This window comes from Rhinolophus ferrumequinum, chromosome 21 (genome assembly GCF_004115265.2).
Source record: "Rhinolophus ferrumequinum isolate MPI-CBG mRhiFer1 chromosome 21, mRhiFer1_v1.p, whole genome shotgun sequence".
Classification (NCBI taxonomy): domain Eukaryota; kingdom Metazoa; phylum Chordata; class Mammalia; order Chiroptera; family Rhinolophidae; genus Rhinolophus; species Rhinolophus ferrumequinum.
This window is the reverse complement of record NC_046304.1, coordinates 12,224,434-12,365,971: the sequence shown is the minus strand read 5'-3', so window position 1 is coordinate 12,365,971 and position 141,538 is coordinate 12,224,434. Positions and strand designations below refer to the sequence as shown.

General features: G+C 43.9%; 8 protein-coding genes and 1 long non-coding RNA gene across 21 annotated transcripts in view; 7 read left to right on the top strand and 2 right to left on the bottom strand.

The window, feature by feature from the left end:
• LOC117012728 (heterogeneous nuclear ribonucleoprotein A1-like) overlaps nucleotides 1-82 on the bottom strand; it is a 1,738-nt gene extending 1,656 nt beyond the window's left edge. The window contains exon 1 of the mRNA XM_033089128.1: nucleotides 1-82. This exon is cut by the window's left edge and continues 1,656 nt beyond it. Within this exon, the coding sequence (XP_032945019.1) occupies nucleotides 1-28 (28 nt within the window). The 5' untranslated portion in view covers nucleotides 29-82.
• A 50,834-nt stretch (nucleotides 83-50,916) lies between these two features.
• ALOX12 (arachidonate 12-lipoxygenase, 12S type) lies at nucleotides 50,917-63,447 on the top strand. Of its 2 annotated transcripts, XM_033091272.1 has the most exons (14): nucleotides 50,917-51,145; nucleotides 51,692-51,893; nucleotides 53,006-53,087; nucleotides 53,195-53,317; nucleotides 53,429-53,532; nucleotides 53,788-53,948; nucleotides 55,034-55,177; nucleotides 55,998-56,207; nucleotides 58,797-58,883; nucleotides 59,107-59,276; nucleotides 59,763-59,884; nucleotides 62,365-62,465; nucleotides 62,578-62,748; nucleotides 62,870-63,447. In XM_033091272.1, exons 1-14 carry the CDS (start codon nucleotides 51,011-51,013, stop codon nucleotides 63,047-63,049), a joined length of 1,992 nt encoding a protein of 663 aa, XP_032947163.1. In that variant the 5' UTR covers nucleotides 50,917-51,010; the 3' UTR covers nucleotides 63,050-63,447. The 2 variants fall into 2 exon arrangements, with proteins under 2 accessions (XP_032947163.1, XP_032947164.1); XM_033091273.1 differs by lacking the exon at nucleotides 51,692-51,893 and having other exon boundaries at nucleotides 51,077-51,145.
• A 1,592-nt stretch (nucleotides 63,448-65,039) lies between these two features.
• RNASEK (ribonuclease K) lies at nucleotides 65,040-66,992 on the top strand. Its single transcript, XM_033091278.1, is given in 6 exon segments — nucleotides 65,040-65,204; nucleotides 65,206-65,274; nucleotides 65,277-65,292; nucleotides 65,295-65,413; nucleotides 66,113-66,189; nucleotides 66,616-66,992. Coding segments are annotated over 6 exon segments (573 nt in total). The 5' UTR covers nucleotides 65,040-65,054; the 3' UTR covers nucleotides 66,758-66,992.
• Nucleotides 66,993-67,194: 202 nt separating this feature from the next.
• Nucleotides 67,195-70,003, top strand: C21H17orf49 (chromosome 21 C17orf49 homolog). 4 transcript variants are annotated; one of them, XM_033091275.1, is made up of 6 exons: nucleotides 67,195-67,346; nucleotides 67,538-67,632; nucleotides 68,232-68,333; nucleotides 68,981-69,171; nucleotides 69,387-69,491; nucleotides 69,737-70,003. In XM_033091275.1, the coding sequence occupies exons 1-6, from the start codon at nucleotides 67,326-67,328 to the stop codon at nucleotides 69,739-69,741; spliced, it is 519 nt and encodes a 172-aa protein (XP_032947166.1). In that variant the 5' UTR covers nucleotides 67,195-67,325; the 3' UTR covers nucleotides 69,742-70,003. The 4 variants fall into 4 exon arrangements, with proteins under 4 accessions (XP_032947166.1, XP_032947165.1, XP_032947168.1 ...); XM_033091274.1 differs by having other exon boundaries at nucleotides 69,733-70,003; XM_033091277.1 differs by lacking the exon at nucleotides 68,232-68,333.
• Nucleotides 70,004-75,609: 5,606 nt separating this feature from the next.
• BCL6B (BCL6B transcription repressor) lies at nucleotides 75,610-81,474 on the top strand. Of its 2 annotated transcripts, none has more exons than XM_033089066.1 (9): nucleotides 75,610-75,697; nucleotides 76,224-76,414; nucleotides 76,645-76,866; nucleotides 76,976-77,335; nucleotides 77,656-77,777; nucleotides 78,343-78,507; nucleotides 78,594-78,724; nucleotides 78,842-78,979; nucleotides 79,417-79,955. In XM_033089066.1, exons 2-9 carry the CDS (start codon nucleotides 76,236-76,238, stop codon nucleotides 79,531-79,533), a joined length of 1,434 nt encoding a protein of 477 aa, XP_032944957.1. In that variant the 5' UTR covers nucleotides 75,610-75,697; nucleotides 76,224-76,235; the 3' UTR covers nucleotides 79,534-79,955. The 2 variants fall into 2 exon arrangements, with proteins under 2 accessions (XP_032944957.1, XP_032944958.1); XM_033089067.1 differs by lacking the exon at nucleotides 75,610-75,697 and adding an exon at nucleotides 75,779-75,865 and having other exon boundaries at nucleotides 79,417-81,474.
• Nucleotides 81,475-82,698: 1,224 nt separating this feature from the next.
• Nucleotides 82,699-87,182, top strand: SLC16A13 (solute carrier family 16 member 13). The gene is made up of 4 exons (XM_033091288.1): nucleotides 82,699-84,221; nucleotides 84,364-84,507; nucleotides 85,387-86,124; nucleotides 86,824-87,182. Exons 1-4 carry the CDS (start codon nucleotides 84,023-84,025, stop codon nucleotides 87,015-87,017), a joined length of 1,275 nt encoding a protein of 424 aa, XP_032947179.1. The 5' UTR covers nucleotides 82,699-84,022; the 3' UTR covers nucleotides 87,018-87,182.
• A 142-nt stretch (nucleotides 87,183-87,324) lies between these two features.
• SLC16A11 (solute carrier family 16 member 11) lies at nucleotides 87,325-92,508 on the bottom strand. Of its 8 annotated transcripts, none has more exons than XM_033091280.1 (5): nucleotides 92,332-92,505; nucleotides 89,762-89,991; nucleotides 89,355-89,498; nucleotides 88,429-89,196; nucleotides 87,325-88,341 (listed from the first exon to the last, which is right to left on the bottom strand). In XM_033091280.1, the coding sequence occupies exons 2-5, from the start codon at nucleotides 89,964-89,966 to the stop codon at nucleotides 88,112-88,114; spliced, it is 1,347 nt and encodes a 448-aa protein (XP_032947171.1). In that variant the 5' UTR covers nucleotides 89,967-89,991; nucleotides 92,332-92,505; the 3' UTR covers nucleotides 87,325-88,111. The 8 variants fall into 8 exon arrangements, with proteins under 8 accessions (XP_032947171.1, XP_032947174.1, XP_032947172.1 ...); XM_033091283.1 differs by having other exon boundaries at nucleotides 89,762-89,972; XM_033091281.1 differs by lacking the exon at nucleotides 92,332-92,505 and adding an exon at nucleotides 90,218-90,478.
• On the top strand, nucleotides 89,125-112,988 carry LOC117013810 (uncharacterized). Its single transcript, XR_004421377.1, has 4 exons — nucleotides 89,125-89,206; nucleotides 89,358-89,428; nucleotides 90,599-90,703; nucleotides 112,883-112,988. It is a non-coding gene; the product is annotated as an uncharacterized LOC117013810 (long non-coding RNA).
• Nucleotides 112,989-115,524: 2,536 nt separating this feature from the next.
• On the top strand, nucleotides 115,525-120,757 carry LOC117013808 (C-type lectin domain family 10 member A-like). The gene is made up of 10 exons (XM_033091289.1): nucleotides 115,525-115,786; nucleotides 116,480-116,661; nucleotides 117,290-117,406; nucleotides 117,716-117,811; nucleotides 117,906-117,977; nucleotides 118,082-118,153; nucleotides 118,259-118,354; nucleotides 118,437-118,588; nucleotides 119,456-119,562; nucleotides 119,702-120,757. Exons 2-10 carry the CDS (start codon nucleotides 116,595-116,597, stop codon nucleotides 119,856-119,858), a joined length of 936 nt encoding a protein of 311 aa, XP_032947180.1. The 5' UTR covers nucleotides 115,525-115,786; nucleotides 116,480-116,594; the 3' UTR covers nucleotides 119,859-120,757.
• The last annotated feature ends 20,781 nt before the right edge of the window (nucleotides 120,758-141,538 follow it).

The window sequence follows — 141,538 nt, the reverse complement described above, 5'->3', positions numbered from 1 at the left end:
GCTCTTTGGGAGACTCTGACTTAGACATGACGACCGCGGGAGGGGTGACTTTAACGATGCTTACTCGGCGGCGTCCACCGACAGAAAGCTCTTTGATCAATTTTGAATTAATTTTGGCATATAGTGACAGATAGCAGACTAGTTTCATTCTTTTGCATGTGGCTTTCCAATTTTCCCAGCACCATCTATTGAAGAGGCTTTCTTTTCTCCATTGTATGTTTTTGGATCCTTTGTAAAATATTATCTGCCCATATATATGTGGATGTATTTCTGGGTTTTTAATTCGATTGGTCTGTGTGTCTGTCTGCCAATACCATGCTGTTTTCATTATTGTTATTTTGTAGTATAAATTGAAGTCAGGCAATGTGATACTTCTGGCTTTATTCTTTTTTCTTAGGAATGCCTTGGCTGTTCAGGGTCTTTTGTGTTTCCATACAAATCTGATGATTTTGTTGTTCTATTTCTTTTAAAAATGCCATTGGGACTTTGATGGGGATTGCATTAAATCTGTATATTGCTTTGGGTAATGTGGCCATTTTAACTATGTTGATTCATCCAATCCATAAACATGGAATATCTTTCAGTTTTTTTGTGTCTTCTTCAATTTCTTTCAGTAATGTTTTGTAGTTTTCAGTGTATAGGTCCTTCACACCCTTTGTTAAGTTTATTCCTAGGTATTTTATTCTTTTGTTGCAATTGCAAAAGGAATTGTTTTTATTGTTTTCATTTCTTTTTCTGAAATTTCACTGTTAGCATATAAGGATGCAATGGATTTTTGTACATTGATTTTATATCCTGCAACTTTACTGTATTTGTTTATTGTTTCTAATAGTTTTTTGGTGGAGTCTTTAGGGTTTTTCTACATAAAGAATCATGTCATCTGCAAAAAGTGACAATTTTATTATACTTTTTAATTCCCAATTTGGATGCCTTTTATTTCTTTCTCTTGCCTGATTGCTCTGGCTAGGACTTCCAATACTGTGTTGAATAACAGTGATAATGGGGCGTGCCTGTCTTGTTCCTGATCTTATTGGAAAAGCTTTCAGTTTTTCACCATTAAGTACGATATTAGTGGAGGATTTGTTGTATATGGCTTTTATTATGTTGAGGTACTTCTATGCCCATTTTAGTAAGTGTTTTAATCATAAATGGTTGTTGTATCTTGTCAAATGCTTTTTCTGCATCTATTGATATGATCATATAATTTTTATCCTTTATTTTGTTTATGTGATGTTCGACTTGCTCATACATGTTGAACCATCCTTGTGCCCCTGGAATAAACCCCATTTGATTGTGATGTATAATCTTTTTAATGTATTGTTGTATTTGGTTTGCTAGTATTTTGTTTAGGACTTTTGCATCTGTATTCATCAGAGATATTGGTCTGTAGTTTTCTTTTTTTGTGTTATCCTTACTAGGTTTTGGTATCAGGGTAATGTTGGCCTCGTAAAATGAGTTAGGAAATATTGCCTCTTCAATTTTTTGAGGAGGACAGGTATTAAATTATCGTTGAATGTTTCGTAGAATTCACTAGTGAAGCCATCTGATCTTGGACAGTTGCTTTTGGGGAGGTTTTGAATGATCATTTCAATTTTCTTACTGTTGATTGGCCTATTTAGATTTTCCAGTTCTTCATGATCCATTCTAGGGAGGTTATATATTTCTAAGAATTTGTTATTGAATTTGGTGGCACATAGTCCTTCATAGTATTCTTGTATGTTGTTTTGTATTTCTGTGGTATTGTCATAACTTCTTTCATTTCTGATTTTGTTTGTGTCTTTTCTTTCCTTAGTGAGTCTAGCCAGGTGTTTGTCAATTTTATTAATCTTTTCAAAGAACCAGCTCTTTGTGGCATTAATTTTTTCTATTGTTTTGTTCTCTATTTCATTTAATTCTGCTCTAATTTTTATTATTTCCTTCCTTCTGCTGACTTTGGTTTTCATTTTTTCTTGTTTCTTGAGCTAGGCCTGTAATGATATAAATTTCCCTCTTATTACAATTTTGTAGTATCCCAATAATTTTGGTATATTTTCATTCTCATTTGTTTCTATGTACCTTTTTTTAAATAATATTTTCCCCCTTTCTTCCGCCTCGTCCTCCCCCCCCAACTCTGGCTCAAGCCGTTGTTTCTCAATCTAGTTGTGTAGGACACAGCTCCCTGGCACATGCTGGTATTATGAGCCTTGGTGTTATGAGCCTTGCACTCCCCCCGGCTGAGGCAGTCAGTTGCCAGTCATTGGTTGGCCGCTCACAGCAGCTCACAGCAGCTGTCGCTGGCTGCCAGCCACTCACGCTGGCTGCTGCCCACTCATGCTGGCCACCAGCAGCCCACGGCAGCACTCAGCAGCTCTCAGCAGTTCATGGCAACCTCCCTCTGCTCACGGCAGCCCAGCTCCAGGGAGAGCTATTCACAATCTTAGCTGTAGAGGGCGCAGCTCACTGGCTCATGTGGGAATCGAACCAGTGACCTTGGCAATAGGAGCCAGCGCTCCAACCACCAGAGCTACCCGGGCTGGCTTCCATGTATCTTTTGATCTCTCCTTTTATTTCTTCTTTGACCCAGTGATTGTTTAGTAGCATGTTGTTTATCTCCATGTATTTGTGTTTTTTTTCGGCCTTCATTTTGCAGTTGATCTCCAATTTCAAAGCATTATGGTCAGAGAATATGGTAGGTACGAGTTCAGTCTTCTTAAATTTGCTGAGGCTAGTTTTGTGTCCCAACATATAATCTATCTTTGAGAATGCCCCACGTACACTAGAAAGGAATGTATAGTCTGATGTTCTAGGATAAAATGCTTGGTAAATGTCAATTAGGTCCATTTGGTCTAATGTGTCATTTAAAGCTGATATTTTCTTATGGAATTTCTGTTTGGATGATTTATCTACAGCTGTCGTCAGTGGTGTATTTAGATCCCCTAATATAATTGTGGTTTTGTCAGTTTCTTCCTTTAGTTCTGTCAATAGTTGCTTTATATATTTTGATGCTCCCTGATTGAGAGCATATATATTGATAAGTGTTATGTCTTCTTGTTGTATTGTCCCCTTTATCATTATGAAATGTCCATCTTTGTCTCTTGTTACCTTTTTTCATCCTGACATGTGTTTCATCAGATATAAGTATGGTTAGACTTGCTTTTCTCTGGATGCCATTTGCTTGGAGTATCATTTTCTACCCTCTCATTTTGAGTCTTTATTTGTCCTTGTAGCTGAAATATTTCTCTTTGAGGCAACATATAGATGGGTTTTTTTTTTTTTTATTCTACTCTGCGTTTTTATTGGTGAGTTCGGTCCATTTATATTTAGTGTGCTTATTGATATATGAGGATTTCCTATAGCCATTTTATCTTTTGTTTTCTGGTAGCTCGTGTCTTCATTGTTTCTTTTCTTTTTACTTTTTTTTTTTAAGTTTTTCTTTTTTAATTTTTATTGGGTAGTATTGGGGAACAGTGTGTTTCTCCAGGGCCCGTCAGCATTAAGTAATTGTCCTTCAATTTAGTTGTAGAGGGCGCAGCTCAGCTCCAAGTCCAGTCACCATTTTCACTCTTTAGTTGCAGGGGGCACAGCCCACCATCACATGCAGGAATTGAACCAGCAACCTTGTTGTTGAGAACTTGCACTCTAACCAACTGAGCCATCCAACCGCCCTGCATTGTTTCTTTGTCTTTGTGTTTCTGTCTGTTATTTTAGTTTGGTAGTATTCTATGATTTTTGCCCCTCTGTTTCCTCTTTTTTTATGTTAGGTGTCTTAGTTCTGTTAGAACTGATAAATGAATTTAATAAAGTAGCCAGATACAAAATTAATATTCAGAAATCAGTTGCATTTTTATACACCAATAATGAACTATCAAAAAGAGAAATTAAGAAGACAATTGTATTTACAATTGCATCAAAAAAATAAAACACTTAGGAATAGAAGTAACCAAGGAAGTAAAAGACCTGTACTCAGAAAATTATAAGACATTGAAGAGAGAAATTAAAGATACAAATAAATGGAAACATATACAAGGCTCATGGATAGGAAGAAATTAATATAGTTAAAATGTTCACACTACCCAAACCAATATATAGGTTCAGTGCAATGCCTATCAAAATACCAATGGCATTTTCCACAGAACTAGAATAAATAATCCTAAAATTTATATGGAACCATGAAAGACCTCGAATAGCCACGGCAATTCTAAGAAAGAGGAAAAAAGCTGGAGGTATCATGCTACTTGATATCAAATTATACTACAAGACTATAGGAATCAAAACAGCATGGTATTGGCATAAAAACAGACACATAAATCAATGGAAAAAAATAGAGAGCCCAGAAATAAATCCATGCCTGTATGATCATTTAATTTATGATGAAAGAAGAATTTACATTGGGGATATAAATAGTATATTTAATAAATAGTGCTGGGATTAGGAATAGAGACAGTGGAAATGTAATGGCTGTATGCAATATAAGAGGCTTAGTAGATTGGGGGAGGGGCGTTATCACTTTGTGAGGGATATAAATGATAAATGTCAACTATTACATTGTTTTGTACACCCGAAACTAATTAAAAAATAGTGCTGGGAAAACTGGACAGATACATGCAAAAAAAATGAAACTAGGCTAACTTCTTATGCCATATACAAGAATAAACTCAAAATGGATTAAAGATTTAAATGTAAAACCCAAAACCATAAAACTTCTAGAAGAAAATATAGGAAGTAAATTCTTAGACATTTCCCTTTGTAATATTTTTACTGATATATCTCTTCAGACAAGGGCAACAAAAGAAAAAATAAACAAATGGGATTACATCAAATTAAAACATTTTTTCACAGCAAAGGAAACCATCAACAAAACAAAAAGACAGCCTACTGAATGGGAGAAGATATTTGCCAATGATACGTGTATCTGATTGGGGTTAATATCTGAAATTTATTTTAAAAACTCATACAACTCAACACCAAAAAAATAAACAATCCAATTTAAAAATGGGCAGAGGATCTGAATAGATATTTCTCCACAGAAGACATAGAGATAGGCAACAGACATATGAAAATATGCTCAACATCACTAATCACTAGGGAAGTGCAAATCAAAACCGTAATGAGATACCACCTCACCCCAGTCAGAATAGTTATTGTCAAAAGTTGGCAAACAACATGTGTTGGCAAAGATGTGAAGAAAAGGGAAAACCCTTGTGCACTGTTCGTAGTACTGCAAATTGGAGCAGACTTATGGAAAACAGTATGGAGATTCTTTCAAAAACTGAAAAAGGTTATACCATACAACCCAGCAATCCCACTTCTGGGTATTTATCCAAAGAAAAAAAACACTAATTCAAAAAGCTATATGCACCTCTATGTTCATTACAACATTGTGTACAACAGCCAAGATATGGAAGCAATCTGGGTGGCCATTTTAGTTTCTGTTTCTGTGAACTAGCTGTTTATACCTTTTGCTCATTGTTTTTTTTAATGGAGTTATTGGTGTTTTCCTTCTCAAATTTTTGAAGCTCATTACATATTAAAAATAATAGCACTTCATGGTGAAAGTTGCTAATTTTTTCCCAGTTTACTATTTGTCTTTTTACTTCATTTGTGAGGTATTGCCATGAAAAGATTTGTTTGTTTTGTATTTATAGAATCAAATTCATCTTTCTTTATGGCTGCTAGAATTGGTCATAGTTAGAAAAGCCTTCCCACTGTCATATTCTAGAGGAATTCACCCACGTTCTCTATTACCACTTATGGGGGGGTGTTTGTTATTGTTGTTTTACATTTGGATACTTGACTCATTTGGAAATTTCCCTACTTTATGGTTTAAATTTTACCTTTTTCCATATGAGTATCCATTTGTTTCAACATCACTTATTTAAAAGTTCTTCTTTTCCACAATGAGGGTAAATGATATCTTTAATATATACTATTTGTCACATGCTCTTATATCTATTTCCAGATTTGTAGGTTTCAGTGATGTATTTACTCATGCACCAGCCCCACAATTTTCATGATGGAGGCTTTAAATTGTATCTAATACTTGACTGGGTTATGGCTATGGCCCCAAAGCTTTTTTCTCTCAAAGATTTCCTGGGTATTTTTGCCAGTTTATTCTTTCAAATAAACTCTATAATCAATTTTTTAGGTCTAGAAAAAAAAAACCCTGCATTTATTAAGATTGCATTACCTTTTAAAATTAATTTAGGGAGAATCAGCATGGTGTTGAATCTTTCTATTCATAAACATGACATGTCTTTTCACTTGGTCAAGTCTGACTTTTGTCTTTGCAATATGTTTTATTAATTTTCTCATGTTGGTTTTGTACATTTATTTTACATTAAATTTATAATCTAGAAAATTTTCTTGTTTATTACTATTATGGTCTTTCATTAAATATGGTTTTCATTATTTTTTCCAACTAGTTGTTGTTTTCTATATAAAGGTTTCTGATTTCTCTGTTTAATTTTGTATTCTGCTACTTTACTAAATTTTCATATTGTTTTTAGTATAGTTTTTCACTTACTTCTTTGGATTTTCCAGATATATAATGATATAATCTGCAAATAAAGATAAATTTACTTCTACCTTTCTATATTTTTATTTCTCTATTGTTCCTTCCCACCCCACCTCTTATGGTGGCTAACACCTCCAATAATCTATTAAATTATAATGGGGAGAGTGAACAATCTTGCCTTTTCTCTGACTAGTAGAAATTCCTCTATTTTTTCCCCAGTAAGATGTAGGATTTATATTTATATTTTTTTCCATGTTAAAGAGGTATCAGCTCCCCTGTCATTAATTTTTAAGTTTGCTTAACCTACTAGATTCTCAAAGAGGTATGCCTAAATTCTTTTACAGAGATTGAGGATTTATTCATTGATCCTTTCAATTTTTGTTTTTTGTTTATTGTTGACTTATATATTTTAAGTGTTGAGTCTATACACGTTTATAACAGTTACATTATTTTGGTGATTGTTCCTTTTGGTACTACATAGTGTCTTTCTGTATCTTTATTAGTACTTTTTTACCTTCTCTTTTGCAAACATTAAATGATATGCAAATATTAAATGATATTTTTTGGTTTGTATTTACATGGTGTATTTTTTGCCATCCATTTTTTTTTGTTTTAGTGCTTCAGTGTGGATTTGTCCCAGATGTCTCTTTTAAATAGTTTGCAAATAGATTTTATTTTTGTAATCTAATATAGTCATCTTTAATATTTTGTAAGTAAATTTATGTGTATTGGAAATCTTGATATATTTGGACCTATTTCTCTGTCTTATTATGAGTATAATGTTTTACCACCTTTCCTTTGCTTTTTACTCTCTCCTTTTTTCTGTTTAATTGGCAGTGTTTTTATATTACCCTTTTTCTCCCCTCTTCTGACTTAGAAGCATCAATTGTATTTCTTTTTTCTTTTAATTTATAAGAGTTTATTGGAGCCAACACTGATGACAACTGCCAGAAAGCAAGATCTCAAATGCTTTCAATTGTATTTCTTTTGTGTGTGTGTGTGTGTTTAACTTTACATTTTTAAAATCACAAATCTAACTATAAAATTTTCTATGAAATCTAAAATTCAATATATACAGTCTCTTCCCAAACAAGGAAACAACTTTTTATTGTCTGCCGTTTTAGGTCACATCTTTATTTTACTACAAAAAATAGTTATTATAATTATTTCCCTATAGTCAATAGTTAATCAAATACCTTAAGTGAATGAGTTAATTAGATTGAACAAATATATTTATATATTTTTGTGCTCTTGACATCCTGTGCTTTCTTTCTGAGATCATATTTCTTCTTAGTGAAGTACACATCTTTCAGTATTTCTTTAATTGAGGAGCTCAAGTGGAATATATATGTATATATAATTTCAATATTTCTTTAATTGAGGAGCTCAAGTGGAATATATCTATATGTATATATATATGTAAAATTTCTCATTTCTTCTCTCGGAAACTATAAAGAACAACAAAGGAAATTAAGAACTTAATTTTGAATAATCTAGGAGACAGACAAATGCTTTAAACTCAAAACTATGTGCAAAGGTGTCCAAAAACAATCGGTACAACTGCACAGAAAGCCCTGCAGGAGGAACTGACAGGAGCTCTGTGGAAGAAGAATAGTGTATTAGGGTCCTATGAGTGGCAGAACTCGGAAATAACCCATTTGGAAGGCGAGGAGGTGGCACTGAAAGACATTGGCTGGGTTCCTTGGTGGCAGTCCTCAGTGAAAGGACCAAGCTCTTTTGAACTTGCTTAGCTTTAGGGAACTAAGGAGGTATGGATATATGAAAGCACCACATTTGAAAGAAACAATCCATCTTTCTAGAAACAGGAAAGGGAAACCTTGAGCCGCATACCATAAAAGGCTATACTTGACCCTCCATAACACGATACCAACAGGAAATTTCTGCAAATAGCTGACAGAGAAAAATCTAACTCATTCAAATATGACTGTCAAAAAGGAATTAATACAACCTTCAAATATAGAGATAATATATATTTTTAAATATGAAAAACAGCACAAAACATTTCTACAGAAAACATCTATCAGAAATATGTTTTCATGGATTGAATAAAAATACATATCCAAAGATTTCATCATGATTTTTGAAATACTTTATGAAGCAATTGCCACTATGAAAAAAAACTTCAAAGTAGAAAATACAATAATTCATAATGCTATGACCAGAAAATAGCAGGAATGAAAAAGAAAATTGGTAGAACTCAGAAAGAAAAAAGAAGAAAAAGCAAAATCATCACAGAAATGAAGACAAAATTTAAAGTACAGTGGGGAACAGATATTACGAAAGCACAGTAATGTAGAAGGTAAATGAGATAAGTAAATATAATGAAACAAATCAAGAAAGAGATTAGGAGATTAAGAATATTAAGAGGTACAGAATACAGATAGAAGCTTGCCAACATACACATAACTGAAGTCCCTGAAGAGAAAACCATAGGACAATCCATAGGAAGATAATAAATGTTTTAAAATGTAATTCAAGTAAATGCACCTTTTGAAAAAAACACTCAAATCTACATTTTGAAAAAGCACACCATCTCCCAGAGAAAACTGATCCAACATGTAAGCACCAAAATACAGCCTGGGAAAGTTATTGGACTTTAAGATAAAATTAGAATCTTGGCCAGCTAGACCAAAAGATCAAATCGTTATAATTCTCCATACCAGCATCCATGCCAGAACACACTGAGCAACAATAAAAGATATGCAACAGGAGAAAGAGCGAGTCAAGGACTTTATATTCAGTTATATTGCACCTCTAGCATCAGAGCTACAGACAGTTTTGAATACATAAGAAATCAAGGAATGTGTTCTCATTAGCTCTTCTTGTGGAAACCATCAGAGGACATATTCCAGCCAATCAAGAGAAACTTGGCAAAAAGATTGGTGGTAAGCATTGGATACATATATATGTACTGAAGAACTAAGATGAAAACAATGGTGAGGATAAAGGTCTCATAATACAATGTAAATATTTTGTTTTGATAATGTGTAAATTATGTAACCAAATAAAATGAGAGAACAGGGAGAGAAAACCAGAATAAGCCTCAAGTAGTGAAAGAATGAGCATATTTAACAGTAAAAAAGATAAACACTAAAAAATTAATATTAGCTAAAATTGTGTGGTGGAGAAAACATGAGAGAAATAGTATATAAGCTAATTTTAGGATTGTTCATAGTAGGAGGAAACTAATAACTAGTGTCTGAATTAATCAAGATAATAATTATACTAGTAACTACTAGGACACAAATACAAACCCTCCTGAATATACAGTGAAAATGTACAGTGAAAAGCAAAGCAAGCAGGCTACATAGTGAAATAATTTAAATACCTCTATACCTGCATGTGTGTATTTATGTGTGTGTGAGTGTAAATACGAAGATATATAGACATATAAAATTAAGATATATGGTACATAAACAAATACATATTAACAAAAGCATACAACAGAACCAGAGACAAATATATATGAAAGTAAATATAAATCAATTTATTGTACAAATTACTAGAAAACATGTTTATATTGGCTCTAAAAATAATACTCTTCTGCTGTATCCAACAAATATACCTAAAACAAAATTAACCAGAAAAGCTAAAAATAAAAGGATTGGAGGTCGTGGATTAGAGTTTGAGATATCAGTGTGAGCTCATGTTTAGCTTTATATAGATACAGATCTTTACATATAGAAATATTACATGTATGCATGTCTCGATCTATATGCTATCAGCTGAGAGCGCCTACAAGCAATGCCACTCCAGTAGCACTGGGCACACCTAGTGCCCAGACCATGGTTTTAAGTATCATTCTCCAATAAAAAGAATTAGAGGTCCTTAGGGAGGTGGCTGATTGTAGGACTGGAGCAGAAATTACATAAGATGTGCTTGGAGTATCTTGTAATGGCAGAAAAAAAGAAATGCTCACACACACACCCACACACACACCCACGCACACACACCCACACACATACCCACGCACACACACCCACACGCGCGCACACACACACACACACACACACAAAACCCCACAAGGATGAGGGGAATGTTTAAGAGATACAGGAACCTACTGAAAGTGATCCCAATGGCGAAGGCTGGAACGATTTGAACAATAAATTAAGTAAAGCGGTATTGGGATTATAACCCAAAGTGTAAAATAAATATCCATGAGTCTATACTCATGATACAATTAAATGATCAAATAAATAAATGAGGGAGAAGATACAATTTTTCCATGCAGAATAATTTCAAATAATTTATGTTGATACTCTCCCCTCAAGAAGGTGGAGCATAACTCCCCACTCTTTAAGTGTGGGTTGCTTATAGTGACTTCCTTTCAAATAGTACAATATGGGAAAGGGGGGAAAAGAATAACGTGACAATGGAGAAAAGTGAAAAACACTACTTCAGCCAGGTGGTCAATAGTGATAAGTCATGTTGATAGTATCTACTCTTGATGTGATGTGATGAGAATGGCATTTCACCTCTGTGATCTTCATCCCCAAACCCCATAACCTCCATCTAATTATGAGAAAAACCATCAGATAAATCCTAACAGAGAGATATTCTACACAATACCTGCCCAATACTTCTCAAAAGAGTCAAGGTCATCAAAAAGCAAGGAAAGTCTGAGAAACTATTTACCCAAGAGGAGCCTAAAGATATATAATGGCAACAATGGAAGCCAGAAAACAATGGAATCAGGTATTTGGCATACTGAAAGTACAGGTGAACTAAGAAATGTGAATCCACCAAAACTCAAAATAAAAGTGTTTTCAAATAAAAAAAAAAAATGAGAAAATTTACTTCTAATAATCTGCTTAAAAGAAACTTCTGAGAATGTGTTAAACAAACAAACAAACAAACAAAAAGGAAAATAAATTCATAAGAATTAAGAATTATTTGAGATGCAAGAACATAGTAACATGTAAGGAAATCAAAACAAACATTGCTAGGTTAAAATAATCATGCTTTATAATTTGTAGACTGTTTTTTAAAGATGGGGCTTCTGGTTCCTCTCTCCCACTGAATGCAGCTGTAAAGATCTGAATAGAATGTATGCAGCAGGCTTTTAAGGACTCTGAATAGTAGTAGTTGCAGGTGGATGGGGTGGAAAGACCAGAATGCAAAGTGGGCGAGTTTACTATTTTTTTTCCCTACAGTAACTCCTAAGCTGGGGGTTCAAGGCAGCCTAACAACCAGAAGTATATATCAGCATGGACATAGAAGGCTTCAGGAGAAGCTCTCAGATCGGACTTAGAGAGTGGGAAAGGAATCTCCTGGAAATGACAACAGCAGCAGGGAACCTACAGTCACTTGCAACTCTGAAGAACTGGTGTGCTCCCAAGAGGATGGAAAAAAAACACATTGCTTTTTTTCCTTTCTCTGTCCTCTTACCACTTGAATTTCTATGAGGGCACAGTTGCAATAAGTGTACAACCCAGCAGGGTAAATTAAGCCTCAACTTTCTGCCTGGAGGATCAAAAAGGAAAAGGCCAGGAAACTAGGAAGCACTGGGGAGATCAGAGAGAGAGAGGAGCTCAGGAAAAGAACCGTCAAATGTTGTTTATGAACTCCTGGGCTCACTCCTGACTGCACATGCAAAGATCATGTCACAGAGACTACCAAAGACTTTGAGAAAGGAATTAAAAGACAAGCCATCACCCATGTTCCAGACTTGCCACTGGGTGTCACACACATGGGACTGATCCAAATAACATTGCAAAGGCCTAGAAAACAGAACTAGTTTTAAAACCACAACCACAGAAGACTGATAGGAATTTGCTACCTGAACCCAACCAGCTCAACTGCCTGATAAAACAAAAATATTAGCATTCTCTAACAAGATTGAGTCTCATACCATATTATTCAAAATATTCAGAATGCAATCCAAAATTATTCATGATATAATATAAAGGGCCAGGAAAATCTCAACTCACATAAGAAGGGGCAATAGATGCAAATGTGAAAATAACACAGATGAGATTATTTGACAAAGACATTAAAAGAATTATTGTAAAATACTCCAACAAGTAAGGGCAAACACTGTTGAAATGAATGAAAAGATAGAAAGTCTCAGGAAATAAATAAAAAATATAAAGACAAACTAAAGGAATATTTAGAACTAAAAAAATGCAATAAGTAAAAATTTTAAAAATCCACTGAATGAGCTCCACCACAGAATGGAGATGACAAAGGAAGGGTACAGTGAACTTGAATATAGATAACAGAAACCAAGCAATTTGAACAAAAATAGAGTAGTAAAAAGTGAACAGAGCCTCAAGTACTTGTAGGACAATACCAAAAGGTCTAACATTCGTGTCATCAGAGTCCATGAAGAACAGAAAAAGAGTATAGTGCAGAAAATTTTTTTAAAGAAATAATGGCTTACAACTTCTCAAATTTCATAAACTACTTAGGACACAGATTGAAAGAGCTCAGCAAATCGCCAACAGGATGAAACAAAGAAACAAACAACAACAACAAAAAAAATACAGAAAAAAAAGAAACAAACAAAAAGTCTTCATTCAGGCATATCGCAATCAAACTACTGAACACTAAAGACAAAGAAAAAAGTCTTGAAAGTGGCCAGAGAAAAGTGACACATTGTCTACAGAGAAAACAATGATACAAATGACTGGAGTTCTCGTCAGAGACACTGGAGGCCAGAAGGAAGTAGAATATTTTTTAACTGCTGATAGAATAGAACTGACAACTGAGATTCTAAATCCAGCAAAATGTCTTGGAGGAATTATGATGAAATAAAGACATTCTCAGATGAAGTAAAACTAAGAGAATCCATCGCCAGCAGACTGGCTCCAAAACAAAATTGCTAAAGGAAGTTGTTCAAACAGAAGGGAAATGATAGGAGCAGGAAGCTTGGAACATCAGAAGGAAGAGCAACAGAACTTTTAAATATCTAGGTAAATATAATAAACTATTCTCCTCTTGATGAATTATTAAGTATATTTCATGTTTGACAACAAATATTATAACATGACTAATATTATAACACTTTAATATATGTGGATGTGATATAATCGGCCAAGTCCATCTGCTTCCCACTCTGAAAAAAACTGCTTCTTCTTCCTCTGCTCAGCACGTCTTTTCTCTGCCATGTGGCTTCTACTTCTTTATGACTGCTGTTTCCTATGGTCATCTTGGCCCCTCTGGCTTCTCTCTATCTTTGCTCCTATGGCTAACTGCCCGATTCTCTGTATTTTCCAAATCACCACACGCACACACTCATATCAGTGGGAACCTGGCCCTGCTCCTTCTGGTTTGAGCAGTGGTTCCACTCAAGTACACCTCTGGCTGCTGGACAGATAATGATTTGTCTGCCCTTGGCTAAGTGGCCACCTGTGGCTGAAGAGCAATGTCATTTTGTGTAAAGCAAGTATACCCAGAGCTTCCCCTCAATAGGGCTGTAGATAGGGCAGATTTCTTTATAAGGGGAGGAAAGGCGTGGTCATTGCCGTGTGGACACACAACTACACTCAACTGTTAGTCTGAGAAACATGCCATGCACTTTCACCCCTATAAGCCTTTATAGGGTCTATTCCTTCTTCTTTTCCTCTTCTCTGCCTAGAAAACTTGTATGTGTCCTTTAAAACCCAGCGCGAGGACTGAATAAGTCACCCCCTCCCTCTGGAGTCCTCACTACCCTTACAGACACCTCTATTCAAGTATTTAACATGCGGTTTGACACTGCTTGTCTATGCATTTGTCTCCTCAAACAGATAGCAAGCTCCCAAGGGAGGGATTCAGGAGATACTCATTGCTGAATTCCCGCTATCAAATACATTCATTCATGCATTCAGTTAGTCATTCAACAAATATGAATTAAATGTCCACTCTGTATCAATCACCGGGGTGCAAATGTGAACAAGTCAGATAAACTCTCTGCCCCCTTGGAGATTGGGGTGTGTCGTACTGTGTCTGGCAAGTAGTAAATGTTCAATAACTTATTTTGAATTAGATTGCGTTTGCTGACAGTTCCTCTACTAAGGGTTCATTTGACCTTTTTCAGACATCAAAGTTTTCACATGTACAAAGCGGTGGACAGTTAAGTGGGCCATGAAATACTCTTCTGTAACTCCCAGAGGCACTTCAAACTTGTTTGTCAAAAACCAAGTTTGTCATATTTCCCAGTCCTTCCACTGGGATGTGCCCCACATCTCAGTAAATGACACCGTCATATACCTGGTTGCCCAGCCAAGAACCAGGGAGTCACACTGCGTCTCTCTCTCTCTCGCCCTCTCCCTCTCCCTCTCTCTTTCCTGTCCTCTCTCATACATTCTTCTTTCCTTATCACCACCAGCTGAAAAGCAGTCTTGGCAGTCCGTTTCCTTAGCATCTCTTTTACTCTCCCCTATCTCTATTCCTCCTAACCCTGCCTTAATGCAGGTTCTTATCATCTCTCACCAGCGCACCCAAAAAGACTCCTCAGGGGTCTCCTGTTTCTTTGCAACCACGTCATTTATCTCTTCTTGGCCCCAACCTCATGAATTTCCCTGAAATTTCACCAGCTCCCTGAAACTCTTGCCACCTATTTGCCCAGAATGCCTGCCCTCTCCCCAGTCCCCCTCTACTCCCACCAACCTGGCAGATGGTACCCAGATTTCAAGACTCAGTTCAAGTTGCTTCCTCTGAGAAGCCTTTCCTGTGTCCCCAAGGTAAGCCGACCCTTCCCTGCTTTGGGCCACAACACCCTACACAGAATTCTTTCTTCACAATAACATATTATTGCATTTATTTTGTATGTTTTTCTCTCCCCCACTAGACCAGGAACTCCTTGTGGGAAAAAGCTCTGTATTCTCAGTGCCTAGTGTCTAATAGGTACTCAATAAACACTTTTTGAGCAAGTGCAGACTTTACCCTTCTTTTTCTGTGAAACAAGCAACCAGGTCTTCCAGCAGAGGCTTCTCGGAGCCTCTGTAAGAGTTAAATAATTCATTGGTTGCCTGCCAAAGTAGAGCTGAGGAAGCCAATCCACCTAACTTTACCTCGCCTGAGGCCGCTCTGGGCCTTCACCCACCCACCTCATGACCACATCTAGTTGGGGCCTCTAACCGCAGGCTCTGCCAATAACAGGTGGGAGAGTAATCGTCACTTAATCTCATGCTTTTACCCTTCATTTCCAAACATCCATTTCCTCTCTCTTTCAACCTGCTCCCTTTATCCCCTGCCACATTTTTATTCCTCATCTCTTCCCATAATACTTTATCCCTCAAACTTTATCTTCTTTGCCTCCAAAGCATCACCCTAACCATCCCATCTCTAAGCATAATCACTGTGCATAAAAGCTATTGAACATCTATGATATGTAGGCCCCATGCCAGGCACTGGAGGTAAACAGAAGAATGAGGCATAGTTCCCACACATGGGAAACTCAGGGAGGCCAAACACGTATCTAAAGTGATAATATGTAAAGACCAGTCCAGTCTTCCAATAATCAGTGTCCTCAGGCTTTGGAAGGGACAGTCCCACGGATGGTGGAGGGAGTCAGAAAATGCTTCTTAGGGGAGATAGGGTTTGACTGAGTTGAGCTGGAAAGAAAAGTTCTTGGACAAGTTCAAAGAAAATAAATCAGAATTTCAGATTAAGTTAGGGACTTAAGCAAAGATCCAGGAGACAGCAGATACAAGGTGTTTTAAGAGAACAATAATTAAATCACTTGGGCTTGAATGGAAAGGGGATATAGAAAAGTCGTGGAGATGAGACTCGAAAGATAATTTGGTGCTAGACTGTGAGAGATATAATGGCCAGGTTTAGAAACTGGAACTGTGGTAGGTAAGCAAGAAGGTGAGGAAGTCTGTGTTGAGGAGAAACAATAAATATTATTTCATAAAGGTTAGTGTGGCGACTGTGAGGAGATGGATTAGAGCAGAGAGAGATTTGTGGCAGGATGATTGCCCATGGTCTGGGTGGTAAAAACCGAGAATGACAGGTGGGATAAAGGAGAAAGATACTATGGGAGAACAAACATTTGGACCTGGATGTTAGTGAGAGAAAAAGGTCAAAGATAAAGCCAGGGTTCTTAACACATAACTTTAGGGTATGTAAATGATTAAAATAGGAAAGCTTGAAGAAGGAGCCCTTTTGAAGTAAATGATTGAACTTAGCTGTAGACAAGGTCTTAGTGAGAGGTGGTAGGTGACAGATCAAGGAAGAGATGCCCAGCAGGTAGTAGGAAATACAGACTTGGGACACTTGAGAGAAGTCAGGTATCTAAGAGGAGACTGGGGAGTCATCTGCTCGGAGAAGATCTTCAAAAGGAAGGAATATAGAAGGAAGAGCAGGAATCCAAGTGCTGAGCCTTGAGATATACCTCCTAGGGGTAAGGAAGAGAAAGGAAGAAAGTCACCCTGGGGTGTTAGGAGGAGAACCAGCACAGGGACTAAGAAGCAAACAGCAGAGAGAGGTTCAAAGCGTAGACTTATTGGGGGGGATCACTTCATAGACTGTGTAGATGCCTGACCACTGTGCTGTACACCTAAGCGGAAGTACAATAATATTGAATGTCAACTATGAGTAATATATATATATATATATATATATATATGTATGTATATATGGTCATGGGATGTAACGTACAGCATAGGGAATATAGTCAATGGTATTGTAACAGTTATATATGAAATTAGAGGGGTAGTAGACTTGGGGGGTATCATTATTTGGGGAGTGTAAATGTCTAATCATTATGTTGTTTTGTACATCTGAAACTAATATAGAAAATAAAATTAAAAAAAAAAAGCTTAGAGGTGATTGTCGCCTGGTGTGAACATAAGTTTGTATTATTAGGTTGGTGCAAAAGTAATTGAGGTTTTTGCAATTATTGTTAACCTTTTAAACCGCAATTACTTTTACACTAACCTAATACATATGTTTTATATGCATTGGAAAAAGCCTGAAAGAACACACACCAAATTATTAGGATTGGTCACCTCTCCTAAGTGAAAAAGAGTTGAGGACTTTCCCTTCTGTTATATATGAATTTTTGCAATTAATTGGCATTACTTTTATAATCACCACTCACCCCCACTCCAGCCAAAGAACAGTGGTGACAAACTACTTTTCTCTCCCACATATTTCTGTCTCCCTCTCCAGCCATCCCTCTAAGCTCCTTCTTAGCCAGTGTCCTCACCTCTCCCTAGCACACCTCTAATATCCCCTTTCCAGCCTTTAAACTCTCTGCTCTAATTTCCCCAAAGTGTTGGTTAGCTGCTCTTCACTGAGGCGGGTAAATTGTCCCAGGAGCCCACATAAAAAGAGAGCTTGTGTCTGTCTGTAAGGTTTTGTTTATGGTGGTTCCCATACAGGTTCCTTCCCACCTAGTTATTATTTCTCCCACCTATCTTTAATGACACTTTCTACAGGAAGACCTCCAAGATTTCAACTGTCTGGCTTTGAAGCTTTACTCTGACCTTCCATATCTTGACATTTACTAGGAAAATTAATAACAACCATGCAGTGAGATCTTATCTCTGGATGATGCAAGTGGTTTACAAAGTTCTCTCACAGACATCATTTCATTGGAGCCTCTCCTGGCAGGTAGGCATGACACGTATTTTTCCCATGGAACAAACAAAGAAACTAAGGCTCAGATAAGCTATAAGGCTGCATAGTTTACAAATGGCAGAATAGAAACTAAATGCAAAATTTTTGATTCGCAGTTCAGTGCTTTTTATATGACATCTCATTGTTTATACAGTGTGATTCTTTAACATTGCCATGTTTTCTTTGATTACTCGTATGTACCTTCCTCTTCTTTCTCAAGCTGTAAAAAATAATTATAATAAAAATGACATTATCTCAAGATGAGGACAAGATCTCGTTTGGCTGAAAGCCTTATTTTCAGTGTCACTACCATCTTTGTTATAACTAGGTCATCTTTAATGTCTTGTTATTCTCTCTCTCTCTCTCTCTCTCTCTCTCTCTCTCTCTCTCTCTCTCTCTCTCTCTCTCTCACACACACACACACACACTCACACACCATGTACAATGACCAAATCCTAATACTTGTTTTTTCTATTGCAGGATCTCTTAAACTCATTCCTCCATTCTCACTATTAAACCCACCTCTTTTTCTTTGAAGGGCTATTATATTTCTGAGAGAATGATAACTATTTTCTCAGATTTCTGTAATAGAATCACAGAGAAAATAACATAAAAAGCTGAAGATTTGTTAACTATGGGACTTGTCCTCCTGACATTGAAAAGAAAAAAGAAGTTGTACAAAATGACCATTTTCAAACATTGGAAAACAGGTAGGGCAGGATTGTGAAGGGTAACAAATGAGATGAACCCTATAATTGACTAGCCTTTCTGCCTGTAGGCAATTTCTGGACTGCAATACAAGGAGAGGAATCTCAGCGCTTCACTGAATTTAAGAAACAGAGATCAGAGTTCAGGAAGGCTGAGGCAGAATTAGGAGGCAGAACACCACAGAGGAGAGATCTACACAGAGAAAGAGCTCCAGAAATCTGCATGGGGGTCTTCTTGGGCGTTGGGCTGAATATCAGTCTGAGCAAGGGCAAAATTCCGTGAGGCTGGGCAAACAATTTTCAGAAAGAGAACAATTACTCGTGGATCTGTACGTCGAAAATTCCTTGGACTCACGTGGGCTGGCAATTCATCTTCCCAGCAGTCAGAGTGAGGAGAACTCATTAAATACATGGGCATTCAGCAAAGACCCCAGGAAAGTCTCCTGTAGTAGTGGGGCTGAATTAGCCTTGAGTATAAGCTACTCTAGAAATGTCCCCAAACTGCGTAAAAGCAAGCCTCAAAAAGATCAAGGAGATCCACAAGTAAATTAACTATCTGACAAAATAAAGTCTGATTTAAAGGGATACAAGAAAATCAAGCACTCAGCAATATAAAATTCACAATAGCTGGTGACAATAAACATAAAACAAAAACATAGGCTGGAAAAATATTTGCAATAAATATATGAACAATGTCTATACTATATAAAGAATATTTGTAGGTTGGCAAGAAAATTATTGAAATTCCAAAGATTAATGTGTAAAAAAGTATGAGTAGGTACAGACCTGAGATGAAATAGAAAACAAATGCAGAGAACAATGTTCCACCTCACCAAGAATCAAATAAATGTAGAGAAAAATATCTCCATGGTACTAATTTATAGCTATTAAGTTAACAAAAATTTAAAACATTCCAAACCTCATACCATCTGCCGTGATATATTCCAAAAGAATAAATATCTGTCATTCACATCACAAAGGGCTAATTCCCGTAGTATTTAAAGAATGCCTCTGAAATGAGAAAAGATCATCAAACCAATAGACAAACGGCAAAAGATATGTGAAGAGAAATCACAGAAAGAAATGACAATTGGCTTTTAAACATATGTACAATGACCAGAGATTCAACCTCACTCATAATAAAACAAAAGCAAACGAAAGGATATCATTTTTCACCAGTTGGATGGACAAAAATCTAATAATAATAATGGTAATGAAAGTAATTAACACTCTCTTGCTCTGTTCCATTCACTGTTCTAAGTGCTTTAGAAACATTAACTCGCGTGTTTAATAACACACTCCTTTTTGTATAATAGGATAATAGGGTAATCACACTCTCATGTTGCTAGTGGGTATATAAATTGGATATAACTCCTATAGAAGGCAATATGGTAATATCTAATAAGATAACAAATGTATATATCCTTGATCCAGGAGTAACATTTCTGAGAATTCATTATCCAAATATACTTGCACACAGGCAAAATAAAGTGGATAGAAAGCTGATCATTGCCTCGTTGTTTGCTTTAGCAAAAGATGGAGGAATCTAAATGTCCATCAGTAGATAACTTGCTAAATATATTACAGTAAATTTATACAATGAAATATTTTGCAGCTGTAAAATGAATGAGAAAATTTTCTGTGCTGATATAGAACAATTTCCAAAACACAAATAAAAAAAGCAAGATTAAGAACAGTGTGTTTTAGTATGCTCTCTTTAGCATGCCTTCATTTTACTGGTTTGTTCATGAAGAAACTCTAAAAGGGTGTACAAGAAACTAATGCTATGGTCTCCAGCAAGGAGGTGTGTGAAAATTGGAAAGGGGACAGAAAGAAGATTTTTTCATTTTATACTTTTCTCTTTATTCTAAAAATTGAAGTGAAACTAGTGCATTTACAAGTTATTGGATATAGTATGATTTAGTACTATATTATGTTTAACAATTTACCTTCCAAATATCTAGAAACATAAAAATTATTCATGACCTTTTTCCCCATTAATTCTTCTCCTGGATATTTACTCTCCAGAAAGAATTCAATAGAATGGGAAACTTGTAAAATGATTTTTTAACACTAAAATCATTACTACTAAATGTAAAATTCAGAGTGTTCAAATTAATCATTGTAATCTACTAAATGAAACAAATAAATGAAAACCATAGTTATAAAAACCATGTAGCTACTCCAAACACCCAGATCTTGGGTTCTAAATATCATCCTCCAATCAAAAAACCAGGGCTCTTTAAGGAATTGGCTGACTCTAGGGCTCTGACTTCGGGGCAGAGAAAATACAACATGAGTCTGGAGTGTCTTGTAACGCCAGAAGTAAGGAAGTGCTTTTAAAAAATGAAGGATTGGGAGCACGTCACCGGGACACAGGAGCCAACCTGAAAGAGCCACCGATGGCCAAAGCTGGAATAATCTGGGCAACAAAATAAATAATGTAGTACTGGATTATAACCCAAAGTATAAAATAAGTATATACACTGATATAAATAAATGATTCCGTAAATAAATAAGTGGGAGAAGAAACAAACGTAACTTACAGAATTCCAAATAATTTATGAAGATACTACCTGCTCTGGGCAGAGGAGCAGCGTTTTCTCCACCTCTTTTCACTGTGGGTGAACTTAGTGACTCCTTTCTAAAGAATAGAGTAGGGAAAGGGAAAACAATAACTTTACATGGCCTTAACCAAATGACCAAGGTTCACATCACCAGTCATATCACGTAGATATCAGGCAACCCCTGATATGATAATAGGGACATATTACCGCTGTGGTATTCTTTCCCAAAAACACATAACACCATTCTAATCACGAGACAAATATCAGACAAGCCCAACTGAGGGACATTCTACAAAATACTTAACCAGTACTCCCCAAAACTGTCAAGGTTATGAAAAATAAGGAAAGACTAAAACTGCCATAGAGACAAAGGAGACATAAAAAGTAAATACAACATGGTGTCTTGGGCTGGATCCTGAAATTTAAATAGTATATTAATAGAAAAACTGGTAAAAATCCAAATAAATTTTGGAGTTTAGTTAACAGTAACTACCAGTGGTGGTTTCTGAGTTTTGACAAATGAACCGCAGTGATGTAAGATGATAACACTGGGAGAAACACTCTGAGCGAGGCAAGTATAAGAGCTCCCTCATGCAATCTTTGCAAATTCTCTGTAAATATACTATCATTCCACAATAAAAGTTTATTAAGAAAACATGTTAGTAACATGGAAAATGCTTGTGATGCAATATTAAATGAAAAAGGGTGACAAAGATATATCTGCCCGGGGAAAAGGGAAGATAAATGGGAAGAGAAGGGGAAGCGAAATTTGGCTCCCTCCTGCCTCTCCCACCTGGTCTCAACATCTCATTTCCAATTTTGCTGACACCGCCACCAAAACGCCCATAGGAATATCTGCCCCTTTCTTTCCTGACACTTCAAATCCCATTCCATCATCTCCAGTTCATGAAGTTCTATCGCACTTGTTTGAAGGGACCCAGCCATTTGCTCCGAATTCTGTCAGCCTCTGGACCTTCTGCACTGAGCTGCCTCTTAACGTTGCTGTAAGAGAAGTCACACCCTCCTTCCCAAGAGCTCGAAATGGCTTTGCTTCTGCCTCCTTCCCCACACAAATGCAGGATTTCATTTGATTTGGTTTCCATTTCAAACTTTTACTGAAGGGGCTGCCATGTTCAAAGACCTGTGTGAAGCGGAACAGCAGTGCAACTACAATGACTCAGGATGGTTTAGGTCCACTAAGGGCTGGATGCCCGTGTGGCTCCCTTTCACATCCCACTAGTTCCCAAGGCCTGTGCATCTGCATAGCTGAGTCCCAGGCTGGTCCACTTGAGCCCTGGGAATCCCAAAATGAGACCATCAGGAGGCAGCAGGGAGATCCAGGTCCAGCAGAGAGTAAGGTCAATGTACGGAGATCCCTGGACCTCTGTGCATCTGGATGTGGAGAGGAGCACTGGGCCCTGGGCCTGGATCCCTCTTTACCCTTCTTGCAAAACCCTGCTTGGGCACCAACATTCTAGCTCACTGTTTCCTTCCCCAGCAGGCACTGGGCTGAAAAGTCTGCATCCCAATTCTCCTTGTTCAACTTTCTCCAATTCTAGAGTAGGGATGTAGAAGAGATGGGATAGAATATGGAGTGGACATTACTGACCCCAGATGTCAAGGGCACACAAGCCAGTGTGAGGTGAAAGCTGGAACTTGGGTCTCTAAGAAGGAGGCAAGTACAGAGAACATTCAGAGCAGTGCCTAGAGGGTTCCAGCAGCTTGAGATCCCTCTTCTCCCAAGTGGCCCTGCGACAGTAGTATATCAAAGAGTATTTCTCACCTGGGCTATGCTGAAGTGGCACTGCCTGCTCTGAACAGAGATAGAGTCCAGGAACTGGGTGCTGGACCTGTCCTATGAGTGCCCCCAGGTAATCCCAAAGTCCATAATTCACATTTTGGTTCACTCTTGGTGTTGTGTATTCTGTGCAGATGGGCAAATGTATAATGACATGTATCCATCATTACGGTATCATGCAGAGTATTTTCACTGCTCTAAAAATCTTCTGTGCTCTACCTATTCATCCCTCCTCCCTCCAACCCCTGGAAACCATTGATATTCTTAATGTCTCTATTCCAGGTACGTGAATTAGCCTCTCATGTCCTGATCAGGGTCATAAACCCTCAGGGTCAGGTGAAAAGACTGAAGATCCCATAAGGTGGGGAAAGGGAAGTGCTTAGGTGTGGACATCAGACAGTGTTGTTTGTGTTCAAGGCTCTCCCCCCATGCACTAGCTGTGTTACCATGGTAACTGACTTAAACTCTCCGAGCATCCATTTTTTCATCTAGTAAAAAGTGATAACATAATAACTTCACAGTTATTATGTTATTGAAACAGTTATTTAGTTATTGAAAACTAAATGAGATAATTTACATAAAGAGTTTAGCAAAGTGCCTCCTAGGAAAAGGTAAATCCAGCAGAAAATGATTATTAGCAAAGCAGAACTTAGATCCAGGGGAAGTTTCCTTCTTTTTTTCGAACCCGTAATTATCAAGACTCAGATTCCAGGCAATATAGATGTACTGGTGGGCACTTCCATTGTGATGAGGACAGCATGGCTTCTTTGAGTGCATGGTGACTGGGAATAAAGTAGAGATTAATTTATTAGCGATCTCTTGAAGATGGTCCAAGGGTTCTACAGGCGGCCACACCTAGCCGCAGGTGTAAATAATTCCTTGTTTGGAATTTCCATTCCAGTATTCCCAAACCTTTTGTATTGTTATACAATAAGTTGCATTGTTATTCAATAAGTTGTATTATAAGTTGCAATTTGATGTTTGTTTAAGAAACATAAAGAGATAGTCTAAGCAACACGTCATGTAACCTAGTAGATTTGAAAAGGAACTAAATAGATCAAATGTATTTTAAAATACAACAAATAATTAAAACTGAGTGTATAGGTTTGACAGCAGGTTAGACACAATTTAGGAGAGAATTAGTAGGAGATAAAACATTAGTAATTACTCAGAATACAACCAAAGGGAACAATGAAACAGAATGCTTTAAATGCTTTAAATTTTTCTTTAAAGTCCACGTACATATGTGCTCTTTGGTATGTTTTACATAGTAGTCCACATTTAAAAAGTTTAAGAAAAGAAAAAGTCGTGACATATTTAAAGATACCCAGCACCATAAGCTAAATCATTAAAGCTCACAAGAGAGATTTAAAAGAGTACCCAGAAACTGGTTGTCCAACCAGAAAAATGTATACTCAGAAAGAACAAGAGCAAGACCGAGACACAGACAGCAGAGACTGTTAAGCTTAAGGTCTGGGTGAAACCAGTTCACACTCTACTGATTAGAAATACAAACAAGGAGCAGGTGTATCAAGTTGGATTAAGGTAATAGATAGGACAGACCAGTGACTCTTTGCCTTTTGGATACATCAGTTCCTGAAGAATCTGATGAAAGAACTCTCTTTCTCCAGAAAAATCACATTTACAGGAAATTTGTATCCAATTTAAAATCCCTTGAAATTTAGTGAGTTTTGACCAAAACTCAGCTGTGAATGAGAGGGGAAATTTTCACTAGAACATGCACCTGGAAACCAATTGTCAAATACTTTTTCAGGCCTCTTCAGCCACAGAGTAAGTCATTTGGATCAGCACAGTTCCATGAGTGACACAGTCACCCACGACCAGTCTTCTGAAACCAGAAATAGCATAGAAAAGACTGGGGACCCCGCCACAGAATGGAGACTACCTCAGAAACCTTCCTGAAAGTGATGAGCAGACAGATGCTCAGACCATTTTAGGCAAACTTAGTAGTAAAATAAATTCTGCTTGTGAATTTGGAAAGGATAAAACCCTCTAGTCAGACCCTGTGTGTGAGGACAGAGTCCCAGAGAGCAGTTTCCAGGCTCTTGGCCTCATGTGGAAAGGTGCTGGCTCGGTTATTAGATGGCCATCAGCTATAATCAGATGGCCATCTGCTGTGGCTGGATGGCCATCAGCTGTTACCGGTTAGTCATTAGCCACTAATATAATGCTAGGGGTTTGGTCGGTCGGTTGGCTGGTTGGCAGAGAAGTGGACGGCGGTTTGTGGCTAGCAAGTGTGGTTAGCAAGCAGATTACATTGCGGATTGTGTTGATCCTACTTCCTGTGTCTCGCCAGGCCGCCAGCGAGACGGGTGCAGGGAGACTCCTTATTGGGGTACTGGTGGATGTTTCCTTTTGTGTCTCGACCAGCTGCCATCGAGAATATAGTGGTATGACTCCCCTATCCATGGCTCCGTTGTTCCTTTTTGGCCTCACCATATGTATGTTCTTGTGTGGGGAGCAGGAGCTGAGTCCCTGCTTGACACTGGGGATGGTTCCTAAGCCATTCAGGAGCTCCTCAGTGAAATCCAACAGGCTGTCAATCCTGCCATTGTGAAGGGCACCAAATGTGTAAATTTGGTTTACACAGCCCATTGTATTTAAACAGAAGAAATGGTGGTGAACTCAATGTGGGACAGTTCCTAGATCATGCTTTAACGATTCCAAAAGTAATGTGGGCATTTTTAGAGATACTGTATTGAGGATAACTATGGTATGGAAATGGCAGAGTAAAATATGGGTATAGAAAACCTATAATTTACAACCTTGTGATTTAAAGCAAAATATATCACTCACGGACTTTTGATGAGCACTGATTTGCACATGGTTATAGGCTTATTGGTTATAGGTATTGAGCTTATTAGCACAGCGCATTATTGGAACAGGAGCCCAACGATTGTGACAGGCCCTGGAGCTTCTTGAGCTTTTAAGAATTTCTGTTCAAAAAATAGATTCCAGGGCCGGCCCGGTGGCTCAGGCGGTTGGAGCTCCGTGCTCCTAACTCTGAAGGCTGCCGGTTCGATTCTCACATGGGCCAGTGGGCTCTCAACCACAAGTTTGCCGGTTCGATTCCTCAAGTCCCGCAAGGGATGGTGGGCTCTGCCCCCTGCAACTAAGATTGAACACGGCACCTTGGGCTGAGCTGCCTCCCGGATGGCTCAGTTGGTTGGAGTGTGGGCTCTCAACCACAAGGTTGCCAGTTCGATTCCTTGAGTCCCACAAGGGATGGTGGGCTGTGCCTCCTGCAACTAGCAATGGCAACTGGATCTGGAGCTGAACTGCACCCTCCTCCACAACTAAGATTGAAAAGACAACAACTTGACTTGGAAAAAAAAGTCCTGTAAAAAAAAAAAATAGATTCCTACCTTCTGCTCAATTTTTCTGTAAACCTAAAACTGCTCTAAAAATAAAATCTATTAATTTTACAAATATATACTCTGGATATACATAATACTTTTGAAAAAGCTTGGAATCAGTATGTTCTCTATTTAACAGTTACAAAATAGGTGACAGCATTTCTGATCCTAATTCTTAGGAACAAAACTAAACTAGATTTGTTTTGTCTTCAGAAAGAATGTAAGGAAACCTAACTTATGAAGTATGTGCTTCTTAAAATGAAGATAAATTACTGTTCCTGGTTATATAAATCAAGAGAGGAAGCTAAACTGAGTGAGCATAAAAAAATAGAAAAATAAAAAATTCTTTAAGACATGTGCTTTTGAGGACAATTGAAAGTGACTAAAATGTGCAACAATGAGAGGACCTGGCAATGTTTCACTGCTGGGGGAAACAGTGATGCTTTAAAATATTTTTGCTTTTACATAATTAATATAATTAAAATGCCCTAAATGGAAAAGTTGTTTGGAGTATTGACTATGTTGACTATGTATGTGATTACTCTCAAGCTGGTTATGAGTGTAAACAGCTGTGAGTTTTTGACACGACTGCAAATCAACAGAATTTGCAGGATTTCAAAAGAATCCATCGACTCCAGTGCAGATATATTTTCCATTGACATGCCTGTTTGCTACGTTAAGGCCTTAGATGGTTCCAGAAATGATGCTTGTCCTGGATATTTCCAGGAACACTGATTACCATGCTCACAATGTTGCTCTTCTACGCGTTACCTACAACAAAAAATCTAATGATAGTTATTTTATAGTGTCTCCGGAAACATGAAAGATAATCATGACCTAGAATGTCTCCAACTAGAGAGGGGAAACACGTAAAAGAAAACGGCTGAATCACATAGATAATAAAGATGAGCTGTTAAACATGCAATCTGTGTTCTTTTCATTATTCAGGTAGTGTTACATACACTAACAAGGCCTCACAGGCATGAGTTTTCTCCTCCTAGACCTGTTTGCTCAAATTTTCCTGATACGTCAAGAGAATATGATAGCCAAGCACATTCCAGAAGGCTCTTTAAATTAATAGATAGGGCTCTAATGAGACATTCACTCAGGATGAAAGGTGAGAGAACACAGACATAATGAAATAATTAAGAGATCTCTGCCAAGATCCATACCACACTTTTCAAAACCTCACAGCCTATGCAGAGCCAAGTATTGTAGTCCAGATCATGTTCTCCAATATTGTCCACAGAAAATCCTAAAGGAGGAGATTCTCAGAGGCAGGTGTTGGGAACATTTCCTGGAGGGCGAGAGACTGAAGAAGGAGGCTGACAACTCCAGCATTACATCAAGAGTTTATTAAGGGAACTTCCATACGAGGTGTGTCTTGGGTGGCAGCAAGACATTGTGGGTCTCTTCTGTGTTTGTGCAGTTTGGCAGGCACTAAGGAATTATATAGAAAAGCGCAAGATGAGTAGAGGTACGGGGGTATAATTCACCCCAGATGGTGAAAAAATGCCTTGCCATATTTGCCCTGGGCAGGGCAACAGCCTGTTCCAGGAAGCAGGACACCATGGACAGAAGGGAATATAGGTCAGACGGTGTCTGACGACATTTATTACAGGAAGCGATCTCTGTTCTGGCCTGGATCTAGCTCAAGGGTGCAGCAGCAGTCACATCATGGAATAGAGTCTCCTCCACAGCAGAAATGCTTCTTTAACACAGATTCTTTTCTTGGTGTAGGTGGTAAAGACAAACAGGTCTAACTCTGACTTGATACTTTCTCCTATGTTCATAAAAGATAACATTAAATATGCAATACTAAGAGGTCATAATAAGTCATAATAAAATGTCAATGCTTTTAATTTATTTATTCATATGCTTCACTTCAGGTAAAAGTAACAGTCTTATTCGTCTCACATCAATACTTCTTGAGCTCAATGAATAAACTCATGAGAGAACTATAATTTGACCCTGACTAAATATAGGTTTGCGCAGGTGTAAGCAGGTTGAAGTCAAATCTGTTCCTATGGTCATCAAAACAATTAAACATCTAGGAAACTGTCTTCTTTTGACTCTTCAAGATACTTTGTACTAGATTATATTGGATTATATGTATAGTAGAAGCAGGTTTTGCTGGGTTTCACTTGCAAGGCATGTTTTCCATCTTAGGCTCTTCTGTGAAAACTGCTTGTTAATTATTCAAACCCAGTATTTGATCCTTTTTCCCCCTCATTTTCAATAGTTCATTCTATCTCCAAGGACTTCTGTCTTCATCGTTGCAGTTTTATTTTAGCCTTGCATTCTATTTATCTTTCCTCTACTATTTCTTTAGCCTTTTTTACTCATCTTCTCAGAATTCTAACCCACACCTCAGCTATTTTAATATCCTTTAAATCCTTCCATCTCTCAGTTAATAAATTTTCCAAAACTCCTAAGATTATTTGATAAAGTCATTAAACACTGAAAAATACTTCCAATTCTTATAAACAATCACACAAGCCACCTGTTAAATGTAAACATATCTCTATGAACCAGCATGATTTTCTTCTGATCACTAGCGATTTGCCCATTTGTGACTTCGAATGATTATGTGAAGACCTCGACAATTGAGCCATTCCTCTTTTTCTGGTTACAGCACCAGCTCTTTAAAATTGTTAAATGATAGTATGAACTATATCAAATATACAAAAAACTATAAGCATTTTATATAAATCTCACAAGATAAATCTCTTGTTACTCTCTTATATCCTCTACTAAATGACTGTTGTTTTTCCAATTTAAAAGATTTGGGGAGCCAAACAAAGACAAATACTGTAGTACATGGAATCACTTATATGTGGAATCTATTAAAAAATTTTTAAATCAGAATCATAGAGAATTGAATGGTGGTTGCCAGGGGCTGGGGGTCGGGACAAATGGGGAGAGGCTGGTAAAAAGGCATACATTTTCAGTTATAAGATGAATAAGAGGATCTAATATATAACATGGTGACTATAGTTTATAATATTGCATTATATAATTGAAATTTGCTGAGAGTAGAATTTCAGTGTTCGCACCAAAAAATAAAAGGTAATTATGTGAGGTAATGGCTGTGTTAACACGATTATGGAAATCTTTTCACAATATAAACATATATCAAAACATCACAGTGTACACTTTAAATATATTACATTTTTCTGCCAATTATACCTCAATAAACAAACAAACAAAAAAAGATTTTTGAGGCCAAAGTACTGTATGAGGGTTAGCCACTTCCATATGTATCTTACTGTTTTCAACATGTTCACCATTCTCTTTTATTTCCTTACTAAGTAGGGCATGCTGGCAATTTTCTCCTCATGCCAAAACAATGCATGTCCATTGTAGAAAATGTAGGTAATTTGGATAAACATAAAAGAAGGGGAAAAAAATCATCTAAAATTCTACCACCCAGAGATGTTATCTTTTGTACGTTTCCCTTCTGTATAACCAGGGAGGAGTGCTACAGTGCTTACTCCTCCTTTTGAAGGAATTTACCTTTATATGACCCCTTTTGCTAATGCTGTGTTAGTTGAAACCACGTAACCCCATTCCACAAGTCACTCAGATTAGACCAAGGATGATGAATACCCTACTTATACTAGCCAGGGTATAGTCAGGAAAACAGATACTACCCTGGGTTTTTCAAACCAAATAAGGAAATTGGTTACAGAAGAAAAGGAAAAGCTAAGAGGCCAAACACAGGATGGTGAGGCCACTGCGATGTGAGAAACAGTTCTCTTTAAAAGACACTGTTTAAGACACTGAAAAGACAAGCCATCAACTTGGAGAAAATATTTGTAAAACATATAGTATCTAATAAAAAAAAATGTATCCAGAATGTATAAAGAACTTTTACAACTCCATAATAGAAAACAATCAACCCAATAAAACAAAATAGGCTCAATATATTAATAGACACATTACCAAAGAAGATACATGAATGGCAAATAAACACATGAAAAGATGTTCAACATCATCAGTCACAAGAAAATGCAAATTAAAACTAGAATGACTGAAATCTAAAAGACTGTTGATAACAAATGTTGATGAGGATGGAGAGAACCTGGAACATTACTGATGGGAAAGTAAAATAGTACAACTACTTTGGAAAACAGTTTGAAAGTTTCTTATAAAGTTAAAGGTACAATTACCATATGACTCAGCAATTCCACCTCTAAGTGTTTATCCAAGAAAAATGAAAACATGTCCACATTAAGACCTAATGATATATGTTCATAGCAGTATATGAACATGTACAAAATATTTTCATACACAGTAAAATATTTAATTGTACATTTTTATACAATATGGCATAGTTGGCCATTTGGGTACAAGATAGCTGAGAATGTCAACTCCAGTTGTAATACTCAATACATATACAAAAGCCTTGCTAATATTGACACCTTGTACATACACTCCAAAGTAATATTCATGAATTGTATATCCTCATAATATCCTCAAAGACTGTTAGGTGTGACATTTCTGAATCATGTTCAAAGCAGCATTATTCATAAAGCCAAAAATTGGAAATAATCTAAATGTCCATTAACAGGTAAGTGGATGGACAAATTGTGGTGTCAGAGTGGATTAAAAAACATGATCCAACTATAGGCAAGAGCATGATGCTGAGTGAAAAACAGCCAATCTCCAAAGGCACATGCTGGAGCATTTGAGATCTTGCTCCCTGGCTTATGTCGTAAGTCTGGCTCAAAGAAACTTTTTTTTTTTTAAATAGAGTCTCATAACAAAATTGTTTTTAAAAAAGGTCACATGCTGCATGATTCCATTTATATAACATTCTAGAAATGACAAAATTATAGAGAGGGAGAACAAATTAGTGATTACCAGGGGTTAGGGACGGTGAAGGGCGGAGAAGGAACATGAAACCAGAAAGATATTTGTGTTAATGGAATAGTTCTGTATCACACTTGCCATGTTGTTTACACAAATCTACACATGTGATAGGGCATGGAATGATACATACCCATTGTACTCGTGTCAGTTTCTTGGTTTTGGTATTGTACTTTAGTTAACAGTAATATGTACGTGGGATCTGTTTTTCCTACCTGCAATTTCCTGGGACTCTATAAATATTTCAAAATAAAAAGGTTTTAAAAAGGAACGAACCTGTAACACCCATAATAATGTGGATAAATCATAAAGACATAATGCTGAGTGGATAAAGCCAGATGCAAAAGAGTATATGCTGTATGATTCCATTTCTGGAAAGACAACTCTGGAAAAGACAAATCTAATCCGTGGTGACAGAATGCAAACCCTTGGTTGCCTGGGGCCAGGGAAGTTGACTGACATGGGGCACAAAGAAACATTTTGGGGTAATGAAACGTTCCATATATTTATGAGGTCATAGATATAAGGATGTATAAATCTATCAAAACTCATGGGAATGTACCTTTAAAATGACTGCATTTTATAGTGCATAAACTGTACCTCACTAAAGTCGATTTAAAATTACTTCACAATAAAATTTAAAAATCATCAAATCAAATCATTTTATAACTATGAAAGAACAAAATATTTTCACATACAGGAAAATATTTAATTATATATTTTTGTTATAAAATATCTAATAGACACATTACCAAAATGGCATATTTGGCCATTTGAGTATAAGATAACTGAGAATGTCAAATCCAGTTGTAATACTCAAAAGCCTTGCTAACAATGACACTTTGTACTTACACTCCAAAGTAATATTCATAAATTGTGTATTCTCATTACATCCTCAAAAACTGTTAGGTGGAGTCAGCAAGGCCTGTGTGTGTTCACAAATTTCTTCACTGACCATGCAGGAGCATATCCCACCAGAAACAAGAAAGTGACCACAGTTGCACAAATATAAGGGGAAATGATTCTTCAACATAAGGATTTCTTGATATAATCCACCGAAATTACAAGAGAGCCTGAGATCTAGCTACATCCTGAAATATTCTACTTAGCCAATACACAGAAGTGTAGGGTCACCACCACAGAACCCCAGAGAGAGCCTCAACCTTAAAATTTTCAAACAAATTTCAAAATATTGGAGACAAATTTCTCTGTACTTCTTCTCAATTTTCCTGTAAATCTAAAACTATTCTAAAATTTAAAGTTTTTTTTAAAAAAAATGCTCTTTGTAAAATACAGAGGGTGCCAAAAAAAATGTATGTACATTTTAAGAAAGGAAAAAACTGTATTAATATATACCGATAGGGGCGTCCGGATAGGTCAGTTGGTTAGAGCGCGAGGTCTTAACAACAAGGTTGCAAGGTTGCCGGTTCAATTCCCACATGGGATGGTGGGCTGCGCCCCCTGCAACTATAAATTGAAAATGGCAACTGGACTTGGAGCTGAGCTGCGCCCTCCACAACTAGATTGAAGGACAACGACTTGGAGCTGATGGGCCCTGGAGAAACACAGTGTTCCCCAATATTCCACTCCCCAGAAGAATATATACATATCCATAACAAAAGATGAATACAAGTTACGTTTGACTTCTGCAATTACAAGAGATGCTCCAAGTGGTTACCATCAGCATCCAGACACTTTTGATTATGGAGAACTACTGCTTGAGCAACATTGACCAAAGTGTTAACATCTCTTAAAATGTGTATACATGTTTTCGGCACCCCTGGTAAATCACTGAATCTTTTTTTAAGTGTTGGTGACATTGTAGCCTGAGTAGGAATTGTGACCGTTTTGGAACTCTTTGGTGAAACCTTAATGATGTCACTGGCTTTACATGCCACATTTTGATGTTAGTTGGAGATCACAACTGTTCACAGATTAATGTTTTAGTGTGGAAGGGAGATTTGGATAACTGCACCCAAACTGCACTCCTCAAAATGTGTCAGTTAACTATTGCCACTGCTCACAAAAACACTTCTAGATGCCAGGAGCTATGGAAAAGATAAGTACTACAATAAAATTAAACTAGTTGGCCAGTGGACAGGTGCTCTCTCTCTCTCTCTAGTGTTGGAAAGATTAGGAATATTATCTGTGAACAAAGGCAAATTGAGTAGGAGAGGCCAGATTAAGGTGCCCTACTTAAAGTACCTCCTCTAGAAGAACTTATGGACAGCGCTGTCTGCCACCCCTCTAAGCTATGCAGACAGGCCGGCACCAAGACAAAACTCCACCCTAAAATAAACAATTCTCCAAGAAAAAAAAAAAAAGAGGCTTTCTACTTCCAACTATACAAGGGGAAAAAGCAACACTAAATAGTGAGTCAAAGTGAAAATGTAAGGCCAATCACTGGGCAATCTTCCCACTCAAATGCAGTTCCCTTTAAACTGACTGACTCACCCAGAGAGGTTCCAGAAATATGAAAAAAGCCAGGAGATGCCAAGCTCCTGTCCCTGAAAGGGCAAGTTTCCAGCAATTAAGAGAAGAGTACCATCTGAAGAAAGATCGTAAGAAGATAGTGAGAAGTTCACTCCACATCCAAACTCACTTACATGGATCCTGGGCGGCCTGGGGAGAATGTTGCCTATAGGTTGGCACATTGTTTTAAGTCACTATCTCTTGGACCCAGACAATAGGTGCCCAGGTGTTCTAGCTTAGACACTATGTCACTGCCTTACCCCGTGCATTACTCAGGATTCTCTGTTCACATGTAAAGGAAAATCAATTCAAAGTGGTGTTTTAGAAAGAAAAGACATTTATTGGCTCCTATAATTTAAAAAGTCAGGAGTTGTGTGACCTGAGGTGTGGTTGGATCAAGGGGTTCAAACAATATCATGAGGACTCAGTCTCTCTCTCGCTGTCTCTCTTTCTCTCTCTCTCTCCCTCCCTCCTTCCCTCTGATAACCTTTCCCCGAGTGGGGCCACTAGAGTCAACAGGTCTATGCAGGCATAGCTCAGAGATATTGTGGGTTCGGTTCCAGACCACTGCAACAAAGCACATATAGCAATAAAGCAAGTCATAATATTTTTGCTGGGGGAGGGTCTTGCTTTCAATTTGTAGAAAACGCAACATCTATGAAGCACAATCAAACTAGGTATGCATGTACTCTACAAGCTTGGCAGCCATGATGGAAACACAAAGACTTCATTATATTTCCATCAAAGTCTCAGAGGTAAGCCTCTTTGGCTCTGATTAGCCCATCCTGGGCCATGTGTCCACCTCTTAACCAATCACTGTCCAAGATGATGCGATACTCTCATTGGTCGGTGTTTAATGAATAGTTTATCAGGAGACAAGGAGCAAAATCATTAGGAGCCTGAGATTCACCAGCAATATCACGTGAGTAAAAGCAACAACAGAAAAAAAACAAACCACAGAATCTCTGACTAACTGAGCAGGTTTTCAGATTTTGTTCTCCTCAAGATAATAATAACAAGTCCTAACCCATTAAACTTAATAAACTTCCCTGAGAAGTTTGGAGTTATTATAAGTTAATATATGTTAAAAGCACTTAGAAGAATGTCTGACCCAAAGTAAGTACTATAAAACTGTTAATTATAACTATCATCACAGGAGAAGGATCCTGGAGAAGGAATAAGACATGTCCTAATTAATAGGCAGAGTGGCGGTACACAGTAGTTTAATCTAAATATTCAAAGGAGTGTAACCAAATTTTGTAACAAACTGGTGAAGCAGGATATATAGGTTCAATTACTTTTTGTTTCTTTGATTCACAGTTTGAGAGTCACAAGGCTGTTTTAAAATATCTTTTCAGTCACCAATACAAGGAGATTTGGTATAAAATAAATATCCAATACTGATTACAAGATGGTGGACTGCTAGATACTGGAGTGTACCCTCTTAGACCAAACTTCAGCCATAGAAACAATAGGAAGTATATTATAAATAAGTTAATAACTATGTTCCCAAACTAAAAAGCGAATGCTCGGTGGAATAGAGAGGACTTGCTAAAGATAGAAATCATACTAGATTAGATTAAAAGGGAAAACTGTGGCCCAGAACATCAGCAGGAATATAGAGAGAGGCATATATTTCTCTCTCCCTTGGAAGGACACAAGAATAGTTCCCTGAGGTGTGCCAGCCTCGTGGAAGCCATCCCCAGGGAATATGGAACAATCACGCTCTGTATCCCAACTTCCCATGTACCTCACCAGCAGCACATCTCATCCACTTCCAACTTTCAGTGAAAACAAATACAGACTGCAACCCTGACAGCATACTAGCCCCGCTCCCCAGCTGAGCTGTGAAAGCCAAGACAGCAGACAGTCTCTTCAAAGGAATGAGCAGAGATCCCCAGCAAGGCTCAGGAACTGGTCAGTGATTCCTGAAGGTAGGGGTGCAGGTGAGACAGAACACAGAATTCGTTGCAGATCTGCATGAAAAGCAAATGGCCCCCATATTCCTTTATCAAACCACTCAGGCAATTCTCCTTCCTCCCCAATAGATGACTAAAAGTTTATCCTCTGATAGAGCAAGAGGACTCTGGACTTGGGGACATCAGGTGGATATGTGTCCTACTGAAACAGAAAATCTAAGTGAAAGCCAACACACTAAGTAGTGAGTACTCAGTCCTCTTTCTCCAAATGCTACCGAGAATGCTGATGGTCAGGCTTATACACCCCAAACAGGAAAATGGAATGTTGGTTTCTGGAGAAACCAAGTAACCCAACAGGAAAGACCTAAGATACTAATACTGAAGGTGCCATCCCAAATTACCAGATCTCTGCCCATTCATTTAAAAAGCCCCATCAATGGACACAATCACCTTTTTCAGTGCCTCATCCTTTTTAAAAAAAGATTTTTTTTTTTCAATTACAGGTGACATTCAATATTAGTTTCAGGTATACAGCATAGTGGTTAGACATTTCTATAACTTGTGAAATGATTCCCTCCTCCCAATAAGTCTAGTACCCACCTGGCACTATAAATAGTTATTACAATATTTTGACTATATTCCCTATGCTGTACTTCACATCCCCACAACTATTTTGTAACTGCCAATTTGTACTTCTTAAATTTAGTGTCTCACTCTTAAATATGAAAGGAAAGGCAAGGATCACCAGACATTTAAAAAGAGAATGGGACTTGAGAAAACAGGAACAGTGCAGGACTAGAAGTTTTTTGTTTTTACAGTGATTAGACATTTGTATAATTATTTTTAAATTGGGGAATATTGGGGAACAGTGTGTTTTTCCAGGATGTCAAGTTGTTTTTTCAATGCAGCTCAGCTCCAAGTCAAGTCGTTGTTTTCAATCTAGTTTTGGAGGGCGCAGCTCACTGGCCCATGTGGGACTCGAACTGGTGACCTTGGTGTTATGAGCACCTTACTCTAACCACTGAGCAAACCAGCCACCCACTGGCAGTTCACTGGCCCATGTGGGAATCAAACCAGCAACCTTGTCGTTAAGAGCTTGCGCTCTAATCAGTTGAGCCATCCAGCCACCCCTGGAATAGAAGAAGTTTTTTAAAACTATAATTACCGTGTTCGGGAACATTAGACAAAATTTATCATTCTTGAAACAAGAATAAAGTGTTTTCTAAAAGTAACAAAGAACAAGACAAAAAATTCATAGCAGAAAAATTTTAATTAAATAGGTGGAGAAGAAGTTGAGGAAATCTCCAAGAAAGTAGTGAAAAAAACAGAGCTGGAAATTAGAAAAAAAAAAAAAAGGAACTACTAATCGGATGTTTCAGTCACTGTATTGTGGGGTTTCTTTGTTATGGAGCTTAGCCTATACTTTCACTAACAAGAATACCTTCAAAATTATGAGGTAAGTTTATTTCCCATCCAGATTCTATTCCTAGGCAAATTACCAATTAAGTGTGAGTTGAATAATGACATTTTCAAATGTGCACGCTATCAAAAACTGTAAACTCTCTTCAGAAAACTACCTGAATAAATGTTCACACCAGGCACCATGGGCACTGGTTGCACAATAAACAGATACGTAACCATTATTCACTAACCTTTATTCTAAATATTCAGTGATAAATCACCACCTCTCACATGGGCCATGAATTGTGTAATACATTTTTAATCAAATTGTTGGATAAGGGGCTTGTGAAAAATTATTTGCTTGAGATCTGGTACATCCTAGAGGCAGTCCTAATCAAAGCAACAGACTTTTACAACAACAGCACCTAGGGATTTAAGAATGAAGAGGTCATAAATAAGCTTTGGGAGGGGATTCATCATAGTGATGAGGGCAGAAGGTAACACTGAAGTGTCAAAGACAGAATGGGTGATGAGAATAGGAATCAAGCCCATGACTCTTTCTGGGCTATTCCACCTACTTGTCGTGTGACATTGAGGACATCTGTTCCCCTACTTGAGCTTCAGTGCCCTTGTTTATAAAACAGGGATAATAATATCTACTCCTCCTAGTTTTGTTGAATTAAATTAGATACATTCATTTTCTTTTCTCTCTCACACACACCTGATTGTAGCCAATTGCCAATTGTTTTTTGGAGATGGAGATGGCAGTGTATGGATCTTAAGAAAGTCAATGTCTGCTTTCTTCATTTTATAGACACTAATGGAAAAGACAGTGAAGCCTGAGAATTGATTTTGGAAAATCATTTATTTATGTTGCTAAAGTAGAAAAAGGCCTATTATTTACAAAACATCTGAAGAGCCATTTTGGTTTCGGAAAGCCAGGAGGCAGAGCAGAGGAATGGAGATGAGACTATGAAAGATAAGTTGTTTTACATAATAAAATAACACTGACTTTCCTCAAGAATGCCAATGCTGGGGAAAGGAAGGAGGTAGGGAGAGGAGGTGAGACAGCCCGAGAATATGCAAAAAAAAGATAAAGTAAGATATTTCCACTACAAGGCACATGTGGGTTGGATATGGAGGTGCTGCAGGTCAAATCAGCCAGAAAGAAATTTCTGGTGGCAGAAATAATTGTAAAAAATATTAAGAACATGGATGGCTAATATTAAGTCTTACAAATGATCCTATGTTTATTTAAAATTTTGATATTTTGTGCATCATGAATTTTCTCCTTAAATGCTGCACCTGAGATTAAATGCCTCATTTGTCTCACGTTAGTCCCTACCCTAGCTGTTACCCTTTCAAACCTTCAGTACAAGTCTACTGCATGCAACAGCTTTGGGTTAGTGATAGCTTTTAAATATGATTCAGCACAGGGCAGAGCAAGCCATGAAAATTCAGCAGTAGGCAAGATGTGAAAATTACCTAGAAATAAGTGTGAATAAGAAATCTGAATACTGTAGGATTACAAGATAAATATTAGAATAAAGAGAAAGATAAACAGAGTTTGCATTGGATGGGGGGGGGTGTTGGTAGGGATCCCAGGGAAGGAATGGAATTGCTGTATCCCCTGTACCCTCTGATGAACTGCACAACTCATTTGTCCTTTAACATTTGCTTCGCCAACATGGAGTGAGAAGCCCAAGATGCCGTGGGTCTGGCCTTACAATTCAGTCCTAAAAAGAGAGGCCAGGGGTTGGATGTGGAGTCCCTGAAGAAAAGAGACTGCAGTGGTGGCTGAAGGAAGGGACCAGGATTAACCTTCCAACCTCTTTCAGAAATGCTGAGAAGAGCCAGCTTCAGAACAAGTCATTTAGAGATGCCAATCTCATAGCAAGCGGGTTTAAGAGACTTGCCTTGACACCATATTTGCTTAAAATGCAAATGGATAATATGTAGGAATGGGGCCTGGTGTTCATATCTGTTCCACCACTGAAGTTGGGGAAATAAGAATAAGGGAGGAGCAGAGATTCAAGAGGGCAGAGTAGATAAACATATGCCTGCTTCCTTCTGAAAACTAATTAAAATTACAATTAAATTATACAACAATCAACCATCTGAAGTTTGGCTGAACAGAAGTTTTATAATTAAGGATATAAAGAAGAAGCCGCGTTGAGACTGGTAGGAGAGGTAGAGACACAGAATTGGCTAACCGCAAACCTCTGTGTGGTGGTTGAGAACCAAGAGGGATATCTCAGCTATGATATTTCTCCCCAGAAGAGCAAGGGACCCCAGCCACACACCAGCCTCCCCAGCCTAGAGTACTGGTGCTGGGAAGAGGAGCCCCCACAACATCTGGTTGTGAAAAACAGTGGGAATTTTGACCATCTAGGTGAGATGGAAGGTAGTGGGAAACCCAGTCATCCTCTTAAAGGGCCCATGCACAGACTCACTCACTCACAGGCACTCACCTTGGGCTCCAGCGGAGAACAGTAACTCTGGGAGTATCGGAGACATACAGAGGGGCAGACTGAGTTGTGTGGTTTTGCAATAAGGGCTGGAGAACAGTTGGCATTTTCCCTGTGAGGGGTTGCCCTCACAAGCAGCTGGGAGGCTGTTGCCATCTTTCCTGTGTTGAGCCCTCCCCCTATGCTTACATCTAAATTTGAATCTGATTGGTCTGGTGAGCTCCATAGCTCCATCCTGTTGACTCAATGGGACCCCACCCCACCCAACTCCCCCAACACCAGAGGCACTTTCTCCAAGAGCAGCCAACCACGCCCACATTGACTTTTTCTTAGAAAACTATCAGAGTCGGACAGACCCCAGGCAGGCAGCAACTGGCCTCCATGTGCTCTGAGTAGCTTTAAGCTCAGCACTGACACCAAACAAGAATTTACATTTACCTGGTGACCACAACTCTTCCCAGTCTAGTGACTCCCTGCCTCACCCAAGTTGCATAAAGCATGAGGCTTTATCTGTGGCTGAGCCTTAAGGGAGTTGGCAGGTGGTAGCGGGCCTCGGGATGTCCTGGCATTTTGTGGAGCTACTCCAGCCCCGGTATTGGTGGCAGACATCCTTGCAGTGTGGCCTCTCCCATGCACCTCCAGTGTTAGCACAGGCAGCTAAAAACTGCAGATCACTTTGTACCATGTTTCTCCGAAAATAAGACCTAGCCGGAAATCAGCTCTAATGTGTCTTTTGGAGCAAAAATTAATATAAGACCCGGTTTTATTTTACTATAATATAAGAACCAGTCTTTAACATAACATAACATAACATAACATAACATAACATAACATAACATAATATAATATAGACTGGGTCTTATATTAATTTTTGCTCCAAAAGACACATTAGAGCTGATTGTCCGGCTAGGTCTTATTTTCAGGGAAACATGGTAGCTTTTACCAGGTAGTCCCTGGCCAATCACAGACAGTGGGTGACCTGGGCCTGCACTGGAGCCCCTCCCAAGAGGCCCCAGAACCAACATATTTGGAGGTCGGCTTCAGACCACAGCAGAGCACCACCCAATTAACCCCACAAGTGGCACACCCAAAGGGCGGTCTCAACAGGTACCAGAGCCCACTGGGGTGAATCTCACTCAGTGGGGTAAGCCCCCCGCACAGCAGCCTGCACGCTATGGACATGGCCAAATCCCACAGTCAATCAGCCTTAGGGGCAATCCCATCTACTGATGTGCCAATAACAACCAAGGCTCAACTATAACAGGAGGACATGCACAATCTACATAAAGGACACTCCTGGAGCACCCAAAGACTAGGGAGACTGTGCCACTGAGCCCCACAGGGCACCTACTACATAACTCCACCTGGCCAAGACTGGGGGACAAAACAGATCTACCTAATACCTAGAAACAAACAGAGAGGCAGCCAAAATGAGGAAACAAAGAAATACATCCCAAATGAAAGAACAGGAGAAAACTCCAGAAAAAGAACTAAACAAAATGGAGGCAAGCAACCTACCAGATAAAGAGTTCAAAACAATGGTTATAAAGATGCTCAAGGAACTTAATGAGAACTTCAACAAAGAAATAGGGAGCATAAAAAAGGACATAGAAGCCACAAAAAAGGACCAGTCAGAAGTGAAGAATACAATAACTGAAATGAAGAATGTACTAGAAGGAATCACCAGCAGACTAGATGAAGCAGAGGATTTAGTCAATGATTTGGAAGACAAAGTAGCATAAAACACCCAATCAGAACAGCAAAAAGAAAAAAGAATCCAAAAAAAATGAGGATAGTTTAAGAGACCTCTAGGACAACATCAAGTGTAACAACATTCACATCATGGGGATACCAGAAGGAGAAGAGAGAAAGCAAGGGATTGAGAACATATTTGAAGAAATAATGACGGAAAAACTTTCCTAACCTGGCAAAGGAAATAGACATACAAGCCCAGGAAGTGCAGAGAGTCCCAAACAAGATGAACCCAAACAGACCCACACCAAGACACATTATAATTAGAATGGCAAAGGTTAAGACAAAGAAAGAATCCTAAAATCATCAAGAGAAAGGCAACTAGTAATTTATAAGGGAGCTCCCACAAGATTGTCAGCTGATTTCTCAACAGAAACTTTGCAGGCCAGAAGGGATTGGCAGGAAATATTCAAAAAGATGCAAAGCAAGGATCTACAACCAAGATTACTCTACCCAGCAAAGTAATCATTTATAATTGAAGGACAGATAAAGAGCTTCCCAGACAAGAAAAAGTTAAAGGAGTTCATCACCACCAAACCAGTATTACAAGAAATGTTACAGGGACTTCTTTAAGATAGAAAAAAAAAATCAAAATTATGAATAATAAAATGGCAATAGCTACATATCTATCAACAATTACTTTCAATGTAAATGAATTAAATGCTCCACTCAAAAGACATAGGAGGCCTGAATGGATAAGAAAAAAGGACCCTTATATATGCTGCCTACGAGAGACTCACTTCAGATGGAAAAAAAAAGGGATGGAAAAAGATATTTTATAAAAATGGGGGAGAAAAAAAGCTGGGGTAGTAATACTTATGCCAGACAAAATAGACTTTAAAACAAACACAATAACAAGCGACAAAGAAAGACCCAGTAATCCCGCTTCTGGATATTAATCTGAAGAAACCTAAACACTACTTTGAAGGGACATGTGCATCCATATGTTCACTGCAGCATTGTTTACATGGCCAATATGTGGAGGCAGCCTGGGTGTCTGTTAATGGATGAAGGGATAAAAAAGGAGGTGGTACACATATACGAGGTCGGATAATTAAGTTTGCGAACTCATCCTAGAAAAAGTGCTACCTACCTCATTGCTGACTATCACTATGGTCACCTTCAAAGTACCCCCCTTGGGAAGCTATGCACCAACACCGGTGCCTAGTCCACCCTTTTAAGCAATTTTGGAACTCTCTTTCTGGAATGGCCATCAGAGGTGTCGTCGTATTACCCTTGATGTCCTGAATGTCATCAAAATGTCTTTCTTTCAATATTTCCTTTATCTTCGGGTAAAGAAAAAAATCATTGGGGGCCAGATCAGGTGAGTAGGTGGGGGTGTTCTAATACAGTTATTTGTTTACTGGCTAAAAAACTCCCTCACGGACAGTGCTATGTGAGCCCGTGTATTGTCGTGAGGCAAGAGCCATGAATTGTTGGTGAAAAGTTAAGGTTGTTGTCATCTGACTTTTTCATGCAGCCTTTTCAGCACATCCAAATAGCAAACTTGGTTAACTGTTTGTCCAGTTGGTACAAATTCATAATGAATAATCCCTCTGATATCAAAAAACGTTAGCAACATCGTTGCAATGAGTTCACAAACTTATTTGTCAGAACTTGTACAATGGAATATTGCTTGGCCAAGGAAGAGAATGGGTTCTTGCCATCTGTGGCAGCATGTTTGGACCGGGAGGGAATTGTGCTGAGTGGAGTGTCAGACAGAGAATGACAGATGCAATGAGATTTTGTTTATATGTGGAATCTAAAGAACAAAATAAACAAAACAGAAACAAACTCATAGATACAGAGAACATTTTGATGGTTGCTAGATGGGAGTTGGGTTGGGTATGAGTGAAAAAGAGCAAGGGATTGAGAAGTACAGATTGGTTGTTACACAGTAATCATGGGGATGTAGGTTATTTCATAAGAAATATAGTCAATAATATTATAATAACTATATGGTGTCAGACGGGTACTAGATTTGTTGGAATGATAAATGGGGGGTAGGATATAAAAGGTGAAGAGAGCAAGAAGTACAAATTGGGGGCCGGCCCCTTGCTCCTAATGCCGAAGGCTACTGGTTCAATTCCCACATGGGCCAGTGGGCTCTCAACCATAAGGTTGCTGGTTTGATTCTTTGACTCCCGCAAGGGATGGTGGGCTCCGGCCCCTGCAACTAAGATTGAACATAGCACCTTGAGCTGAGCTGCTGCTGAGTGCCCGAATGGCTCAGTTGGTTGGAGCGAGTCCTCTCAACCACAAGGTTGCCGGCTGGATTCCTGCAAGGGATGGTGGGCTGGGCAACCCTGCAAGGGATGGTGGGCTGGGCACCCTGCAACTAACAACGGCAACTGGACCTGGAGCTGAGCTGCACCCTCCACAACCAAGATTGAAAGGACAACAACTTGACTTGGAAAAAAGTCCTGGAAGTACACACTGTTCCCCAATAAAGTCCTGTTCCCCTACCCCAATAAAAAAAAAATCCTTAAAAAAAAGTACAAATTGATAGTTATAAAATAGTCATGAGGATGTAAGGCCTAGGGAATATAGTCAATATTATGGTAACAACTATGTATAATGCCAGGTGGGTACTAGACTAGTCAGGGGGATCATTTCTTAAATTATACAAATGTCTAACCACAATTAATGTACACCTGAAATTAATATAAAATAATATTGAATGTCAACTGTAATTGAAAAATTAAAAAGGAGGGGAAAGGTGATGGGGAATAAGAGGTTCAAGGCTCCAGGTATAAAACAAATAAGTCATGCGGATGTAATTACAGCATAGGGAAAATAGTCAATAATATTGTGATAGCGTGGCACGGTGCCAGATGGTTGCTGGACTTATGGTTGTCACTTCTTTAAGTATGTAAACGTTGAACAACTACGGTGTACCCCTGAAACTAATATAATGTTGTATGTTAGCTATATTTTAAGAAAAATCTTTTAAAAAATAAATTGAAAAAAAATTGAAGTAACTCTTCTATTTCTAAAATCATGGCACAAAATTAGCTCCATGGCAGAAAGCTGCACATTGAGCTCAGATTGCACAGAGCTGACATGTTCTGATGGATTCACTTGTACTGGAATAGCTGATAAACAAGAGCTATCTCCTGAACTTGTAAAAAAGTGATGAGGATGCAAGAACTATGTATCGTTCCAGGGGTCTATGCTAATCAAGGGGATCACTGCATACATGACACAAATGTCTAACCGCTATGCTGTACACCTGAAACTAATATAAAATAATATCGAATGTCAACTGTAACTGAAAAAAATAATTAAAAAAATTAAATTTTAAAAAGTGATGACTCAGGAAAAAAAGAAAGTAAGTGAGGAGCTCATGTCATCCTCTGCCAGACGGAGCCTCAGGATCTCTGTTCCACTCCTTAATGTTCTGGAGGAATCCAAACTTTTATTTTTCTTGTGTCAGCAACTACCCCTGCTAGCATCTAGCCACTAGTGTAGGATCTAGTCACTAGCTTTAGCGCCACCCCCCACTCATCCCCTCCAGCCCCCATCTAACTGCTGGGGAAGAAACAGCCTTTCTTGAGCTCTCCTAGGTGGGGGATGAGGAGAATGTGGTGCAGAAGGGACAGCCTTTGTGGGACCTCAAAAAGGTGCTGGTGAGGGGACATTAAGGCTTAGATAAGACTCAAAGAAGGTTTTCTCTCAGGGAGCTATGTTGATGGATAAGGAGGAGGGCATAACTTTGCATAAAGGGCCTAAAAGGAAAGAGATTGAGACTTGAATTATTTTTCACTTTGTTGAATATTAATTAAGTCCCCTCCAAAAGACTGAAGTTCTGATAGAGATCCACCAACAGGAAAGAACACTGAAAGTCCCAAAAGGGAACTCTGTGAGGAAAGCAGTCTGGTTAAATGACCAGGCTCAACACCAAGGTCGAAGGTTTCAGAGGCTGAGGTTTGACACGGTCCTCGCACAGTCCCCTAGCCCCACAGTCAAGCTTGGGAACCTTGCCCAAACCTGTGTGAACTAAGAGTTGGGAAGCCTATGTCAGTCATGTGGCCTATGCAGGGATTCCTGCAGCACTAGAAAATGACCCATTAGATTGTGCAGGAGAGTGTTTTCCCAGTTACACCACTGAACAAGGACAGAAGCAAGTGACAACACTCAGAGAGGGAAGTGCTGGACTTTCTGCAAATAGGGATAGGAGGATACTCAAATTACTAATTGGAAAAACAGATGATACAATTTCTACCCTGAAATCAGACCCTATATTTACATAGTTGAAAGTTACATAGTTTATAATACCGTGTTTGTATGTCCAATTTGTCCTTAAGGAATAAATACAAATTAATATAGCCCCATGCCAAATATGGGCTCCAAACACTCATGTAGCAGGGACAATGGAGTTATCCTTTAAACTGACTGCAGTTGGAGCCACACTGGCATTGAAGTAAAGGAAAAGGATGAAATTATTCTTTATTTAAAAAAAAAACACCTCAACAAGCTTTTTTCCCTTTGAAATGTAAGGTCCATTCCCCTCCCCTACACCCCCTGGGGAATAATGGCGAGAGAAGCTTTGATCAAGAAGTTAAATTGGGGGCAGCCGGATGGCTCAGTTGGTTACAGCACGAGCTCTGAACAACAGGGTTGCTGGTTCAATTCCCACATGGGCCAGTGAGCTGCACCCTCCACAACTAGATTGAAGACAATGAGCTGCCACTGAGCTTCTGGATGGGCGGCCCAGATGGCTCAGTTGGTAGAGTGTGAGCACTGAACAACAAGGTTGCTGGTTCAATTCCCACATGGGATGGTGGGCTGCGCCTCCTGCAACTAAGGACTGAAAACGACTGGACTTGGGGTGAGCTGCACCCTCCACAACTAGATTGAAGGACAACAACTTGGAGCTGATGGGCTCTGGAGAAACACACGGTTCCCCAATATTCCCCAATACAATTAAAAAAAATAAGAAGCTAAATTGTTCTGCAAAGAGAGGGGTTACTGGTATAGAGACCAGGGCCCTGGGAGTCTGGAAGAAGAGAGATTAGCTTTTGCATGCACATGTGGCAAATGTGGGCTTTCCTACTGTAAAAGGCCCAGGCAAAATCAAGCCTTTGGTCCTTCCTGTGGCATACATAGAATAAAATGGTAACTGTAAAGACAAACAAAAATTTTTAAATAAGAGGCTTGATTCTCCCTGAAAATAGATTTCTCTCTTACTCTCCCTTTTCGTGGAGCATTTACTTTAGAAAACTTGTAATTGTAAATTCTATCTCTTTGAAATGTGTGTAGACATTTTTAGAAACTAAATAAACTTTTTGGCAGCTTTGTGACCCAGGAATGTTTTTCCCAAGGACTGGGAGCCATCTCTTTGAAATCAAGGGAGACAGCAGCCCTAACTCCTAGTTTCTGTGAGAGGGTGGGAGCCTAACTGAGGTGGGCTCCTTGCTCCAAGTTGTGAAATACTTCTTGTCAGAAAGATACAGGAACTTTGTTTTTCCTATGATTAAGCCTATTAATAACACAGATGGTCACCAATTACCAGGTAAAGTTAGGATGAACTGTGCATGACATATGGTGCAGTCGAGTCTCTTACTTGAGGACTAGTTATTGTTTATCTTGAGAACATGTGTGCAATGCATTTTATCTGCTTGGCTACACAAAAGGGAGAGATTTCTCTGTCTTTACATCTTTACAATCTCTTAGTGGATTGCCTGTGATGTACATAACACTCATGTTTAATGCTTATTCAATAATAAATTTGTTTTCTTTCTCTACTACCTTCGTTGAAAGGTTTTTTGGGTTGAGAAATTTAATTTGTTTTTTAATTATCCCCCCAAATAATGCTTGTGCTTAAAAAGGAAAAGAAGAAGGAGAAGCAGAAGAAGAAGTAGAAGAAGGGTCTGGAGGAGTAAGACCCCTAGCGGGAGGCTGGGGCTTGTGAAGGGACACGGAAAAACAGGATATGGAAGGGAAAGGCAGAGGAATTTCTAGGAGGAGTGCTGCTGGCATTCAACTGGAAATTGTTTCCACTCTGTAAATAACAGAATAATAGCAGCTAATACATACAGGAACTATGTGCCAAGTATTGCTCTCAGTGTTTTAAACATTAACTCATTTAGCATGTGCAGTAACTTGGATCATTGTTCCTAAGTATTAGTCACCCCCACCCCCCACCACCATGTGACCTCACAGTACACTAGAGTGGGCAGAAAAGGTGTCACCAGCAGAGAAGCAGTCTAAAGTATGGACAGATTTTGGAAGAAGGTATGAAACAAACTCTTTTTCAGGCAAAAGTGATCCCTGAAGGGTGTGTGTAGAAAGACCAGACTCAACTACTACATAGGATAGGAATATGAGCCATTCTATTTGGATATTACAACATACAGTGACCCCCAAAAACTGAAGGAAATTGGGGGCCAGGCACCAGTACTAAGCACAGAGGATATAGGCAGGAGTGGGCCTAGAAGATAAGAAGGGGAAGGGTACCCAGTAAGGATCAGACACTTATGAGGTATGATCAAACAACACGGTGAATGTTTAAATAATAATAAAAAAATGATTACAGTAAAGATACATTGCCATTAATCCCCCTCAAAATACTTCTGCTCGCTTCGAACACATTTATCACATTGTTCTTGCCATTTTCTGAAGCAGTTCTGTAAATCCTCTTTCATGAGTGTCTTTAGTTGCACTGTTGTGGCTGCCTCCATGTCCTGTATTATTTTGACTTTGAGGAAGAGCCAGAAGTCGCACGGTGACAGATCCAGTGAATGAGGTGGATGAGGACACACTGTAATATTTTTATTTGACAGAAATTGTGGTATACCAGAAACGATGTGTGACATGGAGCATTGTCATGATGGAGGATGATTTATGGCGCACTTTAAACCACACCTTCTCTCAACCCTAGCTCACACCCAACTGACTGCATCGAACAAGTTGAAACTTGTCACACACTAAGATTCGACGTGCTGCTTGCTGCATTAAAGATCCCTGCTTTTCCGTTGGATGGCACTGGGTAGCAGCATTCACTGTATTTTGTGATCACAACAGAAAGGCTCCTTGTCACAGATTGCTCTGGTACGACAATTTCTGTCAAATAAAAACATTACAATGTCTCCTCATCCACCTTATTCACCAGATCTGGCACCGTGGGACTTTTGGCTTGTTGAAAGTGAACCTTTCCTCATCCACCTTATTCACCAGATCTGGCACCGTGGGACTTTTGGCTTGTTGAAAGTGAACCTTTCCTCATCCACCTTATTCACCAGATCTGGCACCGTGGGACTTTTGGCTTGTTGAAAGTGAACCGGCAACTTAAAATGCTTACCCATAGAGTTTCGAGGACTATGGGTGGAGCTGGGCCCTTTGTTAACTTTCTAGTCTTGAACTCTACGGTAACTTCTGGGGGAGGAATGTGAATAAAGGGGCGAGTCATGTTGGGCTCCTCCTTCTTCCCATGTGGGTAGCCGTTGGGCAAGGCCGGGCCTGCAAGTGGGCACGCACTCCTTGGTTCTGTTTCTTTTTCTTTTTCCTTTTTCCGAATAAACAATTTTCTTTTGGTGGATTATCTGGAGAATTATTTGGCCAGTCGGCAGGCTCTTCCTCAAAGTCAAAATGACCGTGAAAGGTAAACGTTTTGAATCGATTCACAATATCTAGGCAGCTATAGCAGCGCAACTAAAGACACTCACAAAAGAGGACTTCCAGAACTGCTTCAGAAAGTGTCAAGAATGATGGGACAAGTATGTTCGAAGTGAGGGGGAGTATTTTGAGGGGGATTAATGGCAATAGGTCTTTTACCGTAATTTTTTAATTTAAACATTCACCATATTTTTTGATCACATCTCATATGTGATGTCTGGAGGCTGGAAGGAGGAACTAGGATCCCTTTTGTCCTTGCCAATAACCAACATCCCAAGTCATTGTTGAGAGTCTGGCTCAAGAAAGCAGATATACCTTGCCCTGGCCTAGCCCAAGCCACCAGACACATTCACTCTGAGCCAAATATTTACCATGACTTGGACCAAGAAGATCTAGATAGGGACCTGAAAGAGGCTTCATCTGATTCTTGAGTGGGTGAGTCAGAAAAAGAGCAATTTCCTAATCCTCAGGTGCCTGGCCTCCAGAATCCAATTTGCAACTCCCCTGCAGTTTCTGCTGGTGACGCATAAAGCCCCAGGCTGAGGCTGAGTCCGGAGTCTGGAGATAACATTATCTTCAAACAGACCAGACCCCAGGAAACGATGTCAGGATGTCAGCCCTCAAACCTGCCTGACCGACTCCCCTTTCCTATATAAGAAAAAGCCAACCTGAAGTAAGGTGCAGTTGTCCACTGGAGACTCTGCCTCTCAGCAGCCTCTCTGCCAGTGCCTTTCTTCTTAAATAAACTTTCTAACTTCTATTCCTTTTGAGTCTGTGAATACTTTCACCTTCTGTGAAAGATCAGCGATTAATTCTACGCCAGCACAGGTGACAAAGCTTGGACCTTGAATCATCCTTCTAATGTTTGCAAAGTCCTTAACCAGCACTGGCCCCACTCCTTGGTTTCGTGCCCTGAATATTGTGAAGGAGCAGGAAATAGCTGGGAGTGGGGGTGTGGGGGGGTAAAGACAAGAAGGGAGAAGAAAGAAATGGAACTTTATATGTAATAAGAACTGTTTTACATACTCGTATAAGTTCTTAGGAGGGAAACTGAATTCTGGTAGGAAGAGCAGGCACCAGGGTCAGTAAAATCAGGCCAGAATATTTACCTGGACCACAATGAAGGGGAAGAGGCTGTATTCACTTGGAAAGGGCAAAGGTCATGGATTTTGCCCTTGTATGCTAGGTCCCTAAGTGACTCCATACTGTACCCTAACACTCAGGTCCCTAACATTTTCTGCACCCATTATGAAGGTTGGACAAAAAGAGGCTTCCACTGGCCTGCCTCAGTTAGGCCTCTCACAAAACCTGGTGTACTTAAAGTCCTAATGCCGGGATGTTTGAAACCAGGTAGAGGGAGAGGCAGGGAACAAGCCTTTGAGCTGTAACTTTTCCAGGTTCTAGGCAGCCTGGGAAACCTCTGGTCATTTATTAAAGGAGTGGCATCAAATGCGGTAGACTTTAGAAACTGAAGACTTCCTGAACCGTAATGTATGTACAGCCCAGCAAAGCCTCCCAGGCGGGTCTTCCCTAGATCCAGCACAGAAAAGGGGAGACTTTCCCCACTGTTTGGAAGGCCAGCTCACTCCCTCTTCCTCCTAGCTCTCCCAAAGGCCTGGAGACCTTAGGAAGTGTCCTAATCCTTGCTCCCTCCAAACCCCTAGGCTTCTGGCATCAGGCCTTGCCGGAAGGTTCAGGAAACCAGAGGGCATCCATTTTCTTTGCCTCCTCCAGGCCAGGACCCCTTTATCTTCCCGCAGCTACGCTCCTACCGCGAGGCGCGGCCCTTCCCCCACAGCCTGCTCAGTCACTCGCAGGTTCGGGCTCGTCTGGGGCGGAGACTTGGGAGAGCCCGAACTTTGTGAGGAGGGCGGAGACCCAGACCCACGTTTAAAGGTCCGGAACTGGCCCTAAGGTGCCTCGACGCACAACACCGGGCCCGACGAGCGCAGGACCCGGCTCCCCGTCGCTTAAACTGAACTGCGGAAAGCCCGCCATGGGTCACTATCGCATCCGCGTGGCCACCGGGGCCTGGCTCTTCTCCGGGTCGCACAACCGCGTGCAGCTGTGGCTGGTCGGGGTGCTCGGGGAGGCTGAGCTGGAGCTGCAGCTGCGGCCCACGCGAGGCCAGGTCCGCAGGGGAAGCGGGAACCCTGATCCTGGCCGGGGCTGGGCTCACGGCGGGAGGGTGGCGCGGCGGCGAGTGACAGCGCGACCGTGCCGGCTGGGACTTCAGGAGTTGGAACGCCTGGGCGGAGAAAGGGTCAAAGCCGGGGCCCGGGGTGGCAGTGGGGGGGCTCAGCCCGTTTCTACTTCCCCGACCGCAGGCCTCGCAGCCTCCACTCCTTCCCCAGTTGACCCCAGGACACTATTAGGAGATCAGTGATCAAAGGGGAAGCCCGTCAGAGCGCGCGGTGAGAGCCCAGTTAGAGCACGGATGTAAGTGACGGTGCTCGGTGCGCAGGTCAAGGCGCTGCCGGACACGCCCCGCGTCCCTCGTCCTCCCTGTGCGATGGCGCTTCCGAGACCCACCACGCAGGTGTCTGGCGGAGGGAATGAGGGGATTCTGTCTTTAGAGGCCTTGTCACTGGCCTCCATAAAGGATCCTCGCACCCCCAGGAAAAAGTCCTCTCCGGGATCCCTGCTACTAAGTCTGGCTGGGTTCTGGTCCCCACAGGAGGAAGAGTTTGAGCTCGAGGTTCCCGAGGACTTGGGGCCTCTGCAGTTCGTGAAGTTGCGCAAACACCACTCCCTGGTGGACAACGCGTGGTTCTGCGACCGCATCACAGTGCAGGGCCCCGGAGCCTGCCCCGAGGCTGCCTTCCCGTGCTACTGCTGGGTGCAGGGCGAGGGCGTGTTGAGCCTGCCCGAGGGCACCGGTGAGGGGCAGCGTCAGGGCCGTGGCAGCAGGGCTTGGGGACTATGGTAGGAGGGGCTTGAAAAAACTGGGTGCTCACAGGTTCAGGGTGGAGAAGGCAGCAAACGGGGGTGGGGGTGGGGGTGGGAGTTATAAAATCCCAAAGTTATACGCAGAATTACAAAGGCTGGAAGTGGGACTGGACAGGGTAATAAGTGATGTGTAGGTCCCACCTCCCAAGAAGGTGAGGACAGGAAATGGGAGTTGCAGCAATGCTGGAACACTGAGGAGCCGAAGTAGAAGTGAAAAGGAGAGCTGTATGTGACTGGGAACAACTTAGGGCAGGGACAGGTAAGGGTAGCACATGGAATAGGGGATGGTGGGTGATCCCCGAGAGGAGACAGTTAGGGAAAGCAAATAAATGATACGAGGTGGAGAGCTGGTTTGGTTGGGAAAACATGGAAGACAAATGTGAGGGCAGGGGTGGGGATGAATGAGGGCGGCAAATATTGAATTACTGTGGGAAATAAGAAAGATGAATATACAGACAAATGAGGACAAAAACAGTAAGGATGGCAACATGAAATATATGACTTTGAGACAGTTCTGTACTGTAAGTACTGTAAGAGCAGGAAGAAGTCAGTAAAGATAGGCTATGCTGGTAAAGCTAAGAAAGAGGAAGTCAGGTAATGAAAGCAAACAGAACTTTTGAGGGCAGCTCAAAGTGTGGCAGGTGAGGTTCAAGATATGTGAAATTCACCAAAGCAATATACAATAGACATAGCTGTGGGCATAAGGGTGATAAAGATTTTATCACCTTAATTCAGGCGATTTAGCCAACCATAGATATTGATGAAACAGGATCAGATAGGGAAAGATGAGTTAAGGGACAAGAAAGCGTGGCAAACATGATATTTTTGTGTCAAGGCAAGAGATGAAGGCTGAGATAAGTGAAACCAGGAGTGCAAAGTTGGCAAAGATGAGATAAATGTGTCTGGGGAATCAACGAAAGGAGGCCGAGCCAGAGAGAAAGGCAACAGAGCACCACTGAACTCATGGACTGTGACTATAGAAAGGAGGGGAGGACAAGCAGGGGAAAGCACAGTGTGGCCAATCATCTTAATGTCTCCACAGCCCGCCTGGCAGGAGACAATGCCCTGGATATGTTCCAGAAGCATCGAGAGAAGGAACTGAAGGAAAGGCGACAGACATACTGGTGACTACCCACGCATATTAGACCCCCAGGTTGTATTCCCCCTTACCTGAATCTGCCTACATCGCTGAACTGGACACCCTCTCTGAAGCCTTGTACCCGTCTCCTAGTTGGGCCACCTGGAAGGAAGGGTTACCCCTGAAAATAGCTGCAGGCTGTGAGAATGATCTACCTCTAAATGTGAGATTCCATGAGGAGAAGAAGCTGGACTTTGAATGGTCACTGAAGGCAAGGTGAGGAAAAGCCTGGAGCTCAAAGTGGAATAAGAGAGATTCAAGAATGGTGATAAATGGTGAGGGGCTGAAGAGTCAGCAAATGGGTTCATACCTCGATACCTGTCCTAGGGCAATGGAGACGGTCCTCAAGCATGTTTATACCCTCCTGAGCTCCTGGAACCACCCTGAGGATTTTCATCAGATCTTCTGGGGTCAGAAGAGCACCCTGGCTGGTCAGTGGTTCCCCTAGGTCTCTATAATCCCTTGATGTCCCCCTTTTGATGGTCTGCCCTTCGCACTCCATAGTCCCCCATAACTCCTTGCCAGATGAGATCTGATCGTGCCTGGCCATTTCAGAGAGTCCTGAAAAATAAAAATACAGGGGCTGGATACAGGGTGGTCATATGCCTGAATCACTGCAGTAGAGGTTGGAGGAGGATCATTGGACTGTGGTGAATATCCTTCTACCCTCCACCCCGACCCCACAGAGAAGGTTCACCAGTGCTGGCGGGATGATGAGCTTTTTGGCTACCAGTTCCTCAATGGCGCCAACCCCATGCTGTTGAGACGCTCCACCTCTCTGCCCTGCCGGCTAGTGCTGCCCATGGGGATGGAGGAGCTTCGGGCCCAGTTGGAGAAAGAACTCCAGGTACCTCCTCTGCCCTCCACTGTTCTCCCCTTGACTGTGTGGGGAGGAGAAGTGGTGAAGGGGAAGGACCAACAATGAGTCAGGGAAGGGAGGCTGTGATAAACCACTGTGATAGACCATTGGTGCAGAGTCCTCTGCTGGAAAAACCCAGAGATGATCAAGTATGGAGGGGAAACTATGAGGAGCTCCCAGCATGGATTCCCAGGGTGTAGCTGGGGCCAGAGATGTTATCGGGGACAGTGATATTCCCTGGCTGATGACAATGCTCCTGACACCAGTGTTCATGGGCAGGGAGAGAGGGGAAGAATGCACTGTCAGGTGAGGAGAATCGGGGAGGTCTCCCGGAGGAGGGCTGGGTTTGAAAAAGACGAGCTGAGTGTGAGGCAGATGAGCAAGGCAGGATGTGAGCATGTCCACGTACGTATGTGTCTGGATTCGGTGGCAGTGGGAGTCAGGGGAACCTCTGTGGATTACTTGGCAGAAGAGGTGAGATTTGGACAGGGAGTGGAAGAGTGTTTGCTGAGCTAGTGGTAGCCCAGGGAGACCACTGAGGGATGATGAAGCGGCCTGGCCATCTTGAGAAGAGAACAGTTTCCATTGCCTGTAATGCAAACTGGACTGAGAAGCCTGCTTCTAAACCCAGATCTGCTACCACACATCCTGCACAAGGCAGCAACCTGCACTAGACTGTTTCTTCATTAATTTAAAATTAGAGGGATTGGACTAGCCTTCCGGGACTGCATCCTGTCTTCAAGGTAAATCCTCTACCCTCCATGTCCCATCTCCCTCAAACCCCAGAGAGAGAAAACAGCCAATATTAAATGATACTGCAGCAGCCATATATATATATATATATATATATATATATATATATATATATATATATATATATATACCTTTGTGAATATTTAAAAGAAAGAGGAGAGAATAGAAGGAAGACTGTATGCTCTGGTTCTGCCAACAGGACTCTGGTACTGATATAAGATGATGGCAAGCTAGATAAATGTCCTCAAATGTCTTACCAGCTTTGCCCTGGCCCTCTGGGGGTTGAACTCTAACCATGGATACATTCCTCCCTTCCCCAGAATGGTTCCCTGTTTGAAGCTGACTTTATCCTACTGGATGGAATTCCAGCCAATGTGATCAGAGGAAAGCAGCAGTACCTGGCTGCCCCCCTCGTCATGCTGAAGATGGAACCGAGTGGGAAGTTGCTACCCATGGTCATCCAGGTGAGGTGCTCTGGGCACTCCCCCTCCCAACACTGCTCTCTATTCACCCCAACCTCTGCTCCCAGCAACCCAGCCCCCTGGCTCTTGGCTCCCAAATTCCATCCTCACGCAGTGAGATGTGTCCTCATGCCACTCTTAGCTTGCAGCCTGGTTTGCCCTGACTTACCCAACTGGAAGTACTGTGCATGAGTCATAATGGCCTTTTGGACTTCTCATCTTGTACCCAGTGGTTCTCAAACTTTCGTGTGCATCAGCACTACATGAAGGGCTTGTTAAAACACAGGTTGCTGGATCCCACCACTAGATTTCCTGGTTCAGTAGATCTGGGGTAGGGACTGAGAATTTGCCTTTCTAACAAATTCCTAAGTGATGCTGATGCTACTAGTTTGGAAACACAATTTGAGAATTACTATTTAATCTCCCATTAGGCTCTGACTCTAAATACCCACTGTCTCCTGAATATCTTTTCTCCCAAAGCTCTCAATAGTCAATGAACAAGTACTGTCAATTATCTCACACATCTGGCTTCTCCTTTTCATTCTCCTACCCTAACTCACATTTCCATTATATTTCTCCCAAACCACTGTTAGGATCTCCATATTCGACTCCTGCTTTGAACCTGACCTACGTGGTACTCACATGGCACGACAGCTAGTAAGGGGCAGAACAGAAGGGTCCTCATTCCTTCTACTATTATAGATTATAAATTATAACCTCCTGGAAAATAATAATCTTACTTACTCCTCTTTGTTTCCCCAAGAATGCTGCCCATAATGTCATAAAGTGGGAGTTCAATAAATGCTTCATTTCTTCTTCCCAGATCCAGCCTCCCAACCCCAGCTTCCCCACCCCACCACTGTTCCTGCCCTCAGATCCTCCACTTGCCTGGCTCCTGGCAAAGTCTTGGGTCCGAAATTCAGATTTCCAACTGCACCAGCTCCAATACCATCTGCTGAACACTCATCTAGTGGCTGAAGTTGTCGCTGTCGCCACCATGAGGTGCCTTCCGGGACTGCATCCTGTCTTTAAGGTAAATCCTCTACCATCCATGTCCCATCTCCCTCAAACCCCAGAGAGAGAAAACAGCAATATTAAATGATACTGCAGCAGCTATATATATATATGTGTGTATATGTGTATATATGTATATATATGTATGTATATATATATCTTTGTGAATATTTAAAAGAAAGAGGAGAGAATAGAAGGAAGACTGTATCAATAGTTTAAGCCTTGTATTTTAATTGAGTCAAACCACTTAACATTTCAAGACATAAGGGAACCCTCTGAAATTCCAGAGATCTGACAATCTAGCAATGGGTGTAGAGTATTGTTGGAATATTGTTAGTAAAACAAAAACCTTTCCTGCGCCTTAGAAGATTTACTGTTTAGGCAGGAAGACAAGCAATGCCTATAAGGACCAACCAGAGAACTCTATCTGGAACTAGAATCTGAAATCACAAAAATACAGCCTATAAACATTATAGTAGTGATGGAGAATGTCCCACCCCAACTGAGGAGTCTGCTAAGTAGGAACAGATCAAAAGGCAGATCAAAACAGATCAAAACCCCAACAGGCTACCTGCTTAGGAGAGAAGAGGAGAAAGACATGTGAAGTGGTGACAGGAATGAAAAGGAAAACATTCAGACTTGATGAAGGGAGGCAACAGCAGGCTAACGTGCCTGGGAAGAAGATGAGAAAAAAGGGTCAGAGGTCTAAGCTTCTGCAATACATAAGAGCCCCCAGGGTGGGCGTGTTGTACATTTATAAAAGAGTGAGTTCAGTATCTAGTGCTAGGCAGAAGGCAGAAAAATAAGACTTGTGCTTGTTTAAAAATGTTCTCAAAATCTTGATGACACTTTGGATATAGGGAACGTGGCAGAGAAGGGACAACACTGATAGAAGTTTATGAAACAAGGCAATTGTCAAAAATGGCAATGTCATGAGAAGAAGCCGTTTTAGAAGCAAACATGAGGTTTTCAGTGTTAGGTCCACGGAGTGTGACATATTGTAAGGTATGCAAGTGAGAACCTGGTAAGAACAACTGAACTGTGTTTCAAGCTGGGGCCTACACCCCGACCCCCCAAGCCGGGCCAGTCATAGCTATGGCGTCATTGAGTCTGGGGTAACACAGACAAGATGGAGACCAGTGTGATCATTAGAATCTTGGATGTTACTGATCTCATGGTGCTCCTGTATCACCACCTTCTGCTCATCTTGAATAGGTGAAGCCTCTATTCACACTTAAAATCCCCCTTTACTAGTTCAGCCTTCTTCCTACCTATATCCACTCACCAAAATAACTTCAATCCATGGTGAACTCCCGAGTTGTTATCAGGACACACAGGAGAACTACCCTGCAAATGTCAGAAAGGTGATGTGTGCAGGCTCTGGATTCAGACTGCTGGGTTGGAATCCTGAATCCTGACCTTAGTACTTACCAGGTGCTTGCTTCAGTGTCCTCATCTCTAAATGGAGCTCCGTCATGGGGTTTTTCAAGGATGAAACAACATAACAAGGTGATATAGGCTGAAAGCTACAAAAGCCATTAGTTCTTGCATTATTATTACTATTATTAGGAGTTGTTTGTCCTCGGGTATCTTCCTTCCTCATGTGGACTTTAGGCTTTGTGTGACACTCAGCATCTTTCATGAACTTTCTGAAAAGTTTCAGACTAATATGAGCTGGTTTGACATCTTGACACCAAAGGTCTCTCTTGGGTTGTTCCCAGAGTCCAGCATCAACAACTCAGATAAATATCAACACTGTATGAAACCTGTATATAAACTGGATGGAAATAAATACATAATACTAGTCTGAGATAAAGGGAAATGGATGTGAGGATCCGGTGGCCTTTTTTAATTCCTAAGGAAAGCTATTTTTTTAAAAGCTATTAAAAATAGAGGGGGACTAACTGCTTAATTGGGGGTGGGGCAGATTTGATGACAGCCCCCCTGCTGCTGAAGTAGGTAGTTCAATATGGCTCCTCTGATTCTGACTAAAGGTACCCACCCCCCAAAAACCAACAGTGAAGCAACCAGAGGATGGAGGTGTGGCTTTGATAATGAATAGAGAGTCAGATATAAGCTATAAGAATAAAAGAAAATCAAAAGGGGCTGATTCTTAAAAGTCACCTACACGCCAGGTAGAAATAATGAAGATAAATGGTAACAGTTGCAACTTGAGGACTTCTGTGTATACTACACCCTCTTCATACATCACATAAGCATCACCACTGCCTCCTGAGATAAGGGACCCTATTATCACCCCCTATTGACAGATGAGGTGCTACATAGGTGATGACACAGATGAGGTGATAGACAGGAGATGAGACAGATTAACACTTAGAGGAGAGGGTCCATTAGCTTGGATGAGGATCAAAGTGAGTGGTGAAGTGTAGACTGAAACCCAGGTCAGTCTAGCTCCAAAGCTGACTCATAGAGGACAAAAGAGCATGAGACTAAGTGATCAGAGAAGCAGACGGAGACCAGCCTGCAAAGGCACTGGCAAGGAGGAAAGCATCAAGAGGAGAGAAGGCCAACATGCTGGGCACCACTTCCCAATAAAGGACCCAAGCATGTCCTCCATAAACCACCCCCTCCAATCCTCTCCATCCAGCTCCTGATCCCACATACCCGCTACACCATGGAGATCAACACGCGGGCACGGACCCAACTCATCTCAGATGGAGGGATATTTGATAAGGTAAGGAGGTCATGGGGCATGGGGTAGCCTAATTCTCCAACTCTCTATGACCTCCTGTCACTTTTAAAATCCCAGACCAACCTGTGTGAATGTCCTGACCCTTAACCTCAGCCTACATACTGAGTCCCTTTATACTCAGGTCTTTAAATGTGGAAACCCACATGTGAACTGCTTATATACATGCTGTCTTCCTGCTCATGGCCTCTCATCTCTCTTGTCCCAGGGAGTGAACACAGGTGGAGGGGGCCATGTGCAGTTGCTCCGCCGGGCCATGGCTCACCTGACCTACTGCTCCCTCTGTCCTCCTGACGATCTGGCTGACCGGGGCCTGCTGGGACTCCCGAGTGCCCTCTATGCTCACGATGCTTTGAGGCTCTGGGAGATCATTGCCCGGTGGGTGAGAGTCAGAGCTGAGAAATGGAGGGGCATTGGGGAGACGGAAGCTTTGGCGTGAGGTCAGCATGTGGCAAAGGAACATGAAACAAGGTCCAGACAGGGAGCAGAAGACTCAGTCCTGGGAGAGATGAGGAAGAGTGAGGACTCAGTGGGTAGGGTCTGATAAGGAAGAGGCTGGGATTGGGGTAGAGAGCCTAGGCCGGGAGAGCTATGGATGGGGAGACTGAGGGATCTGGACGAATCAGGGTTTTTGTCAGGAAGAATGGTTATCAACCATGTATAGAGAATTCCTGGAACTAATGACCCACATTTCATTCCTTTCCTACACTAGTGTGTAGAAAGAGCTGGGCAATGTCCCAGAAGGCATGTCTTGAAGGATCTATACTCAGACACAGTGGCAGTCTGCTGGACAGAAAAAGAGTAGAGGTCAGAGGCTAGAGCCTTCTACTCTCAAGGAGCTCAGCTTCCTTCTCCTCTGCACAGGTATGTGGAAGGGATTATCCAGCTCTTCTACCATGGGGATGACGTCGTGAGAGGGGACCCTGAGCTGCAGGCCTGGTGTCGGGAGATCACTGAGGTGGGGCTGTGCCAGGCCCAGGACCGAGGTGAGATCCCTTCCCAGAGAAAGGAGCTCCTCGGACACTGCCCAGAGCTCCTTCTCCGCCTTGCCCTTCTGAGGCCATGATCCCAACCCCCATCACCTTCTCTCCCTCCACACATGAAACACCTGGAACCCATTTCCACCTCCTAAGACTCAGGACAATTCTATACACCCAAGGATTCTCCTCCCCAGAGACCCGGGCCATCGATCTTTATGTCCGTCCCCCACGCCTATTCACAGTTTCCCCTAAGCTGCCAGAGCCTGAGGCTCAGTGAATCCAGAACCACAGCCGGTGGGGGATCTGCCCAGGCCCTTCTGGGGCTCGCATTCTCTCTGCATGATTGTCTGTTTTCCTACCTGAGGATATGAATGGGAAGATTTTTCCACCAAAGGCCACAGTGACCCACTCTGTTTTTCCTATCTTCTCCTTCTTGCTACTGCCCAGCATACACAGAGGGTCCAGGCATACTACACACTACCACAGTGCAAAGTCATTTCTAGGTGCAAACCCAATACTGTACATGCTTTGGCTCAAACCCAAACTCAGTGCCTTCTTCCTTGGGGCTCACGTTCCTTTGGCCAGTCCGGTCTCCCCCCAGCCCTGATAGCATCTAGCCACTTGTTTAGGGTCTGGTCACTAACTTTAGCGCTCCCCACCCCATCCACATTTAACCGCTGGGGAAGAAAGAGCCTTTCTTGAGCTCTCCTAGGTTTACCTTCCTCTCTCTCACACACGGGGGCCAGCCTGGACTGGGCCAAATCATCCTCAGTCCCTGCTCCTCATACTTCCCACCAGTAGCTCTGCGTCTGTGGAACAACTACAGACATTTACTGGGGAACCATTATGCCAGGCCCTGGGGATGAAATAAACCAACATCTGCACTTTAGAGGAGCCTCTCCCTGGCGAATCTGAGGTTTACCACCCCCATCCTTCCAGGACCAAACTTTCTCTAGGACGTCTCAGTACTGTCCCTTAGGCTCCACATGTCCCCAAAAGACTCTTTTTTTTTTTTTTTTTTTAAATATTTTTATTGGGGAAGAGAAACAGGACTTTATTGGGGAACAGTGTGTACTTCCAGGACTTTTTTCCAAGTCAAGTTGTTGTCCTTTCAATCTTAGTTGTGGAGGGTGCCATTCAGCTTCAAGTTGTTGTCCTTTCAGTCTTAGTTGTGGAGGGCGCAGCTCAGCTCCAGGTCCAGTTGCCATTGCTAGTTACAGGGGGCGCAGACCACCATCCCTTGCGGGAGTCAAACCAGCAACCCTGTGGTTGAGAGCCCACTGGCCCATGTGGGAATCGAACCGGCAACCTTCGGAGTTAGGAGCACGGAGCTCTAACCGCCTGAGCCACCGGGCCGGCCCCCCAAAAGACTCTTCTTGATCTGCTTGGCCATCTTTTCCCCAACAAGTATTTACTACATTTGGAAAATAAAACATTCACATGTTAACTTTAACCTCCACTGCCTCTCCTTCTCTCTCCCTCGGTTCTCGTAACTCACCTTTGCCTAATTTCCCCAACAGACTTGTTAGAGGACATGTGCTAAAATTAAAAACAGCCTGAGATTAGCGGTCAGAAACCCAAGTTCAAGGTCAGCCTCTGCCTTTTCCCAATTATGTGTCCTGATAAGCAGTTTAATCTCTCTGGTCTTTGATTTTTTTTTAATCTATAAAACGGGAGTGATTATGTTTGTTCCACTTAACTGATAGGATTACTGAGTCTCTGAGTCCCCACCTCCACTGTAAAATGAATAGTCTAAGATAACCTTTGAGAAAAGCCTCTCTTGGCTATGACACTAGAGATCTATGACTTCTCTTATTCGTCACCTCATAACTCAGGCATTTGTAATTCCCTGTGTAAGAATAGAAAGAGGCAGTCCTAAATTCTTAACCACATTTTAAGGCATAAGATACTTAATCACTCGATCTTTCAGCCCCTAACCCTTCCACACCCACAATAATTACCATTTTCTGAGCACTTGTTACATAACAGGTGATTTTGATACATTACCTCATTTATAAGGTAGGTATCATTCACATTTTACAGGCAAAGAAATTGAGGTTCAGAGAGGGTTAAGTAATTGGCCTAAGGTAAACAAACTATTTTGCTTGAGCCTGAATTGAAACTCATGTCTAACGTAAAATACTGGGGGTGCCATAAAAATGTATACAAAAGGACACTTTGGTCAATGTTGTTCAAGCAGCAGTTTGCTGTAATCAGAAGTGTCTGGACGCTGATGGTAACCACTTTGAGCACCTCTTGTAATTGCAGAAGGCAAACGTGACTTGTGTTCACCTTTTGTTATTGGTATATATTGAGTATTACAATTTTAATACAGTTTTTCTTTCTTAAAATGTGTATACATTTTTCCCTCTGTATATTTGAATAAATGAACAACCACCCATCAATTCCAAAACATCCCAAGACATCAGCCTCTATTTCTCTTCTCTCATGCTACAGCCTCTAAATCCTATTCCTTTCCTGCCCAGGTTTCCCTGTCTCCTTCCAGTCTCAGAATCAACTCTGCCATTTCCTCACCATGTGTGTCTTCACGTGCACTGCCCAGCATGGGGCCATCAACCAGGGCCAGGTATGGACAGCTGAAAGCCCAGGTCCCTGAAGGTCCCTTGGGATGCCCAAGGGAGAGACAGGGGTTCAAACCCTAAGTACAAGGATCCTAGGCTTGTACTTTCTTCCCCCAGCTGGACTGGTATGCCTGGGTCCCCAATGCCCCATGCACAATGCGGATGCCCCCACCCACCACCAAGGAGGATGTGACAATGGCCACAGTGATGGGCTCACTACCGGATGTCCAACAGGCCTGTCTTCAAATGACCATCACATGGCATCTGGGTCGACGCCAGCCAGATATGGTAAAAGAGGACTCTGGGGAAAGGGAAATGACAGTTGGAAGGGAAACATCAGAGTGAGAGGTTAGGCTCTAGGTGCTTCTGCCTTCAGACTAGAAACTGACTATCCTTTGTTCTTTCTTAGGTGCCTCTGGGGCATCACAAAGAAAAGTATTTCTCCGATCCCAAGGCCAAGGCTGTACTAAACCAATTCCAAACAGATCTGGAAACCTTAGAAAGGGAAATTACAGCTCGGAATGAGCAACGTGACCTACCCTATGAGTACTTGAAGCCAAGCCACATAGAGAACAGCATCACTATCTGAGCTCTATGGTACCCCCACCTGGAAAACTTCAGATCAGCTCTAGGACTGACATTTCCATCTTGAATTTCATGGTTTCCTAAGTCTCTGCTGCTACCGTGTTTCCCAAAAAATAAGACCTAACCGGAAAATAAGCCCTAGCATGATTTTTCAGGATGACATCCCCTGAATATAAGCCCTAATGAGTCTTTCACAGCAAGAATTAGTATAAGACCCAGTCTTATTTTCAGGGAAACATGGTAGTGCTCTATTTCCTCCCCCAACTAAATCTCCTACATCAGTATCCCACTAGCCCAGGGCGGCAGCAAACCTTTTCTGTAAAAGGCCAGATAATAAAAATTTTAGGCTTTGTAGGCCACATCATCTGTGTCACAACTACTCAACTCCCATTGTAGTGAAAAGCAGCCACAGACAATATGAAAATGAATGAGTGTGACTGTGTTCCAATAAAACTTTATTAATGGATAATGAAACTTCATGTGTCACAAAATATTCTTTTGGTTTAATCAACCATTTAAAAATGAAAAACAAAACAAAATAAGCCCCCTCGCCCCCTGCTTTGCTAGAGGGATGTGCACAGGCTGCAGGCCCAATTTGGCCCTCAGTGGCAGTACCTCCGTGCCCAAAGTACCCTGCTCTAGCCTGAGGCACTGACCCTACTTGCAAATATCCAGAGAATACTTTCAGGGGTGGGTGGGAAAGATTTCTTAGAGAAATGAACTACCTCAACCTATTCTATTCTCCTTTCCCAGGAGCTAGACTTCACATTTGGTGACCAACTTAAAAATTCCTGACTCTGTTCTCTGGCAACTTTCCCTCCGCTCCTATTTCTCCTAATCACACACGTACCCCCAAACTTCCTGGAATAAGAAAGGTTCTCAGGGGTGGCCATTTTGCTCAGTTGGTTAGAGCGTGGTGCTGATAGCACCAAGGTTGCCAGTTCTATCCCTGCATGGGCCACTGTGAGCTGTGCCCTCCATTAAAAAAAAAAAAGGTTTTTCTAGGGCAGAATAAAAATCTTCGCTTCCAAATGACTTCGTTTCCCAAACAGTCTCAAATAAGAGATGAAATTCATCTCTCAAGGCCACTTTCCCAGCCCCTTTAGCATTCTAGGGTCTCTCTATGTGTTTCCCAGTTTCCAAGTTCTCTTTCACAACCCTTTTAGAACAATATGCAGAAAGTAAATGGAAAAATACCACAAAGTTATGCTAACCAGACAGTGTTTCTTTGTCTAGTTCTGGGGTCTTGGGATCAAAATGACCCCTCTCAATTATGTACAACAAGCTCAGTGCAAAACTGTGTTCTTCAAACACCCCTATTTGCCCAAGTAATTATTACAAATCTGTCTCTCTTTAATGAAGTATAAAAACTTTTTATTTGGGGAGGATGATCTATTCATATTTTTTAAATCTTGTATCCTACCTTATTCAAAGGACCTATAATCCGTTTCTTTAGTTTACAGTAGGGAAGCAGTGACATTTTTGTGTATTACTCCTTTCTCCAGTACATTTAGCAGGACCACTCACCTTCACAACTTGCTCAGGATCTGTTTTCCCTAGACTTTACCTAACGCCTCTATTTTTCCTGGAGTTGGCAGGAATACTATTCAGTATTCCATGTTTGATAACAAAAAGTTACTTAAGTATTCCTCGTAATATCTATTTTTAAAGGTGGGGATAAGTAGAGAGGAAATGCAGGCGTTCTCTCTCGGTGTAACTCTGTCTCACTTACCATCTCCCCATCACAGGATACCACCTGAAAGTACGTACGGTATCTGAGAGAAAAATCAGATAGTTCCAACTCTCTACTCCTAAAAGCCCATAGCCAAGGTTACCAGGGGCTCCGCAAGACCTACGCTCTTTCCCAATCAGCAGCTACTGCCTTGTTCCTCGTCACGTGATCTGCCAAAATTAGTCATGTGATATACCGGCTCTTCCCATTCCAACCTGGAGGGGGGGGACCAAGAAACCGGAGGCCCTTGCTTCTGCAATACTGGTGCCCCAGATACATGGGTCAACAAAAGATTCATGAGAGGCTAATCTGGTTTCAGACATCGCCTTTTCCCGCCAGTCTCGAGAGGAGCCAGAGTCGCCCAGCGTTCTCCGCCTGGCGCCCCACCAGCACGATGGTTGGGTCCGGAGGCCACGCCCCCTCGGTCTCCTTCGGGTGTTTCTGTCCTCCCGCGCGCGAGCCCCCAAGTACCGCTCGCTTTTCCCCAAACGGCGCATCCTGGGCTTCCTCTCACCACCTTCCACGCGGCGCATATCTAAACCATTCCCGACTCCCTTCATGGCGTCGCTTCTGTGCTGTGGGCCCAAGTTGGCCGCCTGCGGCATCGTCCTCAGCGCTTGGGGAGTGATCATGTTGGTGAGGGGACTGGCTGGCGAGAACCTGAGAGGGTCTGATGGGCCCCGGGGTTGGAGGGCTGGAAGGCTAGGAGACTTCAGGCCTCAGGAAGCAGCAGGCAGGCTGGAGGGGGTGGTAGATTAGCCGCTGGGAAACGAAACAGGACTGAGATTGAGAAATGGGGAACTGGAGCGGAACGGGTAGTGGGGGAGGAAGCTGGAGCTTGGAATGGGAGCCCGGGCTGGTAAATTTGGAGACTCCTCTTGGTAAAACGAAGAAGAGCTGGGTTTTTGAGAGATGCTTGAATTAAATGGAGGACCGAAGAGGAAAGGGAGTGTTTGTTCCTGAAATGGGTAGCTGGGGCTTTGTTTCCCCAGGACTCTATCCGCCCCACTCCAGGAAAAAATATGAAGGAGTGTCGATTCCTCCTGACCCCTTTTGCCCTGTCCCGTGATAATGACGCCTCTGGCGAGGAGGATAATCTAGGTTCCTGGGTTGCTCACTATTCCTGCCCTTGCCCCAGCCAGGTTCTCTCTATGTCACCACCTCACGCCCTGTTCCGGATGACTGAGTCTGAATCCTGCAACAGCCATCTCTAATCCCAGTTCATTCTTGCAATTCCCAAACCCAGATGTTGTGGCAATATTAGAAGTGGAAGGAGGTTAGGGAGTGACCAGGTCAGGTGCCTGAAGTCAAAACCTACTCATTCTCTTTTTTCAGATAATGCTCGGAATCTTTTTCAACGTCCATTCCGCTGTGCTAATTGAGGACGTTCCCTTCACGGAGAAAGATTTTGAGTAAGTTGTCAGGTGGGAGAGGTGGGGTTGGGGGCAGGTGGGAGGTGGCTAAGCCTGAGGTCAGAATTTTGGGCGGGGTATTGCTGGAAGCTTGATACTTGGGACCCAGAGGCCTGGGAACTGGGTGCGTGCTGAGAACTGCTCTCTTTAGCAGTTGGGATTGGTCATGGGAGTCGGACCTCAGCGTCCATCCTAAACCCACCACTTCAGGTGTGGCTTCTTTATGTATTTTATTTGCCTTCTCTGTGCCTCCTTCCACCTCTGCAAAGTGGATGCTATTATAGAACTCCACTATAATCGAAGCTTGAGTAAGATGATAATAATACACGTAAAAACACTTGGAAGGATACCTGCCACATAGTAAGTGTTGAGTAAATGTTGGCTATTAATGTTTCTGAACACTTCTCCGCCTAATTCTACCCCTAGGAATGGCCCCGAGAACATATACAACCTTTACGAGCAAGTGAGCTACAACTGCTTCATCGCTGCGAGCCTTTACCTCCTCCTTGGAGGCTTCTCTTTCTGCCAAGTTCGGCTCAATAAGCGCAAGGAATATATGGTGCGCTAGAGCACAGTCGTTTTTACCGTCTTCAGCCCCCTCCTCTATTTAAAGACTCGCCCCACCCTCTCATGATCCCCCATTCTGGTGCCCTCTGCGGGACTCGCGTTCCCTGGCGAGAGATTGAATGCCTGTTCTCCAATCTCTGGTGCCAGGCCCCAGTGGAGGGAGGCTGGGACTGGCCGTCACCTCCAGCTCCCTCGCTTTGTCCCGTACCACAATAAAGAGAAACTGCTCTCTTAAACCTTGTGTCTGTGCTTGGCTTGGGGGTCGGGCTCGGGGGATGGAGATCGGCCTCCAAGTAGGCAATTCAGACCCCTCAACCTTGAGGGAAGTGGAGTGAAGCCCGGCCGGAAGTGAGGCAGTGTATCCACTCTCCTTCCCTCAGTGCGCCAAGGCGGCCTAAGTAACTACGGCGGCGAGGCGCTGAGTCGCCGAGTTTGAGCCAATCAGCTGCAGGGGCGGGGCGGGACTTCCTGCGCGCGTTGAAGCGGTTCGACCCGCCGGCTCTCCGGTCCCGGCTCCGTGGTAGCGGCGGCGGTGGTGGCAGCGTCTCCCTGCGGAGGCGCGCGGGGCCATGACGTCGGCGTCCACAAAGGTTCGACCTCCCTCGCGGACAGCGCTCCCTGGCGGCCACGGGAAGGCGGGTTGCCCCCAGTTGGCTCCGGGCTCTTCCGCCCGGGAGGCGAAGCGGGGGGCGGGAGGTGAGGCTGGGGTGGGGCTAGGGGCTCCCGGCGGGACGGCGCGGGGGGTGTGCCCCGGTTCCCGGTAATGCTGTCCCGCCCCCAGGTCGGAGAGATCTTCTCCGCGGCGGGTGCTGCCTTCACGAAGCTCGGGGAGCTGACGATGCAGCTGCATCCCGTGGCCGACTCTTCCCCGGCGGGGTACGTGAGCCCGAACTGGGACGTGAACGCTGAGAAGGGACGCTTAGACTCGATCATTGACACGGACTCTTTCTAGCGCAGGAACAGATGTTATAGTTTGCCTTTGTGCCTGGCACAGCGCAGAGCAGGTGTTAATAAATGATTGTTGAAGGAATGACAGATAAAACCACAGACGGAGGCTCATAACCTGGACTGATTTTCACAACTCTGCCCTACTGTGAACCGCAGACCATAAGACCACCACCCCTACCCATTCACCCTAAGTCTTGTGGAATTCCCTCAGACTGCTGCAGACTGTTCAGGGTTTCAGTTTGTAGACTCCTACATGTTGAATTGGCTTCAGTGGGCTATTTACAGCAGCTGTTTCACGTTGATGGGGAAGAGGTTTTCTTACAAGGTGGTGGTGGTTGCAATATTATAATGTGGTAGGGGGGTTCTTGGGGTTCCCATGGGGTCTTGAGTTTTTTTTTTTTTTTTAAAGGAGGACCTCTGTGGATCCGTGGGAGGGACCCCAGATATTAGGGGGAGGAGGCTGGTTGCTGTGGAATGCATAGTCCTCCTCCTCCCACTTTCGCTATTCCCCTCTCCCCTTCTGACAGTGCCAAGTGGACGGAAACGGAGATAGAGATGCTGAGGGCTGCTGTGAAGCGATTTGGGGACGATCTTAATCACATCAGCTGTGTCATCAAGGAACGGACAGTGTGAGGGAGGGTTGGCTGGTAGAGAAAGGGGGGTGGGAGCTTTCTTCCTCCATAACCATTGTTCCATCTTCCTCAGAACTCCCTTGCAGCTCAACATCTTTCCTAGTTTTGTTACCATCCCCTTGATGACTGAAAGATAAAAGAATTGCCACAATTGGTCAGAAGTTACTAAAATGCTATGGTAATCAGGACCTTCCAAGAATTTTGATTTTAGGTTGCCTGAGCTACCCGGTAATTGAATTTGGTAATGGGAGTCGCCTGGTTATTTATACAGATCTTTTGAGACTCTACTACTGTAGTGTTTCCAGGGATATTGTGATTCTGAACTAGCTGATGAGAATCTACCTGTACATCACCAAGGCTTATCTGGTAGCCTTCCACATCCGTACATCTCTCCCAGAAGAGAATTAGGAAATGGGCCCTTCCCACTACTCAGTTCAGGCAATCCATTCTTCACACTCCATCTGCCCTAAGTGAGTGAAAAGCTTCAGGAATATGAGAACCCTCCCAAAGGGTTAGGGCCCTAACTTGGACTCTTATCCAGGTTCTGAAGGGGCTCCTTCAGGGTGGCCCATTACCCGCATCCCTTCTCCTTTCTTCCCTAATCCTCTCTGATGACTCCCTAACCTGCTCTCTCTTCTCTTCAGGGCTCAGATAAAGGCCACTGTGAAGCGCAAGGTATATGAAGACTCTGGTATCCCCCTGCCAGCTGAGTCACCCAAGAAAGGCCCCAAGAAGGTGGCATCTGGTGTCTTGTCGCCTCCTCCAGCTGCCCCTCCACCAAGCAGCTCCAGTGTCCCAGAGACCGGGGGTCCCCCCACAAAGAAACAAAAGGCTGGTGAGGGCTGTGGAGTTGCTGCTTCAGAGTTAAATGTCCCGTCTGAGGTTCAGTGAGAGAATTGGGCTTGAGTTAAAGAAAGACAAATCTATCTTCCTCTCCCAGTAAAGGTTCACAGAGAATGGCCGGGGTGGGGGAGGAGGGAGAGCTTGAAGCTTCGGGAAGCCGGGGTGGCCGTCAGGGGACCTAGAGCCTAGCTTATGCCCCCCTCCCAGATGTGACACTCAGTGCTTTGAACGACTCCGACGCCAACAGTGACCTGGTGGATATTGAAGGGCTAGGAGAAACTCCTCCAGCCAAGAAACTCAACTTCGACCAGGGTAGGAGTCCTCCTCCCACACCAGCTGAAGGGGTGGGGGAGGAAGTAGTCACTTGGATGGTGGTGGGGGGGTGTCTCAGCAGGAGCCCTCTCCCTTGTACAGGGGCTGTGGAAGAGAGGTTCTCTCATACACAGTGCAGGGGGTTGGGTTAGTAAGGAGCCTGGCTTTGGGGAGGCAGGAATTGTCTTGGAAGCATACTTGGGGCTCGCTCCATCTCGGCCCATTTTACTTTCTGTTCCAGACAGCCTGACCCTGGATTCTGGCCTTCTCATGACCTCTGCTGATTTTCCTCTGCTCTCTTGCTGAGCCTTCCACCTCTGACCCCTCTCACTGTTCATCCTGGAGCTGTGGATCACCTGGGACTCTGAGCAAGGCCTGCATGAAAGAGGGTCGAAAGGCTGTTAGGGCTGCCCACCTTGTTCCAGTATAAGCATCTGCCTCCGACCCCTTTGATCTCCATCTGATGGACATTTTTATACAGAAAACAATAAAGATCTCTCTCTCTCAGCTTGTGCCTTCGTTTAACATTATTAGAGTATAAGGGGCCATTCCCTCTCTCCTCAGCCCCCCAGGCGCTCAGCCTCTCCTTGGCAGCTCTCACCACTCTGCCTGGAGCAGCTCAGCCAATATTGGCAGACTTTCTTCCCAGTGCCAATATTTCTGTGCTGCTAGAGCCAGGGGAGCTGGGTGTGGGCAACAAAGACTCTACTTTGCTCTCTGGAGGTAGAACTTACTCCCAGAGTCTCTGGCAGTCAGTATTCCTGAGACTTCCCTGGGGATTCTAAAGGGGCTGTTTCCAGTGCTTTCATACCTCCCTTTTCACCTCCCCCCGCCCCTCGCAACCCCCAACTTTGCATGAAGGCCCCAGATGTTTTTTGTGTCACTTCTCCAGGGTAGCCTCCAGGGCCAAGCCTCTGCGGTGCCTCCCCCACCCTCGCTCTAACACCACAGTGTGGTTTGGACGTGGCCACAGTGCCGTACAAACCACAGTGTGCTGCTGGGGCGGGAGCAGGACGGGTGGGTGGAGAGGAAAGGAGCACAAGACAGTGCTGGGAAGACCCCCACAACCAAGAGTAGTGATATAGAGAAGGCAAAAATGGTCCCAAAATGGTTGGGGAAAACAAGAAATCAGAGCTAGGAGCTGAGCAGGCAACTGGAGGGAGAGGGGCCTAAAGGTTTGCAGTATAAGACTGGAACCATCTTCCCTATCTAGAAACTGTCAGGGGATCTCTAGGGTGGGGTCAAAGGCGGAGGAAATAGGGAATGACTATGGGGGACCAACAAACTGCTTCCCGACTCAGCAAGGGCAGGGACCCAAGGCTTCCTGTGTCCGTTCCTCCCCTCTCTGGGTCAGAACCCAAGAGAAAGCAAGGAGAGACAGGAGGGCAAGGACAGCAGGGTTGGAAGTTGGCGATCCAGAGGTGGTGGGGCTGAAACATGGTTGGGAGAGGGGGGCCGGAAGTCTCCCTGGGCCCTGGGCCTGCCACAAGATGGAGGCCAAAGGCAGGAAATGGAGGCCAGGGGGAAAGGGGAGCAGCAGGGCCCAGGAAGAAAGCCATCTGGACCTGGGGGCCAGGTATTCAACCCCCAGAGCTGTTCCCACTCCCCATGGCCTCCCAGGACCCAAGTCCTACCCCCTGCAACAACCCCCATCAGCCTATCCATCAGGCCCAGGAAGGCATGCCCACCCCAGAAAGCCACGTTTAAGCTGAGACAAATATGCCTCTCCCCACCCCCACCGTAGGTCTTCCCTCAGCCTTCCTCCTGTCCAGGACTTGATTTTATAAAATCACCCCTCAGAAAGCAAAATCCAAGGGCCAAAATCCCTTCCGCAAATCAAAATAATATCTTCCAAAAACCAAAAGTTATCCTACCACCTCCCATCCCACCCTTTACCACTTTCCCTTCCGACACACCCCCAAAACTCTTAGCAATCAAAAAGATCTAAGATGGTAGGTGTAAGCAGGCTTTTTAGGCCCCAGGGATGCCAGACCCCCTCCCTTGAGACCCCTATTTGTCCTACAACAAATCCTGCCAAGGCCTCTTGCTCCTCACTCCACCCTCCACAGTCCCCAAACTGAGCAGCTGCCCCCAGCTCCCCATCCTCGGCAGAGCCTTTGTGGGGGTGAAACAGATATCAAACACTATACTAACAGCTGGGGATGTTTGGGGGCCCTCTGGTCTCAGCCTTTGGTTTCCATCTGGGCAACTGCAGTTTAGGGGCATAAGAGAAAGCCTCTCCAGTCGTCCCCCCAGTTCCAAGACTGACAAAGCCCAACCCCACCCCAGCACGCACCTCCAAACCTCCCCCCAACCGCCACGTCTCTCCTGAAAACAGGGGACACTTTCCTCCCCACTTACCTCAGCTACTCTCCCCTGAGATCCTGGTCCCCTATTTTGAAGGGAGCAAAATTTGGGGTGCATCCCTCACATTTGGGGTGAAGGAGAAAGGAGCCGCCCCAGTCGCATCGCTGGCCTCCTTCCTCTCGGCTGGCTCAGGGAGTGGGGAGTGCCCTAGGCAGTGGGGACCCCCACAAGAGAGCTCAGGACGGGGTTCCTCCACTCCCAGTCAGAATTGGGGACACCCCCCCCAAACCGGTCCCAGCCCATCCGTCTCCAACTCGGCGGGAGAGGCAGCTGCAATGCCCCAGTCAGATTCCCCCAACACTACATTCCTCACCCCATCTACAGGGGTCCCGGGGGCCCAAAAAAATCCCCAAAAAATCTAGGATGTTGGCAGGACAGTCCTGAACTAGCTCCCCAAATTTGGGGTCCTCAGATACCCCCGTTTTTTCAGGAAAATTCCGTCTTTCGCCTGCCTCCCGCCAGCCCTGCTCTGTCCCGATGCCAATTTTGGAAGTCACTCCCTCCTTCCTCCTCCCGGTCTCTCCAGGCACCCCCCCGCCCGGGGGCTAGGGTCCAGGACACCTGGCTTCCAGACCGGGGGTGCACTCCTCAAAGGGCTAGGGGCCAGGAGGTCAAGCCCATAGCCCCAGTCTTAAGAGAAGCAGGAAAGCCCGATCCTCCCTTCCCCTCCCCCCTGGCTGGTCTCCGTGGTGGTTCAGGAAAGCCTGGAGGATTGGAATCTGCCATTGCTGTTGCACAGGCAGTTTTTTTTTCCTTGGGTTGGGGGGGTGGGCGGTGGGAGGGAGAGAGGGGAGGAGAGCCGAAGAGAGCAGGACCCAGGCGTGCAGAGCTGGCCTGGCTTACCCTCTACCCCCTGCAGCCGTGGGGAACCCCTCCCCCCCAATCTCACCCACACTCCCAGTCCTATGTCTGCTTTCTGTTTGGGGCTCTCATCCTAGAAAATCAGGGTACAAGAATCACCTCCTTGTACCCCACCACCACCTCTCTTTGCCACAGTTTCAACAGCAACTGCCCTAGTCAGGGTGTCCACTTTACCACAAGTCACCCCATTTCTCCCACCTTCTCCCAAACTGAAGCATGCTCCCTTAAGAAATTGGGGTTCAGAATATGAAACCACCTTCTCTTCCTTAGATCTATCCAGGCTACATAGAAATAAGAGGAAATACCCTTTCTTTCCAAATTTCTCCCTGCAAATCCTGGGCATATTTGGGGGTTCACTAAAGAATGAGATTTCTAGAATCTAGAGTGAAAGGGAGCTATAAGCAAAGGACATCCCAAACGAGCATCATACTACAAATTAAGTGACCCCCAAATCAATCTCACCTTAAGATCCATCCCTCAGTTTCACCAAATGCACCCAAATAGTGACAAAACACCCCAAAATAAGGATACCCCAAAAATTTAGTCTCCTACTCTGGGCCCTCACCTTGTTTCTCCTCCTGGAAAAAAGTTTCCTGGCTATCTATGCATAAACAGGAATATCCCCTCCTCAAAGTAAGTTTCCACAACATTCAAATATAAAGTTTTGCTCCCCCTCATGGATCCCTAATCACAGGCCTTCAAATTTACTCCCAGGTTTCTATTATGTTCTACCTCAAGCTAATAAAAAAAAAAAAAAAACTCCAAATTGAATTTCATGCCCCCTAAATTAATCTGCTCCTTGACACTTATATGGCACCCCAAAACAGGATGCACTTCCAAATCAGCATGACTACTATACTTGAAATCAGATTGTCCATATATACCAATCACTATGAATCTCTAAAACAAAACCTTCACCCACTTCCTGAATAATACCTAGCAGGTTCTCCTGATATTTCAAGATGATAATCTCCAAATTGTGGGTTCAGAATCCCCAGAACTAATGTAGCTTCAAAATCAGCTCCATGCCTAACTTACCATCCACCCTCAAGATTGAATACAGCCCCCAGTGCCCAGAACAAACTAACTCAACACCCCATAATAAATATGCACTCCACAATTGACCAGATAACACAAAATCAACTCCATCCTGATACCACAGGGAGCCCCTAGTCTAATGCCTACCTCCAAACTGGGCAGAGACCAAAGTAACCCTCACATGCAAAAGCCACCTCACCATCCTGAATTCCTAGTGGTCCCTGATTTCCAGTTTTCTCAGCAGTTCTTTTATGTACCCAAATAAAGACACCCTCAAATCTGCACACCCAGACCTAGATATGCAGCTTCATAGGTAATGGTCAGTCATTTCTGGGCAATTGGAGACTCTCTTAAGCCCAAATCCAAGACTTTCCTGCTTAGAAGCTGGACTCAGCTCTGGCCTCCCTTCTCCAAATGAACCTTGTCTTCCCCACCCAAGATCTCCTCAAAAAAAAAAAAAAAAAAAAAAAAAAAAAAAAAAAAAAAAATGAGGTGTGACCCATGCCTATATCCCAGAGACTTAAAATTAGAGTTAACAGGCCTCATCCTGCCTTCTCACCTTTCTTTTACCCCGAGACCCTCCCAGTTTTCCCTTCTCTTTGTTCAGCCCACCCAACTTTCATATTAATGTTCACTAAAAATCCACCTCTAAAGACAGATCATAGTCTAGCTTAATTAGAAAGGAAAACCCTGTACTCCCAGGGCTCAGACCCCATTCCATGTCCCACCCATTGACCTTGCTCCCAAAGCCAGAGGATTTCTCACCCCAGGTAGGAACCCCTGCCTCAGAGAAAATTCCCCTCTGTCGCCTAACTCTCCCTCCCTCTGCCCAACCCTAGTCCCTTCCTAGGAGACAGAGGGACAGAATAAACCCGCGCAAAGCGGAGGAGGACGAAGGTTTCAGCCGCCCAGACCGAACGGATCCTGCGCCCGGGTCTGAGTGGACCCCCCAGCCGGGGGGAGACGACCGGACGAGGCGAAGCTAGTGCTCGTCCGCCCCCTCGTGGAAGGAGCCAAACATTGCGGAGCTTTGACTACTTGCCGCGCTGGACCCCGGCGTCCCGCCAGCTTCCAAGCGTAGCCGACGGGCGGGTGCCCGAGGCCCTGGTGAGATGGGATTGGGGGAGGGCGAGCGGGCTATGGGCGGGAGTCTGTCTGTCTGGATCCCTAAAAGGATTCAGAAGGGAGTCGAGAGCAAGAGTCCGGACGCCTAGGTCTCCTGAGCGTCTCTTGGCCGTCACCCGGGGCTTTCCCCACCTCCTCGAGGGGAAGCAGCTGGCGGGGCCGTCCGGTCGCAGGACAATGGAGGGAAACGAACTAGAAATCATATCCGCCCTTTCCCTACCCCGCCTGGTCAGAGCCGCCCCCCGCCCCTTTTGTAGGCCCCGCAGAGGAACCTGTCATTCACACCATCCCTCCCGCTGTCTGAGACCCCACAGGAGCCCACTATCGCCTCCGCCCCAAACCTGGTGCTTCGTTGGGCTCCCCTTTATGTCCCATTATACCGTACACTGGAAAGGGAGTTTTGCTGTATTCACTCTCTTATAACAGGCTCTTGGCACACCCTTCCAAAAGCCAATACACCAATTTTCGCTGTCCCTGTCCCCCACCCATCCGACGATCCAGTCACCCATATTTCCAACCTCGATATCCCCAACCTCCTCCCCAACCCCAGTGTCCCATATTTGGTTCCACTTTCGGTGTCCCAAGACCCCTTAGGTTACGACCACCCAGCGTTTGAGGTCCCGCCCTAGAGCCGGAGACCCCGCCCTGGGATCGCCATCTGGAGAGCGAGGGAGGAAGGAAGGATACAGACCCAGGCGTTCACCCCACCTCCACCCCCGCCCCCGACATCCCGGCGAGATAAAGGAGCCGAGGCCAAGAGGGGAGAGAGACCCCGCCCCCCCCAGAAGAGAAGCCGCAGCCCCTGCAGGACGGGGGTAAGAACGAGAGACTGAGGGAACCAGACTCCTGGGTCCCCGAAGAGGGTTGGGGCTTGTTAATGATAGGAAGACTGAGGCCCCAAAATTGGGCTCAGCTAGGGATCGGGAACGAGATAGTAGTAGAATTCGTGGGTTGGGGGAGAGAGCTTCGATTGGGGTTTGAAGGTGTGTGTACTGCATGTCATCTGGGGTCTCCAGGCAGGGTCGGACACCTGAGACTCAGGCGCGCAGTGAAGCAGGAGTGGGAGTTGCTGGAAGGGCGCTAGGAGTCGAACTAAGGGCTGCGCGCAGGATTCCCCACGCCCGCCATCAACGCCGCGGTATGGGAACCTTCGAATCTAGAGGCGGAAAGCGAGCGATGGTGTGGTCCAGGGCAGAAAAAACAGGATGAATTAAATGAGGCTCCGTGAGCAGGGGCGACGGGCTTGGCTCTAGTTGCACCTCAGGAGGAAGAAGCAAACTGTGGAAGGGAAGCCGTCTTAGGACTGCCTGGATCCCTGAGCCCTCTCCTTGGCACCCGCAGGCCTGCGTCGCGATGGGTTCCACCGCTACACCGGAGGGAGAGCTGGGCTATGTCCGCGAGTTCACTCGCCACTCCTCCGACGTGCTCGGCAACCTGAACGAGCTGCGCCTGCGCGGGATCCTCACTGACGTCACGCTACTGGTTGGCGGGCAACCCCTTCGAGCTCACAAGGCAGTTCTTATTGCCTGCAGGTTCGAGGGGAGCCTCCTGGGGTGGAGTGGGACCAAATGGGAAAGGGGCGGAGCCATAAGGTCTTTGGGAGGGAATCCAAAGCCGAGCTTTACAGAGGCAAGAGGCGGAGCGTCCTGGAATTGAGGCAGGGTGACAGGGAGGAGGCGGAGCTCTCTATGGGGTGTGGCTTTCTATAATGGTGTCTCTTATTTCCCTAGCCCCTAACTTGACCTATCTACCCTTTTTCCAGTGGCTTCTTCTATTCAATTTTCCGAGGCCGTGCAGCAGTGGGGGTGGACGTGCTCTCCCTGCCCGGGGGCCCTGAAGCTGGAGGCTTCGCTCCTCTTCTGGATTTCATGTACACTTCGCGCCTACGCCTCTCTCCCGCCACTGCACCAGCGGTTCTTGCGGCCGCCACCTACTTGCAGATGGAACATGTGGTCCAGGCATGCCACCGCTTCATCCAGGCCAGGTGAAGGAGCCCCAGCTCGGTGTTTTCTGTGGGTGAGGTGGTATCCCAGGTGTCAAGGGCAGAGGCCAAGATTAGGAAATAGCACTAATGTCCATCGCACTTTTCCCAGCTATGAACCTCTGGGCATCTCCCTGCGGCCCCTGGAAGCAGAACCCCCCACGCCCCCAACGGCCCCTCCACCAGGCAGTCCCAGGCGCTCCGAAGGGCACCCAGACCCACCTACTGAGTCTCGCAGCTGCAGTCAAGGCCCCCCTAGTCCAGGCAGCCCAGACCCCAAGGCCTGCAACTGGAAAAAGTACAAGTTCATCGTGCTAAACTCTCAGGCCTCCCAAGCAGGGAGCCTGGAGGGGGAGAGGAGTTCTGGTCAACTTTGTCCCCAAGCTGGGCTCCCCAGTGGAGATGAGGCTTCCAGCAGCAGCAGCAGCAGCAGCAGCAGTGAAGAAGGACACATTCCCGGTCCTCAGAGCAGGTACAGTAACTGGCACTCCAAGAATTTGTAGTGGCTAGCCTCAGCTAGAAGGCAGAGCCATTGAGCCTGGGTGGTCAGGAGCAGGGAGTAAGGGAATGGGTTTCAGAGACACTAGCGCACCTTAGGAAGTTGGCCAGAGGCCTGGCTTACTCAGTGGGGTGGGTCTTTGGCAGCGCAATTGGATATGGCTTATTGGTCAATACCGACTCACTTCTGGAGGGTAAGCCTTTGGCTCCAAGTTCTCTAACAGAAAAGCAACTCCCCCTCCCCCCACCCCATTCACATAATCTCTCCTTCTCCTAACCTTTTACTCTGCCTAGGCTCTCTCCAACTGCTGCCACTGTACAGTTCAAATGTGGGGCTCCAGTCAATACCCTCTATCTCACACCCCGGGCTCAAGAGGCCACTGCATCACCCTCTGGACGGGCTGGTCCACCACCAGGTAAGAGCCCCTCCTTTAACCTCCTTCTGGGATTTTCTCCTGTGGCTGCTCAACGTCAGTTTGTGCCAAAAGACCTCAGGAAAGGCCTATTCCAACTATGTACTGCAAATTAGGATCACCTAGGGAGCTTTCCAAAATCCCATTGCCCAGCTCACACCCCATAGATCAGAATGTCTGGAAGTAGGAGCCAGGCATCAGTATTTTTTAAAGCTTCCAATGAGTAGCAGTGTTTGGGAACTTCTGGCCTATTCCCATCCGAGGCTGAGTGGTCAGCCCAGGTCTTGGCAGGGCCTCTCTGGCAAGCTGTCATCCAGAGTGGTGCAAGAGTGGAGAGAGAAACAGAAACTTCCACCCACTAGCAGAGGCCTCCACCTACCAACACCACTATTGAAAAGATTAGCAGAGTACTCTGGAGGCAGACATGGAGCCTTCTTAACTAACCATGTAACCTCGAGTAAGTCAACTGAGCCCTAGAAGCCTTAACAGTAAATTGGGAAAAAGAAAACCTACTACTGTGTGGTTTGAGGATTCCATGATTATTGTCATTACCCACTCTCCTCCCCAGGAAGTGAATTTTTCAGCTGCCAGAACTGTGAGGCTGTGGCTGGGTGCTCATCAGGGCTAGACCCCTTGGCTCCTGGGGATGAGGACAAGCCCTACAAGTGTCAGCTCTGCCGGTCTGCTTTCCGCTACAAGGGCAACCTGGCCAGCCACCGCACGGTGCACACAGGTAGGGGAGGAGGAGGGAAGAGAGGGCCCCTGGCCGTCAAATATCCTCAGGCCAAGTCCCCGACCTCCCTTCCTCTCTGCCTCCAGGGGAAAAGCCCTACCACTGCTCCATTTGCGGAGCCCGCTTTAACCGGCCGGCAAACCTGAAAACGCACAGTCGCATCCATTCGGGAGAGAAGCCCTATAAGTGTGAGACGTGTGGTTCGCGTTTCGTACAGGTACAGAGCCAGTCTCAGAGCCGGCTCCAAGGCAAATTTGCAAGACGGCAGGGCGGGCCGCAGGGGGACGGTTCTATCCCTCCCAGGGGCGCGGTCTGAGGTCTCCTCCCCTCTCAGGTAGCGCATCTGCGCGCGCACGTGCTGATCCACACTGGGGAGAAGCCCTATCCTTGCTCTACCTGCGGAACTCGCTTCCGCCACCTACAGACCCTCAAGAGCCACGTTCGCATCCACACAGGGGAGAAACCTTACCACGTGAGTACCCGACTTGGCCTGGCCCAAAGTCTTAGAATTACCTCCCATTTTCCTAGCGGCGGGGCTCGGAGAGGAGCGTGCCTAGTGGTCACCAGATCTCTTCAAAATGGGCGGTGCCCTGGAAGAGTCCATGCGCGCAAGGGGCGGGGCCGGGGGGCGGGGAAGGACGTGTGTAAAGGGGCGGGGATGGAGGTGGGAATAGGCAGGTATGTAATTTAGGGTCCTGGACCGGACACTATGCAACTGTAAAGGAGGTAGCTAACAGATGGAAAAACGTTTGCTGAAGAGGGGGGCGCCTATCTTCTTGGCCTCCCCTTGAGGATTTGGGAGGACTAAAATCTTCTGTTCGGCGGAGAGCTTGACAGTTCTCCCTCGATCAATACCTAAAAGGTGGTTGTGGATGGAGAGGGACCTAATCTGGCTGTCTCCCCCCACAGTGCGACCCCTGCGGCCTGCATTTCCGGCACAAGAGTCAACTACGACTGCATCTGCGCCAGAAACACGGAGCTGCTACCAACACCAAAGTGCACTACCACATTCTGGGGGGGCCCTAGCTGAGCGATGGCCGACCCCACTCACTTGCTGGAAGCAGGGAAAGCTGCCAGCCCACACCTAGTTTCTCTGGCAGACTTGGGCATGGGGGTGTGTAAGGTCCCTCCAGTATCAGAAACTGCCACCACCTTAATTTCTCACTGGGGAGAGCGGGGGTGGCAGATCCCAGTTTGATTTGCCTGTTTTGCTGGTCAAAACCTCTTCCCCACAATCAAAATTGTTTCTGAGGAGAAAGCTAGGAGCTGGGGGAGGGAGACTGGAGGCCCCTGTTTCCTTAAGGGAACAGTCCTCTACCTGCAATGCTCATCTTTCAATTTATCTGTAAATATAATTTATTGAGGCCTTTGGGTGACACCAGGGCCTTCATTGTATTGCATTTCCCACCTCCCTCTTCCACAAGTGTGATCAAAAGTGACCTGAAACAGAATGTGAGGTCACAGCTCTGCTGGCAGAGATTAGCACTTGGCTGTCTCCTTTGGCTTGAATGTTTTATATTATTATCGCCATAACTTTTATCTTTAGAGTTGTTCTTTCTCCCATTTGTTTGCTTGTTGGTTTGTTTAAAATGGAGAAAGGGGTTCTCTGTGTCCTGTCCTTCCAATTCTAGGTCTGGAACCTTTATTTGTTCTAGGGCAGCTCTGGGAACATGTGGGTTTGTGGAGTTGGGTCAGGAACCCTCTCTGGTATTCTGGATATTATAAGTTATCTAGTAGGCTAGAACAGGGTAGACTTTTCTCTGTTCTTCAAGGGTTATGGGAACCTTTATGGTGAGCCTGAAATGGGAGGTAATAAATGCCTCCTGAGGGCTGTGGGTGTGGCACCTTTGTCAGTCTTGGAACTGGGGGGACGACTAGAGAAGCTTTCTCTCATGCTCCTGATTGTCCCATTAGTCTGGTCACCTAGGTTTGATTCTGCTGTGTCTGTCATGATAGAGCCCATAATCCTCCCCTTAGGGTCTGTTCTTAGCAATGAGTTGATCCCTCCATGAAGGAGAGATCTGAAATTCCTTATCAGAGATGTGCCTTTTCTGATACTGCCCAGTCTCTAAGAATGTTATGACCTAGGGGAGAATTTTGAAACTCTTTATCTTGACTAAATAGTAAAGAGTCATGTGACCAGTCCTTTACTGTAGAGGCATCTGGGCTTGAATGTTCCTTAGGGTTCTCTTTACCTGAGACAAACCCCTTCTTCCTTCAGTGGGTTTTTGGACTTCTGGCAAATGTCCAGATTCTAGAAACTTCTTTGCCTCTAGAAGTCACAAGTGCTTGGTAACTTTCTTACCTTAGAAAAGCTGGGTCTGTGACCTGGTCTGTCCATCACTGCATTCCTGTCTGGAACCAGTGAATGCATTAGAACCTTCCACAGGGAGAGTAAAGGGGTTGAGTTCCATTTTGGATTTGCTATAGTTTGGGATTATGATTGGGATTACTGTTGGGATTAGAGATTTAGAAGATTTAAGACTGATTGATTGATGGACCTTCTAGTGGACCAAGTATCCAGGTAGAATTAAGAGGTTGGTTGAGGGGTGCAGTCTCTGGTTTGGCCAAGTAGGTAGAAAGTTAGGAATGGGGTTGCCTCTTAATTGGATGGAATGTCTGTAATATTAGATGACACTCTGAAGCCTTGATTTACAATCCTGCCCCTTTTGCTCTGGAGCCTATTTGATTATGGGTCATGGGGTACAGGGTAAGAAGCACTTTGAATTTTGGGGGAGGAGCTTCCTCAAGATAGGTCAGTACTAGTGGCTGTCACTTGGGGACTGGTGAGAAAGCTACTCTTCTCCCTTTTACTCCCCACTGCAGACTTGAAGGAGGGAGGGGAAGCAGAGGAGAGATATGAAAAGGAACCACGATTTTTTTTTTTTTTTTTTTTTTTTTTAGCAGACTGGATGGGCAGGTGGAGAGTGTCTAGGGGTGGAGATATTAGATCTTGCAAGATCAGAATCATGGAATAAAGAAGCCTCTCTGTGCTGCCTGCTGTGTCCTGGGTTCTTGCTTGGGTGATGTGGGGACTGGGTGAAGCTGGGGAAAGAAGGTTCTTCCCTCCTGGAGACCATCTTGGATTCTGCTCATTCCACTGTCCCATACCCCAGACATTTCAAATGGCCCTTGTTCTCCCCTGCCCTTGCTTTCCGGCTCATTGTGTAGGAACCAATGACTTCATGAAGTTTCTCCGGAGCCAGCTGCATCCTGCTGTTCTGAAGTCACTTCCTGCCTGAAGTGTAGAGGCGGCAGGGAGAAACCAGGAAGCCACTAATAATACCAAGAAGCTGAGGATGCATCTGTGCTGGGACACCCCCTACCATCACCACCACCACTACCACCACCACCACCAAGGAAAATAGATAGGACTTGGGTCCCATGAGAATAATATGGGCTAGAGGTGGCAGTGAGAAGGCTATGTAGTTCGAGCCAATATGCCAATTCTATTCCTCCCCCAGCAATGGTGTCTTGGAATCTATCCAGTGACCAGTACATGTTTCTCTCTCATCCTTTCCCTGTCCTATCTGTGTCCTGTATGCACAGCTCTGTTCTTCCCTGTGAGCTGAGGGTAGAGGGCCACTGATTCTGGTAAGTTACCTCCCTTTTGGACTTAAATTACTCATCTGTGAAATAAGTCCAGTAACACGGTCTCTGCAGTTCCTTCCAATATTTACAGCTTGTGGTTGTGTTTCTCAGTCTTTTAAAACCCATGACCTGGATTAGATTTTTAAAAAGCAAAAAATGAAACAAAACTAAATTACAACTTTCCTTCTTCTCCCACTACAGCTTATCCCCTGTTGAAAATGAGACCGGCTAATATTACTTATCTCCTGCTTCATGTCAGGCCCTAAACTAAGCATTTTAATACATAAGTTATCTAATTCAACTTACCTGAAAACCCTAAAAAGTAGGTCCTATTATTATCCCCAATTTACAGATAGGGAAACCAACTAAGACGTTCAGTATCTTGGCCAAGTCATTAAATGATCAAGCCAAGATTGGAACTTTGATTCTAAAGACTGTGCTCTTAACCACTATGTTATACTACCACACCAACTACATCATTGGCATATTCCCCACCACCCAAAGTTTTGACTTTACTTACCAAAAAAAAAAAAAGATTTTTGGATATGATTATTTTTATTTCCCACATATAAAATTATAAGGCTTAATATACTTTTCAAAATTACACAGCCTCCCTGCCCGCTCCACTCCCCACATGTCTGGGTATGACCACTTGCGTCTAAGTTTCAAGGTCAGTGTCCTGGGGAGTTTAAATTATAATGAAAAAACAGAAGCCAGGCCATTAGTGCTATACAAGGTAGAGGTACTGGGTGCTAGTTGGGTAGGAGGGGTCCACTGCTCCAGTAGTCATGGCTTGTCTCTTTATCTAATCATGAGATCAAAAACTGGTTAGAAAGTGGTTGTTACTAGAAGGACAGAAAAGAAGGGTTCCAGTCTCAATGAAGAAGGGGTAGGTGATGCTGGTAGGACCCACCCTTCCTCTCCCCAGTTATTTTTGGTTTCTGTGACCTGTAGGTGTCCTGTTAGTAACAACAAGCTGCAGAAATGAACACCAGGAATCCAACAACCCGTTCCCCTTGTCTCTTTTGGCCTTTGAACCCCTCAGGGATCCAGGCATCTAGATTCTAGTGGCCTCAGGAGCTTGGGCAGGTATTTTGTTTGAGTCTCATCTCATTACCCTCTGCTCACTCTCATCTGGACTTGCAACTCCTCATTAAGTAAGTGAATGTTTTCCTCTCCTGAACCAGTTTATCCACCAGCAACCCCCCTGTACTTCTTACATGCGGGTCCTGCTGCTGAAATCTGGCCGAATTGGCGTGCTAGATGGACGGGAAACGGAAGCAGCCTCCCGAGGTCCCCGCGTCCTGCATCTGAATCGGCCTCCTAAAGTTTCCCCTTTACGCATGCTCTCCACTCTAGGCCCGGGTCCAATAGAGCATTAGAACAATGCTCTAAACCCTGCCCTGCTTTTCCGGCTTTGTCTCTGCTCAGGAGACCCTGCTCAGGAGTCACGCGTACACATTGGCGAGCTACGCTAGGCTGACCAGGTGCTGACACTGGCAATGAAAAAATTGATAATCCACACGGAGAATGGCTCGCCTCAAGGGTGGGGCCCAAACCCTGTGCTGCCCCGCGGCTCTTCCACCGACCGCCTGCCCACGCCCGGATCTGTCCCGCCCAGGCCTCTGATTCCTTACTAACAGTCAGCAGAGCCACGCCCCCAGGCGCTGGTCTCCCCAGCAAGCACCGGCCTGTTCACACCAACGTCGCCCTGGTAGGAGAAAAGCGCAGGCGCTTCACGCAGCCTCTCTGCAGCTTTCAAACCCTCGTCTGTACCTTCCTCTCTACCAGCCTTTCATCCCCTGCGCGGCCCCAAGTCGTCCGTTCGCCCGGCTGGCTGGCTGGGTGGGTGGAGAGAGGTGGAGCGTCCTGAGCCCTGCTCCCGCGGGGGCTCTTACTAGTGGTGGCAGCTGTTATCTCCCTGATGGTGCGTAGGGCCGAGCCCCCCGACGGGGGCTGGGGCTGGATGGTGGTGCTCTCAGCGTTCTTCCAGTCCGCGTTGGTGTTCGGGGTGCTCCGTTCCTTCGGGGTCTTCTTCGTGGAGTTTGTGGCGGCGTTTGAGGAGCAGGCAGCGCGCGTCTCCTGGATCACCTCCATAGGAATCGCGGTGCAGCAGTTTGGGAGTGAGTGCTGTGCCTGGGTCCGGTGTCCTGCGACCCCCGGAAGGAGGAGGGGATGCGGGGATAGAAAAGGGGAAGGCAGGGGGTGCGGCGTGCTTGAGAAGGACGCCTGAGATCCTCTCACAGAACGCTTTCTTCTTTCCAGGCCCAGTGGGCAGTGCCCTGAGCACGAAGTTTGGGCCCAGGCCCGTGGTGATGGCTGGGGGCATCTTGGCTGCGCTGGGGATGCTGCTCGCCTCCTTTGCTACCTCCTTGACCCACCTGTACCTGAGTATTGGGCTGCTCTCTGGTGAGACCCTGAGCACAGGCAGAAAAATCAAATGCCTGAGTCTTTGGCCTCTGGACTATCACCTTCTTCCTGCTCTTTCCAAAAGACTTAGGGAGAAGCTGAGAGAAAGTTTTAAATAGCACCTGTGCCCCAAAGGGAATTTTTAAGAGGGATGACTAAATTGGTAAACATGGTGGGGCAATTAGGAAATTTAGAGATGACAAGTCAGCCCAGAATGTACATATATATATATTTAAAAAAAATTTTTTTTAACTGGGGAACTGTGTTTTTCCAGGACCCATCAGCCGCATATCAAGTCATTGTTTTCAGTCTAGTTGTGGAGGGCACAGCTCACTGGCCCATGTGGGAATCCAACCAGCGACCCTGGTGTTATGAGCACTGTGCTCTAACCACTGAGCCAAACCGGCCACCCCAGTCCAGAATATATTAATACAAGCCTGGAGTTAGTAGGACTAGAGTATTAAAAGGAAAAATTACGTACTGTAAAGTTGTGTCAGGTACTGTGGATGTGAAATAGATATCATTATCCTATTGACAGATGAAACAAGGCTTTAGAAGCTTATGCAACTTGGGAAATGAAGATCACACAGCCAGAAATGGTAGAAACCAGGTCTGACTCCAAAATTCTGTGCTAGTTACTTTACAAACATTATATCCAAACCTCCACAGTCCCATAAAGTATATTACCCCCGTTTTTTGGATGAGGAGATTGAGTCTGGGCGAGTAAGTAAAATACACAAGGTCATACAGCTAGAAAGTCTCAAAGCTAGGATTGTAACCCAGGCCTGTGCTACATTCTGCTATTGGGCAGTGTTGGGGTTACTGGGTACCCGGACCTCCCTCAGAGTCCCCCAACCTCCATTTCTTCCTTTTTAACAGGCTGTGGCTGGGCCTTGACCTTCACTCCAACCCTGGCCTGCCTGTCCCGTTACTTCTCTCGCCGGCGATCCCTGGCCACGGGGCTGGCACTGACAGGCGTGGGTCTGTCTTCCTTTGCCTTTGCCCCACTCTTCCAATGGCTGCTCAGCCACTATGGCTGGCGGGGTGCCTTACTGCTGGTGTCTGCCTTCTCCCTCCACCTGGTGGCCTGTGGTGCTCTCCTCCGCCCACTCTCCCTAACTGAGGACCCTGCCATGGGAGGTCCTGGGATCCAACTTGCCTTCCTTCTCCATCATGGTCCCTTCCTCCGTTACACTGTTGCCCTCACCCTGATCAACACTGGCTACTTCATTCCCTACGTGCACCTAGTGGCCCATCTCCAGGACTTGGGTTGGGATCCACTGCCTGCTGCCTTTCTACTCTCAGTGACTGCTATTTCTGACCTTATGGGGCGTGTGGTTTCTGGGTGGCTAGGGGATGCAGTCCCAGGGCCTGTGGCACGACTTCTGATGCTCTGGACTGCGCTGACTGGGGTGTCACTGGCCCTGTTCCCTGTGGCTAATGCTCCCACAGCCCTGGTGACTCTGGCTGTGGCCTATGGCTTCACATCAGGGGCCCTGACCCCAGTGGCCTTCTCCGTGCTGCCTGAACTGGTGGGGCGTGGAAGGATATACTGTGGCCTTGGACTGATGCAGATGGTAGAGAGCATCGGGGGGCTGCTGGGGGCTCCTCTGTCAGGTAAGGGGAATGGGGTTTCCAGGTGGGCCAGGACTGCTGTATCATACCATTTGGGGAGGGGACTATTTACATTAGAGTGGATATAAATATTGCTGTCTGATATGGTATACTACACGGCCTGTATAGCCAATCATAGCAGCACTGAAGTAGGTCCATGGGACAAAGAAATTGGGGCTGTGGAAAGACTAAAAGAAGCTATGTGGAACCCTTGGTAGGGTACCTGCAGCTTGGGTTTTCAGAGGATCTGGCTACCTGGCCAGACATAGCATGTCACTGCCCTTTCCCTTGGTCCATTGAGCCCCAGCCCAGATGTCTGAGTCATCTGACCAAAGTTCTCAAGGTACCAGAACCTTCAGACTTGTAACATTTTCCTCTTAACTATTAACTGAAGGTGTAGAAGGGAGGGCCACAGTTGCCAGAAAGAAAGGCAGAGGTGTGCCTGATTCGATTTGGATCCCCAAATCTTCACTGGATGGTTTGGAGGTCCTTTTTGAAGACGGGAAGGTGATTGAAATTACCTTTTGAAGCCCCTTGGGAAACCAGAGTTCTCAAGGTTATTCAGTCCTACGTTGGGAGTTTTAACTCTTCCAAGGTGATGGGTTAAAGATTATTTTTTTGTCTCCACCCAAAAATGTGTCTGAGCCATCAGTCTAAGGAAACAGATCACCCATGTGTATTCTTTTTCTCTCTTGGACATAGGCTATCTTCGGGATGTGACAGGCAACTACACAGCTTCTTTTGTGGTGGCTGGGGCCTTCCTTCTTGCAGGGAGTGGAGTTCTCATCACTCTGCCGCACTTCTGCTCCTCATCTACCTCCAAGTCTCAGGACCTTGTAATAGAGGCACTGGATACCAAAATCCCTTTGCCCAAGGAAGGGCTGGGAGAGGACTGAACTCCAAAAAGGGGCTGTCAGATCCAGAAAACCAGAGGTTGGCAGCTCCAGGTCTTCTCCTGCCCTATCCTGATGCCCCCAGAACCACAGTGCCTTAAGCATCTGGATCTATCTTTTGCCACAGCAGGCGCGGGGCTCCTGTGATGTGTGTGCCAACCCTTTGTATTTTCTTGAGGACTCCTATCTCTTCTTTGCACCCAAAATCTTTTCTGCAGGATCCAGGAGTTCAGCCTGCTCCATTGAGCTGTGAATCAGCTGTGGAAATCAAAGGCCAAGAGACTTATGACTATGTTTTACAAGTGATCTCTGGTGTTGCCTACTAAGTTTCTTCTCTGAAGACAGATGTTTGGGAAAGAGGGATGCTCCTTTGAGATAAAACTGAATAAGAAAACTGGATAATAATCAAAATCCCAGAAAGAGCCCATATGCTTGGGTTGGTGAATGGGGTCACGACTTGAGGGGTGGAGGGGAGGTGTCCCAGAGCTCTGGTGACCCATAGATTTTAACCCTGGCCTCTGCTCTGTGGATTACAGTTCCTCCCACTTTCCCACTGACCTCCCTCTTTCCCACTATCTCCTGTGTCTTAGAAAAGAAATTAAGAGAATGGTGGGGACACAGTGTGTGTGTGTGTGTGTGTGTGTGTGTGTGTGTACACGTGCATGTGCATGTAGGGGAGTAGTTTGGGAGAGGGAGCTAAAGCTGAGAGAGCTGAAGTCTGGGTCTAGGATTCTTGTACTTATCTCAGGCCAGTAGAAGGACATTGAGATTCAGGAAACAATTTTGAGTAAGTGAAATGAGGATGGAGTAGGTAGCACCCATGAGGCCCCCTCCCTCCCAAAACAAATTGAAGCTGACAGGCAGACAACTTCTCAAAGATTCCCTGTTATATTGGCAACAACTTGGGTACAGAGAAATGGACTGGCTGAACAGATAGATACCCTTCCCCTCCCCCAGGGCTTAGTGTTTCTTTCACTCAGCTTCTTTGAATATCTAAAGTAGAATGTTTTCAGCATCCTAGATTGGTTCACAATTGGAGCTTGCAGGAAAACCAGAAATTCTTTATTGGGGGATGGGCTCAAACCAAAAGAAAATGGTCAACAAGCGGTGTCTAGAGTGGAGTGAGGGTTTCCTGGGGAGAGCAGGGCAACTTGAGGAATGGGGAGCAGCTCCCCCCTCTCAGGGGGAGCGGTGGCTGGACTTGAGGCTGGATGGCACGAGGGCATCGCCCCAGGCAGCCCCATGTAGATGAAGCTGCCAGAGAGGACCAAAGAGCCACACACGAGGAAGGAGGTAGTGAAGTCTCCTGTCTCATCTCTTAGGAAGCCTGAGAGGAAGGGGAAAGGAATTTAGAGGCCTCAGATCCCAGGGGCAGAGGATGTTGGCGAGGTGAAATGGTGGCTCAGGTCCTTACCTGACAGGGGAGGGCCCAGAAGCCCCCCAAGGCTCATCAGCATCATCACCAGCCCCGTGGCCTGTACAACACCTTCGATGCCCACTAGCCCCGGAAGCACACCGAAAACCAGTGGGGCGTAACCGCCGGCGCTCAGCCCGTAGGCCCCAGCTGTGGCCAGCAGAGAGCCCTCCCAGCCCTCCTTGTTTCCCACTACCGGCACCAGCCCCACGGCCAGCAGCCCCAGTCCTGTCAGAGCCCCAAACACCGCCAGCAGCCGTGTGAGGGGCACCCAGCCCTGGTCCGCCAGCCACCCGCAGACCAGCCGGGCGCCTGCATCTGCCACCGCCGCCACCGCCACCACCAGCGCTGCTCCATACCCCCCTAGGCCTTGGTCTAAAGCGTGAGGGGCCAAGTGCACATAGGGGACGAAGTACCCACCCCCCACCATGGCTGTGCCCAGAGCAAAAACTAAGAAGGAGCGGCGAGTGAAGAGATCTAGGCCGAGGGCAGCTAGGGGTCCGTGGGGTGGTGCTGGAGGGTCGCCAGGAAGCGCTAGGGGTCGCAGAAGGGCTCCACAGGGAATGAGGTGGAGGGTAATGGCACCAAGGAGGAGCAGGGCCCCCCGCCAGCCGACAGTATGCAGGAGGAGCTGCAAGGCGGGGGCCAGGAGCAGCGAGGAGGCCCCGCTGCCCGTGAGGGCCAGCCCCACAGCCAAGACTCGACGGCGGGAGAAGTAACGGGAGAGGGTCCCGACGGCAGGGGCAAACACCAGGGCCCAGCCGGAGCCTGTGAATGGGTAAGATGGGGTGAGGACCAGGGATGCCTGCCCCAATAATCCCAGCCCTGCTCCTTGGAGGGGGCCGCTGTCCGGTTGGCCTCCAGCCCCCAACCAGCTCCTATTTTCACCATTACCCCGTAATGACCCGGGTATCCTCTCCCCTCACCAGCAAGGACGCCCAGGCCAAGGTAGAGGTGTAGCAGACTGCCGGCAAAAGCCGAGAAGATGAAGCCGAGTGAGGTAAGGATGCCCCCAACCATCACCACCGGGCGTGCTCCCCAGCGGGTGCTCAGTGCGCTGCCCACTGGGCCTAGAAGGAGGCAGAGTAAACGGAAGACACGCCCCTGAGCCCCAAAACTCGATTCAACACTTCTCATTGGCTGTTTGCCTAGACCTAAAACTCTTCCCCTAGCCTAACAGCTCCTCCCCTTAACCTCATGACCCTCTCTTCTAGAATTTCGTTCCACCCGTCGCCCTTTCTCAGGTTATCTGGTAATCAGGTGGGTCCCCCACCACTACACTCAACGACTCCTCCACCCCATTCCTGCCTCCCACCTCGGGGTCCCCCCTCACTGGCTGCCTGCTGCACGGCTAGGGCCAGGGCGCTGACCCACGCAGTGTCCTGAGCAGTTCGGTCAAAGTGCTCCGCGAGGTCAGGGAGGGCAAGGCCCAGGGAACGCAACAACCCGTAGGAGAGCCCATTCACCACGAAGGCTGCGGCCGCCACCACCCAGCCCCAGCCCCCGTCTGGAGGTCCGGCCAGCTTGGGGGTCATCATCGCTGTCTGGGGGAGGAGGGAACACCTGTGAATGAAATCTCCATGTCTGTGCCTCTTCTAGGGACCTGGCATCCCTGACACCCAGCCTCTGGGGGCTGCTTGCCCAGGGAGGGCTCGTCACCCTGAGCACAAAAGGGCGGGGGTGGAGGGAGCAGGAGCTGGGCCTGGGCATAGAATTCCTGGGTACGAGTGAGGTACCGGGACTGGGTGACATCCTGGCTTGGGACTGCCCTTCCCGCCACACTCCTTACCCCTTACCCGATCTCTCCGGGCGATGAGGGGAGGGAAAGGGCGAGGAATGGCTCTGCCTGATTTCTCCCCGTTTCCTGTGCGGGCCGGTCCACAGAGGGGAGTGTGTGCAGAGAGGGAGCCCAACTTGGCTGGGCTCTCTCGGTAAACAGATCACTGCTGGGGGCCTGAGCCACCTGGGACGCGGTGGTACACAGGGCGGAGGCGAGTTGAGACAGCCAATCCGCGGAGCCCAGGGTGAGGCCAGAAGCTGAGTCCCACGGGGATTAAATCTCTCTCTCTCTCTCTCTCTCTCTCTCTCTCTCTCTCTCTCTCTCTCCCCTCCCCCCCTCACGGAAATTAAATTACACACACACACACACACACACACACACACACACCAGCCCCCGAAAAAGCAAGGAAAGAATGCCACCCTGCCCATGGCCACGCATCTGCCGCCTGCTGCACACGGAGAAGACGCGTGGATTGCAATCCCCAGCAAGCTCAAGGTTGGTAGGCAACGCACTGAAACGGGGAGGGGGGGGTCCCCCAACGCCTGAGGCAATGAGTAGTTTTGTTCTCAGGAAACGTAGCTGGAAGACCAGGTAAATCTTGGCTATCAAATTACAGACCTCCACTGAGTGCTTATTGCACGCTCTACAAGAATATGCCCTCAAAGATTCAGGTGAAGGAAGAGGACTCCCTTATTATGTATGAGGGGCTGTGATGTGCCAGGAGATTTTTACACATGTCCTCTCTTCATCCTCACAATAACCCTGTGATGATGGTGCCATCCTCATTTTACAGATGAAGTAACTGAAGCTTCCAGAGGTTAGGTGACTTGCCCAAAATCACCCAGCTAAAAAATGGTGAAAATATTTGAATTTGGGTCTGTCCAACTGTGGGACCATACAAGCAGAACAGACCTACGACTGAAACAGAATTTGCCACAGTGAAAGGACATGATGGCCTGGAGACAGTTTGATTCCAAATTGGCCTGCAAATGGCAGAGCCTTTTCAGAGCCAAAGAGTTTATAATTCTAAGATAGGGTTTACTGGGAAAAGAAAGGATCCTTGTGATTGGAATCGCTAAAGATTGAGCGATTAGAATTTTAAAAACAAAGTAAGAAATCCAAGAATTGAACCCAGGTACTGATTTCTTGAAAAACTTCATAAAAATTATCCTTTTTACATTAGGATTAAGGTTACCATTGTTTTACTTCAGCTATTTGAATCAAGAGATGTGTTCTTTAATTATGAAACAATATCAGAAAATTCAGCTATTTACAGTTTGGAGCATGTATCACCCAAAAGCCACATGATGGCAGTACTTCCCAATTGTTGAGAAGTATCTGCAAGTAAAGAAAACAACAGCTTAAGTAGTGAAACTGTAAACCTAACAAACACAGCCTGACCTTGATGACTCTCTACAGACAATAGGAGGGGGAGAAAAACTCAATTTATGAGGTCTGACAATTAAGTTTGTGAACTTGTTGCAATGATGTTGCTAACCTTTTTTGATATCAGAGGAATTGTTCATTATGAATTTGTACCAACTGAACAAACAGTTTACCAAGTTTACTATTTGGAAGTGCTAAAAAGGCTACGTGACAAACTTTTTGCCAATAATTCATGGCTCTCACATTACGACAATGCACCATCTTACACAGCACTGTCTGTGAGGGAGTTTTTAACCAGTAAACAAATAACTATTGGAACACCTTCCCTACTCACCTGATCTGACCCCAAATGACTTCTTTCTTTACCTGAAGACAAGGGAAATATTAAAAGGAAGACATTTTGATGACATTCAAAACATCAATGGTAATGTGACGACGGCTCTAATGGCCATTCCAGAAAAAGAGTTCCAAAATTGCTTTGAAGGGTGGACTAGGCGCTGGCATCGGTGCGTAGCTTCCCAAGGGGAGTACTTCAAAGGTGACTGTAGTGATATTCAGCAATGAGGTATGTAGCAGTTTTTCTAGAATAAGTTCGCGAACTTAATTATCTGACTTTGAACTTTGGGTGTAAAGCCTTTCACAACTAAAAGTAGACCCAGGATACATTTCTATTCCATTTCCCTCCTCTTTCATATACCCTTCCACCAGCCATAGTCTTACCTGCTCCATGGACATACCTGTCTTTTTCTCACTCCTGAATTCTTGCATATGTCATGCCCTCTGCTTGAAATGTCCTGGGTAGGGCACAGGAATCCACGAAGGTTTAAGATCCTGCCACGTATATCGTAGGAAAGTGGTCTCACTGGTTTCTCTAGCCTGGGTTGCTGTTGTAAAAGGCACCTGGGAGGTGGAGCTAGCAGATCCTCAGCCACCGACAAGGGCACTGAGCCCACTCCTGAGATGGGTGGCGAGGACTCTGTCCCAAGTTGAATAAAGCCAACTGAAACAAATTACTCCCTCTCTGTGGTGAAGTAGAAATGCAAACCAAAGAGGAGACAGGGGCCCTCTAGGTCTGGGAGTTGTATAGTTATGCTGAGCACCTTTAAAGGATACTTGCGAACCCAGAGGGTGTCCAGAGCCTGGGACTGGGGTGATTGGTTGTGAAAGAGAACATTTCTCTTCTACCTCAAGTTCCCTATATTCTTAGCCAAAATTGCCATCACTATATGTCTTCTGCTCATGGAGTTTATATAAAGTTGAAATTGGGAGAATGGATTCCCAAGCTAGACTTCCTGGGTTTGAATCTCATCTCTGCCACTTATTAGCTGTATTATTGTGAGCAAATTTTTCAATCCCTCTGTGGCTCAGTTTCCTCATCTCTAAAATGGGGATAATAATAGTAGCTACCTGATAGGGTTTTTAATAAGGATTAAATGAGTTGCTGTGTATACATGTATGAGTAAGGAACATAAAACAGTGCCTGGAACATGATGTGTGTCAGCCCCTATTGCTGCTATTGTTGTGACTTGGAGAAATCTGACTAGACCTTTCAGCATCACTGTGCTTTCACTACTTGTCTACATCTACTAATGTCTCAAGGTCAAAGATCCACATTGGTCTGCTGAGCTCTCAGTAGAACTACACGGGTTGTAAGATGTGAATAGCCACAAAAAGGTTAAATGGGATTTTTTTTTTTTTATGTGGTGAGTGATTTTCTTAGCATTTTCCAGAGTTCATAAGAAAATCCTGGTCTCTCTATCTTGACTCTAAAAACAAAAGAGAAGAAAGGAATCAAATTAAGTTTTGTTCATTCACTCCTTCAAACAAAACATAGACACCTACTATGCCAGATGCTATGCTTAGGGCTAGGGATAAAATTATAAATGATACAGTCTCTCCCCTCCAAGCTCCCAAAATCATTAGTAGAGAAAAAGTGAAATAAAAAAATCTCAGCACAAGGAGAGGGACGCGCACCATAGAGTAGTGCATGGGAGGAACTGACTCATTCTGCTAGGGCTTGCTGGGAAGGCTTCACAGAAGAGGAGCTCTTTGAGCTGGGTCTTGAAGGATGAGTAGGAGTTTGCCAGATGGATGTGTGGGCAAGGGCATTCCAGGCAAAGGGAACAGACTGTGGAAAAATCACAAAGGGATAAACCAGCTTGGCACATTGTTTATTGTTTGGAGCGCTGTAAATAGCTGCTGTATGGAGAACAGTGAGGGTAGAGAAGAACAATGTAGGGGCAGAAGGTCCCATCATGAAAGGTCTTAAAGGTCAGGTTAAGGAATGTAGATGTTTTCCCAAAGACTGATTCACTTGGACATAGCTTTCACGAATATTCACTAATACTGGAAGCTGAACACAGAGGAAAGAGGACTTATACCACAGTTAAGGCGTCAGGAGAGTCTGGGGTTATAGACCGTTCATGTGTGGGAAGTTTCTCGGAAATATCTTGTTTTACATTGAAAATTCATGTGGAATTTTGCATCCTCCTTCATAGTCTGGTGCATATTTTCATAGGAAAATAATGTTTTATATGACTAGATACATTATTTATGTTTTTCTCCCCAAGTCTTCTCCACTGATGGTGCAGCAGGTTTTCCTCTCGGAAGGCCTCTGAACAACTCCTAATCTGCATTAGATACCTCCCCCTTTGCCTAATTAACCCTCGTGAGAGCACTTCTCAGACTGCGGTGATATCATTCATTTTTATCTTTCCCCTATATTGCCCTGGAGGTGGAACCTTGCATTCTTGGTTTCTGGATCTTTGACACCCAAAGGTGCCAAATGTGAATGACGAATGACTGAATGAGAGAAACACTGAACAAGGGACTCAACAGGATGTGGTACCATCACACGAAGGGGTTGTTGATGGACCAAACTGATAATGCTTGCCCACATGGAGAAAGTCCCAGAAGTAGATACTGAGCCAGGTCGAGTCTTTAGGGAGATCAAAAGAGAGGGTCAAGGTCTGTACGTAATTTGCTTTGGGGACTACAGGATCTGGGAGTGTGTCTGTATTTGTGGACTCTGAAACTGCTCTGGAGTTTTCTCATGGGAGCCCCTGTGAGAGGTTTTGGGGGCCTCAAGGGTCTGCAACCTTGGGGAAGCCTTGAACTGAGCCTAGCCATTCCTTGGGTACACCCACTGGGGGCTCCCTCTATAGAAGGTGGATGGGAGGGAAGGGGACAGGCAAGGACAGATGGTATTACCCACAAGAAACCTGGCTCTCTTTGAGGTACACAAAAATATGAGACTTTGTGGTGTTTGGCCCAGCTGATCTTGGGCTTCTAAGTGCCTAATAGAGCTGCCTCTCACCGCTCACCCACCAGAATCCTTTCCTTCCCTAGCTCACCGAGAGACCAGGCCATGGGAAGTCAGCATACACCTCAAAGCCCAGACCCAGGGTCTAGAAAAGTGGAAGAAGAACTTGACCCGGGAAAGGAGGAGATCACAAGGTCAGGGTTTGTGGTTCAGGGCCAGGGGAGCACATCTGTTGAGGTGCTCTGCACTGGGAGTGGGGAGTGAAGCAGGAGGGTAAGTGCACTCACTCAGGCAAGTGGGGCTCATTATGTGCAGAGAACACATCTACACAGGAATGGAGAACTGACATGAGTCTCCTGAACTTTGTGTTGGGACTGGGACTGGGGAAGGAGTCTGCTGAGTCTAGGGCTGGGGGAGGCCATGGTCAGGTAGAAGTTGGCACTGATGAAGACAGAGCTGAGGCTGAGCTAGGTTTCAGACAAGACCTGGAATGGGTTGGGATGGGGTGGGAGTCCTACCCCACATTACTTCTCTCATCCCCTCTACCAAGTCCATTTCCAGTGCATCTTCCAATCCAGTCCCCATGCCTTCCCTCCGTCACCATCCCCCACCTCCCTAGCCCCCTTAAGTGCTAAAGGTCTGGAGCCTCTGGACTACCCAGTCTTCAGGAGGGGCATCAGGATGGTGGAGGAAGCACCCAGCTAATATGTTTGAGCCTGGTCTGTGTGTCTAAATCTCCAAATGTGTCTTATCTGGCATTTTCTGATTCTGGGACTTCGGCCAACATCTATGTCAAAGTTCTTAGCTGTAAATCATAGGCACTCGCTCCAAGTTATTTAAGGAGCGAAATGATTGATTACAGGATATACTGGGTAGATCTCAGAATTATCAAGAAGGCTAAAGAACTCAGTTTGGCAGAACACAGACTGCCACAGGGCTAAATGGGTCGCCAAGGCTGCTGCTGTCACCATTGGACACTAGATGTCGCTGCTGGCTCTCTGCGTCCACAATGCCTAGAAACTGTTGCTGCTCGGAAGTGTTCTCTACTTTATTCACCACTAGCTCTAAATCCAAGTCCAGGGTCAATATTGACCCTGAACCTTCGTCATGTGCTCTCATTGTGGCTGGAAGGGACACCAAGAAAGTAAACACTTGGTCTTTTCAGTGTCTACAGGTAGATAGGTTCTGCCTCCCACCAAAAAAAATAAGGTGGGACATGTCAACCATACCTCAATAAAGTAGAATAATAGTAATAATAATGATGATGATGATAATGATAATAATAATAAATTTCTCAAACGGAGGAAGAATTTCAGGTGCAAGGCAGTCCAAACATCCACTAAAAACCGGTTGTCAGGATAGGAATGGAATTTGAATCGAGACAGCCATGTGCATGCATCCTGCAAAAGCAAACATGGGGAATTGTTAAAAGCAAAGTTCGTGATTCTTAACTCCAATATTTTCTAGGCATCTAGATTGTTGGTGAGACTTCTGCTAAATAAGGCTTGGAAAGGAACAGTTCAACTCTAGGCACGTGGTAGGCACTGTACAAATGGAATTTCCCTTCCATTTCACTGCCTCCCGTTTTCTAGCCCCAGGTAGTCACCCCTTCATCTCTACTTCAGTCCCATCTTTACTCCAGTTCCCTGTGCTCCTCATGTCTTGATTTGAGAGGGGACAGTCACACCAGAGGGACAAGAGGTGATGTCTATCATTTCCTCCCTGTAGTATCCTGTTTCCCTGAAAGTAAGACCTAGCCAGACAATCAGCTCTAATGCGTCTTTTGGAGCAAAAATTAATATAAGTCCTGGTATTATATTATATTATACCCAGTCTTAATAGTAAAATAAGACTGGGTATTATATTAATTTTTGCTCCAAAAGACACATTAGAGCTGATTGTCTGGCTAGGTCTTATTTTTGGGGAAACATGGTACCCAAACTTAGCTACCTCTGAATTTTCTGGGCCCTCTGTCAGCCTTCCCAATCCCAGCCTGGGACCTCACATCTGATTGAAAGGACTCAGCCTCTTAGGGGACTCCGTTGACAACGCCTAGATCTGCCATGGGGTTACAGTGGCCCTGGGGGGCCAGAATCTACTTCCCAGCTGAGTAGTGTCAACCAGGATCAGAAGCCAAGGTGGGAGGAGACAGGCAGTCAGATAACAGGTGTCCTGAAGCTGTAGGAATGTAAATTGGACATTCTGCAGATCTAACGTGTAAGGCAGAGTTGTCCAGGCCTGTTCTTAAGGTTGCAACATGGCTGTAGCAGTTTCACATATGACATTCAAGTATAACAATGTTCAGAAGAAAATGAGCACATCGCTTTCAGTGTATCCCCCGTGGCAGTCAGGAAATCTTTGCCTACAGTCCCCAGCAGATAGCTCTTCATCCATGGCCAAGTTTACATCCCTTGTCCATGATTAAGCCAGCCACTGACAAGGGGGATGGCACCACCATGACCGACTTACTGTCATCAGGTCCTACCTCTGGGCCTGTGCTAGAGCCAGATTCACCTAAAGCACATGACTATATGGAGTAGAGTGGGTTCCTAAATACCATTTCGGGTCAGTAAGGAAGGAGAAAAAAAGAATCAGTGTTGAATAGGAAACCAAAAGTGCTAAGCCATCTATGGATTCCCCATTGGTGCCTGAAGGGACTTGGAGAGGTTGGAAAACCAAAGATTACTCTGGAGGAGTCCATTCCTCCAGACTCTGCTGTGGACTTTTTCCTTGTTACTATTAATGAGATTTGTTCCCTCTGATTTTTACCACAAACTTCTCCCTCCTCCACCACACATACACACAAGCAACAGGAAGAAACACCTATACTCTGTATAAAAGACCTGACATAATGAATGGCATGAAGTGGGCATCAATATAGCAGCAATAAATAAATACATTTCTCTTCTCCCCCAGTCTAGATGTCCACACTCACATCCTAACTGGTCTCCTTGCCTCCAGCTGCCCCCAGCAATCCATTCTCTTCACTGTAGCAGAGTGATTTTTTTTTCCTCCAAAATTCAAATCTGATCTATCCACAAAGGCTCCCCACTACCTTCAGAATAAGCTGCTGTCTTCTTACCCAGGAGCACAAGGCCCCTTATGTAAATTCATCCTGAAAACCACATCTTCAGAGCTCTCTCTCTCATATCCTCAGCTTCAGCCCACTCAAGTGGTAAATGACTAAAGCATGAACAGGCATGGCAGGGCTAAAAACCGGATGTAACATCACACTAGTAAAATCTGAGGAGACATTTGAGGCTCTTCAGCAGCCATTTTTCTAAAAAAAAAAAAACCAAAAAAAACCTTAAAACACAATATTTGGAAATATAAGGAAATTTCTAAAATTTAATAAAGGGTGTTTCTCAAAAAAGGCAAATATCCTAAAAAGAAAAATCATTATACCTATTTCATTAAAAAGGAATACCCATTATCACCATTATTACCCAACAATGTCCAGAGGTTCTAGCAAGTACCAGAAAGGAAGTACATATTGATAAGATTGAATACCTAGAAAACACAAGAGGCTCTAGTATAAAAAATTATCAGAATCAATAAGAAAATTTGGCAAGATGGCTGGATACAAGATATATAAATATAAAACAGTAGCTTTAAGTTCATTTTCTAGCAATAGGAAAGCTAAACTCCTACTACAAAACACCTAAAAGTGCTGGATAAAAAGAAAGAAATTCCTTTTAAATTAGTAGTTTAGCTAGAAAAAAAGATTCTTACAGCTGAAGCATGAATCCAGGGATGTAAGCAAAGGCTAAAGCAGATAGCCACCTGAAGAGCTGAATACAGTAATACGGAATTTCAAACGAAATGCCCATGTGGGCCGCAAGCAACGAAGGCTTGGGCCCACGAGGTGAGGAGTCAGACCATAACAACAGCCTTACAAAGTACCACAAAAGGATGAGAAGGAAGCTGGTCTTCCAGAGAAGAAAAGGAGATTCCCATAAAAATTCATAACCATCTGCCTGCCGTTAAGCAGGATCAGGGCACAAATACACGTCATTTGAAGTCCAAGAAACGTCCAGCCGAGTGATTTATTTAAAGTAGTCTCAGCCTGGAAGGACCTCAGGCACCTAGCAGAAGCAAATACAAATCATCTCTGGAAGAATATACCACCAGACCAGACCTGAAAGAATCTGGGGAGACAAAGTTCCAAAAAACTAAGACCTTATAGTGTTAAAAAAAAATAAAATCACAAAACAAAAAGAAAATAGGACCTCAGGAATGAGAATCAGCAGAAATAACAAACAGCAGAATAGACCTGTGTGGAGTTTAGATGTTGGAAGTTTTTGGAAAATACAAAATAATTTTATCCAATAAATAGAAGAGAGTTTGAAAACATGAATAAGAAAAAATGCAACTGCTGGAAGAACTAGAGAGATTTCCACAGCAGTTGCCATCGTTTCAGGCACAATAGTGAGCCTGAGACCTGAGCTGGTCCACTGCCCAGTGGGTGCTGGGGCTGGTGAGGCTGCCCATGGCAACAGTGTCTCAGAACAGCAGTGTGGAAATGGCCACGGTGGGCACCTTCCCTTCGGAGGAGCGGAGGAGCCGGGTTGAGTTCCCTCAGATTCCAAACAGAAGATCAAACGTTTCATTAATTGCCTACTTTATTGGAATTCTACAAAATGCACTATTTGGACATTACAATGTTGATAGAACTAGTTTCCAGGGCCAGGCAGGGAAGTGGGGGTGATTCTCAGGCAGAAAGAGCCAGAGAACGTGTGATCCATCCCTTCTTTGACTTTAATTAGTGTGATATAGATTTTGCCTTTAAGAAAGGAGCCACTCTGAGAATTCAGGAAAAGCCTGAAGAGCAGTGGTGGAATGAGGACAGCAAAGGCAAGAGGGGGTTAGTCGTTCCAGTCCCTTATGTTGAGAAGTAAAGACCTATAGCCATCAGATTAGCTTTGATTTGCAGTCAGTGAACTGGTAAAAGTCTTAGGATTAACATGAGTGGTCAGATGACAGGGGACTGTAATGCAAACAAGGTTACTTCCCATTTACTAATGTCCATCTGCTGGATTAACAGAACCTGATGAGGGCTTCAGCAGAGAATAGCTCAACAGTTTTGCTGACAGAAGGGGACAATGTTTTTTAAGGTTTTTTGCAACTGCCATCTATACAATTTCTTACAGATGTTTAAGGCTGTCTAGTTTATATAAGCATTCTGTTCCTTATGATCTTCTAGGACAGAATTACTCCATTCCTAGTTGCAGTTCACCATGGTCAAGATATGAAACTGGAGAGTTAATGTGTTAACTTCTGAATTGGCCAATTATAGGCGGTAGTGGCTATGCGTGTGTATATAGAAGGGTTAGTGTCTTGCCCCTTATTCTCAGGCAGTACAAATCAACTGGTGGAAAACTGATGGTTTCAGGAGGATTGTGTACTGCTTATCTTGATTAATGTTTTCTTTTCTCATTCTGAAACCATTCTATCAAATGGCAATAGACTGTTCCCATCCACCCCCATGAAGTAATCATGAAGTGCATGAGTAATATATGATGGGATTGCTTTTTCACTTATAAAATATGACCAGCTATGACTCACTCTGACATTTCAAATCCTAACAATTCTGGAGGGAGGCATGACTAGATGTATTTGTCTTCCTTTCTAGCCAGTGATTCATACACTTTTCTTCAGATTCTGTTCGATTCCTGTCCTTTCCCCCCCAAACTACAAGTAGGTTAACTCTAAGAGAAGTGTGTATTTTCATTCCAGATGAGAAGCAGGGTGTGCAGAGCACTGTACTCAGTACACAGCATTAAGTCAGCATTGGGTCCACGAAACACCCACTCTCTGCCTTCTCCCAAGGGGTCATACATAATACAGTCACACTGCTACAGCAGTTTAATAGACTCCATACTCTTGGCTTTCCCTTCATAGTCATGAGACAGCTACCATTGCCCCAAACATCATGTCTTCAATAAGGAATCATCCACGGCAGGAATCTCAAGCAGGGTTCCTCCTTGACACATCTTCCTTTTTTATCAGGAAAGAAAATCTTTCACAGACGCCCCAGCAGGTTTCCAGATCCTCAAATGTCATTGACCAAAACTGAGTCACAAGTCTACCCCTAAACCAATACTGACAAAAGAGAGTGGACTTTCCCTAATAGGTTTAAATCAATCATAATTCAGCCCTTGGTCTGAATTATGTGAACAGAGGAAGCGGCCACCCTGAACTGGTTGCTGTCCTAGACCTGTACAGGAAAGAACTGCAAATGACCTTGGAGAGTGTTGGCCAAAGAGCAGAGAATGATGGTCTGCAGTGAGAAAGGAGAATAAAGCTGATGGCGAAGTGAGGAAAGAGGCCCTCCGAGTTCCAGCTCCCTTTCCAGTCTATCTCAGGGCTTCAGCCACTTCCCCGCCTTTGAGTCACCTTTTGGTTCCCTAGCGCTGCCTTAACAAAGTTCCACAAAGACAACAGAAATGTATTATGTCACAGTTCTGGAAGCTAGAAATCTGAAGTCAAGAAGTCTGAAATTAAGAGGCTGAAACATGTAGGGGAGAACCCTTCCTTGTATCTTTCTAGTTACTAGTGATTGGCAGGCCATCCTTGACTCCAGTCTGCCTCCATGGTCACGTGGTTTTCTCCCCTGTGTGTGTGTGTCTCCTCTCTCCTTATGTGGACAGAAGTCATGTTGGAGTAAAGGCCCACTCTAATATGACCTCAACTAATTATACCCGCAAACACCCTATTTCCAAAGGTCACGGTCACAGATAGTGGGGGTGGGTTAGGACTTCAACATATCTTTTTAGAGAGATACAATTCAACCCATAACAGGTTGTGTGAGACACTCTTGTATAAGTAATGGTCTTTTTCCATTACCTAAATCCAGAGATTTTTCTGTAGTTTATAACCAAAGAGTCCTTCTAATATAGGACTGTAATAGGGGTTCAAACTAGTCCAAACAAACAAGTATCACACCATCCCTTTCTCCATCTCATCCCCTCCTTACCTAAGATTCTTGGTTTCCAGAAGCAACTTAGAACAGTTTTATCTCCTTTGAACCAAAGTCCTTTTTCAGAAGAGGGTCTGGTATAACTTTGAATACCAGAGGGTTTCTTTGCATAATTAGAGAGCCAGCATGGGAAGTTTCCTAAAATTAAGGAATAGTCTTTTTTAAAAATGTATTCTTGCCAGACAGAAGAAAATTCAGGGTACTGATGGTGGTTTTAATTTGTGAAAATGTAGCTTTTAAATAACACTTTTGGGGGTGGCCGGATGGCTCATTTGGTTAGAGCACAAGCTCTTAACAACAGGGTTGCCGGTTCAATTCCCACATGGGCCAGTGAGCTGCACCCTCCACAACTAGATTGAAGACAGTGAGATGCTGTTGAGCTGCTAGTGGGTGGCCGGATGGCTCAGTTGGTTAGAGTGCGAGCTCTTCACAACAGGGTTGCCGGTTCAATTCCTGCGTGGGATGGGGGGCTGCACCTTGCCCCACCCAACTAGATTGAAAACCACAACTAGATTGAAGGATGGTGACTTGACGTGGAGCTGATGGGTCCTGGATAAAACACACTGTTATCCAATAAAAATTAAAAAAATAAAAATCATTAAATAACATTTTTTTTGGTTCAATTTGCAGGCTTCCTGATGTGCCAGATTAGTTGTGCTTCCTCCCGGTCCGTGGCCCTTTTTCTGGATATTGATATTCTTAATATTCAGAACCTGTCACTAATGGCACACTCTTATCTAACCCAACCCACTCCAAGCATTCTGATTTTTCAGAGCTGGGACAGTCTCCCTTTTGTGGTGCCTGTGACACTGCCACACCCAACCAGGCCAGAATTGTTTGATTTTGTCTTTGCTATGGGAGGGACAATTACAGTGTGACCTTGACTCACTCATTCTAAACTGGGAGAGTATGTGCAAGTTGATGAAAATTTTTAGTTAGATATTTTCAATGTCATTTATTTGCTTGTTTTTAAAATTAAAAATACACTTTATGCAGTTAGAAAATATCAGAGTGCAGAAAGATACTACATGAAAAGCATGCAATAATATTTACAGTAGATGAGGTTCCCAGCATCAAACCTTGGTGTAACCAATTCCTGCCTACCACTCAGGTGCAGTGACTGCTCTTCACACTGTCTGCCCTTAGTTAGGAGCAGATATGCACATAAACCAAGACACAAGATTCAGCTGGATCTCTGAATGGATTTTCAGAACTCATGACAGAAGCAACATTCTGAAAGCCAGGTGATTCTAGATTTGCAAGAGCCAGGCTGCGGAGGAGACAAAAGATTTTTCGAATTCCAAAAGTTTGACTTTCAATATCAACAGCCAAAGTCACAGGAAAGAGCAAAACCAGGACCTCAGAGATGCAGCCCAGTGGAGTGTGTGCACCCCGAGCCCATGCAGGGTAGTCAGATCCAGCAGTCAGGAGGTGAGTGGGGTGTGCACTGTATGCTGTAGGTATCCTCACGTCTGCCCCCAGGCTCCTTGAGGACGGGGAGCCAAGAGGGGAGTGGGACTGAACTAGTTCAGTCCCCCAAAACTTTTAGTGATAGGCCTGTCTCTGGGGTATTCTGCTTGTCTTCTTATCTTTCCTAAACCTCTGTTCATTTTCACTCTCCAAGCACTTGACATCTTCATACTTCATTGACATCTTGGGCCAAAGTGATCTCTGAGGCTGTTGGAGCTGAGATGGAGGCAGAGAGGGGCTGGCCTGGGCAGGTGTTAGGGCCCCTTTGGGAGGAGCCTGGAATGAGTGTTGGAGGTAGGTCTAGAGCTGGTTCTGAGGTAGGAAGTGAGGCCAGGTGGAGACTGAGTCTGGTGTTGGCACTAGAATGGGGACAGGGCTGGGTTTGCAGGTGAGGTTAAAACAGGGATCAGGCTTGGAATTGGATCCAAGGTTGAGATGGGGTTGGGACTGAAGCTAGAATTAAGATGGGTGTACGATTAGGTATGGTGTTTGAAGTTGAACGTGAGATTGGGTCTCAGGCTAAAATTGTGAAAAGGGCTCATATTGGGTCTGGGACTGAGTTTGAGGCTGAGGTTCAGGGTGGGGCCAGGCTGGAGTTGTATTTGGGATTCAACTTGAATTTAGTGATGAATTTAGAGCTAAGGTTGGGACTGAAATTGGGACTGGGGGTTGGATTCAGGCTGAGGCTGAGCTGGAGTTAGAGACATTGTCATGCAGGGTGCCATGCGGGGTCTCTGTCCTGCTCCCCACATAAGAACACAGGACATGGTGAGATCAAAAAGGAACACCCACGGAGCCATAGGTAGGGGAGTCACACCACTATAGTCTCACTGGCGGCTGGGTTGGAGACACAGGAGGCAGGAGCCACATGATCCACAACCCGCCGTCCACTTGTCTCTGCCAACCAACCTCACTTGCTAGCTGCAATCCGTGCTTGCTAGCTTAGCCACGGCAGTTATATCAGTGGCTAATGGCTAACCGGTAACAGCTGATGGCCAGCTATTCACAGCTGATGGCCATTTACTACCCGAGCCAGCACCTCCCCACGTGAGGCCGAGAGCCTGGAAACTGCTCTCTGGGACTCTGTCCCCACAACGTGATTCCTGGTTTCTTAGGCAGTGCAAGTATCAGGGTCAAAAAATTTTGAATGGAGGGCCATGAGGTTGACAGATTCCGCACAAGTGACTGAATTCTTCCTGTCTCTGTGTGGAGGGGCCCAACATTCTGTACCCTGAGATTTCCTAGCCCCTGGCCATGGACAGTAAGTCAGAAGGGGGATGGAGCACAGACAAAGCGTTATGTAGGTGGCAGTGGGGGATGATCTCCACTTAGCACCTCTCCTCCAGGGTGCTATTCTTCCGCTTTTCCCTTCTTTCCGGCTCCCCAACTTCCTTATTTTTACCACTTGAAAGGGGGAGCAGACCAAAAGGGGCCAAGGGTGAAGTTTGTTGTTTCCCTCTGCCACATCCTTTTTCACTTCTTGCCTCCGAATTCCCCAAAAGTGTTGAGGTCTTCAGATATTTTTGACTCAGGTCCAGAGGAATCCATTTCTCTTATCTTGCCCAATGCGAACCTGGGTTCCTAGAATGTGAACCCCTGATTCAGCATTGTCAGGTGACTTAACCATCAGGCTGGCACAGCTCTGGCCTTTCCTCCACTCAGAAGTAAAAGTCAACCAAGGACTGAAGAACCTGGGGAAGGAGGAGAGAAGGTAACAGAGAAGAGGATTTCCTGGCTGGACCAGGAGGGGAGGAGCCAGGGACAGGAGCAAATTTTTATTGAGCATCAAATCTGTGAGGGGGATTGTGCCAAAAACTTGCCATACATTAACCATTCAATTCCTACAAGAACTTTGGGAGGCATTTTGGATGATTAACTGAGGTTCATTGAGTAACGTACTCACTCTCATAAGGGAGAGAGCCAGGATTCAAGCCCAGCGCTGCCTGATACCCTGGCATGGGCTCTCTGCACACATACACACTCTCTTCATGAAAGGGATTCAGTCCCCACCAGTGAGCCCTGTAAATCCTGCTAAGAGGGATTCCTTGAGTCCATGCACACATCCCTTTCAACAGGAGGGAACTTGAGTGTTTTGAAAGGTGGAGAAGGAAAGCCAATATATTGTAGCTTATATATTATATATAAATAGCATCATCAGCACCTTGCTTTTTAAAAATTAACAATATAGCATAAACTTCCCTCCATGTCATAAATAAAGATATATTCCACTCATTTTAGCATCTGCATAGAGTCTTATTTGTTCTTTCTTAGGTAGGGAAATGATTGTTATGTTCAGGGGAAGGCAAGGAGGCTGGGGTGGCTGGAGTGGACTGAGCAGCGGGAAAGGAGCAGATGAGTTTGGAGGGTCAAGAGGTGTGGAGTAATTGGGCCTTGAAGGCCACTGGAAAGGATTTGCCTTTATTATCAGTCCAACAGGAAGACTTTGGAAAGTTTTGATATAGGAATCACATGGTGGGGCTCATGTTGTAATATGATCATTCTGCCTGCTGGGTTGTGACTCATAGACAGGGCAGCAAGGATGGCAACACGGACCAGCTGGGGTCATTGCACTATTTCAGGTGAAATGCAATGATGGCTTGACCAGAATAATAGAAATGGCATGGGGGAAAAGTGTTCCCCCACATTCTGGATATGTGAGTGTTTTAAAGGTACAGCAGTCAGGATTTGCTAATGGGTTGGTTGAGGAGTTTGAGGGAATGACAGGGTCCAGCGTAATTCCAGGTATGGGGCTTGAGAAACTAGAAGGATGCAATATCAGTTAATTGAGATAGGGAAGATTGTGAGAGAAGCTGGTTCAGTGGGTAGGATGGGGGAAATAAGCTTTGTTTTGGACATGTTGAGTTTTAAAAGTTTGTTGACTTTCTACTGGAGATTTAGTCTTTTTTTTTTCCTGTGTTCTTTGGTAAACATCTATAATTTTTTCAAAAAGCTTTTGTCAGTCTCAGCAAAATACAGATGGCAACACAAAAGGATTTAACTGAAAAGAGTTGATGCCAAGGGACATTTACAGAGTGTAAGCAGGAATGAGAACAATAAAGGTGGGTGACGCCCCTTGTGACTGGTGAGAAGCAATGAGCCCATACCTAGGGGGACGGCAAAGGAGAAAGGAACGTGACATTGGAGCCCTGAGAGGTTTTGGAGCATGGAAGCGGGCCACCTGGCAGGAGAATTAGAAGGGAGTTCCACCAGAACTATGACAACTAGAGGAGAGCAGGAGAACCAATACACAACAGTTCTCTTTTCCTGCCCTCTGAGCTCCTGTCAGTGCCTCCAATTGGAAGGACCGAAAAGGAGGTCATACGGCAGGGGAGTTGTCATGAAGCAGTTCATAGTGATCAGCTTCCTGGAGCACAGCAAGTCAGGAAGGAGTGAATAATGTTTCTAGAGAGAGACTCAAAGAATAACCAGCATAGTCCCCTACTTTCACAACCCAGTATTCATTTTTGTTTTTCACTTGGTGGAAGAAATTCACATCCCCAACAAAAGGGGGGGGGGCAGGTGGGTAAATGCAAGTGGTTTACGTATCATCAAGTGGTGATGATTATTTAGTCATACTTTCAGCAGGAACCTAAATGCAATGTTAGCCTTAACAAGTACATTTTATATAAGTTAGTGGGGGGAGGGAGAATTTATTAACATGAAATACAGTTCTGCTGCTTTTTCCAGTAGCTGGTCGTGAGGCATAGAATGGTATACATAGCTTCTTTCTTCTACCCTCTTTTCCATGATCCCTTTATCATGCTAGCACCGCAGTTTATTAGGGTTGTTTTTCACTGGTAGACTAAACAGACTTTCATCCTCACACAACAAAAGCCCTTATTGTTCCTGTCTTGCCTCCGTTGCCACTGAACATTGTCACTGGTTGTAGAACTACTGAAGCCACTTCAGTAACTCCTCTGGGTTTCAGATATAGTCCTCCTTGCCCCCACAATGCAACAGCCTCCCCTTTTCCCCTGGGTCTTTGGGATCAAACTCTTCCTCTAGAATAAGAATCCTCTGCTCTGCCTGTAATTGGTTCAGTGGCATAAGGAGACTAAAATGAGCAGGAGTTATTCTTAGATTGTGAATTTAATTGAACAAAGACTATTTTCCTCATGGGAACATTCTTTCCTTGGACACTCAGATCTCCAAACGCACTGAGCCCAAGATTGTGCGATAGGAAGCCAAAAATCCATAAATGGAGTATTAGGTATATTATTGAGATGACACATTCCCACCTCCATACCTTGGTTTCCAGACTTGTGCATTGTCTCCATGAGGGATATGGAATCATATATTGTATAAGGCATATGCCATATCCTGTAGAACAGCACCGCCAATTATATAGGTTATTGTCTCCCAGCTGGTGCTGTAACGGGACTTTTAAAAAGCTATCCTACCACTCAATTAGCCTATCTGTCTGAGTGCTAGACACATGGCAATACCATAGATACCAGTGCACTGCTTCACTTCCTTCATTATGAACTGAGTTCCTTAGTTGGAGCTGATAGCATGAGCAATAACATGGTACACATATGTCCATGAATGGAGGTGCTCGCAGAAGCATTGTGGGAAAGGAAGTCATATCCATATTCAAAATATATGCTAATTCCTCTGAGTACATATTGCTGCTCCCTTCATGATGCATAAGGTAAATGACACTATTTGGGGGTGAAGTATTGGTCTCTGCTTTGGGCAGGTTAGACACTCAGCAGTAGCAATAGCCATGTCAACCTCGGAAAGGAAAATCTTCATTTTTATGCTAGTGTATAGCTTATATCCCTGCTGCCATGGTAATTTTCTACATGAGTCAATTGAGTAAGCACCAAGTAAAGTTGACTGCCATTCACAGGACAGGTCATGTGATCTACCTGGTTATTGAGAGGTACCTGTCCTTTGGTGGGCATTTACATGGGACAAAAATATCTTCCCCCTCTATCCCCATTCTGAGATGTTCAGCTATATATCTCTCCCCTCAGAAACACTTGTTTTGTTTTTTAATTGGGGAATATTGGGGAACAGTGTGTTTCCCCAGGGCCCTCAACTCCAAGTCATTGTCCTTCAATCTAGTTGTGGAGGGCGCAGCTCAGCTCCAAGTCCAATCGCCATTTTCAATCTTTAGTTGCAGGGAGTGCAACCCACCATCCCATGCGGGAACTGAACTGGCAACCTTGTTGTTGAGAGCTCACGCCCTAACCAACTGAGCCATGCAGCCGTCCCTCCAGAAGCTCAGCAGCAGCTCATTGTCTTCAACCTAGTTGTGGAGGGCACAGCCCATTGGCCCATGTGGGAACTGAACCAGCAACCCTATCGCTCAGAGCTCATGCTCTAACCAACTGAGCTATCCAGCCGCCCCTCAAAAACACTGGTTGAGATTTCCGGTCAAGATGGTGGAGTAGGTAAACATTGTGCTTACCTCCTCTCATGACCACATCAAAATTACAACTACAACCATCATTAAGAATCTCCTGAAGTCTAGCTGAACTGAAGCCCCTACAACTAAGGACAAACAGAAGAAGCTACCTTGAGACTGGTAAGAGAGACAGAGATGGGAAAGGGGTGGTCTCACACCTGCATATAACCATTAAAAATTGGGAAGGATATCATGGCTCTGGAAGTCTCCTCTAAAGGAGTGAGGGGAACCAGACCCATACCAGGCTCCCCAGCCCAGGGTTCCAGTTCCAGAAAGAGAAGTCCCCATAACTTCTGGCTGTTAAAATTGTGGCTGAGTGAGACAACTGCAGCTGCAGTCTGAGGCGCTCCTCTTAAGGGGCCCATGCATGGACTTACTCGCAAACAGACTCACTTGTACTGAGCTCCAGCTCTTGGGCAGCAGCTTGAAAGGCGCCAGGGACAAAGAGAAACTGAGTAGTCTAGCCTCAGGGCAAGGGCTGGAGGGGCATCTTTCTCCTGGACGGAGGAGTTGGTGAAAGCCATTGTGTCTTTGTTGAGCTCTCTCCTTTCCTGGGGTACAGACGCAGGTTGCTGCCATATTTCCATCAACCTAGCTAACACCATATGTTCACCTGACCCTGATAATTGCCAGAGACCCCACCCCACCCAACTTTCAGCCACAACCAGGCCACTTCCAGTGGCTTTTCTGTACAAACAGCCTGCCTTGACTCATTCTGTGGACTTTCCTAAAAAATCTCACAAAGGCCCACAAAACCCAAACAAGCAGCATCTGCCCTCAGCATATCCTGTACATTTTACTGAGCATCCCTAAGCCCAGCACTAGTCACAGCTGCTTTCAGTTCATGACTGGGCCTCCTGAGATACCTCCAAGCCCAGTGTGGGTGGCAGCCATCTGTGGATTGTTTTGTGGCTCATGCCAGATAACCCTGGGCAGGGTACAGGTTGTGGCTGAACTTGGCCTGAAGGAAGACCCCTCCCAAGAGGCCCTGGGAACCAGCACACCCAGAGGACAGCTTTGGACCAAGCTGGAGCATCACCAAGCTGCCTCCAAGGAGGACACACCAAAAAGGCAGACTGAGCAAGCACCAGAGCCCTGTTAAAGTGAATCCTGCTCTGTAGGGTCAGTCCTTGTGCGACAGATCCTGCACTGTAGTAATGGCCAATACTCAGAACTAATAAGCCCAAGGGTAAATCACTCCCACGGATGTGCAAAGAGCAACCGAGGTTCAACTACAACAGGAGGGCACAAATAATCAACACAAGTGGCCACACCTAGGGCACCCAGCACTGCTGATCAGGGAGACTGTACCACTGGGCCCCACAGGATACCTACTACATAAGGCAATTCTACTAAGACCAGGAGGCATAGCAGCCCTATCTAATAAATAGAAACAAACACAGGAAGGCAGCCAATATGGGGAGACAAAGAAACATGCCCTAAAAGAACAGAATAAAGTTCCAGAAAAAGAACTAAAAAAATGGAGACAAGCAATCTACCAGATGCAGAGTTCAAAACACTGGTTATAAGGATGCTCAATGATCTCAGGGAGAACGTCAACAAAGAGATAGGAAACATAAAAATGGAGATAGAAAACATGAAAAGGAACCAGTCATAAATAAAGAATACAATAACTGAAATGAAGAATACATTAGAGGGAATCAACAGTAGATTAAATGAAACAGAAGATGAATCAGTGATTTAGAAGATAAGGTAGCAGAAAACACCCAATTAGACCAACAAAAAGAAAAAAGGATAAATAAATAAATAAATAAATAAATAAATACATAAATAAAGTTTAAGAGGCCTTTGGGACAACATCAAGCATCCCAACATTCACATCATAGGGATACCAGAAGGAGAAGAGAGAGAGCAAGGAATTGAATACCTATTTGAAGAAATAATGACAGAAAACTTCCCTAGCCTGGTGAAGGAAATAAACATACAAATAGACATACAAACCCAGGAGGCGCAGAGAGTCCCAAACAAGATGAACCCAAACAGGCCCACACCAAGACACATCATAATTAAAATGCCAACAGTTAAAGACAAAGAGAGAATCTTAAAAGTAGCAAGAGAAAATCACTTAGTTACCTACAAGTGAGCTCTCATGAGACTGACAGTTGATTTCTAATAGAAACTTTGCAGGTCAGAAGGGATTGGCACAAAATATTCAAAGTGATGAAAAGAAAGGACCTACAACCAAAATTACTCTACTCAGCAAAGCTATCATTTAGAATTGAAGGACAGATAAGAGCTTCCCAGACAAGAAAAAGCTAAATGAGTTCATCGCCACTAAACCAATATTACAAGGAATCTTAGAGGGGCTTCTTTAACATGAAAAAAAAAAAGATAAAAAGTATGAATAATAAAATGTCAATAACTATATTTCTATCAACAATTACTTTAAATGTAAATGGATTAACTGCTCCAATCAAAATATAGGGTGGCTGAATGGATAAGAAACTAATACCCTTACATATGCTGCCTGCAAGAGAGTCACTTCAGATCTAAAGACACACACAGACTGAAAGTAAAGGGATGGAAAAAGACATTTCATAAAAATGGAAAGAAAAAATAAAAATCTGGAATAGCATTACTTATACCAGACAAAATAGACTTTAAAACAAAGGCTATAGCAAGAGACAAGGAAGGACACAGTAATCCCATTTCTGGGTATTTATCCAAAGAAACCCAAAACACTACTTTGAGGGGTGTGTGTACCCATATGTTCGTTGCAGCATTGTTTACAATGGCCAAGATGTGGAGGCAGCCTGGGTGTCTGTCGATGGATGAATGAATACAGAGCAGATGGTACATATATACAATGGAATATTGCTCCACCATGAAAGGGAATGGGTTCTTGCCATCTGCGGTGACATGGATGGTCTTGAGGGAATTGTGCTGAGTGGAGTATGTCAGACAGAGAAAGACAGAGGCAATGTGATTTCACTTGTATGCGGACTCTAAAGAACAAAATGAACAAACAAACAAAACAGAAACAAACTCATAGATGTGTACAGAGGACATTTTAATGTTGTCAGATGGAAGGAGAGTTGGGGGGCTGGGTGAAAAAGGGGGAGAGATTAAGAAGTACAAAGTTGTTCTTACAAAGTAGTCATGGGGATATAGTTTATAGCATAAGAAATATAGTCAATAGTATGATAATAACTAAGTATGGTGTCAGATGGGTACTAGATAGGAGGGGGGTTGTTGGCAGGGTGAAAAAGGTGAAAGGATTAGGAAGTACAGAAAGCATAGGGAATATAATTAATAATATGGTAGTAACTATGTGTAGTGCCGGGGAGACTAGACTAGTCAGGGGAGTCATTGCTTAAATTATATAAATGTCTAACCACTATGCTATACACCAGAAATTAATATAAAATAATATTGAATGCCAACTGTTATTGAAAAACTAAAAAGGATGGGAGGGAAGGGGAAGGGGAATAAGAGGTTCGAAGTTCCAGGTATAAAACAAATAAGTCTTGGGGATGTATGTAAATGTACAGCATAGGGAATATATGAGTACTTAATAATATTGTGGTAGCATAGTACAGTGTCAGAGAGTTGCTGGACTTACCACTTTTTTAGGTATGAAAATGTTGAATAACTATGGTGTATACCTGAAACTAGTATAATATTGTATGTTAGGTATATTTAATAAAAATCTTAAAAAAAAAACAACAACCTTGTCAACAGTTTTCAAATTTTGTTCTTCCCAAGGCACTGACCAGCTAGTGAACTCATTAAGTCACTCTCCATAAATCAATATAATTCCATACTTCAGGCCATATATCCTTCCACCTAATATGGACAACCAAATATACTGCCTAAGATCTGCTGGTTGAGAGGATTCCCTTCACCACTGCCTTTAGGCTATAGTGCAACAGCCATATATTTATTTGTTCATAGATGCTTTCACAGCTTGAAAAGCCATCTTCAAATCAGGGCTGCAGTTTTCACTCTTCCATTAAGTAATTATATGGATGTCTCTGTGATGAGCTTTTCATCACTGAATATTTTGTGCCAATCCCTTCTGACCTGCAAAGTTTCTATTAGAAATCAACTGTCGGTCTTATGAGAGCTCACTTGTAGGTAACTAACTGCTTTTCTCTTGCTACTTTTAAGATTCTCTCTTTGTCTTTAACCATTGAATATTAGGTGCCAGTGGATATGCTGAATTGTTTCAGTAAAGATAATTCTATGTGTGAAGTGAACAAGCTACAGCAAAGCGTTAGGAACAGCTGCAGTGGAAATATGAGCCACCTGCTGAAGCAATTATGCTTTCTGGATTCATCTTGTATGTATGAAACATTTATATTTTACAATTTATTGAAATGCACATTTAATTCTATGATTTTGATCATCAAATAAAATCTAGATCATGATGGAGATTTTGGGTTGCATAGTCACTTAAAGTTTCATTAGGTATTGAATCTCTACCAAGCCCTAGGAGCAAGCCCAGGAGCTGCTTTTCAAACGGAAAATAGTGGTAAATGAATGCGGGCACTCATTGTTTTATTCCAATATCCTAGGGGTCCACACTGTGATTCCCATATTGGGATTCGCCGGAGGCTCAGTATAGTACCCTTCTTGCCTTAGACATTTCCAATAGGATTGGGTCTGCTCAGTCGTAAGGCCTAAACAGCAGAAAACCTTACCCTTCAGTTTAGATCTGATGCAAAGCCTTTTCTCGCTCTAGGCCTTTTGTAGCACTGGTAGCCTTATAGGTTACTCAGTTAATGGCTCAGAGCAACAAACGGCATGTGCTACATTTTCTCAAAAATTCAAGGACATTCAAAGCATCTTGCCTTTTTCCTTCTGATGGATAGTGCAAGCGTGGCAACTTGGCTCTAACTTTTGAAGGGCAGCTTGACATACCCAAGACCAGTGAAATGTTAGCAGAGTTTATCCCCCTCCTCTAGCATACATATGTCTTACAAATACATCGAGGGAACCTGCTCCTTCCTCCTCATCTAGTCAAATTAGTATAATGTTATCAATATATCACCATGATATTATGTGCAACATCGGGTGATAAAAGTCCCAGGTGCCCCCTAGACTATATCATGATAGAGAACAGTAGAGTTGGCATTGAGTTGACAGGGGAGTTGACACAGCTCATGTATATGCTATATGATAGAGAACAGTAGCATTGACACAGGTGAGAGAGTGAATGTGCACTGCTGTGTTTGCCACCTGAAGGCAGATTGTTTTTCATTATCTTTGTGGATAGAAATTTAAAAGAAAGTGTTTGATAAGTGAATAACTGAATATTAAGTGCCAGTGGATACGCAGAATTGTTTCAGTAAAGATAACGCATCTCGAAACTTATTTACAATTGCATCACAACTTACTTAAGTTTTATAATGCTCCATAGATAAAATTTTCCTAGACTTTGATAGTCTAATACCACATAGCTCTAGGTAAGCTGACCATCCTACAGGAGGCTTATATATGTTCGTTGCTACTTCGTGATGCACTATGTAAATGAATCAGGACAAATGCCAGCTTTTTGTAGTGATAAAGAAAAATGTTTTGAGATTATTTATGATCACAAGGGGATTTCTTAGAAAAAAAATCCAAAACTTAGAGATAGGCAAAATAGTGAATGCATGTCTATGATTGCTGTACTAGAATATTGTCTAAGAGACTCACTCAAGAATGATCTCTTTAGGGGAAACATACATTTGCTTGACTTATTTGTAATATTGATTAGTATATGGTCAGACTATAGAAAAGCTAACAGCAAGGCAAATGATTCTTGTCCAATAGCAATGCAAATAAATTCTGTCTGGTAGGAAAGATTACCTAAAGATTACAGGTTTATTGCCCTGTAGAGCAAGTAAGTATTGCATCTAATTTAGGAATCTTATTCCAGCAATCTTTTTTTCTATTACTATCAATATTTCTGTCTATTTTATATTCCCCAATATTAACTTTACCATCATATTGATGCCCTCATTATTATTGAATTAAGTAACATTTAATTGACTTTAAAAATATAATGTATAAGTTAGAAAATATAATACATGCAGAAAAAATAACAAAATAAAATATTTTGACATAATTTTCTGTAATTGTTGATGTTATAATTGACACTTTAAAATGCAAGAAACTGTACTTTTTTCAAATAACTTCTGTAACTAACAAAAGGATTTGTCAATGTGGCTACACACAAATCATTATAAAATATTAGTTGTTTTACACCAAGGTTCTTAGTGTGTGGACTATGAACTCCTTACCGTCCTTCAGACCTTGTCAGGGATTGGCAAGTTCAAAATGACTTTTGCAATAATACTCATCATCCAAAATGCTTCCCATGGTTCCTGTGGGAACTGAATGGTTAATGTACAACAAGTGTCTGCCCCATCCCCAGAGTTGATGCTCAGTAAGAGTTTGCTCCTATCCCCGGCAGCTCCTATTCCATTCCAGCCAGAAACTCTTACTCTCTGTCATCCTCATCCCACCTTGTGAGTGGAGAATAAGGAGAGCTCGCCAGCAATGGGGAAGCTTGATGGCTGAGGCCCCAGAGGAAGCTGAGATGACAGGAACTCGGATCATAATTGAGCAAGAGCAAAGAAAGGGGATCCTCTAGACCCTGGCGTGCAATGATGGAGATATCAACAAGTCTAAGACATTCAGATGCAGGAAGTGAAAAGGGGTGTGGGACAGAGAAGCAACGACAGACTGCACCTCCGATCCCTGCTGGTCCAGCCCCCTCTCCCAAATGGTAAAAATGAGGAAGTCAGGAAGCTCAAAAGAAGCGGAAAGGGAGGAGTCACATCCTGGAGGACGAGAGCAAAGTTGTCCCCATATCTAACTCCCCCAATCACGCAATCTCTGCCTGTGTTTCAATTATTATTTACTGCCCCAAGTTGAGAAAACAAAAGATTCCGGATTATAGATCTCTGGGCTTTCAGACACGAAGACCAGCAGGACTCCGTCACTTATGTGACTCCTCCCTTGGTCACCTCTACTCCACACTCCAAGATTTAGTTTCTTCCAACTCTGCTCATTGCTGCACAACGAACCCAAGAATCACAGCCTTCAGAATTTGCACAGGTACCAGGGCTGGGGATGCAGGTGAGACCAAGGAGACAGGGAGAGAGTTAAATAAAGCAGGGAGAGGGGAGTGTGGGTCTCAGGTTGGACTGAATGGGAAGAGATATAAGGTGGCAGCTTGAAGATTTAATGACCGAGTCGAGGTTTTAGACTCTAGTCCCTTCGCTGGATTCGGGTTGAAGTATGGCAGCCAATATTCAGTCACAAACTGAGGCTCAAACTCAGCTCCATCTCCAGCCCAATTCCAGCCCTAACTTCAGATCCCAGCCCAGCCACAGCCCTAACTCCATTACGAACCCCAGTTCCTCTTTAACTCCCAACCACAGCTTCAACTCCAGAGTCAACCTGAATCTTAACATCAGCTCCCACCCAAAGCTGAACCTCAACCCTCTTCTATTTCCAACTCCAGCTCCAGGCTTAGGCCCCACTCCCTCCACGGCATCAACATGAGTACTGATCCCAGTCCTAGCGGGAGACACCCTCAATTTCAGCCCCAATGTTAGACCCCGTCCTAGCAATGCATTTAATTCCACCTTTACGTGTACCTCCAATCCCATCCTCAGCTGTTTCCAGCCCAAAGTCCAATCTTGAACCCCCTTCTCACCCCAGCTGTGAACCCAGGCCCATTCCCATTCTTTGCCAAAGACCTGGGCTCATTCTAAACCTGAACCTCAACTCTTCCCTCAACTCCAGCCCTGACCTCAGCTCCAATCTAGTCCCAGCCTCCTTGGTGCCCCAGCTCCAGCCCCAGCCTGTCTCTGGCGCTGCCTCCATTTCAGCTCTGACGGCCTCAGAGTTTAGTCCAAGCATGTCAATGAAGTATGAAAACTTCCAGTCGGTGGAGAGTGACAAGAAGAGTTGGTGGCTTAGAAATGGTAAGAGGAAAGGAGCAATGGTATCTCCTAAAATATTCTCTTAATATGTTTGTAATGATTTCTGCTCTCATGTCCTGGTGGGGTCCCCCACTCTGAGGGGGTCAGGCCCCAGCCCCTGGGAGCTCCAGTATGAAGAGGATTCAAGGTCCTCAGAAAGACAGGGACAGGGAAGGCCACAGTGGGCCTGGCCTGTACTCTGGGCGAGGACTTGACTTTTAACTGATGGGAGAGTGAATAGTTGTGTTTGGAAGGGAAACATTTGCTAACCTGACAATACTAATGAGTGTGAGGCTGCTGAGGGCCTGGCTGCCAGAATTCACTTGTGCTCTCCTGTCCCCTCTCCCAGCCCTGATGATAGGACCTTACATGTCACCATCATGCCTCGTCTGTGTGTTCTTGTATGCGTGTGTCCCCAGGAGTGTGAGGGGCACGTGTGACTGAGAACTTGGGCTGTTCCTTGAGCGGTCAGAGGCCTGGCATCCCCTGGCCCACAATCCTCCTCGTCCAGCCTCCCCCAGGCTTTACCTGCACCATCCTCCATCCCTGACGGGTCCCTGGGGCCCTCTCCTCCTCCCCTGTCTCTCTCATGTCCTGGGTCTCCTTGTCCTGACCTCTTCTCCTCCTGCAGGGCTGTCCTGCCCCCAGCCCTTCCTGCAGAATCTCTGCTCTGGAGCCCGCCCACTCCTGTTCTGCTTGGGCCTCAGCCTCCTCCTGCTGATCGGCATCTGCGTGATCGGATCCCAAAGTGAGAGTCACAGAGTCGCAGGGATGCGGGCAATAGTGGGGTACAATGAGGTGGGCACCAATGGCTGTCGTGATGGATAAGGATGGCTGCTGGCTCTGCCACTTATTTGTGGGTAAGGTAGTCAAACTCCATAACCCCTCTAAGCCTGAGTCTCCTCATCTGAGGTCATGGATAACAATAGTGCCTGTCCCTTTGGATTGGGTGGCTGTGAGGACCCTGTGAGACTATGTATGTCTGGTGCCCTGCTCAGTGCTGGCACAGAGAGGGCCTGATGACTCTCAGCACTGATTGTCTCATCCGCTTGACCAGATTCCAAATTTCAGAGGGAGCTGGTGACTCTGGGAACAAACTTCAGTAATGTCACTTCGAACACCGTGGCTGAGCTCCAGGCCCTGCACTCCCAGGGTGAGCCTGGCTGGAAGGGGCTCTGGCCTGGGATGGGTTGTGGTGTGGGAGGGGCGGGAACTGACTCCCCAGCTCTGAGTGCCATGTCCTCCAGATGGCAGTTTGCAAGAAACCATAACATCTCTGAAAAGCGAGGTGGGAAACCATGAGCAGGAACTGCAAGCAGGTGAGAGACCCTCCAGGAGTGTGTGTGCAAGGGGGGTGGGGGCAGGCTCTCAGAGCACAGGTATGGTGGGAGCAGCCTGTGGTGCTGAGTGCCCTCCCCTCCAGCCCGCAGCTTGAAGGACAAGGTGGTTTCTCTGGAGAGTAAACTGGAGAAAGAGCAGGAGGAGCTCAAAAAAGGTCAGGCTCCTTCTCCCCTCCACCTGGGCATGAAGTGGAGGGTGGGCATGGAGGGGACGAGGTTGGACCCTCTGCACTGTCCCACTGCTCATCTGTGTGTCCCAGATTATTCCGAAATGGTCCTGCGAGTCCAGCAGCTGGCCAAAGACCTGATCTCCCTGAATTGCCACATGGCTGCTCTCAAGAGCAATGGTGAGGGGTGTGCGGGGGAGTGCCTGGCCCCATTTTCTGCCCACGTCCCACTGGGCAGCATCTCAGACCCTCCCTCACCCTGGCCCCTCAGACACTCGAAATACCTGCTGTCCCCTTAACTGGCTGGAGCATGAAGGCAGCTGCTACTGGTTCTCTCATACGGGGAAGCCCTGGAAGGAGGCTGAGAAGTACTGCCAGTTGGAGAACGGGCACTTGGTGGTCATCAACTCAAGGGAAGAGCAGGTGAGAGTTCCCGTGTTCAGGTCTCAGGACACATGCTATTTACGGAAGTGTTTCTCAGCCATTGCTGCACATTGGAATCACTGGAGAGCTTTAAAAACACTGCCGTCTGAGTCACACCCTCAGATTTATGGTCATGTGCCACATAATGACATTTCAGTCAAGAACCACATATACGACTTGGTCCCGTAAGATTATCATAGAGCTGAAAAATTCCTTATGCCTAGTGAGTTGGAGCCCTCATCACGTTGTAGCGCAGCACATTATTCCCGCGTTTGGGGTGAGGCTGGTGTACACAAACCTACGGTGCGGCTACCAGTCCTATACGTATAAAAGTACAGCACATACAATTATGTACAGTACATACTACTTAGTAATGGTAATAAATGACTATGTTTTGGGTAATGTGTGTATTATACTATACTTTTCGTTGTTACTTTAGAGCGTATTCTTTCTCCTTATAATAGTTTGCTGTTAAACAGTATGCCGTGCTATGCCGGCAGCAACCCCATACGTCTTGTGTTTACAGTGTCTCTTGAGTGTGTCATTTCTCTGTGCTTGATTTAATCTTGTGTTGCTTTGTACAGTAACATGCTGTGCAGGTTTGTAGCCCAGGAGCAATAGGCTATACCATAGAGCCCAGGTGTGTAGTGGGCTATAGCATCTCGGTTTGTGTAAGTTCGTTCTATGATATTTCTAAGACGAAATTGACTATTCTTGTAAGTGGTGCATGATAGTAACTAGCGTGGGCACTGGGATAAACATCCCAAATCTCCTCAACTGACTTAATGAATATGTAAAGTTTAGATTCCTAGTCCAAGGAATTAGCAGGGATGGGTAGAAGTCACCAGTATCCTTCTATCATCCCAGAATTTTGTACAGGAACATACAGGCTCCTCGTACACCTGGATAGGCCTCAGTGATCCTGAAGGAATCTGGAAATGGGTGGATGGCACAGACTATGAGACCAATTTCAAGTGAGTACACCCTGGCTTTCTGTGCCTGTCTTCCTCCTTCAGCTCTGCTGTTCAACGATCTGATCCACAGTCCCATCTCCCCAGACCTGGATTCTGTTCCTTCTGACCTTCCTAGCTGGCTGTTGTCCTCTCCCCTCAGGAACTGGAAGCCAGGCCAGCCAGATGACTGGCATGGACACGGGCTGGGTGGAGGCGAGGACTGTGCCCACTACCTCTCTGATGGCAGGTGGAATGATGACGTCTGCCAGAGGCCATACCGCTGGATCTGTGAGACCAGCCTGGGCAAGGCTGGGTAGGACATCTCAGAGCTGCTTCCCGTTGACTACTCAGCCATGGAAACAGCAGGGGTGGCGGAGGGAGATCGTTCCCCAGACACCACTAGCAAGACCTCTGTGGGACAGGAATAAGCCGTGGGATATTGTACTTCCATCATTTTGAATTTTTTTCTCCTTAACTTTCAAACGACTACATAGAGTTCCTAAGTGTTTCTTTTTAATCAAATTTCAGCTTTACTGAGGTATAATATATATATATGTCGCATCCTGCACGACAAGAGCTGTGGGAAGCAAGAAGGGTGCGCAGGGTTAAGAAAGACAGTAGACAAGGGTAGAGTGCAAGCGGGGCCAAAGGACTCAAGTTCAAGGACTGAGCCCTGAATCAGGCCAAAGCATAGCTTTTATTAGTAATCATACAAGGAAACAAAGCTTGTTTTTGCCATGGTCCACGAGTCACGTGCCTGACTGGCTGTTCTTCCCAAAAGTCCCCATTGTGCTCCAACACGTCCTGTGCCTTCACACACACGCACAACCCCAGGGGAGGGAATCACTGTACTGAAACCATCAGGTAAGAGAGCCTGAACGATATTATTCCATTGGTTCCCAGCTTTCCGGGACACTTCCTTGTGATGTCATGGGGAAGGCGCGGGGAACAGACTGTTCAGCAGTTAGAAGGCAACATATATATATATTTCCACCGATCCAGTTAATTAACACGTCCATAACCTCACATATTTATCTGTTTTTTCTTTTTGATGCAAACACTTAAGTTCTGCTCTCTTAGCAAAGTTCAATTATACTAGACAGGGTTATCAAGTATAGTCACTAAGTTTTACATTAGGTCCTTGGACCTTACTTATCTTATAACTGAAAGTTTGTACCCTTTTACCAACCTCTCTCTAACCCCCACCTCCAGCCCCTGGCAACCACGAATTTGCCTTTTTTTTTTTTTTTTAGATTCCACATATAAGTGATGCCACGCAGTATTTGTCTTTCTCTGTCTGGCTTATTTTACTTGGTGTAATGCCCTTAAGGTCCATCCATGTTGTTGAAAACGGCAGGATTTCCTTTCAATATTGAATAAAATTCCGTTGTACATATATACCACATCTTCTTTACTCATTCATCCATTGATGAATACTTAGGTTGTTCCCATATCTTGGCAATTGTGAACAATGATGCAATGAACATGGGAGTGCAGATATCTCTTGAATATCCTGCTTTCATTTCCTTTGGGTAAATAACCAGAAGTGGGATTGCAAGATCATATGTAGTTCTATTTTTAATATTTGGAGGAAACTCCATATTGTTATCCAGAGTCACCCAAATGTCAGACACATAGTATTTGAGCAGCAATTTACATTCCCATCAATATAGTATAAGGATCCTTTTTCTCCATCACTTCACCAACCTAAGTTTTTTTAACCTTAACAATCAAATTTATTGAGGTATAATTAGATGATAAAATGCACCCATTTAAAGAGTAGATGTGACTTTTGACAAATATAAATACCTTGGTAACTACCATTCCAATCAAGATATAGAACATTTCCATCACCCCAAAAGTTCCCTTGTTTCCCTTTGCAGTCAAACATATTTTCTTGTCCCCAGGCAACTAATGATCTGCTTTCTTTTACTAGTGATTGGTTTTATCTATTCTAGTGTTTCATATCAATGAAATCACACAGTATATACTCTTTTGTGAAACCACATGTTTTTAGGAACCTGATTTTTAGGAACCTGAAAATAGCAGAATGGAGAAGCTAGGTGAGACCTTGGAAATTCCCATGTTACTGTAAAAAGAGTGTTTTCTTTCAATAGATTGAATCCCACTCTATTCTGTCAGTTAAAAATTGTATAAACAGTGTGATAAGGAAAAAGCAATTATTAACTTCTTTGAAGATCCCAGAGTTGTTGGGAAAAGTAGATAAGATCCCCGGATGTATTGGTTAGCTATTGCTGTTTAACAAACCACCCCCGAAGGAGAAGTGGCTTAAAACAACAAGCATCTATTATTATAGTTCTTGGGTCTGTAGGTCAGCTGGCTGGCTTTTTTGGTCTGGCCAGGCTTGGCTCATCTGAGCTAGGCTCGGTCATGCATTTGTGGTCAGTTGGTGGCTTGGCTGGGAGCTGGCTGGTCTAGGATAGCCTCACTGCCATGTCTGACATTTGGCTGGCTACGGGCGGGGACAATGGGGATGACTCGGCCATGTTAGGAGCGCACATAGTATGTGGGCAGGATTCCAAGAAAGTAAGTGGGAGACTGCAAGGACTCTTAGTTTTGGAACTGAAGTGTCACTTCTGCTGCATTTTATCAAGCAAAGTAGATCACAAGGCAGCCCCGATTCAAGGAGCCAGGAAACAGACTCCACCTTTTCATGAGAGGAGCTACAAAGTCCTGCTGTGGAGAGAATGGATATAGGGAGGGGTGGAGATTGCCATGTTCTTCAATCGATCTAGTCTACGAGGGGAAGCGTCTCAGCTGTAAAGAAGCAGAATAGCTAGGGCTTCTCATTAAGCGAGGGCAGGATACATACATTGCTGTATTACTTGCACCTAGGTACCTGCCTGGAATATAAGAAGGTCTCAGTTAAGGTTAATTAAAAATAAAGAGGGAAGGTATGGGAAGGACAAAATTTACCTCCCGAGAGGCAGTAACCCTTCACTTGTCCCTGCCTGGCAGCATCCCATGAAAATCATCAGACTGGAGCAGAGAGAGGTTTTCGTGGGAAGTGCTCTGAGGGCACCTGGACTGATGGGGTCCGGAGGGCACTGCCCAGTGTGCCAGAGATTCCATCAAGAGCAGTGGCACCCGGCTGATTCTGTGGGCACCAAATACTGGGCACTACTTTAGCCAAGGGCACAGAACGAGAAAACAATGCCTGTAATATTCCAAATCAGTAAGTGCAAGTTCATTTCCCTCATCAGTTTATGCAGGGTTACTTAATTCATTCTTGGTCGGCTGCATGTTGGATCAGCATTCAGATTTCATGATGTTCTGTGTGTCTGGACTGGAATAGTCCTGGAAATCCTCCCTCAGTCTGATAATAGAACTGATGCTTGTCTAAGCAATGTCTGCTCAGAAGCCCATACTCATGAGTCTGTTCCTTGAAATAATAGTATTTAAAAATACTTGGTACAATGCCTTTCATGAGGCTTTCAGACTATCCTTCTTTGTTGAAGACACTTCGGTTTGTTTGTTTTCTTTGGTTTGTTTGTTTGTTTGTTCCTTTTTACCATGTAGCTTATAACAGAGTCTTCTGACAAACATCAGAAGGAAACAGAAAACTTACATGTTGACAATGCTGAATGGCTACAGCAAATTTATTACTATAACTAACAATACCATAATGGAGGAGACTAATGTTATCTATGGAAGAGTAATACAGACTATCTTATGGGGATTTGATGGATGTTTCCTGTCAAGCAAAAACAATTTATGGACAGTGAGGGCATTGACAAATCTCCAGACTAAGCTAAAAATTTCTGTGAGAAAAGATGTTGTTTCTAAACATTTGAACATTCAGTATGTTTGAAGTTGTCACTTGGGGGATTTCTAGGAAAAGTAAATTCATGCAAGTGTGTTTATGTATTAGTTTCTATAAATCAATCTGAACAGTGCATCTTTAAGAGATTTTATAATTTGTTAATTCTCTACTGAATGTTAATAACCCAGAACATCTTTTACTCTCACACAATGAGAGGCAACGGCTTTTCTTTATTCTAGTCACACAAAGAGTCTCAGCTTCAATTCTACAACTTCAGCCACAGACCCAAATTAAACACAGAAATACAAAGACCTATTAGTCCAAAAGCAGGGCAGGGACTGGGTGGAGGGCCCAATGGCAAATCAACATGGCACACTGATACATGACAAAACTCACATGATTTAAAATCTCCAAGTCCAGTCGCCATGTTCAATCTTAGTTGCAGGGGGCCCAGCCCACCATCCCATGCGGAAATCGAATTGGCAACCCTGTTGTTGAGAGCTCGCACTCTAACCAACTGAGCCATCCAGCCGACCCACGGGCAGCCCAGCAGCAGCTTGCCGAGTTCAATCCAGCTTTGGAGGGCGCAGCTCACTGGCCCATGTGGGACTCAAACCAGCAACCATGTTGTTCAGAGCTCACGCTCTAACCAATTGAGCCACCCGGCCTCCCCTCAACAATTACTTTAACTATAAATGGATAAAATGCTCAAATCAAAAGATATGGTGGTTGAATGGATAAGAATATAAGACCCTTAAATGTGCTGCCTACAAGAGACTCACTTCACATCAAAATCCAATGGGGAAAAAATATTTCATGAAAATGGAAACAAGCAAAAAACCTTGGGTAACAATACTTATGCCAGACAAAATAGGCTTTAAAACAAGGGCTCTGACAAGAGACCAAGAAGGACCCAGTGATACCACTTCTGGGTATTTATTTGAAGAAACCCAAAATGCTACTTCAAGATGACATGTGCATCCATATGTTCACTGCAGCATTGTTTACAATGGTCAAGGTGTGGAGGCAGCCTGGGTGTTCATCAATGGATGAATGGATAAAGAGTAGGAGGTACATATATGGAACGGAATATTGCTCTGCCATGGAAAGGAATGGAGTTTTGCCATCGGGGGTGCTATGGATGGACCTGGGGGTGTTGGGCTAAATGAAATATGTCAGACAGAGAAAGACAGGTGCAATGTGATTTCACTTATATTGGAATCCAAAGGACGAAATAACAAACAAACAAAAACTCATAGATACAGAGAACATTTTGATGGTTGCCAAATGGGAGGGGAGTTGTGGGGGTGGATGAAAAAGGGGAAGGAATTAAGAAGTACAAATTTGTTGTTACAAAGTAGTCATGGGGATGTAGGGTATAACATAAGAAATACAGTCAATAATATGGCAATAATTAACTATGATGTCAGATGGGTACTAGATTTATAGGGTGATAGATGGGAGGGGTGTTGGGGGACAGGGTGGAGGTGAAGGCATTAAGAAGTACAAATTAGTAGTCACAAAAGAGTCATCAGGATGTAAAGTAAAGCATAGGGAATATAGTCAATAATATGGTAATAACTATGCATAGTGCCAGGTGGGTATTTGAGCAGTCAGGGTGATCTCTTCTTAAATTATATAAATGTCTAACAACAACACGGTACACTCAAAATTAATAAAAAGTAATATTGAGTGTCAACTGTAACTGAAAAACTAAGAAAGGAAAAGTTGAAGGGGAACAAGAGGTTCAATTTTTCAAGTATAAAACAAGTTATGGGGATGTAATGTACAGCATAGGGAAAATAGTCTATAATATTGTGATGGCATGGTACAGTGTTGTTAGACTTATGGTGATCCCTTCTTTAGGTATACAAATATTGAATAACTATGGTGAAAGCCTGAAACTTATATAACATTGTATGTTAGCTATATTTGAAGAAAAATCTTTAAACAGAGAATATTAGAAGATTCCAAAAATTAGTGGAATGAATAAAGCTAAAACCTATTTTAAAAATTAAACTTTTATTTTTTGATAATTGGAAACACATATACTTGTATGAAATAATACAGAGATCATATGTAAACTTTACCCAATTTCTCCCAATGCCTACATATTACAAAACTATTGCATAATATCATGAACAAGATATCGATATTGATCTAGTCAAGATACAGAACCAAAAGGATCCCTCATATTGCCCTCTTATAGTTACACCCACCTTCATCCAGTTCATATACCCTTCACAACCAGTAATCCGTTCTCTATTTCTATAATTTTGTAGTTTTAGGAATGTTTTTCAATGGAACCATTCAGCTTATAACTGTGGGATTGGACTGTTTTACTCACCATAATTCCCTGGTGATTTATTCAAGCTCTTGCCTGTGTCAATAGTTCATTCTTTTTATTCCTGAGTAGTATTCTGTGGGATAGAAGTACCACTTTGTTTAACTAGGTCCCCATTGAAGGACATTTGGGTTGTTTCCACATTTTGATTATTATAAAGCTGCTATGAACATTCATGAACAAATTTTTGTGTAAATGTAAACTTGTCTTTCTCTTGGAAAAAGCTCAATTAGGGATTCATGTAATGTTTGCATATTTAGTTTTAGAAGAAACTGCAAAACTGTTTTCCAGAGCAGTTGGACCATTTTACGTTCCCACCAGAAGTGTATGAATGTTCCAGTTTGCCCACATACTTACTTGCATTTGGTTACTGTCACTATTTTTTAAAATTTTAGCCATTCTGGTAAGTGTGTAGTGAGGTATTACGGTGATTTTAATTTGCATTTCCCTGATGGCTAATGATATTGTGCATCTTTTCACGTGCTTATTTTCCACCTGTATATCCTCTTTGGAGAAATGTCTTTTCATGTTTTTCTGCCCATTTTCTAATTGGATTATTTGATTTTCTTTACTGTTGAGTTCTGAGGTTTCTTTATATGTTCTAGATACTAGTCTTTTTTGGGTATGTGGCTTGCAAATATTTTCTCTGTCTGTAGCTTGTCTTTCTATCCTCTTAACAAAAATCCATTTCCAAAAAGACTAAAGTGATAAATACAATGCTGAAAATCCCAATTAAGGAACTGAGAAAAGTGACATGACTATATGAAATAAGATGTTAAATGACATTTTTCCTGTTTTTATAGAAATTTGGCTGGATTCCCAAAGCTGAGATTGATTGTTGATAAATGCACCTACATTAAAACAGAAAGGAGCTAGACACATCTAGGGAGAATTTATTAAGTGGTGGCAAGACAAGCAACCACCACTCTTCCCAGTGTCTGAAAGAAAAGAGTAGGGAATTAAGGAGATTATTTCAAGGGAATTCTTAGGTGTAGTAAGAGTTTCAACCTTTTCTCTCCATATGGGGGAGGGCAATACTTTTCCAAACCCCATTAGCCAGATGGGTCCTAAGGGAACCACCATAGAGCCTGGGGTTGTCTGCAAGGGGGTAAGACAAACTTGGCACCACCTGGTGAGATGGTAGTTAAGCTTCAGACACTGTTGGGACCACCGTAGACTGCTATTTGAGAGGTTAAGAAAAGTTTTTTGGGAAAAAAATACAATTCCTTTTGCAATTGCAACAAAAAGAATAAAATACATAGGAATAAACTTAACCAAAGATGTGAAAGACCTATACATAGAAAACTATAACACATTTTTAAAAGAAATTGAAGAAGAAACAAAGAATGGAAAGACATTCCATGTTCATGGATTGGAAGAATCAACATAGTTAAAATGGCCACATTACCCAAAGCAATATACAGATTTAATGCAATCCCCATCAAAATCCCAATGGCATTTTTAAAAGAAATGGAAGAAAAAATCATCAGATTTGTATGAAACTACAAAAAACCTCAAATAGCCGAAGCAATCCTAAGAAAAAAGAACAATGCTGGAGATATCACACTCCCTGACTTCAGCTTGTACTACAGGACAACAATAATCAAAACAGCATGGTATTGGCAGAAAAATGGAACACACAGACCAATCGAATAGAATTGGGAACCCAGAAATAAACCGCCATAAATATGGAAAGACAATTTTCAACAAAGAAGCCAAAAACATACAATGGAGAAAAGACAGCCTCTTCAATAAATGGTGCTGGGAGAATTGGAAAAACATGTGCAAAAGAATGAAACTAGAATGCTATCTGTCACCGTGTACCCAAATTAACTCAAAATGGATCAAAGACCTAAACATAAGACTTGAAACAATTAACTGCATAGAAGAAAACATAGGTACTAAACTTATGGACCTTGGGTTCAAAGAGGATTTTATTATTTTGACTTCAAAGGCAAGGGAAGTAAAAGCTAAAATAAATGAATGGGACTATATCAAACTAAAAAGCTTCTGCATAGCAAAAGAAACTATCAACAAAATAAAGAGGCAACCGATTGAGTGGGAGAAGATTTTTGCAAACAAAACCTCTGATAAGGGGCTAATATCAAAAATATATAAGGAACTCATATAACTCAACAACAAAAAAACAAACAATCCAATTTAAATATGGGCAGAAGACCTGAATAGACATTTCTCCAAAGAGGACATACAAATGGCCAATAGACATATGAAAAAATGCTCAACATCACTAATCATCAGAGAAATGCAAATAAAAACCACAATGAGATATGACCTCACACCAGTTAGAATGGCTATCATCAACAAGACAAATAATAACAGGTATTAGAGAGGCTGTGGAGAAAAAGGAAACTTCATACACTGTTGGTGGGAATGCAGATTGGTGCAGCTTCTATGGAAGTCAGTGTGGAGGTTTTTCAAAGAATTAAGAATAGAATTACCATATGACCCAGCAATCCCTCTCCTGGATATCTACTCAAAAAATCTGAAACATTGATCCATAAAGATATATGTGCTCCAATGTTCATTGCAGCTTTATTTACAGTGGCCAAGACATGGAAACAACCAAAGTGTCCTTCGATAGACGATTGGATAAAGAAGATGTGGTATATATACACAATGAATACTATTCTGCCATAAAAAAAGATGAAATAGTGCTATTTGTGACAACATGGATGGATCTTGAGATTATTATACTAAGCAAAAAGTCACAGAAAAAGTTGAGAACCATATTTCACTGATATGTGGTAAATAAAACTGAAAACAACAAAGGAACATGACAAACAAATAAAGAAACAAAAATTCATAGGCACAGACAATAGTTTAGTGGTTACCAGAGGGTAGGGGGGAAGGGGGTGGTAGATGAGGGTAAAAGGGATCAAATATATGGTGATGGAAGGAGAACTGGCTCTGGGTGGTGAACATACAAGGTGATATATAGATGATGTATTACAGAATTGTACACCTTAAACCTATGTAACTTTACTAACAATTGTCACCCCAATAAACTTCAATTAAAAAGAAAAAAAAACGTTTTGGGGAGGCCATGGATGTTTCATACCTCTGGCTGAGCAGCCCCAAGCCTACTGGAGACACTCAACCTTGATACGAGACTTAGCCTCCTGAGGCTCCTCCAAGCCCAATGTGGGTGGTGGTCATATGTGGATTGCTTCGTAGCTCATGCCAGGTGACCCTGGGCAGGGAACAGAATGTGGCTGAACTTGGCCTGCAGCAAGTCCCCTCCCTGGAGGCTCTGGGGCTGGCATGCCCAGTGGCTTTGGACCAAGCTGGAGCATCACACACTGCCACCAAACAGGACACACCCAATGGGCAGATTGGGCAGGCACCAGAGCCCTGCTAAAGCAAGTCCTGCTCAGTCAGCCCCTACACTACAGCTCCTCCACTGCAGTTATAGTAAGTCCTCATAACCAACCAGCCTGAGGGTCAATCCCTCCCACTGAAGTGCAAACAGCAACTAAGGCTCAACTAAAATAGGAGGGCACACACAACCCACACACACAAAAATACACCTGGAGCACTCACCTCAAGTGATGAGAGAGATTGTGCCATTGAACCCTATTACATAAGTCCACACTACTAAGGCACCACCAGTCGACTCCATGAAAGATCAGTGTTGGATGCCTGCTGTGAAGAGCAACTTGACCACTACAATAGCAGCAGACCAGGGGCATCTTTTCCTTGAATTTTCCTCTCCTTTTCCCCAACCCTGATGATCAATGAGGAGAAGAGGAAAGAATGAGAAAGGAAGAACAGAACAGTCCGTGACTCTTGGCCTAGGTTCTCCAGAGGCCGACCCTGGGATGAAGATCCTTGTGAAAGTGATTCATTAGAAAGTGTTTCTAAGAGTCACTTCAGAAGTATTGCGGTGTGAATGGAACAGTGAACTAACATAATTATGTGTATTGGGATCCAGAAAACCCACACGTTCATGTGGAAATAGAAGTCAGTTTACCAGGCCTCAATGTCTGGTGTGGACTGTCATTAAGGGGACTAATTGGACCTTTTTTTTTTCAATGTACCGTTACTGGTCAAGTGTACCTAGACATATTTTACACATCCATTTTACCTACAATTCCGACACTTTTTGAGAATGATCAATTTTACTTCCAACAAGATGGCGCCCCACCACACTTCCACCAGGATGTGAGAGCTTACCTTGATGACAATTTGCCAGGACAATGGATAGGATGAAGAGGTGCGGTTGAGTTTCCTCCACATTCTCCTGACTTAACACCCCTGACTTCTATCTATGGGGTAACTTAAAGGATGTGGTATACTGTAGAAAACCAGCTACACTGGCGGTACTTCAGGAAAAAATTGAAATGGCATGCACAGCATGCACAATGATACAAGTGGCCAGTGTTGCTCAAGAAGTAGTTCGCTGTAATCAGAAGTGTCTGGTGTTAACCACTTTGAGCACCTCTTGTAGTTGTAGAAGTCAAACATGACTTGTATTCATCTTTTGTTATTGGTATATGTAGTGTATTACAATTTCCCCCCCTTTCTTCTGCCTCCCCGCCCACTCTGGTTCAAGTTGTTTCTCAATCTAGTTGTGTAGGACACAGCTCCCTGGCCCATGCTGGTATTGTGTTTCCCCCAGCTGAGGCATTCGGTTGCCAGTTGGCTGCCGACTGCTCCTGGCAGCACACAGCAGCCCACGGCAGCCCACTGCAGCTCACGCTGATCTCCGGGACAACCGTTGTTCACAATCTTAGCTGTAGAAGGCGCAGCTCACTGGCCCATGTGGGAGTTGAACTGGCAACCTTGGCATTTGGAGCAGGGCACTCCAACCACTTGAACCACCGGGTCTGCCCAATTTAAATCTTAAATTTATTGAGAATTGTTTTGTAGCATAACAAAACGTTCTATCTTGAAAAACGTTCCATGTGCACTTGAAAGGAATATATATTCTGCTGTTTTGGGGTGAAATGCTCTAAAAATATCAAATCCATCTGATCTAGTGTATTCTTTAAGGCCACTGTTTCCTTGTTGATTTTCTGTCTGGAAGATCTGTCCATTGGTGTCAGTGGGGTGTTAAAATCCTCTTCTCTGATTATGTTACTGTTGATCTCTGCCTTTATGTCATTTGATATTTGTTTTATATATTTAGGTGCTCCTCTGTTGGGTGCACAGGTGTTTACTAGGGTGATGTCCTCTTGTTGAATTGATCCCTTTATCATTATGTAATGTCTTTCTGTGTCTTACTAATTTTTATTTTAAAATCTATTTTATACAGTATGATTATTGCTACCCACACTCTTTTCTCATTTCCATTTGCATGAAGTATCTTTTTCCATCCCTTTACTTTCTGTCTGGTGTCTTTCAATCTGACATGGGTCTCTTGTAAACAGTGTATGCATGGGTCTTGTCTTCTTATCCATTCAGCTACCTTATGTCTTTTGATTGGAGCCTTTAATCCATTTACATTTAAAGTGATTATTGATATGTACATAGTTATTGCCATTTTATTATTCATATTTCTGATCTTTTGTTTCTTTGTTTGTTTCCTCCCTCCTTCTTAAATAAGCCCTTTTAATATTTTTGGTAATACTAGCTTAGTGGTAATGAATTCCTTTAGCTTTTTCTTGTCTGGGAAGCTCTGTCTCTCTCCTTAAATTTGAAATGATAGCCTTGCTGGGTAAAGTAATCTTGGTTGTAGGCCCTTGTTTTTCATCACTTTAGATATTTCCTGCTACTCCCTTCTGGTCTGTCAAGTTTCTTTTGAGAAATCAGCTGACAATCTTATGGGAGCTCCCTTGTAATAATTAGTTGTCTTTCTCTTGCTTTTAAGATTCTCTCTTTGACTCTAAACTTTACCATTTTAATTGTGATGTGTCTTGCTGTGGGCCTGTTTAGGTTCTTCTTATCTGGGACTCTCTGCACTTCCTTGGTTTGTAAGTCTATTTCCTTCACCAGGTTATAGTGAAGTTTTCCATCTTTATTTCTTCAAATAGTTTCTCGATCCCTTGCTCCTTTTTTTCTCCTTCTGGTTCTCCTATAATGATAATGTTGGGATGCTAGATGTTGTCCCAAAACTCCCTTAAATTATTATTTTTATATTTTTAAGCAAAGATTTTTATTAAAGCGAAAGTACAGCTCTCTTATGAGAGGGGGCACCCAAAACTGGGATGTCCCTTAAATTATCTTTCTTTTAAAACATTCTTTTTGTTGTCTGATTGGGCATTTTCTTCTACCTGGTCCTCTAAATCACTGACTTGATCCTCTGCTTCATTTAATCTGCTGTTAATCCCTTCTACTGTATTCTTCATTTCAGTTATTGTATTATTTATTTCTGACTGGTTCTTTTTTATGGTTTCTATGCCCTTTATATTTACTGTCTCTTTGTTGAAATTCTCACTGAGTGCCTTAAGCATTGTTATAACAAGTGTTTTAAACTCTGTTTCTGGTTAAGTTAGTTGCCTCCATTTCTTTTAGTGCTTTTTCTGGAGGTTTCTCCTGTTCTTTTATTTGGGACATATTTCTTTGTTTCCTCATTCTGGCTATCTCTCTGTGTTTGCTTCCACATATTAGGTGAATCTCCTATGTCTCAGTCTTTGCCAGGTAGTCTTATGTAGTGTGTATCCTGTGTGGTCCAGTGATACAGTCTCCCTGATCATCTGTGTGTATATTCCAGGAGTATCCCTTCTGCATATTGTGTGTATTCTCCTGTTGTAGTTGAACCTTGATTGCTTTTGCCATATCAGTGGGTAGGATTGACTCCCAGGCTAACTGGCATTGAGGATTGGCTATGCCCACAATGTGTAAGCTGACCCCTTAGAAGGATTCACCCCAGCAGGCTCTTGTACCTGTTGAGACCACCCTTTGGGTGTGCTGCTTATGGGGCTAACTGGGTAGTGCTCTGTTGTGGTCTGAAGCCACCCTCTGGGTGTGTTTTTTCTGGTGTCTTTTGGTAGGGGCTCCCATGGAGGCTAATTTTAGCCTTGCCTATGACCCGCCTGGGGCTACCTGGTAGGAGCTACAAAGCTATATATGGTTGGTTGTTGCCTGTGCTGAACCTGGAGGTGTGCTAAGGTGGCCTCACTGTGAAGTGAGGCCACCTGCCACCAATATTGGGCCTTGGGCACCTATCAAAAGACCCAGGGTCTCCCTAGGCCTGTTGCCACCTGCCAGATGCCTGTAAGTCTCAACCGTTGAAAGAGTCTCCTTAGGTACATGGGGCAGGCTGGTTGAGCTGGTGTTGAGAGTGTACCTGGTGATGTGGCACTAGCTGGGTTGAGTGGGGACTCTTGGGCTTCACCAAGGTGGTACACGTGCAGATTTATTAGATCACTGTGGTCTCAGATTTAGCCATTTGGGTGAGGGTTCAACATAGAAAAGATGGTGCCCTCCTGTAGGCTACACATAAGGCAGGCTCCACACAGGGATAATGGCAGCTGTCCCTCCAACCCTTGCACCAAAGTCACACAGCTCAGTCTTTTCCTGTATGTCTCTGGTGCCTCTTGAGTTGCCACCCCTCCATCAGAGCTCAGGTGAGTGTTTGCAAGTGAATGAGTCTGTGTGGGGGCCCTTTAAGAGGATGTCTGGGTTTCCAGCCACCTTCTGTCTCACCAGGATGGACAGACAGAGTCCTCACTGATTTTCACAACCAGAGGTTGTGGGGATTCCTATTCCCAGCCCAGGACCCCTCCCTCTACAGAGGGAACTGCCACCACTGAGGTGTCCCTCCAGGTGTTCAATCATTACCTATGTGTTTGGGGTCAGCCCATTTCAGGTCTCCACCCCTCCTATCAGTCTTGATGTGGCCTCTTCTTTACTTCCTTAGTCAAAGGGGTTCTTTTCAGCGAGTCTTCACATTATTCTTGATGTTGATTGTTCTACAACTTAGTTGTAATTTTGATGTGATCATGGGAAGCAGCAGGCATAGCATTTACCTAATTTGCCATCTTCAAGGGACTCTTGACACCATATTCTTTAAAAAATTTTTGTTTTCAATTACAGTAGACATTAAATATTATATTAGTTTCAGGTGTATAGCATAGTGGTTTGACATGTATATAACTTATGAAGTCTTATGATCATCTCAATAAGTCTAGCACCCACCTGACACCATAATTATTGCAATATTATCGACTATATTCCCTATTCTGTACTTTACATCCCTGTGACTATTTTGTAACTGCCAATTTGTACTTCTTAATCCCTTCACATTTTCCACCCAGCACCTCAAATCCCCTCCCACCTGACAACCATCAATTTGTTCTCTGTATCTATGATTTTGTTTTTAGATTCCACATATAAATGAAATCATATGGTATTTGTCTTTGTCTGACATATTTCATTTAGCATAATACCCTCTAGGTCCAGCCATGTTGTTGCAGATGGCAAGATTTCATTGTTTATAATGTCTGAGTAATATTCAATTCTATATATTCGAGTATGTACCACATCTTCTTTAGCCCATCATCTGTTGATGGACACTTAGGTTCCTTCAGTATCTTGGCTATTGTAAATAATGCTGCAATGCACATAGGGATGTATATATCTTTTCAAATTAGTATTTTGGATTCTTTGGATACCCAGAAACAAATCTGGGATTGCTGGGTCATATGGTAACTCTATTCTTAATCTCTGAGGAACCTCCATACTGTTTTTCATAATGGGTGCACCAATTTGCAATCCCACAAATAATGCACAAGGGTTTTCTTTTCTCCACATCGTTGCCAACGTTTGTGGGTTGTTGTTTTTTTTCCCTATGATAGCCATTCTGATAGGTGTGAGGTGATATCTCCTTGTAGTTTTAATTTGCATTTCTCTGATGATTAGTAACATTAAACATCTTTTCATATGTCTATTGGCCATGCTTGACACATATTCTTGACAGTCTACTAACAATTGACCCCATCTCACTTCCCTGCTATATTTTCCTCCATAGCACTTACGTGACATTGTATATATTTTACTCATTTATGTTGTTTATCTGCCACCCATCAGAATGTAAGTTCTATGAGAGCAGGGCCTCTTTTCTCTGTTGGTTCACATCTGAAGTATACCTCTTCTGAAGGAGAATGCCTGGCATACTGTCGACACTCAATAAGTATTCGTTGAATGGATGCATATGAGTGAATGGAAAAACATACCTTGTTCTTTGTGGGAAAGATCCAACAATGCAAAAATGTTGATTATGCTCAAATTAATATGAGAGTATAATGCAGTACTGTGGAAGACACAGAGATGACTTACCCAGACCCCAGTGTTCCTTCCAGAAAGGCTTTTGTACTCAGTATGAGGAGTGTGACCTGTGCAGACAGCCCCCTCCCCCAAGGTCGCACCCCTGCTGGGATGATCCTCATCAGGTAATTGTGTGAGGGGGGTTATAAAGGTCCAGGTTCAGCCCGATGCTGGGCAGCTCCAACAGGCAATGCACTTGAATACCCAGAACCCCCTGTTGGATTGGCTGAAGCTTTATGGGGTCTTCACAGCTGGTTAACTTCTCCCTTTGACCACTTCTCCTTCTTCCCCCTTCCTTTCACAGGTGTTGATCCCTTAAATAGATTGCACCTCAACTTCAGATAAACACTAACAATCATTCCAAATAATAAATAAAAGCAAAACAAGAAAACAAAACTGAAAACAACCAAAATGTCCATCAATAGGGAAATACTTAGCAAACAAATTATGGTACATATTATGAAATCAGATGAAGATGAGAAATGAATAAAGGATGTTTTATAAACTGATAGGAGAAATGGTCTTCATACATTGTTAGTTGAATACAAAACAGGAGGTAGCACAACACAATCCCATTTATATAGAAAATATTATCTAAAATGTATCCGCTTTTCTTTTTTACCTTTAAGATAGGAGAGGTTTTTTTTTTTGTGTTGAAAAGATTGTGTGTATGAACTCAGGGGAGCCCCATAGAGGGATTTATAGAGTTTACAGGATTAAATTGAACCCCTTTCATGAAGACAGCGCATATGCAGAGCCCAGGCCAGAGTGTCTGGTAGAACTGAGCTTGAATTCTGGCTCTTTTACTTACCAGGCATGTCATCGTGAACAGGTCATATAATGGCTCTGAGCCTCAGTCCATCATTCAAACTCTCTCCCAAAGTTCTAGTGGGAACTGAATGGTTAATGGATAGCAAGTGTTGGTAAAATCCCAATCACAGATTTGATGCTCAATAAATTTTGTTCTTGTCCCCAGGTTCTCCTGTCCTATTCTGGCCAGGAATCCTACTCTCCTTCACCCTCTCCCCTCCTTCTGAGTAGAATGAGGAGAGCTAGGCCAGAGCTCGGGGAGCTTGGTGGCTGAGGCCCCAGAGGAAGTTCAGATCATAAACGAGGACTTTGGTCATAATTGAACAAGAGCAGAGAAAGGGGATCTTCTGGACCTGGGTGTGCAATGTTGGAGACAATTCTGGGAAATTCAGATGTAGGAAATGAAAGGGGGTATGGGGCAGAGGAAAAACAACAGACTGCACCTCTGATATTTTTTTCCCCCTCTTCTTCTGCCTACCCTCCCCACACTCCAGTTCAAGCCGTTGTTTCTCAGTCTAGTTGTGTAGGACACAGCTCTCCTGCCCCCATCCCCTGCTTTTACCCCTGCTGAGGCAGTCGGTTGCATTTGTCTGTCAGCCGCTCACGGCACATCTTGCCAGCTGCTGGCTGCTCTTGCTGGCTGCTGGCCACTCACGCTGGCCACCAGCCACTCCTGATGGCACATGGTAGTCCACAGTAGCACACAGCAGCCCGCAGCAGCACTCAGCAGCCTACAGCAGCTCATGCCAGCTTCCGGCCTTTCACGGCAGCCCAGCTCCAGGGAGAGCTGTTGTTCACAATCTTAGCTGTAGAGGGCGCAACTCACTGGCCCATGTGGGAATCGAATTGGCTACATCGGCATTAGGAGCACCGCGCTCCAACCACCTGAGCCACCAGGCTGGCCCAACCTCTGATCTTTTGTGGTTCAGGTTCCCTTTCTCAAATAGTAAAAATGAGGAAGTCAGGGGAGCCAAAAACAAAAATGGAAAGGGAGCTGACACACCCTGGAGGAGGAGAGTTGGGCTGACCGCATACCCACTGCCACCTACATATGCTGTCTGCCTGTGTTCCAATCCCAATTAATTCTCCTTTTAATTTACCGTCTAAAGTTTGGGAATCGGAGATTTCAGGTTATAGAATTCTGGGTCTCAGACACTCAGACAGGTAGGACTCAGGTCATTTGTACTAACTCTTCCCAAACTTCTTTTCTTCTACTGCTCGTGTTCTCCGCCCCAAAGCTCCAGGATTCAGCCTTCTTGGTCCTGGTGACTGTGCTGTCCAAGGACCTCAGCAGTCACGTCCTCCAAACTTTCTGCAGGAAATGGGGCTGAGGTGGGAGTGAGGAAGCAAAGAGGTTAGAAAAAGCAGATGGGGGCAGGTGAAAGGACTTTGGGTTTTAGGTGGGACTAAATGGTGAGAGATATTGGGGTAGAGATCAAGTATTGAATTACTATATGCACTATCTCTCCACATACCTCTAGATTGGGTTGGGCAGCCCCAACTCCAGGCATGAATTTAGTGCCAAATTCAGCACTAGATTCAGTTCTAATTCTGCCTCAAACTCAGCCATTTTCTCAGGCCCAATGTGAGCCACAACCCTACTCTCAACCTAAATTCTAACCTTATTCCAATCCTCAGTCTAAAATTAAGACCCAAGATCAGACCCAATTACAGCCCCCAATTTAGCCCCACTTAGCAGCTGTGTATCTTGGCAACTCTTTCAGCTCTCTGAGAACCACAAGTTGTTGGGACAGTTCAGTAAGATCTAAGGGGAGTCATTCCAACTGCAAAAATCCAGCTCAGAGCTCAGGGTGCTTATTAAGGGTACCATAGGGTTCATTGATCAATGTATCACCTCTACCCAGGGCACTGCCTGGTATAGGCAACTAACAGCCAAATACACAATGTCCACAAGTCCTCAGGAGGTCTCAGTTCTGTCAAGGGCACCACAACCAAATGAAAGGAGGTTACATCAAAACTTCCTCCCTCATCACAGTCAATCTGTGGCCATCATTGGGCTGATTGTTTGCAAAGAGAAAGAAGAACACTATTTCAGGAAACTTTCCTAGCCTAGAAACCTGAGATGCCATCATTACCAAGCACTGTCAGTTCTTTAAGTTGAGCAGTGAGTCTCAAGCCCACAATCAGAAAGATCTGGGCTACATTGCTGTGTAACCTCTGGAAAGTTATCTAGAGTCTCTGAGTCTTGGTTTTCTCCTTTCAGAAATGGGAATAATCATATTTGAATACACACATTTTCTCTTACCTCTAACCAGATCTCTTTTTATTCATTTTCTCCTTTCTCGTCTTTAAAATCTGCTCACCTTTTAAACATTAATTTAAAGATCACTTCTTCAGAGTAGGCAGCCCTGTCCCCTGTAGAATAAGGAATCCTCTCTCAAAGTACAAATCTTTCTATAGATCTGGGTTTCCCACTTTGGGCTGTTAGCCACTTGCAATTACTAGTTCAAACGTCTGTCTTGCTTCATGGACAGATCCCCAGGAGGGAGGGAACACACCTGCCCCTTTGCTGAAGTAGTCTCATCTCCTGGGATGGGGTGCAGGGTGAAGGAAGAAGGTTCCTCAAGGAGCAGACGTGATATTTTACAGACACAGGAATCAGAAAACTAAAATGAAATTTTACTTAGTTCTCTATAACTGATCCAGGCAATGCTCTGGAGCATATGTTATGATTCTGCAATACTATGCCTGATTTTTTAACTTTATGCATTGGCCTTTGGAAAATACTGGTTCACTGTATTATGCCACTTTTTCCAGTTGTTGACACATGAATAACCATAATTAGTCTGACAATGTTTCTTTCAAGTGAAAATGGTGTTCCATAAAATAAAGGTTCAGGTTTAACTCAAACAATTGTACCAATCCTTTTTAAAAGATAACCATGGTACTTAGATTTCTAGTCAAGATGGTAGAGTTGGTAAATGCTGTGCTTGCCTCCTCTAACAACCACATCAAAATACAACTAAACTACAGAACAACCATCATTGAAAATCTAGCTGAACAGAAGTTCTATAACTAAGGACATACAGAAGAAGCCTCTTGAACACTGGTAGGCGGGGTGGAGACCAAGAATAGGCTGGTCCCATACCCACATATGGCAGTTAAAAATTGGGAGGGCTACCTTGGCTGAAAATGTACCCCCTGAGGAGAGAGGGTTCTCAGCTTCATCAGGCTACCCAGCTCAGGGTTCTGGTGCCAAGAAGAGAAGTTCCCACAGCTTCTGGCTGTAAAAACTGGCATAGAATGTGGCTGAGTGAGACAGGTGGCAGCTGGAGTCTTAGGCATTCCTCTTAAAGGGCCCATACATGGACTTACTCACTGACAGACTCACTCGCTCTGAGCTCCAGTGCTGGGGCAGCAGTGTGAAGTGTGCCAGGGATATACGGAGAGGAAATGAACTTTCTAGCTTCTGGACAAGGGTTGAAGCGTGAGCTTTCTCCTAGACAGAGGTGCTGGCAGAAGCCATTGTTCTTTTGTTGAGCCCTCTCTGGACTCAGTATGTACACACAGGAGGGTGCCATACACTCATATACAGCCTTGATCAACCAATCTAACACTGTTCACCCTGCCCTGGTTCTTCCCTGAAACTCTGTCCCACCCAACTTTCAGACACTCCCAAGTCACTCCCAGTGGCTTTTCCATATAAATGTCCTGTCTTGGCTCATGCAGCAGAATTTTCTAAAATCTCTCAAAGGTTTACAAACCACAAACAAGCAGCATCTGGCCTCAGCCTGCCCTGTACCTCTTGCTAAGCAGCTCCAAGCCTGGCACAAGTGACCTCTGGCCTCAGTTCCCAGCTTAGCCTCTTCCAGGTACTCCAAGCCCAGCACAAGTGGTAAACAACTGCAGATCACTTTGTAGCTCATACCAAGTGGTATTGGACAAGGCACAGGGAGTGGCTGACCTAGGTCTGCACCAAAGCAGCTCCCAAGAAGCCCCAGAATCAACATACCTGGTGGCCAGCTTCAGACCACACCAAAGCACCACCCAACCACCTCCACAAACAACACACTGAAAAGGCAGACTGGGAAGGCACCAGAACCCTGCTAAAGCGAATCCTGCCCTATAGGGTCAACCTCTGCACAACATCTCCTCCACTGTAGTCATGGCCATTACTCACAACCAATCATCCTGAGGATCAATCCCTCCTATTGACATGCAAAGAGCAACCAAGGCTAAACTACAATAAAAGGGCACACACAACCCACACAAGGGACACACGTGGAGCACCTTGCTCAGGGGACCAGGGAGAATGTGCCACTGGGCCCCACAGGATACCTACTCATAAGGCCACGCTAGTAAGACTGGGAGGCATAGCAGCCCTACGTAATACATAGAAACAAACACAGGGAGGCAGCCAAAATGGGGAGACAAAGGAACATGTCCCAAAGGAAAGAACAAAACAAAGCTCCAGAAAAAGAACTTAAATAAATGGAGACAAGCAATCTATCAGACACAGAGTTCAAAACACTGATTATAAGGATGCTCAAAATGATCTGTTAGAACATCAACAAAGAGATAAGAAACATAAAATGTAGATAGAAAACATGAAAAAGAACCAGTCAGACATGAAGAATACAATAATTGAAATGCAAAATACATTAGAGGGAGCCAACAGTAGATTAGATGAAGTGGAGGATTGAATCAGTAATTTAAAAGATAAGATAGAGGAAACACTCAATCAGAATACCAAAAGAATCCCAAAAAAGGAGGATAGTTTAAGGAGCCTCTGGGACATCAAGCATCCCAACATTCACATCATGGGGAACCAGAATGAGAAGAGAGAGAACAAGGAATTGAAATCCTATCTGAAGAAATAATGGCAGAAAACTTCCCTAACCTGGTGAAGGAAATAGACATACAAATAGACATACAAGCCCAGGAAGTGCCGAGAGTCCCAATCAAGATGAACCCAAACAGGCCCACACCAAGGCTCATCATAATTAAAATGCCAATGGTCAAAGACAAAGAAAGAATCTTAAAAGTAGCAAGAGAAAAGCAGTTTGTTACCTACAAGGGAGCTCCCATAAAACTGTCAGATGATTTCTCAACAAAAACTTTGCAGACCCAAAGGGATTGGCAGAAAATATTCAAGGTGATGAAAAGCAAGGAACTACAACCAAGATTATTCTACCTAGAAAAGCTATTATTTAGAATTGAAGGACAGATAAAGAGCTTCCCAGATAAGAAAAAGCTAAATGAGTTCATCACCACCAAACCAGTATTACAAGGAATCTTAGAGGGACTTCTTTTAGACAAAAAAAGAAATAAAAAATATGAATAATAAAATGGCAATAACTACATATTGGTCAGCAATTACATTAAGTGTGAATGGATTAAACACTTCAATCAAGAGACATAGGGTGGCTGGATGGATAAGAAAACAAGAGCCTTACATATGCTACCTACAAGACACTAAGATCGAGACACTACAAGACACTACAAGACTTCAGATCGAAAGACAGACTGAAAGCAAAGGGATGGGGAAAAGATATTTCATGAAAAAGAAAAAAAAAGAAAACCTAGAGTAGCAATACTAATATCAGACAAAATAGACTTTAAAACAATGGCAGCAGCAAGAGACAAAGAAGGACCTAATAATTCCACTTCTGGGTATATGTCCAAAGAAACCCAAAACACTAATTCAAAAAGACATGTGCATCTATATGTTCATTGCAGCATTATTAAAAATGGCCAAAATAGGGAGGCAACATGGGTGTCCATCAATGGATGAATGGATAAAGAAGACATGGTACATATGAGTTCCGACAATTAAGTTCACAAACTCATCCTAGAAAAAAGTGTTCATA

Bases quoted from the DNA above. Each gene is read 5' to 3' on its own strand.
- BCL6B (XM_033089067.1), top strand. From the start codon at position 76,236: ATGGGTTCCACCGCTACACCGGAGGGAGAGCTGGGCTATGTCCGCGAG. The intron at 77,778-78,342 runs GTAAGAGCCCCT...TCTCCTCCCCAG, and splicing joins ACGGGCTGGTCCACCACCAG to GAAGTGAATTTTTCAGCTGC. The intron at 78,725-78,841 runs GTACAGAGCCAG...CTCCCCTCTCAG, and splicing joins GTGGTTCGCGTTTCGTACAG to GTAGCGCATCTGCGCGCGCA.
- LOC117013808 (XM_033091289.1), top strand. From the start codon at position 116,595: ATGTCAATGAAGTATGAAAACTTCCAGTCGGTGGAGAGTGACAAGAAG. The intron at 116,662-117,289 runs GTAAGAGGAAAG...CTCCTCCTGCAG, and splicing joins GAGTTGGTGGCTTAGAAATG to GGCTGTCCTGCCCCCAGCCC. The intron at 117,812-117,905 runs GTGAGCCTGGCT...CATGTCCTCCAG, and splicing joins CCAGGCCCTGCACTCCCAGG to ATGGCAGTTTGCAAGAAACC.
- ALOX12 (XM_033091272.1), top strand. From the start codon at position 51,011: ATGGGTCACTATCGCATCCGCGTGGCCACCGGGGCCTGGCTCTTCTCC. The intron at 51,146-51,691 runs GTCCGCAGGGGA...TGGTCCCCACAG, and splicing joins TGCGGCCCACGCGAGGCCAG to GAGGAAGAGTTTGAGCTCGA. The intron at 53,318-53,428 runs GTGAGGAAAAGC...TACCTGTCCTAG, and splicing joins GAATGGTCACTGAAGGCAAG to GGCAATGGAGACGGTCCTCA.
- SLC16A11 (XM_033091280.1), bottom strand. From the start codon at position 89,966: ATGATGACCCCCAAGCTGGCCGGACCTCCAGACGGGGGCTGGGGCTGG. The intron at 89,499-89,761 runs GTGAGGGGGGAC...GCCTCCTTCTAG, and splicing joins AGCCGTGCAGCAGGCAGCCA to GCCCAGTGGGCAGCGCACTG. The intron at 89,197-89,354 runs GTGAGGGGAGAG...ACCCATTCACAG, and splicing joins TGGCCTGGGCGTCCTTGCTG to GCTCCGGCTGGGCCCTGGTG.
- C21H17orf49 (XM_033091274.1), top strand. From the start codon at position 67,326: ATGACGTCGGCGTCCACAAAG. The intron at 68,334-68,980 runs GTGAGGGAGGGT...TCTTCTCTTCAG, and splicing joins GTCATCAAGGAACGGACAGT to GGCTCAGATAAAGGCCACTG. The intron at 69,492-69,732 runs GTAGGAGTCCTC...TTTCTGTTCCAG, and splicing joins GAAACTCAACTTCGACCAGG to ACAGCCTGACCCTGGATTCT.
- SLC16A13 (XM_033091288.1), top strand. From the start codon at position 84,023: ATGGTGCGTAGGGCCGAGCCCCCCGACGGGGGCTGGGGCTGGATGGTG. The intron at 84,508-85,386 runs GTGAGACCCTGA...CCTTTTTAACAG, and splicing joins GAGTATTGGGCTGCTCTCTG to GCTGTGGCTGGGCCTTGACC. The intron at 86,125-86,823 runs GTAAGGGGAATG...TCTTGGACATAG, and splicing joins GCTGGGGGCTCCTCTGTCAG to GCTATCTTCGGGATGTGACA.